The sequence below is a fragment of the Strongylocentrotus purpuratus genome, unplaced genomic scaffold, assembly GCF_000002235.5.
Source record: "Strongylocentrotus purpuratus isolate Spur 01 unplaced genomic scaffold, Spur_5.0 spur5_scaffold_18, whole genome shotgun sequence".
NCBI lineage: Eukaryota > Metazoa > Echinodermata > Echinoidea > Camarodonta > Strongylocentrotidae > Strongylocentrotus > Strongylocentrotus purpuratus.
Window position 1 is genome coordinate 12,594,448 of NW_022145603.1, and position 119,725 is coordinate 12,714,172.

The 119,725-nt window shown below is 37.5% G+C and overlaps 3 protein-coding genes across 4 annotated transcripts; 1 reads left to right on the plus strand and 2 right to left on the minus strand.

Moving 5' to 3' along the window:
* Positions 1-9,179: 9,179 nt before the first annotated feature.
* Positions 9,180-31,133, minus strand: LOC576724 (solute carrier family 45 member 3). 2 transcript variants are annotated; one of them, XM_030989220.1, is made up of 4 exons: positions 30,915-31,133; positions 15,253-17,011; positions 11,564-11,829; positions 9,180-9,564 (listed from the first exon to the last, which is right to left on the minus strand). In XM_030989220.1, exons 2-4 carry the CDS (start codon positions 16,361-16,363, stop codon positions 9,358-9,360), a joined length of 1,584 nt encoding a protein of 527 aa, XP_030845080.1. In that variant the 5' UTR covers positions 16,364-17,011; positions 30,915-31,133; the 3' UTR covers positions 9,180-9,357. The 2 variants fall into 2 exon arrangements, with proteins under 2 accessions (XP_030845080.1, XP_030845081.1); XM_030989221.1 differs by lacking the exon at positions 30,915-31,133 and adding an exon at positions 30,732-30,871.
* Positions 31,134-48,296: 17,163 nt separating this feature from the next.
* On the plus strand, positions 48,297-81,711 carry LOC105443774. The gene is made up of 13 exons (XM_030989612.1): positions 48,297-48,396; positions 54,104-54,213; positions 55,758-56,069; positions 58,913-59,002; positions 61,947-62,100; positions 66,577-66,894; positions 70,250-70,348; positions 72,815-72,999; positions 76,784-77,190; positions 77,953-78,061; positions 79,393-79,582; positions 80,872-81,034; positions 81,508-81,711. The coding sequence occupies exons 1-12, from the start codon at positions 48,297-48,299 to the stop codon at positions 81,018-81,020; spliced, it is 2,223 nt and encodes a 740-aa protein (XP_030845472.1). The 3' UTR covers positions 81,021-81,034; positions 81,508-81,711.
* A 7,519-nt stretch (positions 81,712-89,230) lies between these two features.
* On the minus strand, positions 89,231-105,493 carry LOC755141. Its single transcript, XM_030989222.1, has 4 exons — positions 105,048-105,493; positions 94,848-95,155; positions 93,702-94,071; positions 89,231-91,041 (listed from the first exon to the last, which is right to left on the minus strand). The coding sequence occupies exons 1-4, from the start codon at positions 105,180-105,182 to the stop codon at positions 90,703-90,705; spliced, it is 1,152 nt and encodes a 383-aa protein (XP_030845082.1). The 5' UTR covers positions 105,183-105,493; the 3' UTR covers positions 89,231-90,702.
* Between the last annotated feature and the right edge of the window lie 14,232 nt (positions 105,494-119,725).

Consider the following 119,725-nt stretch of genomic DNA (forward strand, 5'->3'; position numbering starts at 1 on the left):
GGAGACAAGAAGGTCCTAAAGTAAAATGCAGAATTGATGGCCTTCTGATATACCTGTAGATTTTAATGGTCTCCCATTTTATGAATAACGGTTATGTATACATCATCCCTCATTGGTTATGTTTTTTTAGAGTCGATAACAAATGATGTGTTTCACCATCATGAAAAGAATTGGTAATTGTTAAAACCATTACGCAAAGATATTGCATTGTAAACCGTTGCCAATTTGATAGTCATTCTAACAAACTGAGGTATAAACTGATTACGGAATACGACGCTGTAAATGCCTATTCTACGTCATTATGCATTGACTTCCTCCAACCAATGTACAAAATTACACCTGTACAGCTCTTGCTATAAATAGAGATTGAGATACAAAGATGTGTGTCTGAAAACTTTATGTTTATCCTAACCGTAACGGAGGACTTGCAACGTTTCGTTTCTCACTCGTAAGCACTTTTAACTTCATATATATGTATCTATGGTGCAGTGCATGTATGTGTGTACAAGTTAATTATTTTGGTTAGGCACTTCTGTAAAAAAAAAGTTTGTGATTTTTTGCTATGATTTGACATAAAACGATAAATTGCAAAATGGACAATTTTGTTAAAACAAGATTTGGTATGTAAGAACAGGGTAACGGCCAATTGATTTAGTATTAAATGACTCTTTGCAATCTATAAGTGAAGCAAAGCTATATGATAGACAATTTAAGACCGATAATGGAACAAAATTTAGAGTTTGTGAATTAAAAATGTTGAAATTATCAGCTTAAAGATGTAAACATTTATTTTTGTTTATGAATAACTCTACATAGCAGACTGGGAGATATTTAACCCCAAGAATCTTTATCAGTGTATAATTTTCTTGTAAAGATGTTCAGATTAAAAAGTCAGGTATATTTAGGAGCTGACAGGTTTGTACTCTGTGTTTAGTTCTCTTGTCACCCTTCATTCGATCTGATTTGTTTTGCTATGCTATGTGGAATACACCTGTTCTATAGAACCATTACCAACAGTAAATAATATAGCGATACTCAATAGCAATGTAAGATAGTTCAGAATGGATAAGGTGAAGGTAGTATATATGCGATTCTAGTTGGAAATTATTTAGGGAGGTATTCAGTTTGCACTTTTAAAAGTTTAAACAAAATCATTGATGGAGATTTTGATATAAATAGAAACCACGCTAAGTTTCCTTCGTTCGATATTCATGCGAGGTTTATTATGCACGGTATTACATTGTAATGTCCTGTAACTTCATGGTATTTCGTTTTCTTGTCATGGACCGTTTTCATATGGCCGGTAATACCCCAGGAATCACCCTCAAGCCACACTGCAATTTTGCATAGATTCACATAGAGGTTTGTGCTGAATCTGCTAATTTGCAGTGATGGCACCCAATGGTCATTCCAGTATTCTACAGTCATGTGAGAAAGCTTCCGAGTAATTTTCTTTTAAACTGTCTTTTGCGTTTTCTTTGTCTGATGTTGGGTTCTTCTCTATATGTTGCTTCAGAAATGTCTCTATAAAATTTCCATAATGATGTAATAATACACAAAGTCATTCGGTTTTCAAAAAAAGACAAGTCTTCATGCGTGTTTATTGTCTTGTTCTTGTAGTGCAGTATATGCCAGTGTATAGTGGAGTAGATGTATGGATTTTTATGATGGTTGGTTTTCTTCTAGATTTAAAGAGAAGGTCGAGTTCTGGGAAGAGGTGAACAAATAATTTGTGAGCGTTATTGTTATTATGCTAGTGTGGAAGAATATCAGATAAAAAATGTTCCCTGGAAAAGCATGGCTCTTCAAATGCCTTGATATTCTAAATATGGCATGTAACAGCATACAAATCGGGGCAGATTTTTATGCCAATGTTCGTGTAGTCCCATTTACATATTTCTGTGTACAGTGCTTGTAACTTTTACCAAGACTCATCTTTATCTTTAATCCTGATGCCGTGTCTAATGTTGAATTTAACAGAGGAAGTTAAAAGACCAAGTCTACCCTTTGTTCAAGATGGCTTTGGTATTTGCATCTGGTTAAAAGGGGAAGTCAACCTTGATATTAAGTTGGTTTTAATAGAAGCAGGAAATAAAATGAGAGGAACTGGTCAGTGAAAGTTTGGGCAAAATTCCATTAAAAATAAGATTACGGTATGAGTTTTTGAAGTTGATATCAATCCCAAGTTTTATTACCCCAGCCATATATGGAAAACAATTTAACATTGAAATATCATCAACGTTAGTTATATTTGTTGATTCTGTACTATTCAAATGTTTGCCATCGGTGCAAACTCGGCCCAAGGGATTTCAACACATTTTCCAAAGAATTAGTGTGTCAACCCTTTACATGTAAGCGATACGAGAGCCGTATTATTGCAAAGAAAATGTTGTGGTCTATAGAATCAATTCATATTGCAAGTAAATTAGATCAGGTTTCAACCTCAATATGGACAGTCACCAGAAGTAGGCAAACAACGACAGTGATGGCAGCTGTTAAAGGAGTGGATCCTGGATTTTGGTAGAGAGGGGGGGGGGGGGGTTATCACATTATATCACAAGTTATCACATTTTCAGGTGCCTTTTTAGTCCAGATTTTTTAATTTTTAATTTGGGTGAAAAAATTTTTAAAAAGGGATCTGCAGATCCCAAGTTAATTGTTTGTATGTAGGGGATATGTAAGGTTCAGGGATGCCAATTTGTGAGCATTTTCAGATCATAGTTAATTAGGTTTTTTTGTGTACAAAATAGCTCATTCTAGGTGATTTTTAGGGCCCTCTGATCAATTTTAACTAGTGGCTTCCCTGAAGGTGATTGTTCATCATTTTTAAGGGGTCAGGCACCAGTCATGTTCCCCCTATATCTGCCACTGGCTCACTTCTGTATATTAACACCATAATTATTACGCTTTTGGACCAATACCCCCCCCCCCCCCCCCCCCCATAAGGGAAGAAAAGAAAATATATATATATATATATATATATATATATATAATTATAATAATAAATGTAGAATATTAATTTTCATTGATATTGACATTGATATTTCATTTGATATAATAATCATAGTAATAGATAAATTAAAAATATATATATAAACAAATAAGTAAGAAGATGAATAAACTAAGAGCAAAACAGTTGGCAATTGGTATTTTTCTGAATTGCAAGTCAAAATATTAGCCGATTCTACAAAATTGATGGAGCTACAAGATTTCATTCTTGTTAATGGTTTTTTTTTCGGGGAAGGGGGATTATGCTTTTATCTCTCTCTCTCTCTCTCTGCCTTTCTCTCTCTCCTTTATTTCTTTCATTCTTCCTTTGTTTATGTTTGTGTTTTGATACTATTATACTGGTGCGGTTGCTTGTTTTGCGGTTGTTTGTTTTGGGGTTGACCTTGGGGTGGTTTTGGTTTGTTCTATTGTTTTCAGAATTGAGAAGATTTGAAATGAGCCTATCGGATCATTCCATAACCTCACAGTATACACCAATTTGAATGCACCACACAACCTATCCCTTTTGTTTCTACAGTAAAACCTGTCTATAAAGACCACCCAAGGGAGACAAGAAAAGTGGTCTTTATAGGCAGGTGGTCTTCATGTACAGGTTCCTTAATAGTACATGTTTCAACGAGAAACAATTTTCAAGGGAAACCAAAAATGTGGTCTTTGTAAACAGGTGGTCTTTGCAGAAAAGTTGTCACTTAGGCAGGTTTGACTGTACTGTTTTTTTTTACACAAATCTCAATGTATTTACATAAATAAACTTTATATTAAAAACACATGAATATGTAGACAAAAAATAACAAACAAGAAACCCATTTCCGAAAAGGGATCATAATATATATATTGAAGAAGATATCAAAATTCAGAAAATAGCATCTCAAATATAGATCATCTTTAACATCAGAAAAAGAAATATTTACCTCACCTCATAATTATGGTTTCACAATTTATGATTGCCATGTTATAAACAAACAGATACATTTTGATTAAATACACAAATATTTGTTCAACATAATCATAGACATTTTACAGTTACAGGCAGCATATTACATATATTAGTAGAATCCTCCTAGAAATATATCTTTTTTTTATCCCTAGTACAAACAGTCTACAATCTAAAATTTGTAAAAATAAGTTCAGGAAAGAGCAATAAATGAATGAATATGATCTCTTACAAAACATATCCTATCGATTGTCAAATTTAAAGCGTGTCATTATTGGTTTTTTGCATCCCCCCCCCCCCCCACATCCCAATAAAAGAAATATAGAAATAAATATCAGTATGAATAATAAAGGATATTATTCCAACAATTTCTATTTGCCATAATTTAATACCGACAGATGGGGGCTTCTCATTGACTCTGCATGTGTTGCCGTGTAAAAGCCAATTTGCAGAGGAAGTAGTGATTTGTTAGCCTACGTGGTTCTGCCAACCTCCCTTAGTTACAGAGTAACTCGGACAAATAGCAATTGATATTGAACACACAACAATGTATTGACTTTATAAGTATAACTGTTGACAACAGCTGAACTGTTTGAGTATTTCCTTTTGGTATTCCGATTCTCTCTCTCTCTCTCTCTCATTTCAATACTGTGCCATTGATTTAGCAGTGGTGCTTGTACTCAACAATGGTTTGCAAAGACGCTGAATAAACAATTAGTCCATGGTAAAAACAAACAAAACGGTGAAGAATGAGAATAACAAAAGCCGCAAGTGATGTTTGAGGGGCACTTGTAAAGCAGAAAGAAGTGAATAAGTAAACCTGCCATGTATAATGGCTTTACTTTGCCAATCGATCTAGTACACCACTGATAATCACTTTCTCTATACGTTGTTTCAACCTTGATGCTGTATCATGAAGCATGGCAATTAAATTAGTGCAGAGGAGAGTGGTTTTTGTCCTCCTGAAGAAATGTTATAACTCTGGTAATACAAGTAGCAATTTACATGTACTTGTGTACATATATGACATGTTATATAAATATATATACAGATTTCCATAAAAGTCATGTAGTTTACAAAAGCAGATGTTAATTGAGAAAATGGCAGTTTATATGGCAGTCATACAAGACCTGCTACACAGTCTAGCCATGGTTATTTGTACAAACACGATACATGTAGATCTCAAGTCTTACTGAATCAAAAACACTTGCATTGTAATGAATGCCGATTTTATACACCCATGTTTCTTTGCACTGTAACATCAGGGGGGACTTCCCCTTTAATCCATGCTACCACCAATTTCATCGTGCCATGTACATACCGGTATATCTAGTTTGCACTTGGGTCCATAGAGGATTAGAGTGATGTCTGGTATTTGAACCCCAAACCTCTCGATTTGTTTGTTTGTTTTTATGTCCATCATTTAAAATAGAATATACAATCCAAGGAAAATCATGTAAATAACAAAATTTATAAAAACTATATGCATAATATACATATAACATGAAGCAAAACAAAATATATGGTATTAAAATAGACCAACTACAAATTAAAAACGAAAAATCTACAACAAAATACCGGTAAGCAAACAGTAAGAAATAGACGGCTAGATAGCACATTTTCAGCTGCACTTGCAGTCAAGTGACTGAACCATTTAACTTCAACAGATACAAATGAAATAAGAATGCTAAAATGTAAAAAAACATGAACGTGAAAACGTGCTTTAAAGATACTGTGTCCCTTTTGCAGCCAACATCAAATTCTGTAGAAATTTGCAGCAATTAAGAATATGTCATTTATGTCCTATCTGTGATATTTCAACATAGCAGCGTCCCAGTATTCAAATTATGCAGGGAAACCGTTTAACTTTGACACTTTACTGTCCGACACTATGGAGTGACTGACTGGCATCTTTTTTTCTTTGGTAATAACATAGTTACATAAAATGAGCTGTAACAGGTACATGAGCATTTGTCTATAAACCCACTACTTGTAATGGCCAAAATTAAAGTGATTGACTCTTTGAGTAGCACAAAACCTACAGTGTACTACCATTCAGTAATAGGGTCTGAAAATCAGACTATCACTTAGGTGATTGCAATCACTTATGTCGATTCGACAACTAATGGTCGTTTCTTCCCCACTAAGAGCCTTTTTCAAGCCCTTTCGTTTTGAGGGAAGTTCTAAACTAGTATTGTCTTTCAAATGCCGTTGGAATTTAACTGTTTCTTTTTTTTTTACCTGCAAATGGGACATACATGTAGTACCTTTAATGCAATGGGCTAAATTGTAATGATTTAACAACGTTTTTAAATAGCAGTTTCTTGAAGTTGCTAAATTGCATATATGGTGAGAAGCAGGAGGGTTTAAACTCAACAGACAATGTGTTGCCAAGGTGGTTTTACATTTATTTCCAGTTGGATGTATTTCAATTGTTTGGTATTTCACCAAAATCTCAGCCTCTATTCCTAACTCTAATATTCCACAAACTCTACAAATGTTGTACTCTAAACAAAAACAGTAAAAAAAAATATATTAAAAAACTACGCAGGACATAACATTGATTTCGCTCTGAAAGATCCAAAAGAGCTTTAGCGCGAACAAGGAAAAGTTACAATACAGAATTCCAAATAGCTAGCTGAGGCTCTCAATCATATCATCTCCTACATTGTATGTAACATGATTTTGAGAGAGCTTTAGCACAAAAGAGAAGGAAGGGTAACAATACTGAATTCCGAAGAGCTTTGAATCAAATTTTCTCCCCCATGATATTCTCAACAGGCTCCTGTATGTGAGCAAAAACACAATTGATTATTGTATTTTTTTCCCATTCTCATTTAGTATGATTTTGTACATGTACATAGGGGCTAACAAAGATGTATTCATTAGGCCATGTAAAGAAATGTACATGTTTAGCATTCCCGCCCACTTCCTTTTTGTTTTGCATAATTTCTTTATTTGTTTTCCTTTATCATTCAAACAACCCTAAAATGAATGGGGATTATTATTAGCGGTAATCATGTACTACATGATACCTATTCAAAGTGGCATTTAGACAAATTGCTTTATCACCAGAACTTACAACTACATGTACTTTGACAAGATTAATGATAAACTTGAGTTCTGGTAATGCGATTGCATTGTGAAAGAAAAGGTGTGGAATGGATCAGAAAAGTTGATCATATAGCATGTAAGTAATGGTGTGTAATGCAAGGTTCTGGAGTTCATCAAAATCATCATAAATTTGGCAGAGTTTTGGTAAAGTAACAATCACTTACATAGAAAGATGTATATGGGACAACAGTCATGGTGTCGGGGCTGGTACTACCCTGATTTCCTTATCTTTCTATGCTCATTGCTCAGCCAGTATACATTTTCTTCCAAAATTGTTTGGCACATGACATTTATTTGTAATCTTGAACATTCAGTGTAAGTTTCGTTAGATTCTGTGAGAATTCACTTTCTTTTTTACCAGAACTCAAGTTTATCTTTAATGTACGGTATATAACACAGAATTAATTCTATAAAATAAGGTGCATACGAACAACAGCTTTATGTTTACCGTAATAATATCCATCTATTATTATAATACACTTCATGTAGCACATCTCCTCTCATTTCTTTTCTTTAAAAAAAAAAGCACAATTTTTTGAAAATAAATAGATTCTGACTAAAAGCACCGATAACACGTTGAGAAAATTTGAAATTGTATAACCATAACTCTATTTTGATGTTACACTGTACAGAAATTAGTAAACCTGGGCCTTGTTTCACAAAACCTTTTATCAATAACAAGTGTCACAATTCAATAGCAAAGTAGCTCTCAGCTATTGTGCAGTGATTTCAGAAGCTGGTAACAGTCATCATAATTTGTTATCGATATCACGTTTTGTGAAAAGGGCCCCCTATTCAGACAGGGAATTTAAAGAGCAAGTGTTGATGGGAAGGGGGTCGTATTTTACTCTCCCATCTGCAGAATTTTGTAGACCAGGGGGTACCCCCACCCCTCCCACACACACACAGTTAAACACCCTGTCTGATGAAATACAACTTTATATCAATGGAATTCTCAATGAAGGTAGAATACAAATAGAAATGAATAACAAATATGTTCCCTTTCATTATTGCACAAAGGCGAATAAAAACTTCATATTCCGCACACCTCTGAATTACGGGTCAACAGGGGTCAAATCTGCCACAGTTATGACGTTACACGTGGAGTCGGTCGGCTTGACTTTATAGCTGAGGCAATGAGCCGGGCTTAATTGCTGCAAAGTCAAAGTGAATATGCAGCCTCAACATGAAATGATGTCATCAAGTCGATAGCTAGGTTTTAGGTCGACAACTTCCGATTTTCATAGCTTCCAATTTTGAGTATTCAGAGAGCTGTTACTTCTCTGACGGACACAAAATTAGCATATACCGGGAATTGATATTACTGTAATCTATGCCTTATCAGCTTTCCTTGATATATAATACATCTATTTTATTTTTCACTTCTGACATGGTCTTTAAAGGTGTATTAATAGAAGACAGGTGTGCCGAAAAATTGTTTGCCTCTTGTTTGCCTCTAGTTTGGTATTAGTCATGAGACAAACAGAGAAAAAAAGAGAGCAAGAAAGAAAGAGGTGAAGTGAGAGAGAGAGAGAGAGAGAGAGATGGAGATGGACAAAGGGAAAGAGTCAGACACGCATATGCCATTGCATCGTATATATACATGTATAATCTATATAATGCAAATATTTTAGCCCCCCCCCCCCCCCCCCAACAAAATAAAACAAAAAAAATCAAAAAAATTAAAGTCTACCTCATACATTGCACACATCTACAGTGTATATCCATAATTTCTATCTAAACACTTGCAAACAAATAAACAAACTACTACCAAAAATAATTAGGGACAAAAAGCAGGATCAAGAACGTGTTATACAGTTGAATTCATTTTCACAAGAATATCAAGGTTATAGGTAATATTAATCTACTTCTATATTTACCTTCTCTACATTAATCTTTCTCTTTCTGCCTGTCTCCCCCCCCCCCCCCAAATCCGTCCCTCCGTCCTCTCTCCATTTCCCTCTTTTCCATACACTCTTTCTGTACAGCTATGTTTATTCTTTTTCTCTTTCTCTCTCTCTCTCTCTCTGCCCCTCCCTCCTTCTCTCTCCATCCCTCCCCCTTTTCTCTTCATTACACTATCTTTCTCTTTCTCTCTCTCTGTACCATTTTCCTCTTTTCGCATCCACTATTATCAGGGATGCCAGTAAGAATTGGTCAGGCCTGAAAATCACCTAGAATGAGCTATTTTGTACGAAAAAAAGCCTAAACTATGGTCTGTAAATAACTCGCCAGGGCCCGAATTCAGGCTACTGCCTGAAAACTGGCATCACTGTATTATATAATAAAAGGACTTAGTACTACTTAATTCTAAGTACCATGAAACAGCTCACAAGACCACACGCGAATGAGCATGCTATGTACGCTCCCGTCGTCTCGGTCATCTCGACGATGATGCCAAAGGCGAACGACGAGATAACTTCAGAGAGGATATAGGCGCTGTCTAGGAGGGCCAGATCTGCACCCTTGCCATGGACACCGGTATCGTCGCTGTCTTGGTAGTACAACTAGAAGGGATGGATAAACAGATTTTGATAAGCATGTTAAAGAGCTTATTTCATCAGGGGTGATAGTGAGTACTACCAAAACCCCCCCCCCCCCCCCCCCCCCCCTTGAGTATCCCCTAAAAAAGGGCAGGGGAAGAAAACAAAAAATGGCATTTCACAACATTCCCACCTTTTGAGTAAGAAAATTGGGAGAAAATTGGGAAAAATCAGGAAAATAGGGGTAAAATCGGGAGAAGAAAAAATCTGGAAATTTTCAGGCCTGTTTTATAGAACGAGAATAATAATATTAATAGTGGGTTATCGTAAAGCGCCGATTGTTTGTCAAACTTGACACTCCTGGCGCTCCATACGATTACCCTAGCATTTTATAGCATGGCTGCTAAATAAAAGACCAGATGGTCATGTGATTGCATTGTGAAATCGCTCAGAAAAGGTTGATCATCTAGCATAGATGTACTGCAAGGTTCTGGAATCATCAAAATGATAAGAAATTTGGCCAAGTCTTCATAAAGTTAGAATCACTGTACACAGAAAGATGTATATGGGACTACACACACGTGCGCGACACATGCATTTGTATCTCTCAACAGACAAGAGATACACTAATTTACCAAATATATCAATTAGTAGGCGGTTTCCCGTCAACATTGTTATCATCATGTATTATTCAAAACATATTCTTTCACATGATTGGTAATAAGAGCTTGCATTTCAGTTTTTGAAATTGGGGCGTTTCCAATACTGGTCTTTACCTTTAAGCATTTCAAGGAATTAATACCTGCTTAAAACCACTGTGTGCAAGAAAATGTGGTAAAAGATGTGATGAAAAATGTGATCAACTACTAAATTCCTCTTTCAAATGCATCGGAATTGGATTGTAATGTATGGATTATGGATGTAAAACAACACTGTAATGTCAATTCATAGTGTACATTGTAGCATTGGAAGGTTAATAATTAAAAATCATATTAAACATTAATAATGGCAGAGCCCTCAGGTTAAAACTGAGCTACAGTAAATGTACAGTGTAAGACCATGTCAATATCATAATCATTACTAAACTTACTGTGAACACAAGCAATGTTGAAAAGAAATTGAAATATGCACAACTAGGGACTTTCATTTTGTGGTGATTTTCCCATCACAATTACAAGTACTGTACATTCTTTATTTGTCACAAGTGTTTTCCTTTTTTAATTTTAATTATTATCAATTTCAGTATAAACTTCTCAATTTATAGACATACCTACCATAACCAATTCTGGGGGGTGTTTCACAAAGATCCTAAGTAGAACTTAACACTAAGTTAGACTTAAAAATTATGGACAGCCATTGAAGCCTTAAAATGAAATACATTCAAAAGCAGAAATTCAAGTATTTTAGACTTTTTTATAACTTCCACATCAAGAACATGAAATCTCCTTGATGATAGAAAATATGAATGATTTGAATCAACATTTATGCCTTTCAAAATAACTTTTACAAAATATTTTCAAAGTCGCTAATGGCTTTCCATAATTTTTAAGTCCAACTTAGAGTTAAGTTCTACTTAGGATCTTTGTGAAACACCCCCCTGGTGTTAAAACTACATTGTAGATTCATTATGACAGGTTGCATTCCACAGACTGTGGTGTGACTTGGTGTTAGGGTGTCTACTTTATTTCAAGTAATACTGTGTTATCGGATTCTGCAGTTTCTGTGACTTTGTAGACATTATTTCTAACATTGTTATCTATCTGTTTGTATTTTGGTGGACTCCCCCTTTAAAGCCCCACTGTCCTACTTGTAGCTACTTGCTCCCTCTATATAGAAAACAATGCCTAGTCGGTGACCATCGGTCCCCCATGATCCTCTTTTTCTTATGTTAATTAAGAGCAGAGTTGATGAGATAGCCACCTGTCATTGACCACGCTGTGTGGTCTAATCACTTCCGGCCAAACAAGTACAGCCAGCCTTTAAAGTATCTGGATTTACGGTATACACGTCAACTGAAACTCACTTCTTTTTTCTGATGGTACCCCGTCAGCAACGTGTACGGAACTGTGGTGATAGTAGCATTGGCGAAGCCGGTCAGGCTGGCTAGGAGCAGTGTGAACACGATACCGTCCATGAAGAGCATGACGAAGGTTGCACATGTGAACAGCACCATGCCAAACAGGTAGGTGCGAACAGCCCCCCACCGGGTGATAACGGCCCCTATGACGAGTGAGAACACGGCGGAGATGATGCTATGCAGCAGGAGACCAAAACTTCCCATACGAATACCTTGAGGAGGAAGAGAAGGAGAAAACAAGAGAAAAGAGGGCTAAATTAAGATTAAATTTAAATTCTATTACTATGGTTAAATTGGATTTTTTTTTTATAATCATCAAACATGCAGCTAAGAGCTGAAGTCGTTCAATTCACAGAGTAAAATGACATAAAAGGACAAACTGTACGTGAACATGTACATGTAGGTAATACATTAAAATATATCAATTGAGAACTGAACAAGTACTGTTTATATTTACATGCGATTTATAAATTTCATTTTAAATATAAGACAGCCATCTGTTTTTAGTATTAAAACAGAAATTTGAGATTTGAGAATGAATAATTCAAATACTGGACAGAGGAAATTTACAGAAACATAAACATTTTGCATCGGATTTTAGAATCTTCTAGATTAATCCCAAGTCCACAGATTCCTATCTCTTTAGTACAGAGATATGATAGATAACAAGTTGTGATCAGGAGGCCTGTCCTCATCGGCTCGAGTTTGCCAAATAACCCGCTATTCTAAACTATCCCAATCATATTCCAGATTTCTCAGGATATTTTCTCGACCGAATTATCCAGCTAATTTGCGTCTTCATCAGCCTGTATTTGCAATTAGCCGGATATTTGGTCGAGAAAATATCCCAGGAAATCTTGGTGTTGTTCCAAAATATCCTGGTGTTTGGGAAATAGCGGGCTAATTTGCGCCCGTCCGAGCTACAGTAGTTTGTTTCTTTCATAATCCTTTTTTGTTGTTGTGGGGGGGGGGGGGGGGGGGGGGGGGGGGGGGGGGGTGGTCAATTTATTTGAAAGGCATCCTAAAATTCAGCAGGATAGCCTTTTCTTCTCAGAAATTTGTGGAGTAAATTGCTCAATTCTCGATCCCCCACTGCATTTTTTAAACATTGACTATCCTTGATATGTTCTTATGACTTGACGCATGATCACCATCAAACAATAAAAATCCACAGCAGCTCATACTCTTTTCACACTGGTTTTGCTTAACCCCGTACTTTGCTTAGCCCGTACTATCCTTAACCCCAGACTGTTTTTTGTTCATTTGCTTAGCACCCCAATTGCGGGGTTAGCAGGAGTTAGCACCACAATTGCGGGGTTAGCCCTGCTATTTTGCAGGGTTAGTTGACCCCGTACAATAGGTGGGGCTAGCCCACTTTGGAAAATACGAGTCTGAACAGAAAGTGGAATAGGCTTAACCCCCGACTATAGGTAGGGCTTAGACCCCCCCCCCCCTAACCCCACCTACAGTGTATAGTACAGGGTTAAGCAAAATAAAATAATACAGGGTTAAAGGTAAAGACCAGTTATGGTCATGCGATTGCATTGTGAAAGAAACGTTGTGGAATCGATCAGAAAAGGTTGATCATCTAGCATCTGCAAGGTTCTGGAATCATCAAAATGATAAGAAATTTGGCCCATTTTTCGTAAAGTTACAAGCACTACATGTATACACAGAAAGATGTATATGGGACTACCCTATATCTCTCACAGACCATGAGAGAAACAAATTTACCAAATTAGTAGGCGGTTTCCCGGCAAATTTTTTATCATCATTAGTCAAAACATATTCTCTCACATGATTGGTAATGAGAGCTTCCATTTCATTTGTTGAAATTGGGGCATTTCCAATACTGGTCTTTACCTTTAAGCATTTGTACATGTAGTTTCCACTCTTTCATACATGATGTACAGGTAGTTTTTAAAAGAATCAACATGAAATTGCACTAAACCTCTTTGAAAACTATGATTCTAGGTTGAAAAAGTGTTGACTTAACGCACCCTTAGACTTTTAAAGCCCCTCTGCACTAGTTTGGCCAGGAGGGATTAGACCTCTCTGCATGGTCACTGACAGGTGGTTATCTCATCAAACCAGCTCTCAATTACATAAGAAAAGGGGGACCATGAGGGACCAATGGTCACCGATTAGGCATGGGTTTGCTATAAAATAAGGGCGCGAGTAGCTATAAGTAGTGCAGTGGGGCTTTAAAGATAAACTTGACTTCTGGTAAAAAAAAAATGAATTCTCACAGAATGAAACAAAACTTACACTCAATGTTCAAGATAACAAATAAATGTCATTTGCCAAACAATTTTGTTAGAAAATGTATACTGGTTGCCTGTAATGGTCATAGCAAGATACGGAAATCAAGGTGTACTACATATACATGTAGCCCCGACATCATTTGTGTAGTACTAGTACATCTTTCTGTGTACAGTGCTTGTCACTTTACCAAGACTGGGCCAAATTTATTATGATTTTAATGACTCCAGAACCTTGCAGTAGACACCAATCCTTGCATGCTACAAAAATGTTTGACTTTTTCTGATCCATTCCACACTTTTTCTTTCACAATGCAATCGCATGACCAGAACTCAACTTAATCTAAAAGAAAACTGAGAAATCTAGACCTTATATGATGTATGTATTATTAAGTATCCTTGTTAATAATTTTTGTATGGATTGGCTATAAGCTTGCACCTGTGTTATAAATTAATAGGCAATGAGAGAGGGGATTAATTATCCTTAGTCTAGAATCTAGATGGGATTAGCTCATTGCCAGCAGCTTTCCTAAATCTTTCTTCACACCCCTTTCCACATTGAGACAAAAACAGACAGCGAGAAACAAACACACAAAGAAATGAAATAAAGATAAAATGAATAAATAGATAAATAAATATCCACTTTACCATTTTTCAATAATGAATGTTTGTATGCAAACATTGGACAATTAACAATTTTACAGGGTCACTCTAAATTCAAAATTGTACTGGAATGAGGGAATAACTACCATACATGTAGATCATTTTGTTTTAATTGTAATGTATTGTGTAACGTGTACATGCTTTAGTTTTTCCTGAAATTTTCACTGATCTCTCATTTTCTGTTTTTTAATGATAAAAGCCAACTTGATGCCAGGGTGGACTTGGATTTTAGGTATCTATAAACATCCTCAAAGACTACCCTTTTGTTGTGAAATCTGGTGCACGAAAGCACCAAGGGACTACTAGGGAGCTGATTCCTCCCCAATGTCTTACTTCTTCAACATCGGCATCCCCTTGAAACATTTGTTAGGCCTAAAACAACAAAAAATGGCCAAAACATGGGTCGGTCGGTCGGTCAGAAATATTTTCCTTTTTTTTTCTCCCTCTTTGGGCTGATATTTCTCAGTTTTTAATGCTTTAATATTTTTTCTCTCAAAAATAAACGGTAAAAAAAATTAAAAGCCGACCATAGATTTCAAGATTTTTGGGTCGGACACAAAGGGCAATACAACATCTTTTTTTTTTGTGAAGGGGGGGGGGGGGCCTTTTAGAATGAGATGCATTTCTATATGATATCTAAGATGTTACAATGGTTTCAAGAAACTGGCTCCAGAGCCTTAAAAGACAGAAAACAATCATAGACTTTCTTACCTTCTTCATAAGCTCTTTTGACAAGAGAGCCGTCAACTGCTTCGGGATTGCCACTGAATATCGATTCGCCCATGTAGTCCGTGAAATATAAGCGAAAACCCATCACTGCTGTGCTCGTCATTAGGTGAGCCATCCAGAGCATCTTCATAGCCTTTGGCATCGTCCTTATGCCCTCAAGAGTGCCCTTAATGGGGCTGAGGTCAATCTTTGGTCTAGGAATGCAGGCGAAAAGAGACGAGCACATGGACTTCACACGAATGCATATCCTGGAGGGGACACGATAGGAGAGAGTCTTCTGAGTTGCTGATACCATAAAAGGTACTGATGCAATGGTGGAACCATTTGCAGGCTTTAGTACTGGCTTTCCGTTCAGAGCTGTATGAGGGTTGGCAGAGTTCACTTCGATGATGTCTTCGAGTGAAGCATCAAGTAATGGAGGATCGCGCGCAATGTAAGTCGATAGAATAAAACAGAATGTGAACAGGATGAGCAGTAGAGAGAACAACGTTCTTTCGTGTCCTCCCAAGTAAAAACCCAGGACAGTTTCGCTCCAATTAACTGACACAATCCAGTACCCTAGACACGCACCCAATGACATCATCAGCGAGAATATTCCGAAGCTGCGGTTACGTTGGGTTTCCGTTTTGCAGGGGTCCGACAGGAGTGACTCGATGGGCGTGTAGCATACCTGAGAGCAGAAGTCTAGAAGAATCACACATGCTGCTAGAACGATCAAGCCGAATTGCTTCTCCGGGAAGTAGGGGGTGAAGTAGGGGGTGAAGTAGGCAGTGATCAGTTTCGTGTTTGGAAGAAGGGTCAGCGAAACGATGATTCCTAGTGAGAGTACGGCGATGTAAGGTCGACGACGCCCAAACCGACTTTGGCAACGATCACTTGACGTACCCATTACAGGGAGCAGAAACAGCGCCAGGAACGGTCCCATGGCCATGACGGTGCTCATCCCGCTTTCTGAGAAGCCAGCTTCGAGCAGTAGGGGAGGGAGATAGCTGAAGGCCGCAGACGAGCAGAGTTCGGTTCCTAACGTTATCAGGTTCACCATCGTCAAATACCGATAGCTGAAGATCGAGTTGTCAGTTACAACGGAACCCATCTTGTCAATAATTCTTCCACTCAAAAATAGAATAAACTTAATTCAAAGACTTTTAAAAATCAAATTGAGCATGTCAATAAATAAAAGTTTGCCAAAATATATCTTCTGTAATAAATAAATATTGATTTTTTCTTTTTGCTTCAAAATTGATCTTGTCATCTCTGTTCAAATAATTAAATATTCATCTTTCCCTTTGTGTAGGATCAATAATGACTTTAGCTTCTCTCTTGAAATACAGGCACAGCCTTTTAATACTGCAGGATTTTAGCGAACACACAGTGTATGCACCGTCTTCACATGTATTCAAGAATTCAAAATTTGTGTGGCTGGCCATATCTTCAGAGCACATAGACTACAGTGTGTCCAGAAAGTCAGACAACTGTGGTACAAGGTCATCTTCTTAAGTTGTACAAGGTCATCTTCTATTGGTACAAGGTCATCTTCTAAAGTGGTGCAACAGTCTCTTTTGAAGACAACATCTTACATACAAGTACATGCTACGTGATCTTTTTCACCAAAGTACATGTACAGGCGTACCGGTACATGTGACCAAGAGTTCACTGTTGTAGGGTCAATCACTCAGGTGCATGAACAATGTATCGCCCAACTGCAAGATGAGATGTCCAGGCATCAATGTTTGCAACAGATCTGTATGAACAAGACAAAGGAAAGGGAAACCAAAATGTAAATATTTACATAAACAGTTCTTGTTTATCACTTAAATGATTAAGGAAGATTTCATGAGATACAGATAAGGAGAGGAGAAGCAAAGTGCAACAGGGAGGTGTTTATCAAAGAAAAGAGGTAAATGACATATACTGTACATGTATGTCAAGTATTCACCCAACTTGGAGGCTGTTCACACCGGCAGAGATAGCGCGCGCTAGACCGCGCTATCTCTGTGGTTTGGAAGTTACAACGTCGTTTCGGTCCGCCAAACAGCGAGCCACGGCAAGCCAAAACGGCGTGCCACTGGAGCACCTCTTGGGGGTGGTCCACGAGAGATAGCGCGGTCTAGCGCGCGCTAGAAAAAAGGGGGTGCTACGATAGACTGCGCTCATTGCGGTGTGAACAGCCTCTTGGATTCAAGAAAATATTTCCATTGGTGGCTAATACACTGTAGACCGGTAACCAATACATTCAAATATTATGCATACTTTTAAAGCAAAGGAACTTGATAACCTGAAAACTTGCCCAAGGCTTGTCTGACATAGCAACATGTAATATATGCAGACAGGATTCCAAGCGCTGCAGTTCATTCATTAATATAAGGTTAATGGAATATTAAACTCATCACAAGGTCCCTTGGAAAGAAACATCCATAAAACTACATGTACATGTATGTTTAATAACCGGCCTGTTGGTTTGAGATAATGTACATTGTAAGTACTACAGCTTTAATGTACAAATCCCCTGCCTGGATATTTGTTCACAAAAAATAACACATGTAGCCTCCAGACAGTAGATGCCCCAGAAGTTTGGTTGTCATGGGCGATACCAAAGAGTTGAAATTGATCCACATTGATCGCAAGTCCTCCATCCATCTCAAACGCATCACAAACAGAAAATATTTGAATTATTTCGCCCTTACAAAATCTGGGTCCACCTCTGAACAAGTTCATAATGTTCAGTAGACAACTCCGAATTATTAAGAGAATTATACAATTTCCTTCATCTTTTGAGTACTGAGTTAATTGCAATAGATTTTTACATGTGATGAATTAATCATATCTGTCATTAAAGACAAGTGCAGTTGTTGTCACCCTTGCCAATATCTTAAATGTAAGACACACATTACGATTCTACTCAGCAATAATTATAATTATCAGGCGTTCATAATAATAATCATTTGATGATTATACTATCAGACCATATGGACAGAAGGGCCGATACACAAAATGGACATTAGACAAACTGGGCATTGGAACGCCTGGAAATGAAACTAAAAGATCAAATGTGTAGTGGACTTGTAGGAAATTAGCCTAAATGGAAGTGAGACAAAATTTCATGTTCTTGATGTGGAATTTACGAAAAGTCTAGAATACTTGATTTTTGATTTTGAATATATTCCTGAATATATAAGCCTGAATCCAATGACCATATATGCGCTATATAAGAACGAGCTATTATTATTATAAAAGGCTACAGATGGCTCTCCATAATTTTTAAGTCCAACTTAGAGTTAAGTTCGACTTAGGATCTTTGTGAAATACCCCCCCTCCCCCCCCCCCCCCCCCTCCCCCCCCAGGTCTCATACAGACTTTAAAAGAGCCCCCGTGGAGCCCCTGGATATGGTCCAGGAATCCTTTGTGACTGTGGGGTCTCCCTTTTTATCTATTCTCCATGTAGTATATCAATTACTGTGATCATTTGTGCAGTATTTGGTTGTAAGCAAATATTAACTGGCCTTAGCGTGAAATTGCTTTTTGACGTGATTTTGCTTTACAATGTAGGTTTGTACGTGAATGCACCTCAATGAAATTCATTACACATAAATATACCAGTACATGTAATTTCAGTACCGTATCTACATTGGGGGACTTGTGTATGTTTACCAAAAAGATTGCCAAGGACAAACTGCGCTATAGATATCTTCAATTCTGTTGTTGCCATGAAAAAAATGTTTTGAGTTTGATGGTACATTACTGTACCTACACTGGCTTTCACAAGTGATTCCAACTTTTCCAAGTAATAGTAGATTATCATTGAGACATCGACTCAAATTCAATGTTCTGGACTGAGTAAAGGAAGTGGATATGATTAATGAAAATCTGGTTTGTAGACAAATTTGTAAAAGAAAGATTGTTGACAAACTGAAGCACATACAGAGTGAGTCAAAAAAAAGTTTACACCTAGAAAATTGCTAATTATTTAAAAAATCCTCGATGAACATTAAACTGTTATATGTCTTATGAAAGAGTGTTTTATCCCAAATCATTTGGTACCATTTTTGTGTGGTGTATGTTCACGCTTGGATGAACAGGAGACAATGTTTGCGAGAGTGCAAAAATCGATTTGCGCCAAAGTTGCCTATGTGATGTTTGAAAAACAATTGGGATTTGGGTATTAATTCGGTCTTTGCAGATCCAAAGAACACCCATAACAAAATTAATCATGCCACACATATCAAATATCGAATATCAAATATCATTTGTGCACGTGTGTGTGACTTTGCCCTTTGCCAAAAAAATATCCAATGTATTTCATTTGATACATTCAATCCATTCTCTCACTCCGCTTATCCCAACATAATACATACTGAAGGCATCACTTTGGCGCAAGTCGATTTTTGCACTCTCGCAAACAATGCCACCTGTTCATCCAAGCGTGAACACATACCACACAAAAATGGTACCAAATGATTTTGGATAAAACACTCTTTCATAAGATGTATAATAATTTACTGTTCATATATGATTTTTTAAATAATTAGCAATTTTCTAGGTGTAAACTTACGGTATACACAATAGGCCCATTGAAATTGCAGTAAAACTCATTTGAACGATTTAATTCCTTTTTTACACAACTGGACAAACAAAATACCTGTTGATGTTAAAACTGTTAATTCTTTGTTTTGTTATGTTTCGTTTTTGTTTTGTTGTGGCTTTTTTTTTGGTGAGTTGTGCGCATGCACTACTTGTCGCTGAGGGAGGAGATTAACGTGGGCGAAAAATTGAATAATTCACATATACATGTACCCTGCGAAAACTGGCGGAGTTTCAGCCAGCTAGCTTTTCAAAAAACCAAACTCCAGAGGTGGATTTTTGGATTTGGATTTTTTTTTTTCATCCTGTTTTAATATGGGTAGTTGCCTATATATACATGTAGCAACTTCCACAAAAAAATGGAACGTGAGAAAAAACAATGCTTTTGGCTAATACAGTGTAAATACTCCTAAATGTAGACTACCTTGCACACTTTGATCACCTAACTGTCTCAAACAAGTCCAACATTTACTTCCTCTTTTTTGTACATGAGAGGCTAATTTGTATCTTTAAAAGATCTAATTCTGCAAAGACTAGATAACAAAAGGAGCTAAAAAAATGTCATGGTACTTTTCAAATCTACTCTTTTAGTACCTTGTACATGTTTTCAAACAGCCTCCAACAATTTGCATTCAACAAAACAATTTTGACATGAACTGTAAAGTGTTAAAAAAAGGAAGAAATTTTTCAGTGTAAATCATCTTTCTTGGTTTCTTTCTATCTATTGATTCTATTCCATTTCATTATGGGTCTGTTATGCATCATCTTTTATTAGGATCCGGTATTAAAGTTTGTTTCAGATTCTGAAACAAAAATCCTGGATTTAGCTCATGCAGCAATGATAATTATAAACTTTTAGGTCAGTCAGGAACTCCATGAGTTTTACAAGCCGATCGCCTGTCTGATTATCAAGACAATTATGATTGGAAATCAAAACCAAATCTGGTGTTTTCCTAACGGTTTTCATAACACTACAGTCTATTGGGGAAAATGAATATGGTGAAACCGGTCACTCAAAGATTTTTAATTTTTTGAGGCACTTCTTTAAAGGTACTATGTCCCTTTTGCAGCCAACCTCAAATTCTGTAGAACTTTGCAGGAATTATGAATATGTCATGTATGTCCTATCTGTGAAATGTAAACGTTAGCAGTGTCCTCATATTCAAATTATGCAAGGAAACCCGTTTACTTGCTAGACTTCACTGTCAGACACTATTGAGTGACTGACTGGCTTTTTTCTTCTTTGGTAATAACATACAGTACATGAAAAGAGTTGTAAAGGGTACATGAGCATTTGTCTACATCAATAACCCACTTCTTGTGATGACCAAGACTAAACTGATTGAATCTTTGCGCAGCATAAAACGTATGACCATTCGGTACAATTGTCTGAAAATCAAGACTATTACTTTTGGGCTATATAGCCCTAAAGTTGAATTTAACTTTTTCATTTTTTGGCCTGCAAATGGGACATAGTACCTTTAATAACCATTTTGAATTGAAGCGCAACTTTTTTAGAGCTTCAATATTACACCATATCACAGTCACTGATACCACGTACACTGTACATATAGGGCCGGCCGTGCATCTCAAATTTAACACTGTTAAACGATGCCTTTATAAAAGAAAGAAAGATGAATTACACCTTACTAATTTAACCTCCTCTTCACAATCACTCAGTTTAAGAGCAAGGTTTCGGAAGTCAAGATGGATGCCAGCATATACATGTATGTAATTCTACTGGTACTCATATTTATTGACAGTTGTGTGATAGGTTACACAATACCAGTATTAAACTCGGCAGTTTGTAATGCCGACATACCCTGCCTTTTGCAGCAATTTCAAAGAAATTCCGACCTAGTACTAAACATGTACACTGTACCTGCAATATGTTTTACATCTTTAGCTTTCCACAGAAGCATACCGGTAATTGTTAGTGAAAGATCAAATTTCCAACAATGATGTGTGTGACTGTATACCGTATTTGCCGGCGATAAGGCCGCAGCGCCGCATAGGCCGCACCCCCGATTTTGACTTTTAAAACATTATTATTTTTATTAAATAACCCTTACAGAAAAGGATTTATTTTAAGAGCTACATGTAATTAAATTGATGAAATTGTTCCTCACGTTGGCAACAATAAATACATTCCTTTTATTTCTACATTGTTAATATTGTTATATCGTCTGCCTTACTGCAATAGGGCCTGAAACTGATTGTTGGGGTTATTGAGTTAATATTAACATCACCTTGTACATGTAGATAAAATTCTCTTTAATATGACGTGCTTCACTTGTTGAACTTCGATTTATTTATGAAGATAATTATGAATTTGAAAAGGCCCTAACACGTATCGGATCTTTTTCCTTATGCCAAAAGGGCCTTAACCTACACAGCAAAAATGTTATCAATGACAGATTATTTCGTTATTTCTATTTAATTTAATAAATATCAACAGAAACACCATTAAAAAATTGATTAGTCTATAATAGACACAATATACTAGAATATTAACTGAAAGTATATCACTATGTCTAAGTTATATGTAGCTGTGGATGCATGAAATGCGACTGACTCATAAAGTACATGTACATGTACGCAGATGTCAAGGTACGGGACTGTAATGAAAATAAGCAACGAAAAAGGTGTCCTAAATATACAATCTCTAAAAAAAAAAAATCCTTCACCGAAAGCTGTATTCAGATATCAAAAATATTTTGCCTAAGATTTTAATTAATCAGTTTTCATGATTCAGTAGCCTTATAGCAGGGGCTTTCTGGCAAACCAGAGGTGTGGCGAAACAAGAAAATTTCTTTATGCCAGAAGGGCGCTCACTACAATAACGGCAGGATAGGGCCCTTTTGGCATAAATACGCTATATTACGCTATAATTACGCTATAATTACGCTATATACTATATTCAAGCCAAATGCCAAAAAAGTCCATAACATGTTGTTTGCACATAGCATGAAAACTTCTAATTTAAAACAAATTTAATACATTTCATGTAAAGCTGAATAACTTAACACAGGGAATAATTTTCCTCAAATTTTTTGATTAGCAATTTCAGCCGATGGATGAATATTTAAAATGAAATTCTGTACATTTCTATGGAAGAAAACTGCTACACAAAAGATATTTTGTATAGCAGTCATGCAAAAATGCATAGCAAATTGCGATGCGATACCAGGAAAATTATTCCCTGTAACATATTTATGGAAATTGACTTCAAAAACAAAAAAATGACCACAAACTTTTGATTTTTAGAGAGGCCAAAACATTATCTTGCAATGGCCAAAAGCGGTTAAGGCCTTTCATAAGGATTCATAAGGACAAAGATATATTCATTTTTTTTCAGTTCCTACATGTACATATAGCATCAAACGAAAATGGATGCATTATTTGCAGAAATGTGTGCCCTATCTACATTGTATCTGGCATACCGTTTCTTTAAAATGGCTCTAAATCAAAACTTATTGTGCCAAAACCATAACATGTGGAATGACTAGGGGCGTTCACATCTACAGACAAAAGTAACGATTTAAAAACAATTTTTGCATCGCGATCCAATATTAGTGTTTTTTGGCATACGTGCACTGTGTGGACAGAATAATTTCACTAACCGATTTGCATTGCTATCCAATTCACAGTAAGCCTTGCGCTTTTTCAGAATAATCGTGATAGTTTGCAGGCGCTTGGTGTGTGAATGATTTTGAATATAAAAAATCAATTCATTTAATCCCAGGATTCCAAGCGTGCATACAACGTCGAGAATTCTCCGTGTGTGAAAGAGGATTAAGATTCAGACATTTTAATACATGTAAGCATTAAGCACAAAAACAAAATCAATTCATTTAATCCCAGGATTCCAAGCATGCATACTGTACATGTACATCATCGAGAATTCTCCGTGTGTGAAAGAGGATTAAGCATTAAGCACAAAGTTTAAAGGAAACATATTGCAAGTTTACATGTTAAAATGTTTTGGGCTACATGTACATGTACCTTACATGTATATGGACAAAATCAGTCTTTACTCTTTAGCTCATTTTGGTTTGGCTGGACAACAGGGGGGTGTTTCACAAAGACTAAGATTGACTATAAAATAAGTTAGACTCGAACTATGGCAGGCTATTCATGCCATCGATTGCTCTCAACATTATGAACTTTAGATAATACTTTTTCCTTCAATAATGAATTATCCAAAAACGTAAATCCTGTAGATTTGTGACCATGATTTGTACATCCCCTGAGAGACCAATGCCAGCATAATGGTGAGAGCAAACAGTGGCATGAACGGCCTGCCACAGTTAAATCCATCTTAAACTTTGTGAAACATCCCCCAGATTTCTGTGTTAACCAGGGCACTGGTAGAAAAACTGTTGACATGTCCTTACAAAATAAACACAAGTATAGTAAATATATAAATGCAGAACCTCTTGTTTTAAACAAAGTGCAATACCATATTTTATTGATCTTCTTTAATAATAATCACTGATTGTTATAAGTTTTTCTATTCAAACCCAATTCCTTATGTTTTTTTATTTGAACAGTCTTTTTAACCAGACCAATATGTTATCTCTCATGGTTTCGTTGTACGATAATGTAGATATATTTTTCTGGCAGCTTTGGTTGCCAGCTGCTTGCGGGGAGCCTTCCCTCCTGTATATGATACGCTCGCAAATCTACAGGAGGGAAGGCTCCCCGCAAGCAGCTGGCAACCAAAGCTGCCAGATATTTGTTTCTATTTATATGTATCCTCGATCATTGTAAGCACATACATTTCAGCTTTTTAGCTGCAGCATGTGCATCATTGTACTGTTTTTCGAAATAAAACCTTGAATTGAATTGAAAAACCATTTCACGAAACAATCATAAGTCATCCAAGGAAAGCTTCTAGGGGCTGCTTCAAGGGATTACAAGCTCCAAGTTCAAGTAAAAGTTAAAGGTAAAGACCAGTTATGGTCATGTGATTGCATTGTGAAAGAAACGTTGTGGAATCGATCAGAAAAGGTTGATCATCTAGCATCTAGCATCTGCAAGGTTCTGGAATCATCAAAATGATTAGAAATTTGGCCCATTCTTCGTAAAGTTACAAGCACTATACACAGAAAGATGTATATGGGACTACCCTATATCTCTCACAGACCATGAGAGAAACAAATTTACAAAATATATGAATTAGTAGGCAGTTTCCCGGCAAATTTTTTATCATCATGTATTAGTCAAAACATATTCTTTCACATGATTGGTAATGAGAGCTTCCATTTCATTTATTGAAATTGGGGCGTTTCCAATACTGGTCTTTACCTTTAAAAGGAATGTTAATTTCATACACTTGTTTCAATGGGAAGTCGGTGAACGACTATGAAACTATGAAATTCTCTGAATTATGCGATGATTCAACTTTAGGGGAACCAGGCGTTATATTCTGAAAATAACTTTATCTCTTACACATGTAATAAGAAAAGTGATTGTATTTGTAAAATCAAAGTGCAGTGGAACAAACACTTAACATTGCTGCTTTTTGGACTCTGTGGAGACATTAACCAACGAACATTGAGAGCTGTCCTTTTTAAATTTTGATTTGTTAAATAACAATTACATTAGTTTACTATTAGAGATTATATTACTTTCAAAATAACACCCCTGTCGTTGTTTTCATCACATGGAGCTCTTTAAATCTTTTTAAGAGCAATTCAAAAAGCTTTTGGCAGTTACAACACCCAAAATTCCTGTATTTTTTTCAACTGACATTAACTTGACTGTACCTGTCATTTTCAAACAATGTAAAGCACATGCCTCAGACTTTGTTTTGGGTACAAACAATAATACTCATTCAGTAAATGCTCATACATGTACATGTACATGTATGTAGATCTATCAACGCGAAGACTTGTATCTTTTCTCTTAATCAAAATCTACACATCTCTTACACTTGATCCTTGCCTTTGAATAAACCTGATAACAATTCCATTGTCTGTCTGAGTATTAATAGACGATACACAATTTTTTTTCGAAGGGGGTCGGGATTGAACTCTTTACAGTCTACATACACACATCGGAGCTACATGCATCAACCACAACAGTTTATCTGAATTCTTCCCCCCCCCCCCCCAAAAAAAAAAACAACAACAACAACAACAACAACAACAAAAAAATAATAATAATAATAATAATAATTTAAAAAAATCATATTTTTGATTAGTACTTTTCTCTTTGCTAGACTGTGTTCGTTGACATTTTGAAGAATTATGCACCAGTACATTTTACAAACATTTTGTTGAATATATGCAAGAGTTCATCATGAATGATCGCTCAATGAACCAATACATGTAAGTGGCATTGTATTTTGTATGGACCATTGGTTGAATGATACGTAATATTATGTCACACCAGAGATTTTGACATGTCCTGCTTTAAACAGGTGACGCACTTTATACATACATGTAACCAACACACACACAGCATTGCAGACACATAAAATAGCGAAATCAACGAACATCTCAGAATAAATTTCCAGTTTGAACCTTAAATATGATGAAAATGAGAATTGTTCAAACTTAAAAAATTGTTTTTTTTTAACTTAAACTTAAGTGAAATACTGAAATGAAAAAATCACAAAGAGGGTTTAACTGAAATATCATAATTTTGGTATAGAAAAAAACTGAAAATTGCAAGCTTGCTCCTCGCACAAATATCTTAGAGCATTGAGTGAATGGAGAACAGCAATAGCCAATCTGAAGGGCCCATGTGGCCTGGGCTAGGCTAGGCGCCAACTTACGAAAATGAGGCTGAGATCGGATCTGCACATGCGCTAATTGTAAGCTAAACTAGATCTAGATCTAGTCTAGTTCTACGTGCCGAGCTAGCAGTAGAAAGCTGTAGAAACACTGTCAACAGAATCTTGATTTCAAAAGATACACACAAAATAGGGCCTAGAATGTAAGATCTAGTAGTACTAACTCCAGGAAGCTCCGAAGCCTATGGCGTCGGCGTTGGAGCTTCCTGGAGTACTACATGTACATGTACATGTAGTACTACTTGTACTAGACCCTAGACTAGATCTAGACCTAGCCTACATCATTAACTAGGTATGTTACAAAAAAATTAAATCTCAGAATTCAAGCTAATTCAAGCTCTTGCTTTACATCTACTAGCTTCTACTTCTACGTCGGTACTTGACAGGATCCATCAGTCAGGATATAACGTCAAGGTTGAAATGTCTGGCAAGGTGCTCTTGGTCATTGCAGTCAGTTGGTGTACTATTATGTGCAGAGTGCAAGTAACAAAAATTCTCAGTCATCAATGGCGTTTCAAGAATATGGAATATGGAAGGTTTCTGCTGATTGCAGAAACCAAGATATCTAGAGGAAGCATGTACCATGCAGCAACTGTCCGTGGGAAATAAGAGTGTTTGTAAAGCTCAGTACGGGCAGTGATTAGCTTGAATTTATTTGGGTGGAATTGCCTGGTGTTGCTCCGGGTCAAAGGTGTGACAAACTGATCTGGATTTATTGACTACAGAACTTTTATTTGATGCCTCATTCATCCTAATAGCCCCAGTAATACGAAAGTTATGCCAATTTTAAACGCCCGGAAATCCTGCATGTAATTGCTTTGTATTTCTTTGTTTTTACAGGTAAATACAAAAGTTGTGATCTCAAATGTGACCTAAAGATTCTTATTCATTACAAAAAGAATCGCCAAAAAATGTAGACTTAAATATGCGAAAAACGCTTATCGGGCTGTCATTTTTGCATGACATTTCACATTCCTCTTAAAAAAAACATATTTCTCATCCATAGATTCCGCTGAAATTTCACCAAAAGCAAATTCACATGTTAACCAATCATCCTAGGCTAGTGAGTCAACAATAATCCACAATAATCAGACAGGCGCTGACCATAAGAGCACAGCTCCTCACATCAACCTACCTCACCCGAACCCGTCTCTCCAAGATTAAGAAAGCAACAAACACAAAAGGCGCATCTTCATCATCTCGAGATTGCCAAATATCTCGAGATTGCCAAATAGCCCGCTATTTGGGAAATAATCCTGAAGTAACAAATCGTGTCTTCACTATCTCGAAATTCGACCTCGAAACTTGAAACTCGCCCTTGAAAAATTAGCTCGAGATATTTTGCTCAGCGTTAGCGTGTATTGCGAATCTAGGTCTAGTGAAGACGCACGGGACAAATAGCTGGATATTTTGCCAAATGGTAGGATATTTTGCAAACTATCCCAAGATATCTTGGGATATTATCCCGACCAACTATCCAGCTAATTTGCTACTTCGGTCTCATGAAGACGCAAATTAGCTGGATAGTTTGCGATCGGGATAGTTCAAATAGCTGGATATTTGGCAATCTCGAGATAGTGAAGACGGGCCTAAAGTGTCCTGTCTGCAATCTTGAGGAGGATACCGTAGTTCACGTTGTGGCTGCCTCCTGCCTGCTCGACTACAGTACTGTCAACCTACTGGAAGACCGTACCGACAGAGCCAGTAGACTCCTGCATAATGCCCTTGACTCTGCACCAAATACACCATTGCTCAACAGCCAGGACCCCTCCCATCTGACTTGCGCTATTCTCTTGCCTTGTGATCCATCCCTTCCCCACACTCAATGATTCTATTTTAAAGATGACACTTCACGATCTTTACAAAATTCATGCCCATCGCCTGCACTCCATATCCACCAACTAAGGATTTTATAACATATTTACAGCTGCCTACTACTTCGATTGCGATAAACTCGCTGATCTCCGAAAAGCCGAGGGACAACAACAGAGAGAGAGAGTCTAGATTATACCTTTTTTCTCTTCCTGAATGCGAGATTAGGGTAGACTACATAATGGCAATAAACAAAGCTCTTGCAGCAAAACAAACTGCTGAAAACATAAATCATAGATCTAGAAAGTTTAGTATGAAATGAAAGATAACAATGCCATTCTTCTCATCCAATACAATTACAAATCATGAAACAAAAATCTAATCAGCCCATCAAAAGATCACATTTGCATAGCCTGGTCTAGACCGAAAGCTTCAGTCTCTATAATCGTCGGTTGTTCCACTGAGACTACGTCTGGCTCCACTAGACCTCCGGTTATAGAGACTGAACGATCGCCTATACCATCGTATGTTGAAGATATCACGGCTAGAGTTTAGCCGCTAGGCCCCTCCCACAAACATGACAAACTTGCCACGGCCGTATTGTTATGCCCCCAAAATCCCCCAAAATGTCATTTTACCTCGTCCATATCCAATTTTAAATTAGGCCTAGGCTATAATACATCGGTTCCACTTACTAACTTGATTGAAATAATCCGTTTAATGGTCCCTTTTAAGGAAATTATGGGTCAAAATCGACATCCATGTTAAAAATCTTGCAAGCCGTGTTAAACTCTCGCTGCCGTCAATCTCATCCCTTCTAGTCTACGCCGAAGGCAAAATGATTATGAAGGAAAAACTGTGATAACGCCATTACGAACGTGTAGATGGCGCACAGTTTTTCCTCCATAATCATTTTGCCTTCGATTTCAATCAAGTTAGTAAGTGGAACCGATGTAGTATAGCCTAGGCCTAATTTAAAATTGGATATGGACGAGGTAAAATGACATTTTGGGGGATTTTGGGGGCATAACAATACGGCCGTGGCAAGTTTGTCATGTTTGTGGGAGGGGCCTAGCGGCTAAAATCTAGCCGTGATATCTTCAACATACGATGGTATAGGCGATCGTTCAGTCTCTATAACCGGAGGTCTAGTGGAGCCAGACGTAGTCTCAGTGGAACAACCGACGATTATAGAGACTGAAGCTTTCGGTCTAAGCCTGGTCATGCTGGTAGGTAGACCGAAAGCTTCAGTCTCTATAATCGTCGGTTGTTCCACTGAGACTACGTCTGGCTCCACTAGACCTCCGGTTATAGAGACTGAACGACTGCCTATGCCAGCCTGTGTTGAACTTATTCCGCTAGATTTTAGCCGCTAGGCCCCTCCCACAAACTTGCCACGGCCGTATTGTTATGCCCCCAAAATCCCCAAAATGTCATTTTACCTCGTTCATTTCCAATTTTAAATTAGGCCTAGGCTATAATACATCGGTTCCACTTACTAACTTGATTGATATAATCCGTTTAATGGTCCCTTTTAAGGAAATTATCGGTCAAAATCGACATCCATGTTGAAAATCTTGCAAGCCGTGTTAAACTCTCGCTGCCGTCAATCTCATCCCTTCTAGTCTACGCCGAAGGCAAAATGATTATGAAGGAAAAACTGTGCGCCATCTACACGTTCGTAATGGCGTTATCACAGTTTTTCCTTCATAATCATTTTGCCTTCGGCGTAAACTAGAAGGGATGAGATTGACGGCAGCGAGAGTTTAACACGGCTTGCAAGATTTTCAACATGGATGTCGATTTTGACCGATAATTTCCTTAAAAGGGACCATTAAACGGATTATATCAATCAAGTTAGTAAGTGGAACCGATGTATTATAGCCTAGGCCTAATTTAAAATTGGAAATGAACGAGGTAAAATGACATTTTGGGGGATTTTGGGGGCATAACAATACGGCCGTGGCAAGTTTGTGGGAGGGGCCTAGCGGCTAAAATCTAGCGGAATAAGTTCAACACAGGCTGGCATAGGCAGTCGTTCAGTCTCTATAACCGGAGGTCTAGTGGAGCCAGACGTAGTCTCAGTGGAACAACCGACGATTATAGAGACTGAAGCTTTCGGTCTATCTAGCTGGTAGGCTATTCAAATGGTCTCCAATATAGTTGAATAGCTAACTTAGGCCCATGGCAGTGCAGTGCAGCTGCAGTGCATGCCGATTACCGGGTGCATATTAAAAATTCTAAACCAGTCAGTGAAAATTTAGTCTACCTCACTATTTTGAAGGACTGTAACCCTAACTTGCACCTGTAATCATCTGTATCTCGATCTCGCTCGTCGGGTGTCCGTCGAAGATGATAACCCCAGCCCCCAGGCCCAGCACAAGGGCAAGGGCCCCGCCACTCGATTGGTCTTGTCGTCTGCGACGCGTGTAGATATATACTGTGTACGTACCTGCCACTTGCTAGCTGAGCTGTCTAACTGTAAGAATAAGACTGCAGAACCTAGTATAAACCGTCGGCAATTCTCCTGATGATATTTTTAAGTGTTCGATCTTCATCGGTTTTCCATTAAGAGGACCATTTTTTGCTTAGGCTGGTATTTATAGCTGGTCAATAGATACGTGGCGAGATGTACGGGTACCATGTTGTTTGTTGTTATGATGCGCCGGTACAGCCGGAAACCGTACTCGTTTACGTTTAGATAGAGGGCGCGTGATTGAAATCTCTAGTGTGCGGATGAAGCGATGGGTATAAAATTGTTACGGAACCAAAACGTTCATACTAAGTTACTTTTATCCAAGTTTAAGATATTTGAATAAAATCATAAAATCGGGCAAGTAATAAGGAAGTTAAAGCTTTTTGAAATGACTAGTCACTAGAGGGCGATATTCAATTTGATGACATCATTTGTGGACAACTCTCTATGCCTTTTGTACATATCAAATTTCACAGTTCTTTCGTTTTCTTCGTATTTGTGTTCTTGATCCGACTTCATATGGTTATTATTCGCAAGACTGGCCATCAATAATACATACATATATAAATAGAAAACGAAGTAAATGAGACAACCGCATATGAGACAAAAATAAATTTATTGAATTCTCGCTCAAACGGCTTCATCAGGAATTGATGAATTTATTCAATTTATTCAATCAAATAACAGCATCATAGAAATGCAAAGCCGCAGCGTTAAAAAGCAAAGAGCTAAATGTTAAGCGCGAAGCGCAAAAGTGCAAAAAAAAAGTAGAGAGTGGAAGAGAGAGATAATAAGAGCCAGAGAGGATACAGGCGCGTAGCCAGGGGGCAGTGGGCGCGGTCGCCCCCCCCCCCAAAAAAAAAAACCGCCGCCCCAAAAAAGAGAAAGAGAGAGAAAGAAGAAAGGAAGAGGACGTAGGAAGAAAAAGGATTAATTAAGAGTCGAGAACAGTATACAACGAATCCTCTTCTTTCTCTAATAATTTAATGAAACGTCAAAGCTTCCGCGCTTCGCGCGGGAAGGGGGGGGGCTGAATTTAGACAAGGATTAAGAGTCGAGAACGGTACAACGAATCCTTTCTCTAATAATTTAATGATACGTCAAAGCTTCCGCGCTTCGCGCGAAAAGGGGTGGGGGACACTGAATTCAGACAAGGATTAGGGGTCGAGAATGGTACAACGAATCGTCTTCTTTCTTTAATAATTTAATGAAATGTCAGAGCTTCCGCGCTCTGCGCGGACGAAGGGGAACTTGATTCAAACAAGGATTAAGAGTCGAGAACGGTACAACTAATCGTCTTCTTTCTCTAATAGTTAAATGAAACGTCAAAGTTTCCGCGCTTTGCGCGGGAAGGGGGGGGGGGGACTAAATTCAGACAAGGATTAAATGTCGAGAGTGGTACAACGTATCGTCTTCCTTCTTTAATAAATTAATGAAACGTCAAAAGAAACAGAATTAAGACGAGTCGAGAATGGTACAACGAATCGTCTTCTTTCTCTAATAATTACATGAAACGTCAAAGCTTCCGTGCTTCGCGCGGGAAGGGGCCCGGGGAGAACTAAATTCAGACAAGGAATAAATGTCGAGAGCGGTACAACGTATCGTCTTCCTTCTTTAATAAATTAATGAAACGTCAAAAGAAACAGAAAGAGTCGAAAATGGTACAACGAATCGTCTTCTTTCTCTAATAATTAAATGAAACGTCAAAGCTTCCGTGCTTCGCTCGGGAGCCTGGGGGGGGGGGGGACTGAATTAAGGCAAGCATTAAGAGTCGAGAATGGAACAACGAATCGTCTTCTTTCTCTAATGATTTAATGAAACGTCAAAGCTTCCGCACTTCGGAGGCGGGGGGGGGGGGGGAGTCCCCCTCCCTGCACCCACCCCGCACCCACCCCTCACTAACCGCCCCAAAATGATACAATCCTGGCTACGCGCTTGAGAGGATAATAAATTAGGGACTTTTAGATTTGCGTGAACTGATACGCATGGCGTCCATTCAAGGCAGTGCATTAAAAGGACGTCGAACATAGCAATCCCCATTGTCTTCGTGCGAATCTAAAAGTCCCTATTAAACCAGGTAGCAAGCCCATGTGGGACCCACATGGGTCCCATATTTTCTGAAATGTTATCTTTATTGAGGGTAACTAGAAAAAGTTAATAACTTGGGAGAGAGGGGGTGCAACCTGCTACACGCTTACTACCTCTTGGTTGCTTTGATCCATTGCCGAAAATATTTTGGTACCTATCATCCCCCCAACCACTGATACAAATCGACACCCCTGGTGAGCCAGATATAGATTCTAAATCTTTTGTAGAAAGTAGCTTTTAGTAGAACTTATGGATCTACAAAATTATTTATATATAGCTGTAGCCATATCGAGGCATCCAGAAGCTAGCTCTTCAATTTCAGCCAATGAAGAGTTTCAAGATTTTCGTTTTTTCATGAATTATACCTCGTAATGCGAATACAGAGAAAGACATATTGTTTAGTGTACGAAATATAAATATACTATCGGTTTTTAATATCTGAATAATTATAGAACTCCAACAGTAAATCATATTAGGATTGCATAACCGTGTACGCTACATGACCCAAAGACCTTCAAGGTTTGGAATCTCAGTTTCCCACCTTCTCGTACCCGAGAAGTCGACAAGACGAGATTTGGAATCACGCTTTCTCACCTTCTCGTACCCGAGAAGTCGACAAGACGAGATTTGGTACATTGGCACATTATTGATTCACTTGAATTATGCAGATTTATGCACGACGCTCCGGGACGTCGGACTTGGTACGATTTCTGCAACGTTGAAGAAATCCGCAACGTTACACCGCGAATGCGCATAGAGGGCGCGTTTGATTGTTTACGTTGCAGATTTCTGCAACGATGCAATAGGGACTTTTAGATTTGCACGTCGACAGCTTTGACTGCAACGTGTGACGTCATTTTAAGGCACTGCGCATGCGTTACGTCGTCTCAGTCAGCGATCGAGAATGCGTCAACCTTGATTTTCCTAAATCAAGTACATACATACATATTGGTATTTATATAGCGCAATTACATGCTCAAGGTACTAGTATGCCGCGTGCGCATAAATATACAGTTCCTCAGGTAGACAAAGGAACATCCCTTCCCTGCTTTTATGTAAAAATGTGTAGAACAGGTGTCACATGCATATTCACCTGTTCTACACATTCTTACATATTAATAGCAGTGAAGGGATGTTCTTTTGTTGAGGGTAGAATGAGGAACTGTATATTTTGTCCTCTTTCTTTGTCCGTGATGTTCATAGTGTTACTTCCTGCATGCATGTATATCGTCGAGTGCAATCTAAAAGATTTCTAATTGTAGTCAACATGGGCAGTTAAGTACGTTGACACGCATGATCAGTCGGCGTTCGTCGTGTTCTCGTCCACTTAATCTAAAAGTCCCTAATGATGTCGCGTGCGCCGTAGCTCATGTACATAGGAGGGGGAGGGAGCTCAGGTTGGGGGGGGGGGGGGTGGTGCTTGTATAGACGGTAGGGGAGGGCGGGGCAGTGTCAAGGGGTGGAGAGATAAATGAAAATAAATAACCTAGATCTATGTGATATGGGATAGTGTAATAACAGTTTGATTAATGGTTTAAAGTTGAACTTGTTCAAAAATGTTTTTTCTTTAGTGCTAACATATTCTTCACTCCCCTCGATCCCTGCTCTCTTTCTAGTTCCTTTCTTTCAAAATACATGCAACTGTCTTCTTTAACCTATCAAGGTGGCGAAAGGGCTGAGGGATGCTATAAAGACATCAAATTTTATTTCTGGCGTTTATCAGCTAAGCCCTGATAATTTTGATGTTAAACATAAATTTTCCATTTTGTATGTTGTTTGTGTTATGTTTATCTCTTTTGAACATGTTATATTTATGCAATGTATGCCGACTGGCTGTCATCTGTTTTTTTTGGGGGGCGGGGTATTTTTTAGATTATGATGTTATTATTAATAATAATTATTGTCTTTTATAGAAATGTTTTTAAAAAAGAAGTATGGAAGTAGCAATCATGTTTTGATATGTTTTATTGATTTAACAAAAAGTATGATATTTATGTTTTACTCTACTTACTATATTATTAATTTAGTTTATTCAAACATTGCTATTTGTATTTGAAGATGCCCCTAATATGTACATCATGAAAAACATAAACATTCAGAATTAAAGAATGATGGAAGTTGAATAAGTTAACAATTTTTGTTTCATTCATTCTGTGTGTTGCTTTGAAAATGTAAATTGTTCAATTTTCGGGTCATGAGCTTGTTGATCATGTAAATTTGTCATATAATGATTCATGAATAAACTTGACTTCCAATTGAATTTGTTTACGTGTTTTCTTTTTAGTCAATTGATCAATTCATCCTTTTTTACCAGTTCAACACACATCTTCTTTACCCTCAACCCCTTTCACTCTCTTTATATCTCATGCTCAACGAAATATGCCACTTTTTAAAAATAAGAACAAAGTGCTATTTCACAATCACAATCTGTTAAAAAATGAAGAAATTGGTGAAGAGACGTATATGTAAATAATAAAAACATTTAAAAAAATAATAATATGGTTTCATTTTTTTAATTTTGATATTCAATGTCATCTTGACTACACACGGATCATGACTATAACACATTAATGTCCCTTCCTCCGTTTCTCCTGATCTGACGTACTATCTCGTCTGCCATCCTCCTTTCCCCCACCATGACATAACACACGTTCAACTTTGCCCCCCCCCCCCCTCCTCTCACGGGCCCGTCATGGGTCATCGTCACCAGAAACCAGCAGTATCCCTCCGAACCGTTGTCGATAGCAAACCGGACAACTGCCGACAGCCCCTTCGGCACCCTCCCGACTGGATGGCAACAAATCTCTCGTACTGTCTGCTGGCGACCCGACGTAGACGCTGCCCTTAATTGTCTCTTTGTCGTGCAACTCTGGAGCAACGACGTCTAGCTTTGGAGCCACCACCAAGGTTGCCGCTTTGTCGTACTTATTCCCCATCTCAGGCCTGCATTGCATCAAGAATTGTGATCCTTGGAAGGGCCTCTTCTTGAAGTGGTGATATCTGGAAAAACAAATATAAATAAAGGAGAAAAGAACTTGGTAAGTTCAACCTTGGAATATAAAAATGAAAGGGAAAAAAATACGTTGTCATTGTGTGTGATAAGCGAATGAGTGATGCATTTCATGAGATGATTTAAGACAAGGAAAACCGGAAATAGAAAATGAGTGAATAAGAACATGTATTTCTCATTACTTACCCATTGACTGTTAAAGTGAAACTAATCCCTGCCTTCACTGGGCCACCCCAGCCCCTCTCCTTTACAAGTTTCTTGGTTACTTGGATGCTCATGATGTAATAAAGCCCTCAATTGAATTGGAAAAAGAACTTTAAAAGACAAGTTCAGATTTCGCGGTGAAATTCTAGTGACGCGGGGATCGCCTTATAGAAAAGCAATAGTACTATATAAGCGCGCATTCATGACCAAGGTCAAAGGATCAAGAAAAGAAAAGATTTAAAGAGATGTAGGCAAGAATAAGAGAGAGATGGGAGATATATTGAAAGGATATATATAATACAAGTATAATATAAGTACAAGTATAAATACAAGTAGTCAAGATGTGAGAGGTTAATAAAGATCAGAGGCAACAGTTCTATATCTAACTTAGATAAGGCCGGATCGACACCCATGCACAAGAGCTATATTCCAGCCGGCAGTAGCATACGCAGGATTTTTTTCAGGAGGAGGAGGGGGGGGGGGGGTAAGAGCACATATTTATATATAGTAATATTCTTCTTTTGTCTTCTTCTTTTTTTTAGAATAATCACTATCGCGTGTTTTGTGTGATATTTTAACGAGTTAATCAGACCAAATTGTATCAGAACAAATCTCTGCTTTTATTAAAACCAATTTATTATCAGGGAAGACTTCAAGGGGGGCGGGGGGGGATTTACAGGGGGATAATTTTCTTCGCGGTAGGTTGTCCTTGAGTTTCCTTTTGGGCCAGGATGTAATGGTCGTAGTGTTAACTTTGTGGGGTGAGGGGTAGTTTTCTGGGAGGTAATTATGCGAGGGGTGATTTTCTAGGGTGGTAATGTCCTGATACGAATATTTTTAGATCAACTGTAGATTTTACGTTTTTGTATTATATAAAGCGTGGTGTTATGAGAAACAAACAAGGTCATCATGCGTCAGAAGCTGGCATCTGCTCTATTGTTGCATTGTCTAAATTATTGATTACTGTGAAATGTTTCAAGGGTAAAACAGAAAAACACCGCAATATTCAATTTTCAGTCCAGTTATTACCAGTTGCAACTTTGTGTTGTCATATTGAACAAGTAGTGACTGATCGGAGGGGGTTTGCTCTACTACATCTAGCTAGACTAAACAAGTAATTTTTCTTGATTTTTATACAAAGTTCTTCATTTAAACACCAACGTACGTGTGCAAAAGGTGCGTAACAATATTTCGATTTGTTATTTTGTAAACTATTGATTATGTCGATATGATGAAATTCAGGTTTTTATCACAATTGGTACTTGTTGCATTTCGTGTTTAATTTAGTAAATTAATGTAAGATGTACATACACTTCGTTTTCTTGGTTCAAGTTCAGGTACATAAATCTTATTCAAATTCTATGAACTGCATATGATATGAACCATGCAATTCAATATCAAATGTGACCACAAAATTCTCGGCAATGAAAATCATGATTTCAATATGAATTTGATCACTACTAGGCATTGAACATGTAAGTAAAAAACTGCATCCTTTTTATTTCATAAAACAAGTTTCATCCAATATTCATCGAGTTATATTGAATGTCGTCCAGGGAACCTTTTTGGCTGAGTATAGTATTTATTCAGCAAATAATTGCTTTGTATACAGGCGGTTTCATACGATTGCATGATCGAACACCGATTATAATCAGGATGTCTTCGCCAGGGTTTACGCCCCGTCGTCTCGGGGCGGTAAAGTTCCTTCTCCTGGTCATCTGGGTCTCTGGGACTGTTCAGGATTCGGGTAATGTGGTTTTTATTTAACCTTGACAAGTACAGTTATATTGGTAATATTAAATATTATATACCTCACTTAAGAAATCCAGCCATCTGATTAGTCGAAATTGCATTCATAAACTTTAACTATTTCTGTAAAATTCCCAGGAACCATGGTTAAAACAGTTCTAAAATCCCAGTAACCATGGTTACCGGGAAAATAGTTCAGTCTCCACGGTTACCCCATAGGTTTACATGTTAAAAAATGGTTTGAGCGATTGAGGATAGTACGTGTGCGAAGAATTGGTCGGTATTTTCATACAAGACAATTCCAAACAAGACAAAAATGGCTCAAGAAACTCTCCCAAGATTTCAATTTATCAAATGCAAGACTCGCTGACAGCAAGAACAACAAAAAGGGTACGTGAAATTATCCATAAACATGTTCGTTTAGTTGCTAAAAAAGCATAGACGTAGACTCTAGACGAAGATAGATCTAGTTGTCAGGGTGTCTGATCGCGCACCCGATGTTGTGTGTTAAAATTCTTCTCATAGAGTTTGCACGCAATGCAGTCGCTATGCAGTCTACGTGCATTGCGCGACCATGCAAAAAAGTCAAGTTTTTTTTTTTTCAATTCGAGATTCAAACCTTTATCTGTTGTGATCCTGAAGGTGACACTCAATAAGTGAGGTGCCATATGAAAGCGCAGGTTCTTCTCCATATTACCCACAGGGCCGGCTCACCCCAAAAATTGTAAAAAATATCTTGCTTAGACTAGAATCTAGATCTAGTCTACTCTCAAAGATACACTCATTAAAAACAACTGTGCAGATAAACTAGAGAAAAGCCAAGGTGGTGTCATTAGTTGACTCTTTTGTTTTCGGCATATAAAAGTATTAATGACTGCTTTAATATTCGAGAAATAGTTGTTTTTATACGCTCTCGGGAAGGTTACAATTGGGCTATTGCCCTCGGCACGCCTCGGGCAATAGCACAATTCTAACCTTCCCTTGAGCGTATAAAAACAACTATTTCTCTCAAAGCAGTCATTAATACTATAATATTCTGGTCTTATTTACCTCGGGTAGGCACATCAATATTAATACCACTCTTTCTGTGGCCCTGCAAATATCATGACACCAGCAACAGCATTACCATGTAAATAATTAAATATGGTAGAGGGGGACAACACAAGGTGGACAAAACACCTCTTCCCGGGATGGAAGCACCGAAGCGAGTATTGAACCCAAAACCCTTTTGTATGATAGTCAAGAGCCTTCATCAATTTGTCACAGCACTCCCAAAGTGTCGTCATTAAATAGTAACTTGGCTAAAGCCGTCCTAGGTTGAGGGATCCACAATACACAAATGCTCCAACATCCTGTGCGGGTGTCGTCGTCTAGTGAATATGTTACGGGACTGTTGATGACATGGTTTGCGATTCGAGCCCCACCGAGGCACAAATGCCCATCAGCCAGAAATACATTTGCCACTCTCCACCAATGCGCAGTAAATGGGTACCTGGTAGAAATGTATTCCTTGAATGCTCTTCGCGCCTTATAGGGCAGCTGGCCGGATAAAGTCAGTGTAAGGATAGTACTTTGTAGGGTCTTTGAGAATTTCCTGATATAGATACGTGTGCAATATGAATGTTATCATTTTATTTTGTCGTTTAAAACTGTTGAACATTACGTTGCACAATGAAAAAGCAAATTAGTCATTTAAGCTGCCATATGTGGGCAAACGTTTCGACTATTCTAAAGGGTCAATAGGAATGAAAGGTTGTGTTTTTAAATTGTTCGTTCCTTTGGCCAGATGCCTGCTCTTGATATTACCTTTCTTTCTGATGAGCATGGTTTATTTCTCGTTGTCTCTTCTTATCTTATGCTAAGTTGTAGAACCAGCAATGTACAACTCGTTGTTTGATAGTTGTTGTGTGTGTGTATGTTAGACATAAATTTGTTTCGAGTCAATTATAGAGTTTTTTAACTAATATTAAAACTTAGGTTTAATCCTATATCTTCTATTGTACTTCATCTTTATAAACATCTAAATTCTCTTTCACCTGCATGGACATGTTTTTAGCTTTATTCATTTGTTATTTGTACGACGCTATGAACTTGAGTATCTGATATGTTTAGAGATCAAAATCTCTATAACAGCCTTCGTGAGCTACCTACTCCATCATTGTTGCAATAAACCTGTAAATTCTAAATTATCCAATCCATTTTTGGATCAACTGTAGATTTTACGTTTTTGTATTATATAAAGCGTGGTGTTATGAGAAACAAACAAGTTCAACGTCATCGTGTGTCAGAAACTGGCATCTGCTCTATTGTTGCATTGTCTAAATTATTGATTACTGTGAAATGATTCAAGGGTAAAACAGAAAAACACCGCAATATTCAATTTTCAGTCCAGTTATTACCAGTTGCAACTTTGTGTTGTCATATTGAACAAGTAGTGACTGATCGGAGGGGGTTTGCTCTCTAGCTCGACCAAATAAGTAAGTTTACTTGATGTTTATACAAAGTTCTTCATTTAAACACCAACGTGTGCAAAAGGTGCGTAACAATATTTCGATTTGTTATTTTGTAAACTATTGATTATGTCGATGATGAAATTCTGGTTTTTATCACAATTGGTACTTGTTGCATTTTGTGTTTAGTAAATTAATGTAAGGTGTACAGGTACATACACTTCGTTTTCTTGGCTCAAGTTCAGGTACATAAATCTTATTCAAATTCTATGAACTGCATATGAATCATGCAATTCAATATCAAATGTGACCACAAATATTCTCGGCAATGAAAATCATGATTTCAATATGAATTTAATCACTACTAGGCATTGAACATGTAAGTAAAAAAAACTGCATCCTTTCATTTCATAAAACAAGTTTCATCCAATATTCATCGAGTTAAATTGAATGTCGTCCAGGGAACCTTTTTGGTTAAGTATAGTATTTATTCAGCAAATAATTGTTTTGTATACAGGCGGTTTCATACATACGATTGCATGATCGAACACCGATTATAATCAGGATGTCTTCGCCAGGGTTTCTCTGGTTTACGCCCCGTCGTCTCGGGGCGGTAAAGTTCCTTCTCCTGGTCATCTGGGTCTCTGGGACTGTTCAGGATTCGGGTAATGTGATTTTTATTTAACCTTGACAAGTATAGTTATATTGGTAATATTAAATAATATTCTGGTCTTATTTACCTCGGATAGGCACATCAATATTAATACCACTCTTTCTGTGGCCCTGCAAATATCATGACACCAGCAACAGCATTACCATGTAAATAATTAAATATGGTAGAGGGGGACAACATAAGGTGGACAAAACACCTCTTCCCGGGATGGAAGCACCGAAGCGAGTATTGAACCCAAAACCTTTTGTATGATAGTCAAGAGCCTTCATCAATTTGTCACAGCCCTCCCAAAGTGTCGTCATTAGATAGTAACTTGGCTAAAGCCGTCCTAGGTTGGGGGAACCACGAGACAAAAAGGCTCCATCATCCTGTACGGGTGTCGTCGTCTAGAGAATAGGTTACAGGACTGTTGATGCCTGGTTCGCGATTCGAGTCCCGCCGCGGCACTCTCCACCAATGCGCAGTAAATGGGTACATGGTAGAAATGTATTCTTTGAATGCTTTTCGTGCCTTAGGGTAGCTGGGATAAAGTCAGTGTAAGGATAGTTCTTTGTAGGGTCTTTGAGAATTTCCTGATATGGATACGTGTGCAATATGAATGTTATCATTTTATTTTGTCGTTTGAAACTGTTGAACATTACGTTGCACAATGAAAAAGCAAATTAGTCATTTAAGCTGCCATGTGGGCAAACGTTTTGACTTTTCTAAAGGGTCAGTAGGAATGAAATGTTGTGTTTTTAAATTGTTCGTTCCTTTGGCCAGATGCCTGCTCTTGATATTACCTTTCTTTCTGATGAGCATGGTTTATCTCTCGTTGTCTCTTCTTATCTTATGCTAAGTTGTAGAACCAGCAATGTACAACTCGTTGTTTGATTGTTGTTGTGTGTGTGTATGTTAGACATAAATTTGTTTCGAGTCAATTATAGAGTTTTTTAACTAATATTAAAACTTAGGTTTAATCCTATATCTTCTATTGTACTTCATCTTTATAAACATCTAAATTCTCTTTCACTTGCATGGTCATTTGTTAGCTCGATGTTTTTGTTATTTGTACGGAGCTATGAGTCTGCGTTTCTTATTAGTTTAGAAATCACAATCTCTATATCACCCTTCGTGTGCTACTTTCTCCGTCATTGTTGCATAAAACCTATCAATTTTCAAATTTCTATTACACTCAAAAGAAATGGTAATTTGTTATCATTAATGAAAATTGCTGAGTATATTTGAATATATACAGTGTATTGGTTTAGTCTGTCTATATCTTTTGATGGGTTGTCAATGGAGTTTTATGCCATGAACTCTTTACTCTGTAAATTCTTCTTATTCTTCTTCCTTCTATCACCTTATCTTATGTTATTCTTTGTTTTAATCATCACTATCTCTGTCAGTCTCTTTTTATGTTATTCTTTGTTTCTTCCTTCTATCACCTTCTCTCATGTTATTCATTGTTTGTATCATTCTATCACTTTCTCTTTCTGTCTTTCCTCATGTTAATTTTCCCTTCTTTTATCACCTCTATGTTATTCACTGTTTTTTAAATAATTATATCACTTTCTCTTTCTGTCTATCCTTATGCTATTCTTTGTTTCTTCCTTCTATCACCTTCTCTTATGTTATTCACTGTTTTTTAAATAATTCTATCACTTTCTCTTTCTGTCTATCCTTATGCTATTCTTTGTTTCTTCCTTCTATCACCTTCTCTTATGTTATTCACTGTTTTTTGAATAATTCTATCACTTTCTCTTTCTGTCTATCCTTATGCTATTCTTTTTTTCTTCCTTCTATCACCTTCTCTTATGTTATTCACTGTTATTTAAATAATTCTATCACTTTCTCTTTCTGTCTATCCTTATGCTATTCTTTGTTTCTTCCTTCTATCACCTTCTCTTATGTTATTCACTGTTTTATAAATGATTCTATCACTTTCTCTTTCTGTCTGTCCTTATGCTATTCTTTGTTTCTTCCTTCCATCACCTTCTCTTATGTTATTCGTTGTTTTCATCGTTCTATGACTCTCTATTTCTGTCTTTCCTTAATGTAATTCTCTGTTTCTTCCTTCTTTACATTTTCTGATGTTATTCTTTGTTTTTATCGTTCTATAGCCCGGTTCGTAAAGTCGCGTGACCTAATATCGCGATGCTTCAGCTGCGAGCGTTTATACTCGCCAAACACGCCAAAAATAAATCACACTTCGGTTTGGAATGTTTCAGGCTTGGCATGTTCGCCGGTAAAATGCGTAGTTGCCTTGGTAACATCAACGTAACATCGTGGTCAGGCTCTGGTTCGGCGTTTTTTGGCGTGTTTGGATGCAAGTGTAAATGGCCATATTATCATTACCAGCACCACCATCATCAACATCATCTTTTTACCCCTTTTTATTTTCTTTTCTTTTCTTTTTCTCCAAGCTGATACACATACCATTAATAAAATAACGAACATTACCGGATAACACAACATTTATATTTTTTTAAAATAGCAAGAATTCGACCTCATCACATTATAAAAAAAAATCTTGATTCCCGGCGGAGTCTTTTTTTCCACATTCGCAACTAATTCCGAAAAGGGATGATAACAACTAAAAGTATCTAAAAAATCAATGTATTTCCCTGGCGTTGAAATTCCGTTTCGTCTTCGATATTCTCTCTTTCTTTCAAAATATTTTGTCTACCCTAAATTCATGCGAAATTCAAAACCATCTTATTTTATGAAAACGCGGACATATTAACAAAAAAAAAGTTAATTTCAAGGATTTATATTTTCAATTATTTAATCAGTATTGATATACTCTCTTATACACTGTTGGTCATAATGGTGGAATAATTATTTTTACCCCAATTCATGGAATTATTTTGACAATTATTTATTCGTAATAGATCTAAATGAAATTATACATTCTCAGATTGTATTAAATAGTAATTTGTGAGTGAATGCAATGAAATTATTATAATTTATTGAATTTTCTATGTTTTTTGGGTATTAGTGGGGGCGGCGACGTGCCCTAGCCCCCACTGCGTACAGTCATTATCATATCGTCAAAATCATTCCATAAATTTGGGTTTAAAAAATTATTCCACCATTATGACCAACAGTGTAGTAGGTCGGATAGAAACTTCATACTAAAAAAATGTGCGACAGCATAAACAATTATTTTGTCCGTAACAAACTTGACACTTCTGTGGCGTGGGAAAGGACTGTACCTTATTGTTCAGGGGAAAAACAAATCCTGATCAATGAATTTCTGTCAAAATATTGACGTTTGCACTATGTCTCTTTCGATTAGAAGCCTATTTATTACGAAGGACAGTGCTATCGTGCAGACAGTAAGGTGGCAATCTAATTGTTAAGTAATACAAACTAAAAATTAAAAACCAACAGATGGAGCGTTCTCTTTGATACAAATATTGTTGTATTAACAATAAATTCTGTTTGTGAACGAGGTAACCCTCTTACTTCCTTACTGAACCAGTGGCTGATGTGTATTTACATGTAGAAGGCCGTGGCAATTAAAACATATATATATTTACTAATTTCATCATAGCCTTTCATTAATTTTAAAGTGAACGTTCTATCAATCTGGAGTGAAAATTGACCTCTGTAGAATTGAATATCATTCTGTTGAGGCAGAAAATCGGAGAAATGTGGGGTTCTAAAAGATAACAAAAATATACCACATAAAATAATTATTTAGATAAGCCTAAGATATTTTTAATTGCTTTGGAGCAGAGAAGATATATCGGATTAATAAACCAATTTTTGTTATTTTTTCATATTCAATTAAAGTTATTAATCTTGGTACACATTATGGTAAATAATTCTTCTGATGACTCTTGATCAATATTCATTCCAAAATGCTGATTATGTTTAGAGGATTTCATTGGGGGGGGGCTTGCTAATGGGCCACTCTGCCAATGAATAATGTCCCAACATCATTTTTTTCTTCATATTGAATTGCGTAATGCAGGCGAGACGGCCGAGAGCGTTTCCCTTGTTTATCATGGAGCCTCACAGTTACGAGGCCATTGTTTTGCTTTAAACTCATGTGTGTAAGCAGCGGACGCTAGGGTAGAGGGCGGCCCCACAAATATTTTTTTTTAATGCAATAAATTATCATAAATTATGGCATTCCCCCCTGTCCGCAAAAGGAATAATTCCTCTGTACGGCCATGCCTTGAAAAACAATGCACGGCCACACAGAGGAATTTTCAAAATACTCCATACTTTTTTTTTATAAAACAAGTTTCATCCAGTATTCATCGATTTATATTGAAAGTCGTCTGGTAAACATAATTTGTTGGTTGAGTATATGATGTATTCAGCAAATAATTGTTCTGTATACAGACAGTTTCAGACATACGATTGCATGATCGAACACCAATTATCTTTATAAACATCTAAATTCTATTTCACCTGCATCGAAATTTGTTTAGCTTTAATTCTTCGTTATTTGTACGATGCTATGAACCGGCACATCTTATTTGTTTAGAAATCACAATCTCTATATCACCCTTCGTGTGCTACACTGTAAAAAAGAATTTGTTCATTGGTAATTTTTACGTATTTTTTTCATGTAGAATTTACTTGAAAACATTAGTTTTGCCACTTACGCACTAAATTTAAGTCTTGCTAACTCAAACTTTCAATTTATTACGTGGAATATTTAAGTAAAATCAAATACATAAGAACTTTAAGTAATTTCAGCTTGTATTAATTAAGTAATTTTAACTCAAAATCAGAAATTATACGTATTACTCAAACAATTTATGTTGATTATTCTTATCTTTTTAAAGTAAGGACCGATGCAGTGCGTAATAGAAATATTTACATAATTTATGAATATTCATTAAGACCAAATTAAACTCTTTTTTAAATAAAACAATTATTTTTTGTGGTTGAATGAAAATTTAAGGACTTTAAAACATTTACTAATTCATTTAACATGGCTAAGCAAAGACAAGACAATTTTTAATTGTTACCCAGTTCAAAACAAATCAAAACTTGATATTTCAGGAAATTGTCAACCAATTTTCCTTTTAAGATGCTACGATCAAGTATATATAAAATTTGGAGCCTTTCAATATGTGTCGAATTGAAGCGTATGTAATAGTCTGTGATGGTGGTAGATATATATATATATATACGGTTAAATCTTAAATAGAAGGAGTGAATGATTAGTGGATGTTACTTGTTAGATTAGATGGGTACCAAATCGTGCAATATGTCATAGCTTTTTTTTAATTATCTAAAATGATTACAATACTTAAATTATTTACGTTAATGTAAATCGATTTAACTGAGTAAAAATTTATTCAGCAAAATAAGTAAATTCTACTTAAGATGCCGTAGGTAATATTTACTTCATAAAAATAAGGCAATTCTTTTCCTCAATTTTATTGAGTTATTTCGACTATTATTTTTTTACAGTGTACCTACTCCGTCATTGTTGCATAAAACCTATCAATTTTCAAATTTCTATTACACTCAAAAGAAATGGTAATTTTATATCAATGAACATTGTTAATCGTATTTGAATATACACAGTGTACTGGTTCAGTTTTTCTATATCTTTCAATGTGTTGCCAATGAAGTCTTGTGCCATGTACTCTTAACTCTGTAAATTGAACAATTTCAGCTATCAGCTGCATGTTCGAATACTTCTTTATTGCAATAACCAATACATTCACATGTTAAAATAAATATGTATGGACCAATATTGCGCTGTAGCGAATTATCAGATAACACATATTTGGATATAGAAACTTATACGCTTCCCATCTAAATGGATTATAATAAAAATTTGTTTGACCATAAATGGATCTTCTTTATGCTCTCCTTTTTAAATTAACCTTTATTTCGCATTACATACAAAATTTATTGTAATCTTGAAAGTAATAATCGTTTTTGTGTGTGTTTTGATAGCAGGAACCCAAACGAACCAACCATGACGGTTACAATGTATTTATTATAAATTTCCAAGCCGAAAATTATTTATTTTACATTAACAAAGCAAGGTAGAATGTAAAACAATACATTAAATGCAAGTACTATGATTATGTGTAATAAACTATAGTAATAACAGTTTTTTGTGTATAGATTAGTCACCTTCGCGTGTTTTGTGCGATATTTTAACGAAAAATCAAACCAAACTGTATCAGAACAAATTCTACTTTCATTAAAACCAACCTTAAATATCAGGAAAGACTTCCAGGGGGAGGGGTAATTTACAGGGGCAATAATTTTTTTCGTGGGTGGTTTTCCTTGACTTTTCTTGGAAACCAGGGTGTAATGGTCCTAAGGGTAATATTTTGGAATGAGGGGTAGTTTTCTGGGAGGGGCGATTTTCTAGGGTAGTAATGTCCTGATACGAATATTTTTGGATCAACTGTAGATTTTACGTTTTTGTATTATATAAAGCGTGGTGTTATGAGAAACAAACAAGGTCATCATGCGTCAGAAGCTGGCATCTGCTCTATTGTTGAATTGTCTAGATTATTGATTACTGTGAATTGTTTCAAGGGTAAACAGAAAAACACCGCAATATTCAATTTTCAGTCCAGTTATTACCAGTTGCAACTTTGTGTTGTGATATTGAACACGTAGTGACTGATCTGAGGGGGTTTGCTCTCTAGCTCGACCAAACAAGTAAGTTTACTTGATGTTTATACAAAGTTCTTCATTTAAACACCAACGTGTGCAAAAGGTTTGTAAAAATATTTCGATTTGTTATTTTGTAAACTATTGATTATGTCGATGATGAAATTCTGGTTTTTATCACAATTGGTACTTGTTGCATTTCGTGTTTAGTAAATTAATGTAAGGTGTACATGTACATACACTTCGTTTTCTTGGCTCAAGTTCAGATACATAAATCTTATTCAAATTCTTTAAACTGCATATGATATGAACCATGCAATTCAATATCAAACGTGACCAACAATTATTTTCGGCATGATAATCATGATTTCAATATGAATTTAATCACTACTAGGCATTGAACATGTAAGTAAAAAACTGCATCCTTTTAGTTCATGAAACAAGTTTCATCCAATACTCATCGAGTTATATTGAATGTGGTCCAGGGATCATATCTTTTTGGTTGAGTATAGTATTTATTCAGCAAATAATTGTTTTGTATACAGGCGGTTTAATACATACGATTGCATGATCGAACACCGATTATAATCAGGATGTCTTCGCCAGGGTTTCTCTGGTTTACACCCCGTCGTCTCGGGGCGGTAAAGTTCCTTCTCCTGGTCATCTGGGTCTCTGGGACTGTTCAGGATTCGGGTAATGTGATTTTTATTTAACCTTGACAAGTATAGTTATATCGGTAATATTAAATAATATTCTGGTCTTATTTACCTCGGATAGGCACATCAATATTAATACCACTCTTTCTGTGGCCCTGCAAATATCATGACACCAGCAACAGCTTTACCATGTAACTAAATAAATATGGTAGAGGGGGACAACATAAGGTGGACAAAACACCTCTTCCCGGGATGGAAGCACCGAAGCGAGTATTAAACCCCAAACCCTTTTGTATGATAGTCGAAAGCCTTCACAAATTCATCACAGCACTCCCAAAGTGTCGTCATTAAATAGTATTTTGGCTGAAGCCGTCCTAGGTTGGGGGAACCACGAGACAAAAAGGCTCCATCATCCTGTACGGGTGTCGTCGTCTAGAGAATAGGTTAGAGGACTGTTGATGACATGGTTCGCGATTCGAGTCCCGCCGCGGCACTCTCCACCAATGCGCAGTAAATGGGTACATGGTAAAAGATATACTCTCTTATACACTGTTGGTCATAATGGTGGAATAATTATTTTTACCCCTATTCATGGAATTATTTTGAAAATGATTTAGATCTTAATAAAAGTATACATTCTCAGATTTTATTAAATAGTAATTTGTGAGTGAATGCAATGAAATTATTATAATTTATTGAATTTTCTATGTTTTTTGGTATTTGTGGGGGCGGCGACGTACCCTAGGCCCCGCTGCGTACAGTCATTATCATATTGTCAAAATCATTCCATACATTTGGGTTTTAAAAAATTATGCCACCATTATGACCAACAGTGTAGTAGGTTGGATAAAAACTTCATACTAAAAAAAATGTGCATCAGCATAAACAATTATTTTGTCCGTAACAAACTTGACACTTCTGTGGCGTGGGAAAGGACTGTACCTTATTGTTCAGGGGAAAAACAAATCCTGATCAATGAATTTCTGTCAAAATATTGACGTTTGCACTATGTCTCTTTCGATTAGAAGCCTATTTATTACGAAGGACAGTGCTATCGTGCAGACAATAAGGTGGCAATCTAATTTTTAAGTAATACAAACTAAAAATTCAAAAACTAACAGATGGAGCGTTCTCTTTGATACAAATATTGTTGTATTTACACTAAATTCTGTTTGTGAAGGAGGTAACCCTCTTACTTCCTTACTGCACCAGTGGCTGATGTGTATTTACATGTAGAAGGCCGTGGCAATTAAAACATATATATTTACTAATTTCATCATAGCCTTTCATTATTTTTAAAGTGAACGTTCTATCAATCTGGAGTGAAAATCAACCTCTGTAGAATTGAATATCATTCTGTTGAGGCAGAAAATCGGAGAAATGTGGGGTTTTAAAAGATAACAAAAATATACCACATGAAATAATTATATAGATAGGCCAAAGATATTTGTAATTGCTTCGGAGTAGGGAAGATATATCGGATTAATAAACCAATTTTTGTTATTTTTTCATATTCAATTACAGTTATTGATCTTGGTACACATTATGGTAAATAATTCTTCTGATGACTCTTGATCAATATTCATTCCAAAATGCTGATTATGTTTAGAGGATTTCATTGGGGGGGGGGGGGGGCTTGCTAATGGGCCACCCTGCCAATGAATAATGTCCCAACATCATTTTTTCTTCATATTGAATTGCGTAATGCAGGCGAGACGAGATGGGGCCTCACAGTTACGAGGCCATTGTTTTGTCTTTAACTCATGTGTGTAAGCAGCGGACGCTAGGGTAGAGGGCGGCCCCATAAATATTTTTTTTTATGCAATAAATTATCAATAATTTATGGCATTTCCCCCCGGTCCGCAAAAGGAATAATTCCTCTGTACGGCCATGCCTTGAAAAACAACGCACGGCCACACAGAGGAATTTTCAAAATACTGCATACTTTTTTTTTTATAAAACAAGTTTCATCCAGTATTCATCGATTTGTATTGAAAGTCGTCCGGTGCACATATATTTTTGGTTGAGTATATGTTGTATTCAGCAAATAATTGTTCTGTATACAGACAGTTTCAGACATACGATTGCATGATCGAACACCAATTATCTTTATAAACATCTAAATTCTATTTCACCTCCATCGAAATTTGTTTAGCTTTAATTCTTCGTTATTTGTACGATGCTATGAACCTGCACATCTTTTTTGTTTAGAAATCACAATCTCTATATCACCCTTCGTGTGCTACCTACTCCGTCATTGTTGCATAAAACCTATCAATTTTCAAATTTCTATTACACTCAAAATAAATGGTAATTCTATATCAATGAACATTGTTAATCGTATTTGAATATACACAGTGTACTGGTTCAGTTTTTCTATATCTTTCAATGTGTTGTCGATGTAGTGTTCTGCCATGTACTCTTAACTCTGTAAATTGAACAATTTCAGCTATCAGCTGCATGTTCGAATACTTCTTTATTGCAATAACCAATACATTCACATGTTAAAATAAATATGTATGGACCAATATTGCGCTGTAGCGAATTATCAGATAACACATATTTGGATATAGAAACTTATACGCTTCCCAACTAAATGGATTATAATGAAAATTTGTTTGACCATAAATGGATCTTCTTTATGCCCTCCATTTTAAAATACCTTTATTTCGCATAAAATACAAACTTTATTGTAATCTTGAAAGTAATAATCGTTTTTGTGGGTGTTTTAATAGCAGGAACCCAAACGAACCAACCATGACGGTTACAATGTATTCATTATAAATTTCCAAGCCGAAAATTATTTATTTTACATTAACAAAGCAAGGTAGAATGTTGAATAATACATTAAATGCAAGTACTATGATTATGTGTAATAAACTATAATATTAGATAGCTTAGACAGATACCGAGATGTGATTGGTCCAGAGCTCGTCACGTGATATCAATTGCGAGGATCCAAATTGTTATATTTTCCTGGCCGGTCACTTTTCGGTGTTGTATTTTACCGGCTGGTGAAATGAATATATTTTTAATCAATGCATGTCGCCCTCTTGAGGACTGTATGTCACCAATTACACACATTACACCTTTACCAAGGGTCATTATATTTTTTCAAAATTTTTTTTTTCATGAATTTTTTTTTCCCTTGAAATTAATTTTTCCACATTTTTATTTTTTCCCAAAAAATGCTTTTTTGTGTATTTTTTTTTTTTTTTTAGATTTTTTTTTTTTCCCGAAAAATGCTTTTTTGGGTAAGATTTTCTTTTTTTTTTTTTTTTTTTCCCCAATTCTTTTTTTGGTTTTTTTGTAAGGTTTTTTTCTTTCTTGAGCTATCTCGACAGATTATTTTTACGTAATTTTGATTGTCCCCGATTTTTTTTTTAAATTTCGGGGCAAAAAAAAATATGGACCCCCCCCCCCCCCCCCACACACACACACACACACACACAAAAAGGCTATCTAATATAACAGTTATTGACTGGCAGGGGGTATATAACATTCTTTGGACCTGAAGGGAGTTATATTTTCCCTCGTGACCATATTTTCCCTCAGCACTGCGCGCTTTGGGAAAATATAACCACTTGGGAAATATAACTCCCTTCAGCAGTCCAAATAATGTTATATTACACCCCCTGCCAGTCAATAACTGTATAGTAATAACAGTTGTTTTGTATATAGATTAGTCACTCGCGTGTTTTGTGCGATATTTTAACGAAAAATCAAACCAAACTGTATCAGAACAAATTCTTCTTTCATTAAAACCAACCTTAAATATCGGGTAAGACTTCCAGGGGGAGGGGTAATTGACAGGGGCAATAATTTTTTTCGTGGGTGGTTGTCCTTGATTTTTCTTGGAAACCAGGGTGTAATGGTCCTAGGGGTATATTCCCGGGATGGAAGCACCGAAGCGAGTATTAAACCCAAAATCCTTTTGTATGATAGTCAAGAGCCTTCATCAATTTGTCACAGCACTCCCAAAGTGTCGTCAATAAATAGTAGTTTTGCTAAAGCCGTCCTAAGTTGAGGCAGGGATATCCCTGGTTGAGGGAACCACAATACAAAAAGGCTCCAAATATCATGTGCGGGTGTCGTCGTCTAGTGGATATGTTACGGGACTATTGATGACATGGTTCGAGATTCGAGTCCCGCCGCGGCACTAATGTCCATTAGCCAGAAAATAATCTTAATTTGCCACTCTCCACCGACGCGCAGTTAATGGGTACCTAGTAGAAATTGATTCCTTGAAAGTTTTTAGCGCCTTAGGGTTGCTGGGATAAAGTCAGTGTAATCAGGGCATGTGAGTTTAAAGTCTCACCTCCCTGGTGTAATTATAGTACTTTACATGCTTTTTGAACAACCTTGCTATGGATACTCGCGCAATATGAATGTAGTACATGTGTACATTTAGTTTGTTGAACATAACATGGCCCAAAGGAAAAATCAAATCAGTCCTCCATGCTGCCAAGTGGGTAAGTATTCTGAATATTATAAAGGGGCATTAGGATGGAAGGTTTGTGTTTTTATATTTTTACTTTCAATTGTCCAGGTGCCTGTTCTTTGTAATACCTTTCTTTTCTGATGAGCATTGTTCGTCTCTGGGTGTCTCTTGTAATCCTGTGCAATCTCTCAATGCCAGCAATCGATATCTAATCATTTGATTGTGTTTTTCAATATTTGTAAGACAAGTGTACATTTCACGTTATTTGTATTTAACCCTATGGTCCACAATAATCTATGTTGATGTTATGTGATTCTTAATTTGAAATGAATAGGATCAATAAAAACATCAAATACATGTTGTACAAACAAACCTAAGAATATTATTATTATTACTATTATCAACACACGAGACCTACAATAAAGTGAACCTTCTGCATGCTGTTAGTTTGTCCAGTCTCGTGGGCCTTCTGACAACCTTCAAAGATTCAACGGACCGATATTTTCAGTTTCCCACATACCTGTCAGCCTTTTGGGGTGTCCTGGAATTCTGGGATATCCAGAATTAAACCCTATGAGGTGCTGCTATATTTATAGGAAATTTCTGCACCACTTAAGGTACACGTATGTTGCCTCTCGGGTGTAATTTTGTACCCCACTTTGGGGTGCAAAATGTCATCATGATTAGTTACTTATGGTTTATTAGTTCCGAAACCGTACATTTATTCGGACTTTCCAGTTTTCGACCCATTGTATTTGTTTGGGAACCGGAAGTGCCTTTGCCAAATATACCATGGCTGGTGCTGCCTTATAGATACCATAGTTGCAGTAGCGAGGATTGTAGGTCTATAATGAGCTGTCGGTTTCGTGGGTTGTCGGTTTTTGCAGTTCTTCAGCCTCGTTGTCTATAGCCATTCTAAGCTGAATAAATATATCGGCATAATCAGTGATCCGTGGATGGACCATTCAAACTAAAATTTCTACTAGTCTTAATTTAATTTACCCGTTGACTACTGAATTCTCTTATACCCATAGGCTTAATACATGGCCCACGCGGTACCAGTAGGCAAAGAGTTAATATGATATGTAGTTTGTTCAGCATTGAGAACGTCTATGAAATGGCTCCTGGCTGGAATTCCCTCATGGAGTCGAGAATATGCATGCATTATGTGCGGACAAGCCTGAATCCGATGGTCGGGGTAACAGTACGTCTGTAAGTGCTTTGAAACTTCATCGATGCGATAAGCCCTTAATACATTCAGAATATCATCATCATTGTTATTGATATTTGTTCTCCTTTGCAGTTCTTTTCAACACTCAAAATGCAGGAAATACTGTTTTGCCTGACAAACCTGGCTACGTCAATACTAGCAACTCATTCAACTTTGGCGGCAAAGTGTACAACAGCATTGGTGTAAGTTTAAAGGGGAAGTCGACCCCGATATTCAGTTGGGTTGGATAAATGCGGAAAATGAAACATTACATTGGGGCTTTACAGTGCTTTGAGAAACCACTCGTTCACCCGCACGCTCACGCTTGTGAGAAGGGTCTATGGGGGTGGGGGGAAGGAGACCGGTGCTTGTGACGTAATTCGACGTCCGGAGAAAAATTAGTCATACTCAAGTGACAACTATGTATGGAAAACGGAGAAGTGGCAATCTCTTCGAAAACAGGGAATAATGCACTGTGAATATAGAGCCCTCATCGTTCAATACAAGGCAGTATAAATAAAAGACAAGGGAAGTCAACGTGTTGTTGGAGATATATTGTTCGAAAAATAATTCTACGGATATAATATTTTTTCTCTCGATTCTTTGCCATTTGAAAGGTACTTTTTAACATTATTCATTGTTGGTTTGTGTAGATAATTGAGGCTTTTCGAAGGATTTTTCTTTTGTCGGTTTTTCGAAGTTCTGATTCCTGTTTCACGACAATACCCAGATAGGTAAAAGTTGGAGCAAAATCGTATTCGATATAAGAATTTTTATCAGTATTTTTGAAGCTGCAATCATTGAAACACATATTGGCGACTCTGTGACGTATCCTCCGAAGTGCTGTCCCTTTGGCTCCAAATTAAAAATTCCATAGATTTCCATTCATTGCTATTGAGGATCGAATAAAGATTTGTTTCATTCAAGGGTTGTATACAAACATATTTACAATGATCATAAATAGGGAAATGTATGACTGAAAATTAGAATTGTGTTTTGGTAAGAAGAAAATGGGAGGGGACCTCGAACGGTAGGTCACAGGGCTGCCAATTTATGTTTGATCTTATCGCAATCTAAACAAAAATCATATCGTGTTTATTCTGAATAGACCAGTTCACGGTTAGCACATTACTGCAATGACCCCCCGAATATCCACAGATCTTCAAAACATGAAGAGGTCCTACTTTGTACTTTTTGAAATAATCACTCCTAGAGCGATGGAGGTGCTACATAAATAGCCTTTGTTTCCCCTTTTCAAAGAATATTTCCACCTGTGTATCATGGAGTGCATAAATGAATAATGATTACATAACTTTCATAAGCACGTATCCAGTATTTCGTCTCCATGTATTTCACAATTTGTTCTGCAATGACCTTTATCTGCTCATGCTCAGACTGCAACCGTGAACTGGCTTATTGGATTCTGCTAAAACTTTCACTGATCTTTTTCTGCTTCTCTGCAAAATTATATCAGAATTAACACTTTCAAAAAAGAGCATCCCAGCAGTCATCAATATCCTTCAGACTAGACAGCACAAAGGCTGAAAAGATATCCCAAAAGGAAAAGGGATAATAGGAAACGAAAAAGTATGGTTCATAAAGAAGATAATTTATAATACAACCATAAATAGTATAGTGAAGTCCAAATAGATATTAGTTTTACAGGTATTAATTGCAAAATGAAAAAAATCCTATGCTTGGTCGATTTGATCGAGTTATTATTGTCAAATCATTTGTGGTTGGCTAGGTCTCTGTCAATGGACTGATATACTTCGGAGAGGAGAGGACGTTTGACTTCTCCGATGACGGCATACCCATTGAAAATATCGTCCTCATTGATGACATCGCAGCCGTGTATCCGATGTTGCAGAGGAATAGGCTTGGCGACACTACTAGTAGCGTAACGTACTTTGAGATTTCTGCAGCTGAATCCGACGGACTGGCTACGACACTGAACGACGCCCTCGCCGATTTTCTACCTGATTCTTTCGTAGAGTGGCTCTTCGTGGTCACGTGGAGAAAAGTTATTTCTACTTCCGGTACTACTTCATCTTCCTCGGTAAGTCTAAGCGTATCGAGAGAGATAGTTTTGTCATTTGGCAAGACGGTGATCTATATTTTCAAATCCATACCCAGGATAAAACGGGGACCTGGTAGGATGACCAAAAAAAAATTGTGATAAAAATTGCCATATCCTCTCACGGTGACCATAAGGTAGGTATACATCGGGGGAAATGTAAATGGTGCATACTGTATGCGTGAATGTATCCAATGATCGGGGTAATAATGATTATATGCAAAGCGGTAGTGAAAGATGGTATTCCGTAATAAGCACTATTTGAATTCATAATTGTTATTATAATATTAATAGGGTAATTCTGTGGCTGCAAATTCTTGACCATGACACCGTTTACAAATGCCTCTGAAAGTGGACTGATGCTGCCTCCAGAGCTGGCTCGACGTAATGTGTAACATCAACTTTTTTGAAAAACCGGACTGGGGCTGCCTCCATCCCCGTCTACCTTTGGAAGTGGTTTGAAGTCGGCCCGAGTCCGAACTCAGTCCCGCAATCAGTAGATGTAACACCAAAGTGGACTCGGAGCCGGCTTTTAAACGGAAGTGACATGACCCGTCATCATATATCAATATTTCACCAGGCGCGCTTTGATATCGGGGTCTGGCACATGTACATGTACGATCGCGATGTCGATGAGATTGCAAAAAAATGCGATCCGCGCGAAAATGTTAAGCGCTTGTTTTAATACGTGGAGTGTACCCCAACGTCAGCTCATAAAAAGGCGACGCGAAGCCGGCTTATTTGTAGACACAAAATTACCCTCAAGAGCTTGAGCAAAACACAGTTATGAGTGATCCCGCTTCTGCCAGCGTGTCCACACACAAAACAATTTATCCCGAATATAACGAAACGTCGTATAAAGAATCATCGTATAAATTTCAGGGTGTCCATACCCAAGAAACGTCGTATAAATTCTAGGATGTCCACACACAGAAGAAAGTAATCCTGAAACTCTACAGCGAAATGTCGTATAGGTACGCAGTTTGCTACTGCGATCATGAAATGGAAGCGGAAATGAGAGGTCAGGTCTCCTTCCGCTCGAGGTCACGTTAAACCCCGCCCAGTTATAACGTTCTAGTTCGACTAGTTATACTAGTTACGTCCATACACAACACACTCCGTGTTAAGGCGTGATTAGGAGTGATTCTTTATACGTGGTATAACGAAACGCATGTTTGGGCATCGTTTCGTTATACGACGTTTCGTTATACGACCTATCGTTAGTAAGCGTCCACACACATAATTTCATCGTATAACTATCCCGAAACGGTATAACCAATCACGCCTAATCACGATAATGTGTGTGTGGACACGGGGTAAGTCTCTGTAACGCTCTTTCGCACGATCCAAGGTCACGGAAACTCACAAGCGGTCGCTTATAACACAGATCGTAATAATGAAACCCCTACATCTTATCAAACAACTGTTTAATACTCTGCATTCGATGCCATTAGTGAACTTTTAATTTTAGAAGTGAAGTCAGTGAATGTGTTGAATAGAAACTTATGTATGAACGGTTGACTGCATTTGTTTCCCATTTGAACACGCCATTTTTAGAATACTTTGGAAACCTTTTTCATGTCACGTTTTTACATCCTACATTTCTGAATATGGTTGTTTCTTAAAGGGGCACGTTCCCGCCATTGTAGTTATCGCTGCTCTAGTCATCGCCATCTTGGTTCCGAAGATCGACTTCTAATTTGCATACAGCTGTCAATCAAAGTACGCGCAGCCTGGCCTGCCTTCGTCAAGCCAGCTGATCGCTGCCGATCCTGACGTCACGAAAGTGGGCGGAAACAGCAGCCGAATCTTAGAACCGAACTGCGATTGGTATTACTTTGGCACATGTATGCGATAATCGGCATTGTGCGGGCATTCGGAACATGCCATCTGCGTAAGAGCCGTATTCTGTTGGTGTCAATAGGCAGCTAGCACCGTCCGCCAGCGGGTACGTATTTTGAACGCCCTCTGGAATACGGGGAACATGCCACTTTAACTCTTATCACGCCACGGGGCTAATCCCCATTGTGCGAAGCCTCAAATCCCCCGTGCCAGGTTGTTTTGGAGATAATCTGATTAACGCGATGGTTCTATGCATAGCGAGTGCAAAACACACAGCACAGTTCAATGAGAATGAACAATAACTGCTATTACGAATGCGTGCTTGCACACAAATGGCACTGAAGCGATGGCTCACTCGCATGTACAAAGCACTATAACGATAGCGTGCTTGCAGCCTTATGGCAGGCTATGAGTTAGTACGCTACCGCTTGCGAGTTCACGGAATGGTTTGGACGTCGCGAAAAAGCCTTACAGAAACGCAGAGGCGTGATCACTCAATACTGTGCTTTCCCCATGCAAGCTGAAATTTAAGCCCTCGTTAAAACATGGTGCAGTAAACAGATTAAAAACCAAATGAAACAAAAGTGCTTATCATGATGATGATGTTGATGATGATAATGATAATGATAATAACAAAATTAATGGTAATGATAATAATGATAAATAATAATGATAATAATAGTAATACATATAATAATAATAGTAATATCATTATCATTATATAGAATAATAGAAATAGTAATAGTAGACTTATGGTTTCCTCCCATAACGAAAATGTAAATAATATTTTTTTTTCACTCAAAGAAGCCTCGTCAGTCTCCATGTTATTATTATTATTATTATCATTATTATTATTTAGATTATAATCTTTAGTTTTGTTATGAGTATCATAATGACAGTGATAATAACGACAGCAATAAAGTTTATGTACATGACCAATTTCATTCTGACTAATCCGGTTTGGGGCTATACTTTTCATTTAGACTTTTCAGGTTGTCCTTGCGGTGACCGGGGGAAAGACTTATGCCGTTCTCAACTTCGTTTCGACTGCGGGGGCCATATATCCAGCAGAGGTGCAGCATTAATCAGACTGTTTATTTAGAATCATCGGGTCATCGCGTTGGGTCGGATGGTCGCGTTACCCGGCCTTTTGTAAAAACATGCCCCTTCATTCACGAAATGTCGGGGGTGATGTTTGTGAAACGAACCCCTCCCATTTACAATTTGTCTGGTCCAATTTACGCGACGATTTTTGTGAAAACCTTACGGCCAATTTACGAAAGTTCGCCTCCTTAACGTGAATCTCGACATGAGCTCTACTTTCGTTTCATGAAAGATCGTGTAACGCGCCCACATGACCGGACGCGATGATCCGACGATTCAAAGTGAGCCAATCAGACAATCTTTCACTCAATAGCGTACCGAAGTGCTAAACACATATTCGCGCGTTGTCCAGGTGGGGCTGTCGTGGTCCAATGATGTTTATCCAAAGAGGTTCGGTACAAATTCGTCAAAGAGTAACTCTAAAGAAAAACGGAAATTAATAGGAATAGAATAGCACTGGATGATCTTGCCATTTCTGGATTAAATTGAGCTCGAAAATTAACGTGAAAATGCCAACCTTCTTTCGTGACCTTTCACAATGGTTGATTGTTTACAATTGTAATGAAAATTAGATATCGCGCGGTTTAGATGGGTTGAGGTCAACTAGTGCCTGAGCTACCATTGGGTCGGTGGAAGGTCGTGTTAACTTTATGGTGGCAAGTTGGTCCGAGTAAGAGCGAATAGACAACTAATGCTGTAAGTTGAATATTTATGGAATATTTATTGCTGCAGGGAAAAACTTACGCCGACTAGGAAGACACGTCTGAATATGGCTTATTTGATTCACCTGCTATGTAAATGGCATCTCTATAAATGGAATTCACTCAGCATATTCTTTGCTATAGCCAGGGGCGGCGATTTATTTTCATGACCGGGGGGGGGGGGGGGAGGAATTGCGAGGGACGAAGCCCAAGGGGGGGGGGGGGATACCCATAATCGGTTTGGACGGGTTGTGCCACTCAAGCCTCGAAACACCTACTCATTCGAAATCCCCACCCATTTTCAAGGGTCGTTTGGGGGAAATGTGCATACATTGTATAATAGCAGTTTTAATTTGTGAAAAATAGTAAATTGATACAATCTTAAAACCTGCAATTGATACTTTTCGGATTACGAGTACAGTTCTTTATGATGTTATATTTCAGATAAGTGCCCACACATGCCCAGTCGAGTCATTTTTATTGATATTTTAGAAATGTTGCCTCATTTTCTTTCGCTTGCCTCCTGTCAAGGTAAGCCATTGTACTGCTCGTATTATCAGACGAGTGGTAGCGAAAAGTAATTATCAATACAAAATGATACAAAAGCATATTTCCCTTTGAAAGTGGCAAATTAGTTTGCAACTAGGCAGGAATATTTTGTCTACATATCTGCAAGAAAGATCCAATTAAAGTCACATAGAAGTCAGCTCTCATGGGGAATTCGACACCGTTCGGGTGTTTACTAAATAACAGGTGTTGTCAATCACCAGGGTTTGCCTTCAGTTTTATGACCATTAGACCTTACGTAATGCTTCGCTTTTCCCTCACCGAAGCTCTCCGAGCGATTAGGGGGTAATTGGCCAGCGGGTTTGCTGTGTGCAGATTTGTACTCCCATTAATGGTATTTCCACCAAGTCTGGTGTCAGCGAATAATGGCCTTCTGCACATGGAAACTGCCGATCCAGTCCCTTTAAAGGGATATTTGAATTATGTTGCAGAGGGAGCTACACACAATCATTTTTGGGTGAGATAATGGCAAAATGAGTGTCAAATTTAAAGAACATCAAACAGTGACAAAATCATCTTTGTTTGATCAAAATCGGTTCAGAGACGGCTGATATATCCATAAATATATCATAAGTAAACATTTGTACCACCACAAATATTAGATAATTTGAACCAGCCACTGCATTCAAAAAACTAAATAGCGCCTTATACGTTTTATTCAAGCCAAAGCTGATGTTGCCTTTTTGTTGTCTTTTTCGTGTTTGTTATAATACGCACAGCCAGCCGGCTCATCTATTATTATTAATAATCAATTAATTAATTAACGGTCACTGTGTTTTTTTTTAAAGTTGAGCTGAATTGGCATGATCGTATTGGCTATATTTTACATATTATGGGGTCTAAATTACCTTCATAGCAATTTTAGGTCATAAAACAGCACTAGAAATATCATAAATAAGAATAGAAGCAATAAGTTTTATAACCATCCACTTTGAGGATTCCATGACATTTGCTCCGGCGACAATTGCTCCGCTGTAAATTTCATACACTAATCGAATGGCTAACTTCAACCCTGGATTCAACACTATACCCTACCCTAAACCTAACCCTAAACCTAACATAAAACCCTATTGAAACCCTAACCCTAACCCTACATCTTAGACGAAATAAAGCCCGGAGCAACTGTCGCAGGAGCAAATGTCGTGTCACCACTTTGAGGGCATCTGCGGTCTGAAACAAGAACTCAATTATCCCTTTAAGCACATGCCTGACATATTTTCTCCTGGCCTCATCGAAGATGGTACAAAGGGATATGATTTCATCTCAAATCAAGTTCATCACGTTAAACCGACATCCCGTTGTCAATGGCAACGCGTTCCAACGGATTGTCGGTAAACTTATATTCATGACTCTTTCACGAAGGTCTCTTGCCATCGACTTTATTTCTTTAAAGGTAGGCTTTACTACTTCAGCCAGAAGGGATTAGACCACACAGTGAGCTATCGAGGTCACTGTGACAGGTGGCTATCTCATTAACTCAGCTCTCATTTAACATAAGAAAAAGAGGATCATGGGGGACCAACAGGCACCGATTTGGGAAGTTTTCACTATAGAGGGAGCAAGTAGCTACAAGTAGGACAGTGTGCCTTTAAAGTCTTTGCCATCATTTTTACTATTGTTTCTTCCTTTTTATCCGTGTCTTAAGGGTGGACTCTTCAATGGCAATAGAAGGCATTCCTATATCCTTCCTGGTACAAGCAGGGTTTTGTTTGACCGGACCATTTTGCAGGTTTCCAGTAATGCAGGCGTCCCCGGGCGTTGGATCTATGATGTCACCAACGTCTTACCGGGCGTGGAAGGTAAATATAGTACTGACGCGTGTCGTCACACTGGTAAAGTTGTAAAGGTTGCTGTTTCCAAACAGTTTTATGAAACATACTGAGGTGGTGATCTAACCAGCCCCAATTTAACACAACATTTTCCCACACATAGCAGCATTAGTATACTTTTCGCGTATTAAAATATGTTTAGACGACCTCTATTGATTCTCAAAATTTCAAACACTACTGTACAAATCTCAACTGAGTTCACTCAAAATCGGTAGTGACAATTGATGACACCTAAGTAGAAGTAAATACAATCTTTTCAACTTACCGGTGTGAAAAAAAAAAAATTGAAAATTAAAATCGTGAGCCTACTGTCAAAATTGCCGATCAGCCACTTCGTATTCATTGTGTGCATTAGTGTGCAATTGTGTGCTATGTGTATATTGTGTGCAATTGATGCCTCTCGATCAGCATGTATAAAGCGCTAAAGGTCAATACGCATTAGCATTGACAACTATCATACTATGCGTTGCTGGAGTCGCATTTGCCCTGCTTCAGACCGTTGCTTGAACAATACCGCGCTGAACCTCATACGCACGCTCTTTTTTGTTAAAGATAGGCCCACTAATTCCCATTTGCAGGTCTAAACAACGAAAAGGTTTAATTCAAAGGCATGTGAAAGATAACACTAATTTAGAACTTCCCTCAACACAAAAGGGCTTGATAATATCTTTTTGTGGGAAAATGACGACCGTGAGTAATTGTCAAATCTAATTTAGCGGGCGCCCTCATTTAATAAAATAGTCTGATTTTCAGACCATTGTACCGAATGGTCCTACTCTTTGGGCTGTTCAAAGATTCAATCAGTTTAATTTTGGCCATTATAAGAAGTGGGTTATTGATGTAGAAAAATGCTCATGTACCCTTTACAGCTCATTTGTATGTATGATATTAACACAGAAAAAAGAAGTCAGTCGATCACTTAATAGTGTCTGACAGTGAAGGCTAGAAAGTAACTTGGTTTCATATCAAAGGTCACTGACAAATACTTGTTTTATTACCCAAAAATGTTGGGGAAAATGTTGTCAAATACACCTCTTTATTACATCCATCTTCATTCTGCTAAAAGAACCTCATATTTTGCCTAGTTTGACAAGTAAGTAAAGAAATTACAATTTCAGTATGATTTACTATCGCGTTTTAACCCTTACTGTACTGGGGGGAGCTGGAAGCCCCCCAAGTGAAAATGTGATTTGCATAGAAAAATGCTATCACGTGTCCAGACCTACACAGTATAAGTAGATGTCAGTAGCTGCCAGGAAAACATCACTAACGGGGGTTCAAAATAGCGCCAAAAAATATCCTCGCCACTTCGCGGATCGTGGACGATACTCCACATCGTATATGGGTTACCCCCTCCACCCTTAGCAAAAAGCTAGATCCGCCCCTGTGTTTTGGAAGGATATGGTAAAGACCAAATGTAAAGAAAGAATGTAAATAAGGTTGCTCCGAATAATGAGGAGGGAATTACGTGCAGAGCGGGAAGAATGGAGAGAATGCCGAGGGAAAATGCCGACTTAAATAAATGATAATGATAAAATACCAAGGAATTTAGGAGTTTCATGGGTACCAATTCAATGGAAACTTGTATTAAAATAAGAGCCCCCCGTCAGCACTAAAAGAGCCCCCGTGAGAAGGCTTACGGTAGCTCTTTTTTTTTTTGGAAGAGCCCCCGTGGACAAAAAATAGGTGTTACATAACAGTTAGTATGCGCATGTCATCAACAAGTGCTATAAGTACCTATAATCATGTACAAGCAGAAATGTGAATACAGGTTTAGATGTATTTCTTCCTAAGTGGGAGATATGAATTGATATCAAATTGCTTTTATATGTTTCTCAAAGTAACTTGATGTATTCCAGAACAAAAGAATACATTACAAATAAAACAATACATATAAAAGGAAATTTTAAAAAAACAATAAAATACTTAAGAAAATAAATATTTGGAAATCGTATCGAATTTGCATGAATGATCATTATTAATTACATCAAAATAACTATTTTGTGTTAGAAAAGAAGTTTCATATGAATTATGAGTTTTAACATTCAAAAAGTGGGGTCTGACAATTTTTGTAATGATTCTAGTTCTCTGTATATTTCCAGATTTGATATTCATGAATGCGTAATTTGCGTATTCAAAATTTATGCAAATTAACCTATGCATTTTCAAATATCATAAAAATAATGAAACCTCATGAATTTGAGATGAAGGAAACAGTTATTCAATATATTTTCAAGATTCTTCACAAGTCTACAGACAAATATGTAGAGTTTTCTGTAAAATGCATTAAATTAGCATTTTGCATAATTAATTAGGCTATAACGACAAAAATGTGCATATTAGGAAAAAAAACTAATTATACCATCTTGTTCCTTACGTAAATATCTACAAACTTGCAAATGTTCTTGTTCATCGGACATTCGACGACCGGGATCATGATAGGGGGGGGCAGTCAGTAAGGTGCTCAAAATAGCCCAATCTATTATATATCCACAGCTCGACGACTAAACACTAATGCAATAGAGCACACACGTGTGGACCAAAATGAACTAAATGCTATAAGTCGTTTATGCAAACAAAATCCTGGATATGTATACCATATTGATCCCAATGATACTACTACAGCACCACAACTTGCAAATATTAGAAATTAAATAAATTTACTGAAAATATTGTTCCAACGCAACAAGAAGCACTTTCACCTTAACATCCGAAGCTTAAAGGTACTATGTCCCTTTTGCAGCCAACCTCAAATGCTGTAAAACTTTACAGGAATTATGAATATGTCATGTATGTCCTATCTGTGAAATTCACACATTAGCAGTGCCCTCGTATTCAAATTATGCAAGGAAACCCGTTTACTTGCTAGACTTTACAGTCAGACACTATTGAGTGACTGACTAGCTTATTTTCTTCTATGGTAACAACGTACATACAATGGGCTGTAAAGGGTACATGAACATTTGTCTACATCAATAACCCACTTCTTGTAATGGCCAAAACTAAACTGATTGAATCTTTGCGCAGCATAAAACGTACGACCATCCGGTACAATGGTCTGAAAATCAGACTATTACTTACTGGCGCTCATATAGCTCCGTTTAGTCTCATTTGACAACGTCCCCTATCGTCAGAGTCAGCAGCCTAATATGTTAGCCTATGGATTTTTACCCCCAAAAAAATTGTTACAAATCCATTTTTTATTTAAACGAAAAGCACATCCACTCCGACGTACGTTATCACTAGCTGTTTCATTGGAACCCTCATGTCTCATTGACTTTTGAAAGTTCACCCACCGTAATTTCATTAAAATAGGTCGCAAGCTTGCCATTGCCTATATAACACATGTACAACAAGTCGAACTTTGGACTCAATTTACCACGCGATTGTAAGGTTATAAGTCAAGCACACGAAGGATAAGAAGCATGAATTATCATAGATCAGTTCTGATTTGTTCATTATGTCCATTTCATCCAACCCCCACCGTAATTTTTCCATTTAGTAGAGGCAAGCATTTTGCCGAGGTAAGCACAAACATGAATATTCATGAACGGTCAGACAATACAGCCTTTTAGTACGTAACGTATAGTGAATGGGAATGGGCGATGATCCGTCCAGGAGGTAGAGGTCAGTGGTTTGTGCTGGCAATGTTCCAGCGAGCGAAAATGAGACAACCGGAGCAATATGATAGCTCTTTTCGATTCGACAACTAATAGTCGTTATTTTCCCATTTAAGCCCCCTTGTTTTTAGGGAAGTTCTAAATTAGTATTATTTTTCAAATGCCGTTGAAATTTAACCTTTTCATTTTTGGGGCCTGCAAATGGGACATAGTACCTTTAAGTAATAATAATAATATTTAATTTTCATATAGCGCTTATTACAAATGTCTAAGCGCTTTACAAATAAGTAAAAACTTGGACCAAATTAAGAACTTGGTTGAAAATATATTTTTACCCCTTTCTATAATTGGCCTAAGTGAAACATGGCTCCGCGATAAACCTCACCTAATTTAAAATTTGCCTGGCTAAAACTTTATTTCAAATAATCTAGAAAAAAAAAATCGGCGATTTTGTTGCGTTATATACCTCTTCAACTATCTATTACAATTCTATATCACAATTGAATCTCATGTCAACTCAATTGAAAGTCGAAATCTCGCAATTTAGATGGATATCGTAAGATTAACGTTATTTATTCGCGTTAAATTGTATCACGTCCAATACCTCACCTCGCCACATATACTCAGTTACACCTTCAATTTGTACCAGGGCCATAAACCTGGAAAAACCTCATCGAAAAACAAAAGACATTGATTCTTGGAGGAACAAGGTATTTTTTTCTCATACAATATATATTTTAATCCCTTCTTGCTGCCATACACCACCAATGACACCCACAACCTCCTCCTCCGACATCACAACCTTGGACAACGCCTTCTACGACAGACATTGGGATCCCACCCACCCGACTGGTTGGTGGCAGCACAGAGGCCGAGGGACGTCTCGAACTCTTCTATCAAGGCCGATGGGGAACGGTATGTAATCATGGGTGGCGTGAGGTAGCTACGAATGTTGCCTGTCGTTCTCTTGGCTTCCAGCGTGGCTTACGCTTCTCCTCCGGGAAGTACGGTGAAGGTAACGGCTCAATCGTTCTTGAATATCCTGTATGTACTGGACAGGAAGTTAGCATCGCGTCCTGCAATCATTTCGGACTTCTACGTCATGACTGCGAGCATTATGAGGATGTCGGTATCTCTTGTGATGGTAAGGACTATAATTCAATAGCTGCGGTTACAATTTGTATTACTGGAACTGAAATATCCAGTTATCAGAAGAGTCCTCTTTTTGTATTAACCAATACCACATATGGATTTTGAACTATATCATAACTGTGAAAGTGTGGCGACTGTAACATTAATGCGATGAAGTAGTCATCGAACTTTGACGCCGCTTCCACACTGCCCTTTTCATAACCTTCAGAAAAAAATTACCCCATTCCAACCTCCTTCTGACAACATGCGAATAATACAAAGTATTATATACGTAATTTGATTCCATGGTAATTTTGTAAATTAAAGGAATGTTGTGATGGATATACCTCAACAGTTTTGTTGACAATAAAAGGATTGTTCATATGTTATTTTAATTTGGTCTTTTAGCTATCTTTTAAAGATGTTTACACATTAATTCCTGTAATTAACACATCAATGCGCATCACAAATTCCTCAGCAACACATATACACAACATATTTTCAAATCATCAAACACACGCTTTTACGGGTATAATTTTGACCGACATCAGCGACCACTTCCCAAATTTCTTGATCAGACCTCACCCAAGTGGCAAGGACAAATTTTATAAATTGACAATGGAACGTAAAACGAGGATGATATGAACAAATTTAAACAAAATTTAATTATTAGACTGGTCGCATATTAACAACTGTGAAAACACATATTAATCATTTGAAAAGATTTCTTATAACTTTTATTTCACAATTCAACACAGATATACCACTGCAAACGTCAGGCACAAAATAATAATTACCACAAAATCCCCGTCAACCCTGGATTTAAAAAAACTCGCTCCTACGTCGCATCAACAACACGATTATTTTACAAAATGTACAAAAATAGCAAATCAACTTCAAGTGAGCAAAAGTAAAACAAATTTAAAAATAGATTGACTAGTAATTTGCGTTTTGCAATAAATGATTAATGTTGTTACCAGTTTGAATCTCATAAAAAGGATCTTTAGAAAAATAATGGCAACTAATAAACTTTGCACTGAATAAGAACCCTGCGTAAAGAAGAACACAGGAACTTCGCGCGCAAGATGATTCAACTCAGACCCAGTTCAAATTGCTGAAGATCTTAAAAGCGCATCTACCATCTTATCATTAATCTTATTTGCTGATGTTTCCACTCTCGCAACAATGCCCCCTGTTCATCCAAGCGTGAACACATAACACACAAAATGATACTAAATGATTCGGGATAAAACACCCTTCTATACGATGAATTATATTTTACTTTTCATAGATGATTTTTAGAATAATTAGCAATTTTCTAGGTGTAAACTTTGTTTTTACTCACACTGTATAGCAACATTATTGACTCACTTCCGGGTGAAGAATTCATAAATGGAGCAGTCCCTGATTGTGTTCAATATACACAATTTCTCGGAATAAAAATTGACAACAAATCATCTTGGCAAAAACATTTCGAAATGCTCTGCCGACTTGTTTCAGGAAATATTGGTTTGATAAACAAATTTAGACTTTAATTCCCTTACAAAATACAATTATATTTTAATCAACCCTAATAATACCGTTTTTACATTATGGCATTCTTGCTTAGGGTAATTCAAACACCGCATATCTTAAGAGAATACTTCGTTTACAGAAACGTGTAGTCAGAGTGATGAATAAAGCTAATTATTGCTCACATACCCTTTTTTTTTGAAAGACAGACTTTAAAAAATTAAAGATTAATACCTTTCAAATCTCGGCATATTCATGTTTCAGTTATCCCGACGAGAATTCCCATTAGCCATAATTGAACTCTTTAAAAAATATACGCTATACACACATACCAATTACGACACGCAGCACGTTTAAACAAACTATCATCTTCCTCTAACCAGGACAGTTTCACCAAAAAGCTAATTTCATACACCTGACCAAACTACTGGAGCAACATTGATCCGAATCTCAAACAGCTTAAAATTGTGGAAGCTTTAAAAAACATATCTCGAATAACCTACCACTGGACCCACGAAAATCCTCATCTATTGCTGTCTTCAAAGCTTTTTGGAGACGCACCTTTTTTTTCAGGAGCTTCTACATAGTTTTTTATTGTGCGTCTGTAAAGTAGCACTGTTAGGAGTTTTGTTTTCGTCACAGCGCTGTAGAGTATAGTTATATAGTAGCTGCACTATTTGAATTGATCGAATTATTACTATGAACACGATCGCAATCAATTTAAAAATAACGTTGAGTTCTGGGGGGTGTTCCACAAAGATCCTAAGTTGAACTTATCTCTAAGTTGGACTTGAAAATTATGGAAAGCCATTAGCATCTTTGAAAACATTTTGTAAAAGTTTTTTTAGAAGGCATAAAATGTTGATTCAACTCATTCATATTTTCTATTATGAAGGAGATTTCTAGTTCTTGATGTGGAATTTATGAAAAGTCTATTAAAAATACTGGAATTTTTGCTCTTGAATATATTTTATTTTAAGGCTACAAATGGCTATCCATAATTTTTAAGTCCAACTTAGAGTTAAGTTTGACTTAGGATCTTTGTGAAACACCACCCCCCCCCCCCCCTTGGGCATGCAATTGCATTGTGAAAGAAACGGTGTCGTATCGATCAGAAAAGATTGATCATGTAGCATATAAGTATTGGATTCATCAAATGATTAGAATTTTGGCCCATTCTTGGTAAAAGTAACAAGCACTTTACACAGAAAGATGTATATGGGACGACACAAACATGTGGTAAAAAAATGAGGCCCATATTTTTAAGCTGTTATATTTAGAATATAAAGGCATTTGAAGATCCATGCTTTTCAGGGAACATTTTTTTCCCGATGATCTTCCACATTTGCATTATAACAATGAAAACGCTCACAGATTTATTTTTCACTTTTTCCCAGAACTCAACATTTTCTGTAATGAATGGCCATTCACACAGTACGTCACATGTTAAAACAAACTATCTATAAACAAAAAGGCGAGGATTTGCTGCTTCATATCCGAACAACAACACTTTAAAGGCCCACTACACTACTTGTAGCTACTTGCGCCCTCTATATAACAAACAATGCCTAATCGGTGACCATTGGTCCCCCATGATCCTCGTTTTCTTATGTTAACTGAGAGCTGAGTTGATGAGATAACCACCTGTCCAGTGACCTTGCAGGGCGCTCTAATCCCTCCTGTAAACTACGGCAGAGAAAGCGAAAGCCTCGAAAGTAAGGTGTGCAACGAAAAATCCTTATATTGACCTCATAACTATCCAATACATGTATTATAAGAATGGGTTTATCTTTTGTACGGGCTTTAACCGTGGAAAAATAGGATACTCGCTAACAAGGACCATTATTATCCGGCAGATTCCTGCGAACCGAATCCATGTAAGAATGGAGGAACGTGTGAAGATGGACGATGTACTTGCCCTATTGGTAAAGGAGGCATTTCTTGCGAAGACAACTGTGAGTATACAAGTCTGAACTCAGAGGCGGCCCTCCCGGGGGGCAGGGGGGGCACAGTGCCCCTCCACTTTTTCAGATACCCCAAAAGTGCCCCTTTTTACATAGGAAAGTACCCCTTTTATTTTGTAAGAAGTGCCCCTTTTACATAGGAAAGGTGCCCCTTTTACTTCGACAAGTGCCAATATTACTTAGTAAAAGTGCCCCTTTTCCCTTTTCACCTCTGACGAGTGCCCTTTTTATTTTTGACACGTGCCCCTTTTCCTTTACAATAAGTGTCCATTTTCCATTCTCATAAATCTTGAAATTATCTTGAATAAGTGCCCTTTTTAATCTCTAGTAAGTGCCTCTTTTCAGGTACGAGAAGTGCCCCTTTTCATTTTTAATAAGTGCCCCCTTCACCTCTGTTAATTGCCCTATTCAAAACTGAGAGGTGCTCCTTTTACTTTGACAACTTCCCCTTTTTTCCTTTGTAAGAAGTGCCCCTTCTCCTTTTAACAACTACCCCTTTTTTAAACTCGGATGAGCACACCTTTCATTTTAACATGTGCCCCTCTTATTTTCTAATAGGTGCCCCTTTTCCTTATGATAAGTGCCCCCATTAAAAAGAGAGAGCTCCTTCCCCTTCTCATAACTACCCCTTTCCCTTTCTAATAAGTGCCCCTTTTCCTTATGATAAGTGCCCCCATTAAAAAGAAAGAGCTCCTTCCCATTCTCATAACTGCTCCTTTTAAAAATCTGAACGGTGCCCTCTTTTCATTCAACAAATGCACATTTTCCTTTATTATAAGTGCCCCTTTTAGATTTTCATAAGTGCCCCTTTTCATATCTGGTCAGTGCCTCTTTTCAACTCTGATAATTCCCCTTTTAATAATGATACGTGCCCCTTTTCCTTTCTAATAAGGGACCTATCCCCTTTTCACCTCTTATAAATGCCCTTATCAAAATCTGACGGGTGCCCCTTTTCCGTCAACAAATGCCTATTTCCCATTTTCGTAAACGCCTCTTTTTCATCACTGGTGCGCTATTTTAATTGATCTTATGATTATCATCAATTATTACTATCAACATGATCGCAAAGCCTTTCGAGAAAAGAAGTCAACATATGGCAATTTCAATAACCTAGCCCATCACTCATTAGTCTTGTTCAGACGAAGGCAATCTACCCTGGGGTAAAGGTCGTGTAAAGAGCTAGTCGGGGTAAACACGGTGAGGTAGGTGTAATGGTTGGAGAAGTGGCCGTTTGAACGACGGTCTTGTTAGCTACGCCTACCTTTACCTCGACCTATTTACTCCTTGAATTATCCAGGAGCAACTCGCTGACACGACTAGAGTGTAGCGTAAGTTGACCGCGTGGATGATCCCACTTACACTCGGGAGTATATGTGACCTTTCATGAGGGTTGTTTGTTACAATCGAAAATGAAAATAAGACTTCGCACGGTTTAGATGCGGAAGGTTGGGTTGAGGCGACTAGTACTGGCGCCACCTTGCTCATCACTCATTGCAATGTGCGAACATTACAATGACGCTTTAAGTAATCGGGGGGGGGGTCACAAAGATCCTACGTTTAACTTTTTTTTCTAAGTTGGACTTAAAATTTATGAAAAGCCATTAGCATCTATAAAATAAAATTGTAAAAGTTATTTTAAAAGGCATAAATTGTTGATTACAATCTTTCATATTTTCTATTATCAATGAGATTTCATGTTATAAAAGTGGAATTTATCAAAAGTCTGAAATACTTGATTTTTCGCTTTTGAATATGTTTTATTTTAAGGCTACAAATGGCTCTCCATAAGTCCAGTTTACAGTTAAGTTTGACTTAGGATCTTTGTGAAACACCCCCGGGGACATTATTTCAATGGGATATATGAATACAAGAATGGGTGAATAAAACACATTACCTAATCTTGATCATAAATATAATCCACAATGGGAATTTAATCCTTTGGTAACATGAGAGCTATATTTCTATTAGGGTGCGGCGTCTTTGATCCTGTTTCATAACAAGTTACGATACTTGTTATAAGTTACCAAAATCCTTGCATTCGATTGGCTGTGAGCAGATTTATCATAGACCTATGGCAGTTGCTATTGATAAGAAGTTTATATGAAACAGGGCCTTTTTGTAATACATCAAACAAAATCATTTAAATTTAATACATCCCTTGTGAGAAAGAGTATTGAGTTTGTCTTTCAGCTGATGTTAGAAAGTGTTTTCCAGATCAACGGATAGTAACAACTTGTAAGCAGTAGTAGTGGTAAAATAAGTAGTAGTAGTAGTAGTAAAATTAGTAGTAGTAGTAGTAGTAGTAGTAATAATAATATCACTACTAGTCGTAGTAGAAGTAGTACCAAAAGTAGTTGTTCTAGTAGTAGTAGTAGTAGTAGTAGTAGTAATATTTGTAGTCGTCGTCGTTGTTGATACATAAATGTATGAATGTATCTTTACATTTGCTATCTACAGTATCATACGTTCGATGTGACAGTACCACAATGACTGTGGTTCTGGATAAACGTCTATTACCAATGAATAGTGACGCGTCAGATGTCCATTTTCGGTCCCAAGCAGGGGACTGTCTTGCCACTGACTCTAATTCAACCCACATCCAGATGACCACAGCATACGATAATTGCGACACTACTATTGAGGTATGTAGAGGATTACGGTTTAGTAAACAATAATATTCACTGTTTTTGTTTGGGAACGTTTGCTTGAATTTTTCAATGAAAGAAATTGACCACAAACTTAAGCTATGGTCACAACTCAGAGCGACGACCGACCGATTAGTAGCCTGCTTGAACGCCGCAGGATATTAGGCATCGCCCAACGATTTTTTTTTTTTGTTGTTGAGAAATCGAGCAGGCTCTAGAGCCCCAGCGATACCTGGGCGGTGCCCTGTCGATTTCCCGTCGATCACCTGCCGATTTTAGGTCAAAAATGGGCGAAATCGGTGAGCTTCTCCGGGCGGCGTCACGGCAGTGACCGACTGATGACCCACCGATTCCCGAGCGGTCTCCCACCGGCCACCGGCTGATTTTAAAGAAATTGCCCGGCGGCCAGCCGGTGATCGGCGGGGCACCAAAATATGCTTGGTGCGTGGGAGTTCGCTGCCCTGGCACCGACCTAATCAAGCGTTCGCCGTCCAGCGATTTAGGTCAAAAATCAAAGCCGCTAGGTCAAAGGCTGCCGACCGATTTTAGACTCGCCGCCCAGTGACCGACTGATTTCCAAGCGGCGATTGGGCGGCGACCGAGTGGCGACTGCTTGGCAGCCTTTGACCTAGCGGCTCCGATTTTTTTTTATCTAAATCGCTCGACGGCGAACGCTCGATTATGTCGGTGCCCGGCCGGCGACCGCCCGGGCACCGAGCGTACTCTGGGCGGCGAGTGAAAGTGAGCAGGCGCCGCCCGAATTTTAACTCCGCGCTAAAACTTTAGCAGCGACCGAGCGATGCCCTAAAAACAAGCGGTGCCCGGGCGAAATTCGCTCAAAACTCGCTGCCCGGCCGCTAATTTTTTATTCCCAAACAGGTTTGCCAATGCTAATATTTCTTGTCATCTGATTGGCTGATATGTTACGTTACTAGCAATGACGTAACCGTTAGGGTGAGTGAAATGGCTATAGAAATCATGCAGAATCACTTTTCATCAACCCATCGTTGGCTCAATCGGTAAAAACAGCGTAATACAATCTTAGAGTCATGGGTTCAAGTCTCAGTTTATTTAGTTTTTTTGCCTTTATAAATAGTGAGGCAAAGCAATACAAAATCAAATTCTAATTGTTTGTGACCTCTTTCCGATCTGCTAATGACGTATCAGCCATTGAGCAGAACGGAAATATAAGAAATTGCAAACCTGTTTGGGAATAAAAAATTCGCTGCCCGGCCGCCGAGCAGGCTACATTTAGGTGTTGTGACCATAGCTTAACTTCCACATGGTGTTCACTGCAGGGGGTCACGGGTCACTGGCTTCATCGGGAAGGTAGCGCCCGTGCATCCGGGACTTCCAGGTCAAAATGGCAATTTAGACGCTGCAGGATTTTTTTGGTGAAGCGTTTATGTATTTACCGACAAAAGTACAAAAAAGTGCCATATTTGTAAAATACTTTTTGAAAGGTTACCCAAGTGATTCCTGGTCACCCGAATGCTGAAAAGAAACGCACTTTTTAAAAAACTTTTCATGCAAAAATGCTCATTCGTTCTATGCACGCAAGTCGGATTCAGCGGATGATACAACATTTCCATATGTGCTAAGAAAGCATGTGTATGCTTGTTAATTAGCAGCCAGGGAACCGACGGCTCTAAGTCTCCTCCGGGGCACTATGGTAATGCCGATTACTGCCTTACCAAAGGGCACTAGCGCATCGACTTGGTTTCGAAACCAGGACCTCCCGGTTACGAGACCCCCGCTCTACCAAAGAGCCATCGCGGCTCCTCTAGTAGACCACAAGTTGCAATTTTTGTCGAGAAATTAATGACATTAATGTACAAGCGGAAGAAAGATAACTTAAACCCATCGCACACTATATCATATAAGTACGGTCCGACTTTGAAGAAATTTGCAATGGCATTTGATATAAATACTCAGACATAGTACAAATTATTTATGGCCGAGGATCTGAATAGTCATTATGATAGGCCTACATATAATTTGAATTGTAAGGGATTTCATGCTTCCTTCGAGGAGGAAATACTAGATCGGCTCATGATCGTAGTGACGTCAGACAAATATTGCGATCGTCTACGATTTAAAGCCGTTTCGGCTTTTATTCTGACGTGAAGAGTTGACAACACAAAAAGTCCAGTTTTCAGTACGGTTATCATTACTTAGAACCTAAATCATGAAGGTGGTGTTTGTTTAGATTTCCATATCCAATGTTATTACCATTTTAATTTGTGCAAATCGGAGTGATGGACTTTGAATGAAGTCATATATATACTGCATGTACAGCTTGGAAGCTTAGCCAATGAGAATCAATATGGATTTCCCGCTAACACCTAAAATAGTGTTTCATCGCGGCTATTGTCTCGCACAGCCGATAAGGGGCGCATAGACAATTTGCCACCATGAGGCACTGCATGTTGTAACAATAGAAATCCCCCTTTTGATTACATTTTAATTTATGCGCCCCTTGTTGGCAATGTTCAACCAATAGCAAGAAATCACTATTTCCGGTGGTATTGGAAAGTCGTTGTCAATCTAAACTTGTCATCGATACTTCAGGATCCTGTATTGAAGAGTTGATATCAATCGCAACTTATTTGTGATTGATATCTATCACAACTATGTACATAAGAGATGGGAGACTGCAAACTTGCGATTGATTGGAGGACTTGACTTGATATTAGGGACTTTTAGATTTGCATGTCGACAGCTTTGACTGCAATGTGTGACGTCATTTTAAGGCACTGCGCATGCGTCACGTCGTCTCAGTCGGCGATCGAGAATGCATCAACCTTGATTTTCCTAAATCTAGTACGGTACTAGTATGCCGCGTGCGCATAAAATATACAGTTCCTCAGGTAGACGAAGGAACATCCGCCTTCCCTGCTATTATTTAAAAATGTGTAGAACAGGTGTCACATGCATGTTCACCTGTTGACGGTAGAATGAGGAACTGTATATTTTGTCCTCTTTCTTTGTCCATCATATTCATAGTGTTACTTCATGCATGAAAGTATATCGTCGAGTGTAATCTAAAAGATTTCTAATTGTAGTCAACATGGGCAGTTGAGTACGTTGATACGCATGATCAGTCGGCGTTCGTCGCGTTCTCGTCCACTCAATCTAAAAGTCCCTACTGATTTGGATTAACTCTTTGTAAGACGGGGCCCTGGTGTCTTTTTGTGCCTCCGTTTTCTCAAATATGGTGGGAACATTAATTTATTGGACTTGTGTACTAGAGGAATCGCCCGAGTCAACCCCCCCCCCCTCCCTTTAAAGGCTTAAACTGACGTTGGCTATCATGTTATTCTGAGGTCCCTCTCTGTTTATCTACACTGCTTCAGGTGATATTGGAAAGTCATCATCAAACCAGGCTCCAGACTTGTCATCCGATACTTATGGTGTCTGTTTGTGCCTCCGTTCTCTCAAAAATGGTGGGCACACTAATTTCTTGGACTTGAGTACTAGAGTTATGCTATTGAGGTTTCACAAGGGCGCCCGGTTCAACCCCCTTCCCCTTAAAGGCCCACTGCACTACTTGTAGCTACTTGCGCCCTCTATATAACAAACAATGCCTAATCGGTGACCATTGGTCCCCCATGATCCTCTTTTTCTTATGTTAACTGAGAGCTGAGTTGATGAGATAACCACCTGTCCAGTGACCTTGCAGGGCGGTCTAATCCCTCCTTTAAACTATGGCAGATAAGCTTTAACATGACGTTGACTAGCATGTTATTCTGAAGTCCCTCTCTGTTTATCTACACTGCAGGAAGATGAGGACAACATAATCTTCCAGAACGTTATCACCTTCGCCAAGCCAGGGGCGGGTGATACCGGTGCCATTATCACCCGGGAATACCACCAACAAATCCTCGTCGAATGCTGCCTGAACAAGGTCTCAGTCCTGACCGGAAATTTCAAGCCCCAAATCGGCAAAATCGACATCAATGATAAAGAGCACGGCAAGTTCACTCTCAAGATTACCCGCTTTACTAACGATGAGTTTGACACCGAGGAGATGGTTAATGTCGAGGATGGTCGGGTGATGCTGGGCACCAAGCTCTATTTCGGCGTGGTGTTGGACTCCACATCCGTTGTCGGTGTCGTCATCAAGGAGTGTTGGGCTACAGAGGAGGGTCCTGATCATGATCCCAAAGAAGATCTCATCAAAGACCAGTAAGTTTTACTCTGGACGTCCACATTATGCCTGATACACACGGGGCGTATTTCGATTTAGTACGTAAATATCCGCGATATTGAAGCACTTGAAGGCAATCAGCCCATACGCCAGAAATTTCAATACAATGTGTCAAGTTGTCAACTGTTCTTTTTCCATTAGGTGTATGTATCGAAACGGGTTAAACGGTAGACCTACGTACGCTCTATCAAATGGCGAAAAATATATTAGGCCGGAATACATGCTAAAGAGAGGGAAGGAAACGTGAAAATAGTATCAACCTCCATTTTCGCCACCTTCCTCCCAAAAATATAGCCTAGTTCCTCGTATTTTCCATCATCAAGTAAATCTGAGTAAAATCTCGTTCAGATTTAACGCGGTGAACTGCAGCAAACTAACACAAGTAAGCGAGACGTTTTTTTTCTTCAAGTAAATGTATAGCAACTGCGAGCGCAACAAAGTTCCCGCACGTTTTAACTGAGTTCTATGTTATCCGACAGGAAGTGTGAAGCGAATTTCACTTACGTTTTCAGAAATAAACACCGCCGAGGTTTTGTCGCGTCATATCAGAACGAGGCTGACGCCAGGTGCTCTACCCCCCCCCCCCCCCACCACCACCACACCACCTCCCCCCATGACACCAGTTTTCCCTCGATAACTAGATATACGCTACACCGTTGAACTAGATTTTACAATGCCATGCTATACCCTGTATCACATTACAAAGGGCCAATCATTATGTGATTTTTATCTTTCTATAGGTGCCCTGCAGAAGATACAGTCACAGTGAACCACGCCCTTTCACTGGATCGTGAAGGATTTTCTTTTGATGCGTTCCGCTTCATCAACGAAATCTCTGGCGTCACTGAGGTAAATAAATGTATATAGTATTTCCTAAAGACCTCTTCAGGTTCTGCATTTCTGTGATCGTACATCTGATTTCTCTATGACCCCCTCTACGCCCTTAAGTTGTATATTATATATCCTTATGATCTCTATTTATAAGCCTTCTATTTTCTAATTAACATTCTACGTCCTTTATCTCATTGCTGTTTTTATCCTCGACTTTTAATGGGCCTCCTTGTATACACTTGGTCCATTAGTTTGTACATCCTATATTCCATTTGTCCCCCCCCCCCTTTCTTTTTTTGTTGAGGTCCTCGTTTTTCCGAAGGTTCATAATTCCGAAGCACAATTTTCAAATACTAGGGGTTCATAATATCGAACATTAGAGCGACACTATACTGAAAATGAAAAAAGGGTTCTTAATTCCGGAAATTAACCATCGTTTAGAAATCCGCAAAAGAAATAGGGTTCATAGCTCCAAATTTTCGTTATTCCAAAAATGATACAGGGTTCGAATTTTTATTTTCGGAATCATAAACCTTTGGAGTAAACAAACATTAGGAGTTGTGAGTCTTCAGAAAAACGACATGTAACATGCCATTGATCGTACATTCTGTTTAGTGGGAATCATTTTGATTGTACACCCTTATTCATGCTCTTAACTTTTGTTAAGTTTTGTTAAGTTTACTCCTAGTATATTTAATAACTGTCGCTTAGTCTTTAGAAAAAACCTACTAAAATGCAATTTCAATACGCCATCACCTATGTAAAAAAATATTGCATGGACTACGAAATAAGTATAATGAAGGTTAGTGGCCGGACACATACCAAACATTAAGACTTCTATTTAACCTTCGGATTTAACGGGAAATATTCATCAAACAGCACTTACCATCATGAATATTTGTCCTGTATAATATTGTCCAACATATATCTCAGAAGATTTATGAACTATCGCTTGTAAACTTCTTCAAATTACTGTTTTAAATCAGCTGTCTGGATTCACAACCTGTCGTATATTTGTAATGTTCGCTCGTTTCAATAGGTAATAGACAAGGCTTTGAAATTTGCCTTAGGTTGATTTTCGGAAGCCTTTGCAATCGTTTTATGATTTAATTTGAAAATAATATTTAAAAATATCATCTTGGAAAAGTGATCGTAAATTATTAATTTGAGTCCGTCGGAGGGGACTTTAAGCCAACGATCCCATGGTTGCTTCCTTACAAGCATAGGCCTATACAAACAACTATTTATAATAATGACTGTGGATGCATTATGTAATTTGAGTATTTTGTAAAATATGAATGAAAAGGATATGGTCAAAGATAGATTTTCCTTTGAATTTGAATACCCAGATTTACGTATACTGCGACGTTGTAGTATGCAAATCTGACGAAGCTGAGGCTGCTAGGGCAGATGTAGTATGTGGGGAAGCTGAGCCTGGTGTACGACGTCGTGATGTCAGCTCAGGCACCAGACACACCATCAGCTATGGCCCACTGAACATCTACAGTTTGGATGCCAGTTATGCTGCCTCGTCCAAAGGTAGGTGTCGTCTATAACGGTCAGACACAACTTCGAAAAACCGAGAACAGGCAAAATCTACGAAAACGGGGAATAACGCACTGCTGTGGGAGGGATAGTTGTGACACATGCATATGTACGCGGTCGAAGGCAATGGCCAATGGAAATGCATAGGGATGTGTGTAATCTTACGGGAAGGATCTGCATCTGCCCGTGACGTACAAATCACTACAATCACCAGCATCTGGTTGTCGCGTACTAGAATCTAGATCTAGGCCTACTGAAAAAAAAAATATGGAAGATTTCACGTACGCTTTTTGGTGTTCTTGCTGTCAGCATGTCTCGAATTTGATCCTCATCCAGAAGTTGAAATCTTGGGAGAGTTTCTACAGCCATTTTTGCCTTGTTTGAATCGAGATATATTGCCATACTAAAAATGCCGACCAATTCTTCGCACACGTACGGTATCCGCGATCGCTCAAACCATTTTTAAACATGTAAACCTATGGGTAACCATGGTTACTGGGATTTTAGAACTATTTTTAGAACTATTTCCCGGTAACCATGGTAACCTGGATTTTAGAACTATTTTTTTGAACTATTACATGGGTTTGGAATTTTACCGGGAATTTTACAGGAATAGTTAAAGTTTATGAATGCAATTTCGACCAATCAGATGGCTGGATTTCTTCAGTGAGGTATATAATGTGTACTAATAGGTGTATTTTGATTGAGTATCTATAATCTTAACTTTTGTTATGCCTCTAACAGTTGTCTCTACAAGTTATCTTGCATGAATAGTCACGTATTTGGGCGTATTTCATGTATAGCGCCCTCTGACTTCAGAAAGTTTCTGATCACGATGGGAATTATATCAAAGCAAGACAATTATCACGATTATCAGAATATAATGGTCATGATTAATAAATGATGAAAACCAGTTAGATGGCGATTATTATGCATGATGAACAAGATGCTATCATTTCATGATGATCGATGTTGATAGGAGTTTTATATGAGAACTATGAGTGGTTCGCACCAAATGCAGTTTTAAAGGCAACTACGATGCCATGGTGCATTCTACATTATGTTTTTTTATGAAGCAAAAAAAAAATCAACTTCGTTCAGTATTTCTATTTAAACGAAATAAACTAACATGATTATCGTGTCATTAATTTTGTAATCATCGACATTTTATTCGGCCCCAACCCTCCCCCCCCCCCCCCCTCTCTCTCTCTCTCCCCCCCCCCCCCCCCCTTCTCTCTCTCTCTCTCTCTCTCTCTCCTTCTTTCTCTATCCCTCTCAAATAGAATCTCATGGAATGTTCGGCACGAGGGTGTATGTGATGGGCATAGTGGCGCTCGTTTCCATGGTGACCATTTGGGGCGTGGTCAAAGGCTGCAGTTTCAAAATCAAAGACCATGAGGCTAAACACGCCCTCCTAGTTAATATTAACTAGAATCACGATTAAAGGTAATGCAAAGTTTTGGGAAATTTTGAAAATTAGGTGGATAGTGATTCTTTACAATTTTGATATATTTGGATGCCCCTGTGGATGCATTATAAGCACTAGAAAATCTAGTCCCTAAAACGCTTCTGTTTTCGAGAAAAATTGAATTTACTGGTAAAGGGGGTTACACAATGCCTTCAAAGAAAACCATAAATATCTTTGTGGTTAAATAATTTGGTTAAATAATGTGGTTAAATAATTAATGCCTTTGGCAAGGCATTAATCTTTATTTGCCACACTCGACCCAGGTGAGGTAAATGGGTACCTGGCAAGAATTAATTCCTTGAATTGCTGGAGCGCTGTAATGGCAGCTAGACTAAAGCCGGGGTAATAATTAATGCGCCTCGGCCGCTAGCTCACAAATATGTATTACATTCAGTATCCTACTCTATTCTAACGAAAGTGTTTGCCTTTTCTTTTTTTCTTTTTTTTCCAGCTGACATTTGAAACACTTGACTTACTTTAGTGTGCAGATCCGACTCTTTTCTATGACCTTTAAACTCTTCTCACCTTTGACGCCTATATGGAAATGGCCCTTCTCAACCTCAACGCAGGAGCGGGGAAAAGCTGTCCACAATTGACCTGTGACCTATGAACTCTCGTCACCTTATATATATATATATATATATATATATATATATATATACAAACGGAAGTGACTCTCCTCAAACTAGACACATAAATTTAAATCTCTGTTCGCAAAAGGGCATAGTGTTTATATTGGAATGATAATACAAAGATCTTCAAATATCTGTCATTACGTTTTGGTTCACCTGCCGCCATTTTGAAGAAAACTATCACACTAAAGTATACTTTACTGTCGCTATGTAGTTTAAGGTATTAATGCTGTAAACTTCAATTATACTTCAAAGACAAAGAATCAATTACGTTGGCATCCAAGCACTTCATGTTATTTGAAGATTCGCTGAGGAGGTCTCTGTGAACGTTTTATAGTTATCAGCATTACCATTTTCTATTGGAACTCTGTTCAATTATTGTGCAATATACAAACTATTAAACTGTAAACTATAGATTCAAACTCGTTAACATTGTGTCTGAGATAAACTTAACATTTAAAGCAATCTTTACTATCATCCGTTTTTAAAACTGAACTGAATGGGGGTGAAATTTCCTCTTTCTTTTTCAACTAACCTTCTATTTGAAGGAATTTGTATCTGTTGTATAATCTATAAGCACACAGTCATGTGTTAATTGGTGGAAAAATCTTCAATCTCCATTTTATGATATTTATGTCATATACTTAATTATGTCAATGCTTAATCATGTATATAATTGACATCCATTACATATTCCTTCCTTTACATGATTGAAGTATTTCCATTAATTCAAATGTCACGCAGTAATAAGATGGTACTTGATGCCATCCCTAATCAAGAAAAAATAAAACAACTCAAGAGCTTTTAAGTTAATTGGATAGAGCAACAGTTCTCGCATGGAATCTGCACATATCTTTGGCTGTTCCGGAATGTGCACATTCCATTCGAGTTGTTGCTCCGAAATTAAAATCTCAACCAATTCAGTAATTTAAATAAAAATCGTTCATTACCGACGAGGAGCAAAGGAATAATGTGTTTATATTAAAGGCATTAACATGATCTTGATCGGAAACATTGATAGCATTATTGTTAAAAAGTATGCTGCTCATAAAATCATCAAGATTTTGAGGCAATACTCTTGTCACTCATTAAAGCAACGGACTTGACCGGGGCAAATTCAGTGTTTAGCGCTGGTGTGATCACCACTCCATTGTTTAGCACAAACTTGTATAGAACCAGCAACCTTGTCAACTGTGCCAGCATGACGTCACACGTCGGTACTCTATTACGTGCCACCCGTTCTGTTTGCCGTCACAACGAATTTAAACAGCATTAATCTTGGTTATTTGCCATAGTAAAGAGCGGCAGAAATGTTCAACTCAAATAGTCGGAAAGAAGATTACATCTATCTAGAATTGAAAGGCTCTAACACATGTTCTACTGTAAGACAAGACAGTCAAAAATTACTTGAAATGTACCATTATAAAACTTTTTTGGCAATGTGCAATAAACTTAATTCTTGGTGTTAAACAAATATCATGGTTCTGCTTTTCATTGAAGTTTCATTTTCAGTAATCATGTTCTTAATAATCAAGGTAGATGTATGAAATTCAATATTATATATATATTAGCATCTTTTTTCAATGGATATCACTAATAGTACATACACCTCATTTCGATTTCAATAACGGCTCCCTCAAATGTGCTTCGGGAAACTACCGCATTGTTTTCCTTCAGATTATTGTAATTTCTGCTTTTTCTTTTCTGCTTTTTTTGTTGTTTCTTTGAAATGAATAACAAATTTGAGCAAAACAAAATAAAATAAGTTCTTAGTCTTCTCAATTTTTGGTTATCACATTGTATACGTAACAAGAAGATAATATATATATTTTTGTTTAACGAAGAAAGCACTGGGGTTTACCGGGACATATGAGATCAGGGGGTGTTACACAAAGATTCTAAGTCGAAACTAACTCTAAGTTGGACTTAAAAATCATGGGAAGCCGTTAGCATCTATGAAAATATTTCGTAAAAAATATTTTAAGAGGCATTATGTTGATTCGAATCATTCATATTTTCTAATATCAAGGAGATTTCATGTTCTTAATGTGCAATTTATACAAAGTCTAAAATAATGTTTGCTTTTGAATATATTTAATTTAAGGCTACAAATGGCTCTCCATAATTTTTAAGTCCAACTTTGAGTTAAGTTCAACTTAGGATCTTTGTGAAACCGCCCCCAGGTCCCGGTAGAGACATCCTAGTTCGAGTAAGGCCAGTAAACAGGGCTATAGCAAGAACCCTTTGGATTCATTGATCAATCATCATTTATTTATTCTTGTCCACAAATCTGGAAATAAGCTTTCCAAAACCAATACGAGGCAATACAAGAATAGTCAGGTCAATATACGGTAAAAAACACACCAACCCTCAAAAAAATTGCAACAAAAGGTTTTTTAACGGTTTCTAGTAGTATTCGACCTCAGGAATAACATACTGCAAGTAGACCAAAATCGAAGGTTCAGAAAGCTGTTATTTTCAAGATGGCGTCCAAGATGGCCGCCGATACCTAGAAATGGCCATAAATCACTTATTATCCATCCAAGAGATATAATGTTGGTGACTATCCCACGGTTTCGGGGGTCCGAGAATCCATTGAGACAAGTAAGAATGGTTTGTGATGGTCTAGGAAAACCCAAAATCCAAGATGGCGTCCAAAATGGCCGCCATAACATAAAAATGGCCATAAGTCACTTATTTTTCATCCGAGAGACATAATTGAGGGGTGTCTATGCTATGGTTTTCGGGGTCATAGAATCCATTAGGATAAGTTAGAACTTTAAGCAGTGGTTCAGGAAACCACGAAATCCAATATGGCGTCCAAGGGGCCACAAAACCACTAAGATTCCTCAATAGAGGGCGCACTTCATAAACAGGAAATGAACTTATATATGATATATCTCTCTCACCCTTATGGTATCATCGACCCCCCCCCCCCGAAAAAGGGTCAATTCAACTATTGACAGGTCATTGTCTACACTGAGGGAACGGCCGAGGGGGGGGGGGGATGACAAAGACAAAGTAACAACTTAATAATAATATCTAGACACACATTCATAATACCTACCATATCTACTATGATAACTGTTTTGCCAATTGGCATCCGCGCTTTAATATTTGAATTGATTTGGTTGATTGAATTGAGGGAGGAAGTTTATTAAATAGGGTGCTTGCTTTATATGAGAATGATCTCTTTTTTTTTTATAATTCGGTTTTGGGGTATGGGATGTCAAGTAGAGAATTTAATGAATAGCGGGTACAGTAGTTGAAGGTGCGATAATTTATAACTGATTTTAAATAAGTTGGGGCCATGACATTTATAATTTTAAAAGCTAATAAACAGTAGTGATATTTTAATCTTTGTTCGACCGATTGCCAATTTAAAGTCGTAAAAAGCGTACATTGTGGTGTGTCGTAATCCTTATTTAAAATCAATCTCGCAAATCTATTCTGTAACTTTTGCAGTTTCGATTAATTTGTCTTTGATCAGTTCCCCCAAGCAGTACAGCAATAGTTGATATGTGGTGAAATTAATGCAAAATAGAGGTTAACAAGAGTTTAATGGGGTATTAGACGTTTTATACGACGAATACATCTAATAGAACGAAATATCTTTGTACTTATATATTTGATATTTTCAGACCACGTAAGTTGTGATTCAAGTATAACTCCTAGGTATTTCATCGCTTCGACACACTTTAAATTTTTACCATTTAATTTAATTGAGAGACGATTGTTCTCCAACTTTCTTTTTGATCCAAAGGACATCACCATAGTTTCCTGAGGGTGTATATACATCTTATTTATATAAAAACATTTACATATTAAGTCAAAGTCATTCTGTAAATTTTCTTGAACTTCAGAAAAAACATTAGAATTATTAAAAATGACAGTATCGTCAAAAGTGATATTTTGAAATCATTATGAAAGTTTAAATTATTGATATCCTTAATGTAAAAAATAAAATCAAGGGGCCCAGAATTGACCCTTGTGGCACCCCGGATTTAACAGTAAAATACTCGCTACAATGATTATCTAAAGTAACACAATGTTGTCTACCAATTAAGTAAGATTTAAACCATTCATACACCTTGTTAATCATGCCATAAAAAATAGTTTATCAAGTGCTACGAGGAATAACGTCAAACGCTTTCCTAAGATCGTAAAATATTTTTCCAGTAATCTGACATGAGTTCATATTATCAAGAAGGTAATCAGTAATTTATGTGAGACATGTGATTCTGGAATCCAGATTGACGTTCTGATAATAGATTATTTTGGTTAAGGTAAGAATACAATAATTATGCACGGCTTTCTCTAGAAATTTTGACAAAGAGGGCAGTATTGAAATGGGCCTGAAATTATCCACACTAAACCTTCCTCCTTTGTGTATCGGAGTGCTTGTTGGGTCAGCGCAGAAAGGTGTCTTACAAGGAGTGAACCAAACCGCTCTCCTATGCTCCAAGCATGCTCCAAGCTAGCCTCCGAAAAGGTATGCGCTACCTAGCAACTGTTGACCAGGTGTCGAGATAAAAGAGCGCATGAAATATCAGGATTTAGAATCCTTACATCAGAAAATGGTATCTCAGTCAATGTTCGCTGTCCCTTTCAATGATTTCTCATCAATTGTTGAATGTGTACTGATAACAAGCGAACAAAACTATTGTAATTTCATACTTTTTTTCCAACTGCAAAAATACAAAAAGCACGCGAATTCACGCATTATCAAACTTAAAGTTATCGAAGATCGTTAATCATGGATTAAATGACGGGACATTAAAACATGCGAAAATAATCGGGTTATCCTAAAATATTGAGTTTTTGTCAGGATGTAATTTTTCTTTTACCATGCAACTCTGGCACAAAAATTATAGGAAGGGCGGAGTAGGCCTACTAAATTTGAAAAATTGCTTGATGCGCTATTCCCAATACAATCCCCATGTAAAGTTTGAAATTTACACTGGAATTTGTTGCTGGTAATTTAACAAGTCAACGCAAAGCGTAGAATCCCCTAGCAGGGTACAAGTGGTCTATATACGTCAGAACAAGTTACCTCCATTGGACTATACTATTATATTACTAGGCAAGGAAGTTAACCACATTTTCACAATATACAATTAGGTGTTTTTGCATATTTAATGAGCTATTACCTTTCACCTTTGACCTACATACTCAGAAATCGAACTTAGGCTGTACACGTATTTTGATACCATGTACCTCCATATTAAATTTCATTAAAATTCGTCAAACATTACTCAAGTTATCGAATGAAAATCAGATTCGCATATGTAATGAGCTATGACCTTTGACCTACATACTCCGAAATCGAACTTAGGTTGTGTTTTGATACCATGAACCTTCATATCAAATTTCATTAAAATCCCTCAAACAATACTAAAGTTAGGGATCGGAAACCAGATTTGCATATTTAGTGAGCTATGACCTTTGACCTACATACTCCGAAATTGAACTTAGGCTGTGTTTTGATACCATGTACCTTCATATCAAATTTCATTAAAATCCGTCGAACATTACTGAAGTTATCGATCGGAAACCAAATTTGTTACGGACGGACGGACGCACGCACGAAAGGAAGGACGGACGGACGGCAGCGTTACTATATCCCCTCCGACTTCGTCGGCGAGAGGATATTAGGGACTTTTAGATTTGCGTGGACTGATACATGTGACGTCCATTTAAGGCAGTGCATTAAAATGACGTCGATCGTAGCAATCCCCCTTGTATTCGTGCGAATCTAAAAGTCCCTAATAAAATGTGAAACTGGTGCCTGGCCATGGCCTCCGATTATTCCCCGCAGTGTAAGAGCGGCACGGAGCATGGAAGCGCAAAGCCAAATGGAATGTTACGCGTCCCATTGTTACGCTTTAAAACTGACGCATGCGTTTGAATAAATTACAAGAGTTTCCACTCCTTGTATACGACACCTCCCTGGTTAGCGTAACCAGTACACAGTGCCGGAACGAAGCGGTGCATGTTTTCTTTTCTTGGGTCTTGTGCATCCGGGTTGTCACGCCAAATCACATACCACAGGGGTCATTTGGGACATGTGCCACCCGTGACCTGCTCTACTGCTCTGATTAAATGGCCTATTTGAAATCATAAAAGTATAAACATTTCGAAGTCACTCGTTTTCATTTACTACCGATTCATCTCCCCCCCCCCCTTCCCTCTTCCTCTCTCTCTCTTCTCTCTCTTGCTTTTTTTTCCCTTCCTCTCACTTCGTTCTCTATCTATCTCTTCAATATGCTCCGCCTCTCGCTCGATCTCTCCCTCCCGAAACCTCTCCAGCCCCCTTAGTGCATGTTCAACCGCATCGTTTACTTTGTCAGTCTACCTTTGTACAGATAAGATTCATAAAATGAACCCAATAGGCATACACAAAACATGAAAAATAGATACTCCGTTTTCATATCGAGTCATGCTTTTATTTGAAACACGAGTTCATATAATGAGACAATAATGGGCGCTTATCTACTATACCGACAGAGAGCGCGATTGTCCAACATGCGTTTGACAACTCGTCCATTTTAATGTTACAAACATGATGACCGTCACCACAAATAATCTCCCTGTGCCAAAGTGTATTCATAATGGGACAGAATTTCCAAACTCTTCAGGATTCTTTAAAAGTACTTCTTTCCAGTGAAAGATTAATCTATATACTAGTGTTAAAGTTTATCTGAAAGTTGTTACAATCAAGTTGTCAACAGAGTTTGTGTAAGTTTTGTGCTGAGTATCTAGAGATGGAAAAATAACTAGATGAAAATAAAGATAGATATCTTCAATTTCAAAACTCCGAGCTTATATAACTTCATACTGAGATTGATAGATAGATATATATATATTATATATATATATATATACAGGCGCGTACGCAGGGAGGGGGGTTGGGGTTAACCCCCCCCCCCTTAGTTTTTTTATGTGTGTATTATGTGTGTGTTTTTTTAGCAAAACCCCCCCTTCGGTGAGAAAAAAAATTATGCCAATGGCTGACCTAAAAAAAGTGACCTTACCACCCCCCCCCCCCCCCCCCCCCCACTACGGAGCAAAATTTCTGGCTGGCTGAGTCGTTGCAATTTTTTGGGGACCAACAAAAAACACAAAAAAAGCCACCCCCCCCCCCCCCCCCACGCTTATTCAGCGGCTGGCTGAGTCGTTGCGAAATTTTTGGCCCGATTTCAAAATATTAACCCCCCCCCCCCCCCTTGAAAAAATCCTGCGTACGTCAATGTATATATATATATATATATATATAGAAAGGTGGAGAGAAAAAAGGAAAGAAGGAGAGAAGGGAGATATGATGGGAGACATTAACAAATAATGAGGCAAAAGGCAGAAGGACGGATGGGTCTTGATGCAAAATTCTGTAAAAATGATTGATGAAAAATATATGAATAAAAATGATAGGTCAAAGCATTATTGTGCAATGAAATATATAAAATATAATCTCGCCCAAAATAAGTTTGATATCTGGTTTCATAGCTTTTAAAACCAAGAAATTCACTACAATGCGGCAAACTGTTTTTAAAAGTAATATAAACTACATGTTTGTATTTACAAAATTAAATACATTTCAATTTGTGCTTTCAAACAATTGCTTTTTTCACACACACACAAGGTCGAAAATATAACTTCGGACAAAAATAAAATTCCAAAATACCCGTTAAATATGTGTTAGTCAGGATAAGTAATGATATATATTATAATGATGATAAACGACGAGTCAAAATACTAGCTGATAGTAACCTGACAAAATTAATAATAACGACTACGAAGTATGTACATCACTGATATAATGTTTTTCCCGGTAGAGGGCGACAAATATGTCAACCGCGGGAGCCAGAACCATGGCGAATTTGACGAATCACTAACACAATGAATAATAATTTCATTAGCCCATGATATATATGGATACCAATAATGCTCGACCAGCTATTTCACATGCATATTGAAGATTAACGATTTGTGTACTAAGTACACTCTCAAAAATGCGTGTTTTTTTTCCGGGGTTAATCCAAATCAACTATGTTCGTGGTCGATTTGACTGCATTCGGGGTCGAATTGACAACTGAACGAGTGGTTCTTTTTGATAAACGTGCAGGTGTTATACGATTATGTCACAATTCGACCACGGAAAAGGGTAGATTTCGCGGCTGTATGCGCATTGATATCCGTGGATCTACTGATAATGTAATTTTAATTTGCCTTTGCTTTTTATCTGATGAGTTTTTTTACTTCTTTGCATTCAGAATACTCGTAAAAAAATATAGAAATTGTTACTAACTTAGCAAACTTTCACAAATGTATCACGTGTGATTTATTACTACGAACTATTTTCGCGAATGATGCTATATGCGTCGTACGTCTTCCCGCGCGCAAAGAGTATAATTACACGCGATGATTGAGCTTTTTTGACCAAGTATTTTTAAGGTGTAGGGTCTTTCATGTTCAATAAGCATGGATAGGAAGGGGTAGCCTATTACTCAGCATGAACGAGTTCATAGCACTACAGACAATCCTGGTAAGAACTCCATGACCGTGGATTGCTGTTTTAGACAACAGCATCCATTCACCTATTTCATCCATCTTCCTTCCTATACTATGCATTTTCGAAAAATCCGGCGCAAAGAGTAATCCTTAGTGAATATATAATTATGTACCAGTACAAATACTCACACTTTTTCAGATCGATTCGGAAGGGGTAGGAGTTTGCCCCTCCACTCCCATACTGCAAGACCACCAACAAAATGGGCAGAACATCAAATTTGCATTAAAATACCGACAACCAACATTAACATGTATTTCAAGAATCCCCCTCTAAGGATATACCAAACAGGGGAAAAGGGTCTAATAATGCATTCATGTAATTGTCAAAATCAACAGTGATTCAAAAAGCCATGAAAGGGCACAGCCCATCTGATGAGTCTGTAGCAATGCCTTCTTCAGAAAGGACTGTCATTAGTGTTCTTCAGCGAGAACCATCTGCTCTTCGTTCACTCGTCTTTCTTCAGTTCCGCTTCCTTCGGCGCTTGTTGTGGCAGGGATGACACGTTTGCCGGTGGGGTCGGCTTATCAAGGTGCAGCTTCTTCGGCAGGCCTTTCAACTTCCCCATGAAGCCGTAGATGGCGTCCTCGTACTCGTCTCGGTGCTTGACCAGGTGGCCGACGTGCGGTGAGCTTTGCCAGCACTTGACGTAGAGATCGTTATCGAGATGCTTACGCCACTGATTGACGAGCTCGTCGTTCTCCTTGGCGGTGGCGATGTGGTCGTCGCGAGAGAAGAGGATGAGGGCCGGTGCCTTGACCGGTCGACCAGTAAAGATCTCGTTGACCTGTGGGTCAAAGAGTGAAATACCCTTTAATGATTAAAGATAAACTTTAGTACTGGTAATGCGATTGCATTGTGAAAGAAAAGGTGTGGAAAGGATCAGAAACAGTTGATCATGTAGCATGTAAGTATTGGTGTGCACTGCAAGGCTCTGGAGTCATCAAAATCATAATAAATTTGACCGAGTCTTGGTAAAGTAACAAGCACATACACAGAAAGCTATGTATGGGACAACACGCATGGTGTCGGGGTTGGTACTACCTTGATTCCTTGTCTTTCTATGCTCATTACTCAGCCAGTATACATTTTCTTCCAAAATTGTTTGGCACATGTCATTTATTTGTAATCTTGAACATTCAGTGTAAGTTTCGTTTGATTCTGTGAGAAATAATTTTCTTTTTTTTACCAGTACTCAACCTTCGCTTTAAGGCCATCGTACACCAAACAACTCACCTTTGACTTGAAACGAAATAATTGATATATGGTTCGGTTTCAAAGATCCAAACTGTCTCCGAGTCAGGTCCCGAATGGTGAAAGGCATCGTTTAACAATGTAAAATCGGAGATGCATGGCCCTACGTGTATCAGTGTCTGATATGATGTGAAATTGAAGCCCTAAAAAAATTGCGTTCAAAATGATAATGAAGTGCCCCCAAAAAGTAACTATCTTTGAATGACCGGTTTTACCATACTCATTTCCCCAAATAGAAATTTTGAAATTTTAGGGTTCCTGAATGGCCTAAAGGTTTGTAATTATCGCTGCAGCATGAGCTAAATCCAGAGTTTTGTTTCAGAATCTGTGACAAAGATACCCAATCATTTTAAAATCAATATCGAAGTTGCAATGTAGTGTTCATCTTCCTGTCTCCAAAAACGCAAACTCGGCGGCGCTTTTTTTTTTTTCCGTACCGCTAATGCGTCGCAGAGGTTATTTCGACGACTTGAATAGAGGCAACATTCGACACACAGGCGTTGTGCGCGGCCAGACTGAAAACGTGACAAGATCAGTGCGCGCGATTTAGTGTGTGTGTGCGTGTGTGTGTGTGAATTGGGTTTTTACAGACGTGTATCAATCAGATATGATTATTTACGTCTGGGGACCGACCTTTAAACGTCACCATCCGAAAGACGTGACTCAGTTTCGAACCTGCGTCCTCACCTGAATCAGTTTGTAACTTCCACTGTTAGCTGGATTACAGGCGCACGCCACAACGCCTGTGTGTCCGATGTTGCCTCTATTCAAGTCGTCGAAATAACCTCTGCGACGCATTAGCGGTACGGAAAAAAAAGCGCCCCCTGGTGTGCGTTTACTCAGATTACAAGGGTCACAATACCCGGCAATACAGTCATGTATCAATACTATCTATAACATTTTCACAGCGACTCACCGCGTACAAGTAACTGACCAAATAGAGGAAAAACAATGTACATGTATGATATCCACATAATTTGATAAACCAGAAAGAAATCGAGCGAACCAAACATATTAGAATTACGATAAATCCACGGTTAAAACAAGAGGTCCGCGGAGCCTACGCTCACCTGGGCCGATGTCAGTAGGGACCTCGCCATAAGGGACCTAGCCATAAGGGACCTCGCAATAAGGGACCTCGCAATAAGGGACCTCGCAATAAGGGACCTCGCCAAAAGGGACCTCGCAATAAGAGACCTCGCAATAAGGGACCTCGCAATAAGGGACCTCGCAATAAGGGACCTCGCCAAAAGGGACCTCGCAATGAGGGACCTCGCAATAAGGGACCTCGCAATAAGGGACCTCGCAATAAGGGACCTACATGTAGCTCCCATCCCCTTTGCATAAGAAACAGAATTTATTGGAACAGTAGGGAAATTTAAAGGTGCTACTCCCCTGTAGGGGCAGGTATTCCATTAAAAACAATTTTAGGTCTTCACATACAAAAATGATTCCTACAATGTTAAGGGGCATGTTCCCCGTATTCAAGAGGGCGTTCAAAATACGTACACGCTGGCGAACGGTGCTATAGCCGACTATTGACACCAACAGAATACGGCTCTTTCGCAGATGGCATGTTCCGATAACTACACTGGCGAGAACGTGCCCGTTTAAGCGATAATCCATACCAACATTTTGGTATGAAACCGTAGTTCTACTTCATGTTCTATTTCATGTTCTATCCGAATATGAAATAAAAATGAGGGCAACCAGGCTTTTGGAAAAAAATGGGTTAAATACCAGCCATGGGTTTTCAAGATGAAGAAGACAATGAGCAATTACTGCCAAAGAGAAACTTTAGGGAGAGGGTGCGCTGCCCCAGGTCCCCGTTGGGGGTACGAACCTCATTTGAACAAATTCAGATCTCCCTGGCCTAAGGATGATTCCTATCAAATTTGGATAAAAATCCGACCATGTGTTTTTGAGAAGATGAAAATGTAAAAAGTTTACGGACGGACGGACAAAAATCGATTGAAGAGGCCCGGCCTGCAAGCCAACATATCCTCGACCTGCTGCGGTTCGTACCCCCTTGATAATGCTATCCATTGTGTACTTGTTGATCAAATTTGGTTAAAATCCGGCCATGTGTTTTTGAGAAGATGAAAATGTAAAAAGTTTACGGACGCCGGACGGACAAAAATCGATTGAAGAGGCCCGGCCTGCAAGCACTGCCCTGCCGCGGTTCGTACCCACCTTGATAATGCTATCCATTGTGTACTTGTTGGTCACCCAGAAGTAGGTTTCTGCGACCCTCTTAATGAAGAGCTGTGTGAACGAGTTGGAGGACGCCTGTGAGTAGATCCCTTCGTAACTATCCCTCGACAAGACACAGCTATCCAGGATCTGACCGACGATTCGGTAACGGACCGAGGAGTACTTCTCGACAGCATCGACGAGGTCGAGCATCTCTGCGTAGACGTGACTGCTGACAGAGAAGGCGTGGACCAAGAGAGGGCGCTTGTCGCCGTCGGTGACATAGTCGAGGATCTCGCGGGCGATCTCCTTTGCGTTGGCCGGCCAAGCGATGTCAATTGGACGGGTCTTTACGACGAGGACGTCCATTCTAGATTGAGAGGGAGGGAGGGAGGCATTCAAATCAAACGCTAATCACAAGGGAATAGCCATTGGACAATTTGTCTGTCATGGGCATCCATTCGACAGTGGGACAATAGAACGAGACAACATATAAGCCTGACTGAACGTAATAGATAGATTGATAGATAATGAAATTTATTCCATTCATCATAAAAAAAAAAACATTTATATACAATAACATACAAAATCACAAAAGATATAGAGTCAAAATAAACATATATTACAAAAAAATGATAGTATAATATAATATACATCATAAAGGTGATCTGGACAAAATATAGAGAAAAGTGAGTATTTATTATGAGGAGACAGCTAGAAAGGAAAATACCTTATCGGTGTTGCCACCTACACAAAACTGAAAAATTGAAATTAGGATAAGAAGAGAGTATAACAAGACCAGGTTGAAGATTTATCGAATAAGCATAGTGTACAAGCTTATATACCCAACAGATTAACAAACAAAAAAACAAAAAAATTGTTTTTGTTTCTTACAAAGATTATCCGAAAATCAACTCAAGGGCGATTTGAAAAGCCTGTTATACATCTCCTAGGAATATGTTCCTATTACCAATACACGGACGTCCGTTTGAATGCCTTCAGAAATTATCTTTGTTATGGTAAATCAAATTGTCATAATCACTAGACTAAATCTGGGTAGATATTTCGTATCAACAGAAAAGGGGACTATGCTTTAACGAATGCAATTAGTAGCATCATGATCAAAACCTTGAAACGAAACCTTACCCTTTTCGGGTGTAGAGCTCCACGTATTTATTGACATGACGGGGTTTCGCGAGAAGCCAAGAAAACATGACAACCAAGGGTCGTTCTGACGGATGTCCGAAGGCTTCATCATCAAACGACGACGACGTACTTCCGAAGTCGACATCGGATTCGAAGAGGCTTTCGTCGTGCAGGAGTTCATCGTTGGTCTTGAGTTCAAGATTGTCTGAGATGACGGTGGTATTGAGCTCGATCAGGGAGAAGCTGTCGATGTCACCCAGTACATCGAAGACGTCAGACGATGACGACGAGAGACGAGCTCTTGGACCCTGTTCATCGAAAAAGTGGAACAAAATACGGATTATTTCTCTTTCCATAATAATAGTTTTTATATTACAGTTAGTGTACATAGCAGAGCACGGACACTATTATAACAAATATTCGCCAATAAATACACCGACGGACAAGCGAATGTCCTCCCCCAATAAACACATTTTAGGGGAGGGGGATGCAGCTGTCTCTTGCCCCAATACTTTTTCAACATCTAAATTTCGCAGGCAAGCTAAGCAAGCGAAAATATTATCATAGTGACATTATGAATTTGTGAACAACTAATTTTCAATTACACATCAAAAATAAGATACACAATCTAACTTATCATTTCATTGCCCGATTTTTTAATTCTGTTTGGTAGGGGGGGTGGTGGGGGGATTTTTAAAACTCTCGGTAAGAGATAGGGGAGCAGCCACCGAAACCCCCGCTTCCAATGCCCCCAATAATCCTTGTATCATCTTTAAAAATGCATGACACGACCGATCATTTACAACTGAATTAGTCCATGTTTTTTTCTCAAAATTCAAAAAAAAAAATGATTGGAATTAACAATCGTAACATACATTGACATAATATATATGTGAAAATGCGGGGCTTACTAAAAACATTATTTAGGGGAGGCGCGATAGCTCAGTCGGTAGAGCAGTGGTCTCGTAATCCGGTGACCCGGGTTCAAAACCAAGTCGATGCGCTAGTGCCCTTTGGTAAGGCATAAATCCTCATTACCAGGTCCCTCGGAGAGGACCTAAAGCCGTCGGCCGTCTGGTTGCTTACTTACAAGCATTTATGCTTTCTTAGCAGTCAGGTAAACTAATCACCATTCATTCATTCGTTCACTAAAAATTTATTTGAAAAATTTGAAAACAAGAAAGAAAGAAAAAGATTTTTTTTTTAATATGATAAGATATCAATTATGTTATCGTGGCATTTGATAACCTCTTCAAAATTGTAATTAATAACAAATTATAGTTGCAGGTAGCAGTGCTATCCGATTTCTAACACGCTCATGGGATAGTTCGTTCGGTTATGGAATATGGATACATCGAATCTGTAAACTAATCATGATAATTGAAAGATATATGCGGGGCTGGAAAGAAAGAAACAATAAACAATTTGCGATCTTGACATTTAAAAATCGTTTCTTTTTCGAAGGTAAATTTGAATCGTGAAGAATTTGTATACATTTGTAAAAATGTTTCTTTTAATTATAAAACCCTCCTAATCTACTACGACTACTACTACTACTACTACTACCACTACCACCACTACAGTTCGGATTTTTCGAGAAAAAAAATCAACAAAAATGTAATCAAATGCGTTTAATTTGTACATGCACTACACTTCAAAGGCTCAAAACGAGAGGAAATTAAATCATGATGATTTTCTTTATTTAAAACATATTCGTGGCTTACACCCAGTAAATAAGATCGATTGATCGATCTGTATTGAAAAATAAGTCATAAAAAATCTTGGAACCAGTGGGACTTGAACCTGCATCTACTACTTGCCGGGTAGCGACTCTACCACCAGGCCATCACTGGTCCATGGCACAGTCACGATGAACTAGAAACAAACCCAAACTTTCCTGATTCATTCTGACTTATTAATATCAATTAGTCCGCCATATGACAAAAACTTTTATAAATGTAATGCTTCCTGGGAGAAATTTCAATTATTTAAACATATTCGTGGCTTACACCCAGTAATTAAGATCGATTGATCGATCTGTATTGAAAAACAAATATGTTTAAATAATTGAAATTTCTCCAACGAAGCATTACATTTATAAAAAAAAAATGATGATTCTGTCATCTAACTGACTAAATGTCCTGAGATTGATTATTTTTTACTTTGATTTCAGAATACAAATATCAAATAACAAAAGAATTGAGGCAGCCAGCCGACAAAAAGGGAGGACGAGCGAACGAGAAACAAGGAATTAATTTTAAGATGTAGCTTAAACCTTATCAACACTAGTGTGGCTAGGAGGGATTAGACCACACAGCGAGGTCACTGACAGGTGGCTATCTCATCAACTCAGCTCTCAAATAACATAAGAAATAGAGGATCATGGGGGGACCAACAGGCACCGATTGGGGAAGTTTTCTATATAGAGGGAGCAAGTAGCTACAAGTAGGACAGTGGGTGTACGGTATCTATCAATTACACTAAACGTGTAACTGGAAAGGACCGACTTCCAATTGGATGTTTGCCATGTATACAGTGTAATACCCTAGACAGTAACTTCCGACTACTGTGCAGGAAATGTGAATTCATTGCCAATTCTCTAGACTTGCGTCCTGGCCAAGGTAATACGTGAATACTGAGAATGATAAATGCTGGAAATGTCGGAGTTCATATTTTACGTTCGCTAATAATTATCTGAATGCATTTGAAGAAAACATGTCCTCGCAGGCGCGTACGCAGAGGGTGGGGGTTAACCCCCCTCAAATTGTTTGTATGTGTGTGTTCTAGAGCTTTTGGAGGACCCTCCCCCCCCCCCCTCAATTTTTGTTTAAAGGGAAAGTCCACCCCAAAATAAGTTTGTTTTAATAGGAGTAGAAAAATGAGAGAAACAAGTCAGTGAAAGTTTGAGCAAATTCCGATTAAAAATAAGGAAGTTAGGATTTTTGAAGTTGTGATCAAACACAAATTGGCAACTCTATGACGTATCATGCGAGCTCAACTTCCATTTTGCTCAGTACTAAAAAAATCTAAAATTTTCATTTTCCCTCAAGAAAAATTTCAACCATACATGCACCCTAAATATAATAATTGCAAATATGTTTCTATACTCCCCCTGCAAGGAACAAATATATATTCCGTCATCAATAACGAAGAAAACATGTTTTTATGGAATATTATGCACAAAGCAAATGAAGGAGAGCTCGTATAATAAGTCACGGAGTTGCCAATTTGTATTTGATTGATCACAACTTCAATAATTCATAACTTTCTTATTTTCGTTCAGAATTTGCTCAAACTTTCACTCACCTGATTTTCTTATTATTCTGCCTCTATCGAAACAAACTTATTTTGGGGGTGGACTTTCCCTTTAAATACATTTTTGATGTTGTGCTAAAGCGTAACAAAAAAGTGTCCTTACTGAACGAAATATCGGTCGGCATAATTTTCCAATTTCCGGGATAAACAAATTAAATCAAAAATGCGCTCTTAGTGTTGATGAAAATAATTATCATACCAGTCGGCATAATTCAAATAAATATTTGTCAATACATCAGACATAATAACCGCTCAACGTTTTCAGTTTCATGTATGAAAACCAACTTGTATAATTTTTTTTTTTTTTTTTTAAGTCATGGCCCAAGGTCTGTTGTCTTACAAGGCAGTATAGCATGTCACTAGGAAGTATCGTGGTATAGTGGTTCCTTCACTTGAAACACAATACAAGGGTTGATGGTTCGAATCTCAGCCCGTCACTAAATGTCCTTTGGCAAGTCGTTCACCCACATTCGCAACTCTCTACCTAGTTGTAAATGGGTACCTGGCGATTGATGGGGTACTTTTAATAATTACAGGGCCCACAGGAAGATTATAAGTAACACTGGGTAAATAAAACCTAATTAATATAATCAAATTATCTAGTCCGGTATGTTATGCAAAGAATATTCCATGTGTATAATCTTGGTATTTGAACGCAGTGTACTGTAGCAATTATTTACTAGGAATTATGAGAAAGCGTTTCAATCAATTTGAATCATTAGTATACATTGTACACGTGTATTATGTCTACCGAATCGGTATAGAAGGAACGCCTTCCTACTGTGACGTCCCATGTCTGGTCGTTACGTAATGACGACATAAGTACCGAGCCTGTTACCATAACAGCAAATTGTCCAAGAAATGGACTTAAGCGGCATCTACTTGATTTTGATCTCATTTAAATTAGGAAATTCCTTTCAAAGAACACTAATTGACAAATATACAAAACGATTCGAATTACATATTCGTAGACTCATCTCGTCTAGACATCGTGATACAAATCACAAACAGTTTAAATGGTTTACTTTAAAGCTTATCACTACTAGTTTACAGGAGGGATTAGACCGCCCTGCAAGGTCACTGGACAGCTAGGTAGTTATCTCATCAACTCAGCTCTCAGTTAACATAAGAAAAAGAGGTTCATGGGGGACAGGTGATCACCGATTAGGCATTGTTTAATATAGAGAGGGCGCAAGTAGCTACAAGTAGTGCAGTGGGCCTTTAAATGTCATGAATAGAAATGAAAGTAATGTCGATTATGACCTTATGCAACAGGCCTGAGTAGAGATATGAGCATTAGGAGGTTGATAATGAGACGGCACGCGCTAGACACGTGGGGCAGGATGGATGGGACGGGACATTCCAACCCTATACATCATCTATGTAGATTTCACAGCGTGGAATTTACATGCATTCTCCACTCACACGCTCACAACTCGTGTCTTGATCTATCCAAGGAGTTACTACACTTGATCTATCGCAGCAGCATTACCAGGGGGTGTTTCACAAAGATCCTAAGTCGAACTTAACTCTAAGTTTGACTTGAAAATTATGGAGAGCCATTTGTAGCCTTAAATATATTAAAAAGCAGAAATTCAAGTTTGTTAGACTTTTCAGAAATTCCACATCAAGAACATGAAATCTGACACTCCTTGATTCCAGCGTGGAATCGTTCAGAAAAAATTAATCATGTAGGCTGTATAGCATACACATTGTAAATATTGGTGTGTACTGCAAGGTTTCATGGAGTGATCAAAATGATAAGAAATTTGGCCCAGTCTTCGTAAAGTTACGAGCACTGTACACAGAAAGATGTATATGGGACTACACAAGTATGTGGCATAAAAATCGGGGCTCATTTTTAAGCTCTTGTCATATAATATGAAGGCATTTGAAGAGCAAGGCTTCTCAGGGGAAAACAAATTCTCTGATGTTCCTCCACTCTTGAATTATAACAATGATAACACTCACAAATTATCTCTCGCCTTTCCCTGGAACTCAATATTCTCTTTAAAAAAAAAAAGAGCCCCTATACAGCCCCCCCCCCCTCCCCCTCCCTTAGTAATCCTCTACTTCATTCTGTCCCTTTCTCTACCCATGGACTTAAAGGGAGTGTACCATGGCAAATACTGGTTAACGCCATCTACGTCTTGTTTAGGACAACTGCACGTAAATGAATGAACTTGATTAACTGGGTCAGCGCGCTAGCGTTCGCGAAACAGACTGAAGTGCTCCTCATGCTTCGGTTTCGCGTATGTTGCACGCACGTGAATGCTGTGGTCGCGTTGTCCTTAGTCGTATTAAAGATAAACTCCAGGGGGGTGTTTCACAAAGATCCTAAGTAGAACTTAACTCTAAGTTGGACTTAAAAATTATGGACAGCCATTGGAGTCTTAAAATGAAATATATTCAAAAGCAGAAATTCAAGTATTTTATACTTTTTATAAATTCCACATCCAGAACATGAAATCTCCTTGAGAATAGAAAATATGAATGATTTGAATAAACAATTAATGCCTTTCACAATAACTTTTACAAAATATTTTCAAAGATGCTAATGGCTTTCCATAATTTTTAAGTCCAACTTAGAGATAAGTTCAACTTAAGATCTTTGTGAAACACCCCCCAGTACTGGTAAAAAAAAGAAAATTAATTCTCACAGAATCAAACGAAACTTACACTGAATGTTCAAGATTACAAATAAATGACATGTGCCGAACAATTTTGGAAGAAAATGTATACTGGCTGAGTAATGAGCATAGAAAGACAAGGAAATCAAGGTAGAACTAGCCCCGACACCACGTGTGTTGTCCCATATATAGCTTTCTATGTGAGTGCTTGTTACTATACCAAGACTCGGTCAAATTTATTATGATTTTGATGACGCCAGAACCTTGCAGTGCGCACCAATACTTACATGCTACATGATTAACTGTTTCTGATCCTTTCACCCCTTTTCTTTCACAATGCAATCGCATTACCAGTACTAAAGTTTATCTTTAAACCCGATTGGCCCCGAGTAGGGCCACAGGAAAGACACATAGTCTCGTCATGACACACTCCCTTTAAGGTCCATGTTCTATCCCCTCGTTCCTTCGAACTCATCAGCCTTTACTGTCCATACTCGATATATGGATGGTTTTACATTCCTACTCAAGGTCTAACTCCAGGGGGGGGGGGGGGGGGGGGGGGGGACTCAGATTTGGTTTTGACGGGGTTGTGCCGCTGAAGCCTCGAAACCCCTACCCATTTTTAAGGGTCATTTTGGCGGATTTTTTTTCGAAGTAAAGCCCATTTTTCAAAATCTTCGGATGTCTGCATGGCAAAAGACCGTGAAAATGTTCAAAACTTCTATAAAGCGGACCCTATTTAGGGGTATTTTTGTTAAAAATAGGACCCAGGTTTAGGGATTTTTGTGCGAAAAAAGCTACCCATTAGAGCGGCACACCCACGTAGGTCTTAATATGTGAGGAACCCCCCCCCCCCCCCCCCCCCTTCATCCTTTATAATCTTTAACAATAGAGCAAAACCAATCCCACGGCTCTATTGTCATGATTCGTCGCAGCCATGAACTAAATCCTTCCACATTTTTCTTCATGACATTGTATGCGTAGAATAGATAGGATTCTGCAGTCAGTAACAGGAGTGATATATTTCCAAAATTCCAAAGTTAAACTGGCGCAAAAAGTCCGTTTTTATTGATAAGCGTATTCAATTAAATTTATTTGGCATATAAGCCAGAGGGTGTTTCATTAAAGCTGTTCGTAAAGTTACGCATGACTTTACGAATGACTTGAATATGAAGTGCCAGATAGGATGCCCAAAGTTTTTCCAAAGTTTTAAACAAAGTGTGACTATATTTCCAATAACCTCAATCAAATTATATCAAAATATATACTTTGCATTAACAAATATTGTTATAATAAAAATGTTAATCTACATCTGCACAGTTCAACTTAAGTTGATGCAGTTAAAAATGACTGAGCATCCCATTTGGCTTTTCATATATAAGTCATTCGTAAAGTAATGCGTAATTTTACGAACAGCTTTAAAGGCCCACTGCACTACTGGTAGCTACTTGCGCCCTCTATATAACAAACAATGCCTAATCGGTGACCATTGGTCCCATGATCCTCTTTTTCTTATGTTAACTGAGAGCTGAGTTGATGAGATAACCACCTGTCCAGTGACCTTGCAGAGCGGTCTAATCCCTCCTGTAAACTACGGCAGATAAGCTTTAAGCATGGAGATATAAGTAGAGATATCTCCATGCCTTAAGACACACCCTCCAGGACCTATAAGAAGCAACTTGCGCCTGTAATATAAATGAGATCCCCTATCAAGTTAACCACAATAATAAACTCAATAACAAAATAAATAAAACTTACAAGGTACATATGTATTGTGTCTAAAAAACAACACAGATTACAATTCATGTATTGTTATGATCATTGTTAACCATTTAGGATGTAATGAATAAAGTAACGTACGTGAACTGTATTTGACGATATCAATCAAAGACAATCCAAACTGAAAATTCAATAAGCTGTTTGTTTGAATCATTACTGCATTGTACTTAAGTATTTTATTTGCATTCAAATAATCAAAGAATGCCCATCTACATACAAACAAAATAGGCATGCCGTTCTTAGATTGCGTTCACAATATATACAAACCACGATGATATATTGTTCCATAAAACTTTGACAGTAATCACTTTAAATCAAACTGGTTTTATAAACAAAAATTGTGCAACAAAAATTGTGCAACATAATTTGGCTTGGGAAAAGCAAAACAACGTGAATTTAAGCAAAGCTTACAGTACACGCATTCGGTTGATTATGACATGCATTAATTCAGTAAATGTAATTTATTGCAAGGTTGAAAAACAATAATTAGCTGGGCGGTGAAATTTCTTTCCGACTAATTATTCAATAACCTGTTATTCATGAATAAACTACAGTACTAGGAATCCAGTCTGCATGCGTTACCTGTTGCTATGTCGGACAAGCTTCGGGCAAGCTTTCAGGCTGTCAAGAACAACCTTTGTTACAGATTACTTCATTCACCTGTTAGTGTTACGAATAATTGTATTTCAATAGTCAGAACGCGAATAGGACAAGCCAGAATGTTTGTCCTACCTAGCAACAATTAATGATGCAATTTGCATTCTGACAATTGAAATACAATTATTCGTAACAGTTGAATGAAATAATTTGTAACGAAGCACTTATAAAATTTGTGCATTGCGAAAATGGTTTATTGGGACTTCTCTGTGTTTAAAAGAGCAGCGGATATAGTACGGAAGCCCATTAGTGCCACCATGTGAATTAGTATTTAAGGTGAATTATCTGGCGGCCGCAACTTAATTACAGGAGCGGAACATAACCCCCTGGGCAATTATCCCCGGGAAATACCCCCCCCCCCCCCCGCCCCCGAGAACAACCACCCATCAGGACAATTACACCCAAAGACAATTATCCTCGAGGACAATTATTCCCCCTCACAAGAACATTTACAAGATACAAGATATTTCATTTGGTCTTTGCAAACAAGTTACATAGAAATTTGGTTTCCACTAGCGTTACAGTAATATTCAAGAAAATACATAATTACAAGAAATAAATACATCACGTTTATAGAAATAGAGAAATAAGGAACAAATACGGGCATTGGTACTTCAAATCATGGGTTTCATGAGTTCACCCCCCCCCCCCTCGAAATGTATTAAAACCACCTAATTATCAGGGTGGACTACCCTTTAAAGAACAGGGGGCACTGGGGGGGGGGGGGGGGGTGGGGGTAAGTTTCAGGGGATGGGTGTGTATTTTCAACGGGGGTGATTGACCTACGGGGTAAGTTTCAGGGGTGGGAGTGAGAGTGATTGTCTTAGGGGGGTAATTTTCCGGGGGTAATTGTCCTCGGGGGTGGTTGTCCTTTTTTTTTGGGGGGGGGGGAGATTTCCGATAACTAAGTGGGGGCCGTCAGATAATTCCTCTGAAATTTTAATTCACATGGTGGCACTAAATAATGGGCTTCCGTATACAAGTGCTTTCTCAACCCAATACACCCCGACGAGACCAACAGTGGCCGACAATATTTCTATGGTTTCAGCAGGGATTACTAGTAGTTTCAGTTCATACTTCATAGGCCAAGCTCAATAGTCATGGGCACCCATACCAAGCTTCTTACAAACAGCTGCTTTAAGTATAACGGGGTCACGACCTCATCCTCAGCTGGAAGTACAGATCGCAATCGCACTAAAAAAAATGATCAGCAATAACCATAATGGAATGGCCATGCAACGATGTAAACAATAGCAAATCTAATACATGTGCTTGTCAGAGTATGCAAATAGAAATATTTGTTAGTTTTGTGTTTTCTTTTTCTTCTGACGGTCGAAGCTATGGGGCATGTTCTTATACACATCGTTGAACATATTTTAAAGTTCAGACAATGAGACGAATAACGTTTTTCGAATTTCTATTCCATCCAAAGAAGTATTCTTACATAATTTTTTTTAAATTTACTTCGAGCGTGCAAAACCTAAATATTGTAAATTTGCAATATGCTTGTTGATAATAATAATCATGGTTTATCTTGACGGGAAAAGCCGAGGCACAATCTCGCTTTATCTCTCTCTCTCTCTCTCTCTCGCTCTCTCTCTCTCTCTCTATCTCTTTCTGTTTTTCTTTGAATATTTTTTTTCTTTCTTTCTCTCCCTCTCGTTTTCTCCCCCCCCCCCCCTCTCTCTCTCTTTCTCTCTTTCTCTCACACACACTCTCATTCTCACTTTTGACTCTTCATCACTCCTTCTGTCCCAATTATGTCATTAATAAATAACGAAAACAGAAGTATTACAACAAGCTAAGGCAATATACTCACGGTATGTCCATACAGCGTTGCAGTTCCTTTGCAGTACAAATCGTACAAAATCAGTCCAAGAACAGCTGCAGTAACAACCGTGTACGTATTCCACTCGAAGAATGGAAGAAAGACATCACCTGCCGAGTCGAACATGATGCTGGGATAAAATGTCACTTTCCAGCTCTCAGAATAGGTCAGAAATGTCAACCTTACGAAAATTAGACAGCTAACTGTCCAATTATTCAGAATTTGTTGGAGTTATTAGATAAAATGGGCCCGAAGAGTCGTACATCAGCAAAACATGCTTTGTTTTGATGCTGGAATTTCACTGCTCAGTGTCTGCGCTGCGGAATTGAGATGTGTGTATTATGAAGCAATGCACAACGCCCATTCCTGCACACAATATCCGCGACAATGGCGCAATGCACGTTGATTTGTTATTGTTAGCAGCTGATGAAGGCAAGTTCAAACGTTGCCAATTTGCTCGGACTGAGAGCACTGTAGAGATTCGCGCATTATATATTAACCCATTTGTAATGGTGAAACAATAATGGATTTCGTGAGTCATTAAAAATTGTATTGTTCTTCGATTACTTTAGTTCGGGTCAACCATTGACCCGGTTATAAAGTGCACTCGTCTGCACAATTCTTTGGGCAGAATGGAATGCCATGGAAAGTGCTAAGTTTATTAATTGTTTTTCAGGATATTTTGAAGTGCATCACTGCAATTTGATGAGAAAATGTAGCCTATTTGTTAAAGACGCATGTACTCAATACACGTAATGCAGTATGCAATTTCCATTCTGATTATTGAACCTTTCCCTGATATTTTCATTATTTTCCTTTACCACAGTTTTCAAGCGATGTGATTTCTTGTCCATATTCTTTGTTAATGTTAATGGTTCTGCTCCATACAATATAACAAACCAGACATATTATGATATGATTATGATATGAAAATAAGGTGGCAGTTTATAAGTCTCATTCTAAGTTCAACTTTAATTTTTGCTGTAAATATAAGATTCTTACACATCAGTCACATGTATTCTTTCTAAATTCTAGCAATTATTTCAGGAGATTAGGATGTCTTTTAATGTGCCCAAGGTATTTCGCCTTTGACTGTCATTGGCCTGCCATCGAAAAAGTGTACGCCTTGATAACTTTGTGAAGGCTTCAGTGTCACTGTTAAATTATAAACTGCAATGTAGGAATGGTTGAGTGTTGGAAAAAATAACAAAAGGAAGTTCGCCAAGTACATCTCTAAAATGCCGAACTTGACGCTTTTTACATTCTACAGGAAGTTCACGAGGAAACGAAAGTTCAAGTCATATAAGGCTAAACAAACACTCACGGTGGCCTGAAAGATAGGCGAAGTGGATTAACACATAGGAGTAAACTACGCAAAAGGATTGAGTGAGAGGTAGTGAGAGATAGAGAGAGGGGTGAGAGACACTATGAATATGGCGAACAAAGAAAGCGGACAAAATATACAGTTCCTCAGGTAGACAAAGGAACACCCCTTCACTGCTATTATGTAAAAATGTGTAGAATAGGTGAATATGCATGTGACACCTGTTCCACACATTTTTACATAAAAGCAGTGAAGGGATGTTCCTTTGTCTACCTGAGGAACTGTATATTTTGTCCGCTTTCATTGTCTGTCATGTTCATAGTGAGATAATGTGAGAGAGAGAGAGACAGACAGACAGAGACAGAGACAGAGAGACAGAGACAGAGAAAGAAAAAGAGAGAGAGAGAGAGAGAGAGAGAGAGGGGGGAGAGAGAGGGGGGGGGGGGGAGGGCCATATACTTATTTTCTTGCTCATCATTTCCGGTTTCAATTATTGATAATTTATTATGTTTTTAAGTTTGCACAGTTCCTCTGAATTCGTGTATCATGTGTTATATTATATTGCTGCATTTATTTAACTTTGATCGTAATGTGAATTATTGATGAATATATCTGATGATAATGTTTTGTTTTACAGGGAGCGCAAAAAGATTAAATGTCCCTATTCCTCGTTCTTAGCCATCAGACCACCACACGCCTTGCATGGAAAATAAATGCTATTAAGATGCTCTGGCACGCACCCTTCCCCACCCCCCCCCCCCCCCCCCCCCAAGAAAGAAAGGGGGAAGGGGAAAAAAATCATTATATACCTTACCTTCCTTCCCAAATATCCTCTAACTCTCTCTATCTCTCTCTCTGTGTCTCTCTCTCCCTCTTGCTCTCTCTCTCTTTCTCTCTGGCTCTGTCTGTCTGTGTCCCCCCCCCCCCCTCTCTCTCTCTCTCCCTCTCTCTCTGTTTAGCCCTTCCGTCCAGCTTTTTTTCTTTTTCATGGAGGATCAAAGACACAAAGAATAAAGTATGATCATTTCATCACTTTTTGATTTTTGTTCCCCTCTTCCAGAAGACACAACGCAAGATTGTTCCTGATATTATTTTTTATTTACAAAGATTTCCATAAACAAACATTCTAAACATATTCATTTTTCTAATCATTGTTTATCATACCTACTGCAAATTGGCCACTTGGCAATCGCTTTTCCCCGGGCCTTCAAAGCATGCTTTCACCAGCTGATCGCGAGCCAATGTATTAACATAGAATGGTCATGTAGGCGGAGCGATTGTGTTGAATTCACGGTCGACTCGCGCGCCATTTTAACCGTATCTCGACGTTGATTGGTCCGATGTACTTGGATGCACTTGGTAACAGAGCGGGCGCGTCTATTCATCATAGAAAGGGGATGGTCAACTATATTAACTATTGTGAGGGACACGTTCATAGTCTCGCCAGTGGAAAATTTGTACAGTGGTAAATGTACAGCGCAGCAATAGATAATTTGCAGGCATAAACCTTGTCAGTTGCTGTGCGTAACAGTGTCTGCACTATGAGACTATTGTTCAATTCAACAAAGGTTTATTCAAAATGACGTTCTTGCAGCCGAAGCTGAATTGCATGGTCATTTACAAGGTAAAATACATAATGATGTCTAAATACAGCATTATACATTGGAACATCAAATAAATGACATAACAGGATAAAAATACTAGATACATTCATACGCATAATAGGCAGTATCATTAAACATAAACATGTACAAAATGCATGCAGCTTACTTTTTTGAATAATAATAATTTTAAGATGCGAACAAAATAGGAAATAGAGTTATTCATAAATCGATTGGTTTTACAAATAAATTGAGAATATTTTGTACATTTCGTATATTAAAATTAACTATTCTTTGACTTGGTAGCCATAAAGAAACAAAATTCATGCTTTTCTAAGTTAATGGCAAAACCAAAACAAAGTTTATTCCTACGTTCTTTCAACGTTAATAAATTGCACAATTCCAGAGCATGAGTATAATTATGTTTCATAATTGAGTCCCAAAATAATTCTACATGCCCGTTTTTGTATTCGTTCAATATTATCTGTTTGTTTACGCGTTAGGTTGGAATGAAAAAGTGGTGCACAATACTCTAATATTGGTCTTATGTATCCAGTATAAACAATTACGAGATCACTAATAGGTAAATTAAAACGTTTCAAAGTGCGTAACATATATAACTTTCTAATGCACTTCTTTAACATTTCCTTTACTTGAGTATCCCATTTTAAATCACATTGAAAAGTGGTTCGCAATACTCTAATATTGGTCTTATGTATCCAGTATAAACAATAACGCTCTGTAGGCCTACCATATAGCCGCTTCAGCCGGGGACTGACATATTATTATCCCGGCTCGTCTCAAGGTTTTAGGAAGTGTGGTTTAAAGGCATCGTTTAACAATGTTCAATCTGAGATGCATGGCCCTACGTGTTATCAGTGTCTGTAATATGTTGTAATATTGAAGCCCTAAACAAAAAATGCGCTTCAAAATTATCATAAAGTGTCTCAAAAAAGTATAAAAATCTGTGAGTGACCGGTTTTACCATACTCGTTTTCCACAATAGACTGTAGTGATATGAACACCGTAAGGAAAACGCAACATTTGATTTCGATTTCCAATCATAAATATCTTGATAATCAGACAGGCGATCGGCTTGCAAAAGTCATGGGTTTCCTGACTGACCTAAAGGCTTATAATTGTCATTGCAGCATGAGCTAAATCCAGGATTTTGTTTCAGAATCTGAGACAAAGTCCGTGCTTGCACACTATTCATAGGAGTATGCCCAAACCAAATACATAATTTGACATTATGAAAAGATTCATATGAGCGAAGATAGTTAGTTGCTTTAAAAGGAAATATATAAGGCCTAAACATTATCACATATAAGCCACAAGTCAGAGTACGAAAAAATATTCAGCGACAAATCAAGTGAGAATCGAATAAAGGACTCTCCAATGCTCATTTAAGGAGGGTCTATCGCCACATCTGTCCCCTCACCCTTTAAAAAAAAATGTATTTAAAACAAATCTAGGCTCTGCTCGTTATTTATAAGGACCGCTATCTATAAAAGACCGCTATTCATTTAGTCACACGTTGTGTATATAGCGATCCTTTTCAATAATATACAAATATACACTGTATTGAGAGGTTACTCCACTTTTTTAACTTCGTAATAATGTAATCATATCTCTGCTCGACCCTTGTATAAAAAATTGATGTGTACAAAGCAAGCATGTACTGAAAGCATCCTCATTATTAATCTTTGAAAGCATTTTTTGTAAGCTGTGAGTATTTCAAACATCGGCTGCCATTCACAACTTGTAATAAACCATGAAGAAAAAAAATTAAATCAAATAATGCCTCCTTCCTTTTGTGTCATAATTAGAATGTATTTCTTTCCTCTTTTTTCTTTCACTGAATCTTTACTATTGTTAAATACTATTCTATCAGTACATTCGACTTCGCTATAAAATTGTTTTCTTCAACCAAATTATAAACTATACTTGAAATAATATTTCCATTAATAGTTTGATTATACATGTATTATAGAGGCCAATATGTACACATAGCGCGGGTATTCTCAGATGGCTTAGATTGGTTAAAAACAAAAGTTACAAGTGTAGTTTATTTCAATAAACGAAAGAGGGAGCTATTTGGAGGCATCGTCTTGTATGTTCAAATGGCGAGTACTCCAGAATCTAGCCTATGCTATTTAATTTTGATCTACACCACACCAACGCAATATGCGACCTCCCCCTATACTTACTTGTTACCAGCCGGAGATGGCGTGATCATTGTAATCAGTTCCGGATACATGTAATTATATATGCCGTATATTTACATATAATTATAATAGCATCTAGGAGTTTAAAAATAAGTGCACCATGTCGTTCTTTGTAAATATAACAAATTGGTATATTATGGGTTATGAAACAGCACTTTCACCTTATACTTTTTGTTTAAATAAGAAAATCTTTATTCAGATTGCTTAATTTATATTAAACTAATTTGCATAGTAGATATGTTTATGCTGTAAAAATTGTTCCTTTTTGAAATGTTGTATACAAAATATTAACATGAAGTATTACCGTCACCTTTTCCTGTTTTATGTTGAAAAATCTGGGTTTTTTTCTCTCCAAAATTACAGAATTATAGGCCCCTATCACAATTTGAACACTTGATTGAATATGTACTATATTAGTTTGGATGATTACGGACAATATTTTTAAAATATGTCTGTGTTTATGATGCATGAGACAATGTACTACTATGTTTATACTGTAAGAACAATAATGTTCCTATTTATCATTTTGTATGATTATAGAAAATCTGAATAAAGGCAAAAAAGCTTTTAAAAAAATATGAGAATACGGCACTGATTAGGACTAGTGTCCCTTTATTAGGACGCCCGGTGAAAAGTCCAAGTCGGGGCTGGTGATAACGCCATCTTCGGCGGCTTGAATCAAGAGTAAAGAATATAAAGAATCGGCCAGATTCTGGACAGTACGATACGATGCGAGTTGAGAAATATCCGTTTCCTCTCTCCCCCTCTCTCTCTCTCTCTCTCTCTTTCTCCCTCTATTTGGGGATGAGCGACCTTGTACCTGTAAAAATATAAAGGATATTCCTCATCACAACTCCTTCACAGTATTATAACTCATCATGATCACCATCATGGGTACCATTATTTTCATTTTATTTATTTGTTATATTTATTTATTTATTTAGTGCACTAAGAGTGACCAGCGGCCCAGGCTGAGACAGTCAATGTAGAAGGTAATAATATATTTACAAAGACATTTTACATTATATTACATCGGATTATGAATGATATTTTAGGGGGAAAATACATCATAAACCACCATCATTATCAGCATAATCATTATCATCATGACTGTCATCATTATCATCATCATCCACACCATCATAACCACCACCGCCACAATCATCACCGTCATCAATTCATCATCACCACCTCCATCATTACACTCATCAGCACTATCAAAATCACCATCATAATTATCATCATTATCACCCCCACCACCATCATCATCCTCACCATCATCATCATCATCACCATCATCATCATCGCCATCATCATCATCACCACTTAACATCAGCACCATCAAAATCACCACCACCATCATTATCATCATCATCTATCACCACCACCACCACCATCATCATCATCATCATATCACCATCAGCATCATCATCCCCACCTCCATCATCATCATCCTCATCATCACCACCACCATCATCACCACTTAACATCAGCACCATCAAAATCACCACCATCATCTATCACCACTTTCATTATCACCACCACCATCATCATCATCATATCACCATCAGCATCATCATCCCCACCTCCATCATCATCGTCACCATCGTCTTTGTCATTCATTCATTCACTCACTCATATGCACAAATACAATTTGTACACATCATTTTTCAAAATGCCATTTAAGATACACAACTTAAAAAGAATTAAAAAATAAAATTGACAAATGACCATCTGAATGAGTGACATTTTATTGTTTACTTCTCTTAATGACGTACGCCAAAACAGGAAGGAAAAATTGAACAGAAAGTCATGAGAACCAAGAATAACGGAGGAAAAAAAAATTGGCAAGCGATATCAAAGAAAATAGCAAGAACTTAAACAAATCACGAGAAAATGCCCGCACAAATAAAAAGTCTATTGTGTCTTTGACAAAATATGCTTTTCATCGGAACAAAATAGAAGTTCAATAAATTGCCATAGCTTGGAGGGGTACAAGGGGAGGGGATGGTGCACAAAATGAAGAAACATAACTACATTTAGTATACTAGTCTACATTCTTGCAATGGAAATAAACTAATTCCATGCCCTGCGCATTCATAGTTCACATTATGTTATTTCCCTGAGAATTTACAATATACAAGTTAAAAAAAAGTTAACCAACTAAATCTAGCATTCTTCAATACTTCTTCCTTCATACAGATTAAAACATTTACAAAAAATCAATGTGATTTGCACTCTCTTTGACTGGTGGTAAAGTTATCTAGTTGAACAATTACGTTAAATTATAGTTTTCTTGTTTTCATCAATACTACTTATATGAAAATCAAGATATTTAAATGGGATGAAATATTCATATGGCATTAAAATAACACAACAAACAAAACAATGATTTTTGTTTAAACATCTTCCACATCCCTCTGAATTTTTCTCCCCCTCTGGTTATGAATTTTGGAATAGTCCACCATGTTTATATGCATGAAAGGGAATACTTTGTGGAATGTCTCATTTCCATTAAGGGAAGTTCGACTCTTCAAATATTGTGAGAAAGTGTGTGGGTAAATTAAAGAGCATTAACACAAATAAAATAGCTTTGTGTAGCACTGAGTGATTTAATTTTATTTAAATCAAATAATAGAGATAACATGAAAATACTCATGAAATGTTTCTTATTTACCTTAAATTAACTGTTATTTTCATAATATCTCCTTATCATGTTCATAACCAATAATATAAAACTACATGGAGGGGCCAATAATATGTGTGATGACAAATCCCCCAATAATTATATGAAGCAGGATCAAAGCATTTCATAAATGGGAGACATAACACACAATAACATGGCTTGCTGACTGAAAGTGAAGCATTGCATTATCGTTATTCTTTAATCAACAATATCTACATTAAGAGAGAGAGAGAACAATAACCTGATTTCATATCATACACAAAAAAAAGACGAGTTGATTTGAAATAGATGCCCGAGTAAAGAAATAAAACATCCAGATCCCCTGAGTAATAAAGAAATGGGAAGAGAAAATATTCCAAGCAAAAAGTCTTTTCCATCTTCTGGAAAGAATAGCGGAAATGAAACAAAACCAGTTTCATTTAACTAGAAAAGCCTGAAAAGTATGTAACCCTAAGAATAATGTATACTAATAAGACTTTAGCATTTTTGTTTTGTTTGACATACCCTTAAAGGGATTATCATCGCAGTAAAGCTCCTAAACTCCTACAAGTAACAGCGCTCTGCACCTCTTCTTGTTTTTGTTTCGATAATGCAACTAAAACAAATCGAGATGCAAGACAAAAAAACAAAAAAGGATTACAGATAAAATTTTGATTTATAATTATTCAAGCTGCAGTGACCAGAATAGACAGATCAGTATATTTTCACCTCCCAGTCTAAATTTTAACAACTGAATGATTTCTATTACAACAGGCATCTCCTCAAACATATCTCCTTCCATTTTTTAAATCTTTTTTTCTTTCTGCATCAGATATTTTTTTTCCACATATGCATAAACATCTGTTGCTATGACAACATACTTATAGATCCACACAAAACATTTTGCAAAAGACAAACAGAATAAAAAGATCCATAAAATTGCTTATTTGAAGTCTGTTTTAAAAAAGATAAAATCCACCAGGCGTTTTTTAAACGCCGTTATATCCACGTCAAATGTACACTATTACGACATCCATAACATTAAACATCGAGAACACTCATGTACATCTTGTACAATCACACAATTTTTTTACATCGCCTTAAAATAATCACATCATAATCATCTTCATATTTTCTTTTCTCATAACATCCTTATAATCATATTCTTTCATTACTCAAAGAGCATGAGAAGCAAATAATTCTTAAACGCTGTCTTTTTTTATTCTCATCCGTGATTTGAAATATATATGTCTGATAAAGAAATAACGTAAGCTGGATACAATTCTACATACCAGATTTAAATTTCCACTTTGGCTCAACAGAACAAAAATTCTAAACTCTAAAAAAAAAATCAACTTAGAAAATAATCTAATCTTGTATGCTACATGCTACATCAACTGTACAAAGAAAACGAGAAGTTTACAAATAATCATGTACATTCCATAAAATGATAAGACATTTTTAATGCCATTTACGTATAGTCCGTAGATTTATACACAACATAATAATTACACCTATTCGTGGTGCACAGGACATCTTAGGTTTAATTCAATAATCAATGCCACAACCCTGCCCAAAACATGTGGCTCATGAATATTCATGAAGCCCCAAAATAACACACATACTCATTGCATATTCATCAGGAATCTACCACTTGACACAAGGGGTGAGTTGTCCCTCCATCAAAGAACAAAATATCTGCTCAGAGCCATATGGGCTACACCCCTGTATCTAAGCTTTTGAAAAGAAAAAGAAAGAAAGTCATATTGCATTGTATGACCCTAACATAGTCAATGATCTTTAGCAAGTTTTTTAACAACAATTTGTACTTCCAAAATAACAACAAAAAGAAAGCAAGGATGAAATGATAACTAAAAAACATAGAATAAAATGCCATCATGATAGTTTACCTATTAAAGCCAATAGCGGTATATATAACATATATATATATCATACATAATTCGACATCATTATTATATAGTATGTCCCATGATCAAGTGAGATATATACAAATGAACTCTCAAACAAGGTGTTTCAAAATTAGTTTTCCGCATCAAAGTCTCAGATCGACGCCCACAACACAAGGTTTGACGAGACCGATCTTGAATTGGGTCCTGAGGGTTAAAAGGGCACTAACAGAAAAATAGCAACTTTCTGGCGATAATTTCTCAAGATTATTTATTTTCTCCATCTAATTAGAAGCAATGAAACCTACGTCAAGCAAATAGCACCCATTAGGTCATTGATAGTGTAAAAAAAGGGACTTGACAGATCAACGAAAAGAATAAAGTTACGCAGAATCACGATCTTCAAGAATTACAATGAAGAATTCTCTCCTTGCCATAGGCTCAATAGAAAAACATCCAATTCACTTAGGCCATTAATTAACATAGTGGAGGGAAAAATAATGTGCTTTTTGAAAGGAAAAATTTATAAAATGATTTTGAAACAATCTGATATTACTTGAGTTGTATTCTTAGGTATATAAAGTTACTATAACCAATCCTAGAGGCCCTCAAAGTCCAAGGTTAGCTCCCAGATACGACCAACGGACAAACAAAAAGTTAAGATAAAGCATTCTCAAATGACGTGTGACCAGAAAAGAGATCGAAGTCAAATGTGTACAACGTAGGCATCTAGATTGTGTTGTATATATACAGCGCTAGAACCCAACAGAGATATGTGCATTTAAACAAGTTTACATGTCTTATAATTGTTCTTCAAGAGTACTGCAGGTTTCAACAAAAATTGTAACAGAGGATTCTTTTCTTAGTATATACTTTTGCATCATAAAGAGGTAGAAATGTAGAGTTACTATTCTGATATGCATTAAAGGCATCGTTTAACAATGTTAAATCGGAGATCCATGGCCCTACGTGTTATCAGTGTCTGTGATAAAGTGTAATTTTGAAGCCCTAAACCAAATGGCGCTTTGAAATGATCATACTGGTACTAATTTTCGCCAATAGACGTTAGGAAAACAGTCTTTGAAATTTCGATTTCCAATCATAAATATCTTGACAATCAGACAGGCGATCGGCTTGTAAAAGTCATGGCATTCCTGACTGACCTAAAGGTTTATAATTATGATTGCAGCATGAGCTAAATCCAGGATTTGGTTTAGAATCTGAGGCAAAGATAACTAATCCTTTTAAGGCCCACGCATCTTACCACCTGACTATGACAATGTTTGAAACAAAATGCACTAAGGATCAATTTGTAAATTTATTATCAAATCATAGTGCTTTTGCAACATGATAATTTTGGGAATTGTAAACAACATCCATTTTCAGTGTGAACTTGCATTCCCTTATATATGAAACGACAGACTATATACAGAGAATATTTATTTCTAAAAACTTGTTATTCAATGGAAGAAAACATTACAGACCCTGAATAAGCAAAATGAGGAATCTTGTATAACAACCCGAATTGTGAAAATTGTACTTACGACCTTATAACCCGATTTGAACAAAGTGGAAGAAATATACAGTCATATGTATTCTAATTATCTTATTCACACACAAGTTAAATAATTAAAGAATAGTTCTTACGTAAGATTGTACAAACATGATTTGATATTAATGGTGTATTTTTGCATATTTAATGAGCTAAAACCTTTGACCTTTGACGTACGTACATTACTCAAGAGGGGATAACAAGGTTCTTCATTACTGGCCAAATTACATAAAATCACTTAATTAGGTAGCTCAATGAAATGTTGGGACACAAAGATACGTCCGGAACACAAAATATATTATTGTGGAAAATCATGATTTTCCACAATATTTTTATCCTGTAAAATCATGATTCCATGGCATAGAAAAACCATCATTTCTTTTGGTCATGATATAAACAAACTCTACAACATCGACTAGGCTTAATAACAACACAACTGTCAGTCAAGTCAAATTAAAACTTGAATCCAATGATATCAGGAACAATTGAGTCTTTTGCGTTTCGGACATGTCTTTTCAGGCCCCTACATCTGCCCTCAGGGAAATATAAAGCTGTTTGATCCAATAATGTTTCCCAAAATCTCAGTTTTTTTCCAATTAGAATAATTTGATATGGTTACTGCTCACGATTCTTCCTCTTAACTCAAACATTTTCCATTGAGTTTTTCACAAACATGATATTCTAAAATGAAGAAAAAAATATATAAAAAACAAAAGTTGACTGTCTCTCTTTAAGAGCGAGGATTCTTACGCACATTTCCAAAACGAAATTTGAGACATATCATGTAAATTGCTAAGGGGCACTAAATCACTTCCAGATATTCATACACAGACTACATATTCTATCAAGTTAACACGTATGTGTAGTTTGGCAATGAGTTTGAACATTATTTCAATTATTGAGTTGGAAAGCAATGGCACGAGGAAAAAACATTCAGCCATTCTGGACAATGTCAATTTCAAGCTTATTTCAGTTAAGGGTGGAGGCATATTTATATAAAACACAACAACGTGACAATCTTAATTTGTGGCAAAGAAGCTTCATATAAAACTTGTTTTTAACCATTATATAATGAAGACAGAGAATAGATCTCAGACGTACAACAAATAAAAACAGGAAAGAGTTGTGACATTGCAATTAAAAATTGGTCTAAAACTTGCACAAAATTCTTTTTGAAAATATGAAGGTATTCTACCAAACATGAATAAAATATGAAAATTATTAAAAAAATTGCAAATATTAATCCAGTTAAAATGACTTTTTCTTTGACCATGACATAGGCTAAGAAACTTGGTGAATTTACAAAACAAACACAAATTAATCATGTTTCAATGCATGCATTACAATTCATTAAAACTAAATGGAATCAGAGTCGTGCAAATTTGTTGCGTACAAGTTACTCATGTGTAAAATGAAAACTTAACTTGATAAACTGCGTAGCAGGACTGTCTCAAAATCAGCATGTTTTGGTTGACCGAGTAAAATTCTAAAGAAATTCTATAGAATGAGTAACAACATTTTGTAAAGCTTTATCTCTTCAGCGTCCTATTATTGAAATGAATCAGTGACTCAGTAATGGATATTTTATTCAATTGCATTTGCAATTGGTTTTCAATTGAAGCATGTACTCTCAAAAGGTGCTACATATGTTAATGGGAAGAGTATTACAGCCAGAAACATGAACAAATGGCTCAAGTATTTCAGGGGATATTTCCTCTTGTCATTTCCCACAAGAAAATGCAAGCAAGAAAATACAAAAAATAGGAAAAACTAACATGAGAAACCAAGACTGGTCTATAAATTTCAGTTGCTCTTAAAATAAAAATAACATAAAACAATGGCACTAATGTCACCTACAGGATTTTAAAATTTCAATAGAGTCTGGAAAAAAAATTAGTACAATTAATTCTGTACTTTTCCTGTTTTACAGTAAAAGGTAATGAGTTGGGCAGGTACAATTTCATGGGAAATCCAAGGGGCTTTTGAATGATATATTTTGATAGAAAAAGCAGTTGCGTTTAAACTTAAACTATCTACAGATCTCTCCCAAAGAAATGACACCCCAGACCTGTTTCACAAAGCCTTTTTTCAATGACAATTTACAAAAATCAGTGACAAATCTGCTGGTAGCCAATCAGAAGCAAGGATTTCAGTAGCTTATAACAAAAACTGTCATTTGTCACTGATGACAAGTTTTGTGAAACACCCCCCTTACCTGTATTCTAAAACCACACTCTAAAGGCTGGTTCAGATATGCCGCTGCAACAAAAATCGCTGCAGTTTTGTTTAAAACTTTACGAACTGCAACTAGGCGCAACAAATGAGTCGCGCTTATCCACGGAGCTCTGTATGATAAGATACAGAGACGTGAAGTGTATTACGCTTAACGTCATCATTTTAAAAAAAACGCCACTGGCAGTTCAACGTCATGTCTGAACAAGCCACAAACGATTTTCAATCAGCATCTAGAAATGTTGAAGAGCAACTGCATTTTGAAAACGTCATATCTCATTCTTTTATGTTACTGGAACACTGTACATGTTGTTTCAGTAGTGTTGTCTGTCAAGGGCTAGAAGAGTGTTACGTAATATCATTTAACATAAAGTGAACTCCCTACTGGCTTTCAATGGATGAGAGTTAAAGACAAAGTCGAGTTCTGGTCATGCGATTGCATTGTGAAAGAAACGTTGTGAAATTGATCAGAAAAGGTAGATCGTCTGGTATTGGTGTGTACTGCAAGGTTCTGGAATCATCAAAATGATAAGAAATTTGGCCCAGTCTTGGTAAAACTGCAAGCACTATACACAGAAAGATGTATATGGGACTAGACAAACATGTGGCGAAAAAAATCTGTCCCGATTTATATGATGTTACATGCCATATTTAAAATATCAAGGCACTTGAAGAGCCATGCTTTTCAGGGAACATGTTTTATCTGATGTTCTTCCACACTTGCATATTAAATACAATGATAACGCTCACAAATTATTTTTCACCTCTTCCCAGAACTCAACCTTCTCTTTAAATTACAAAATGTTTTCACCTGGAGGCCCTTCTTTCCCTCGATTAGTAACTTTTAATTTGAGAGTCTAAAAATGGGTATGTATGTAATTCTATGATAATGCCATCGATACAAATCTGTGAAATAATTATAAAGTCTCATTCAATTCTTCATTTTCTTCACGGTTTCTCCTTTTTCATTCGTATTCATGCTATCCATGAAACAAGTACACACAACTAGGCACTGACAAAAAAATGAGGTAGTATGAACATCAATAGCTTGGCAAAAAATCCACGAAATAATCCATTCTCCTGCCGAATATCCATATAATAACAGCAATAATAACAAAACGGCATAAAAAAATGGCTTCCGTAGACTCTTACTTGCTTGG

Excerpts from the sequence above, each read along its gene's own strand:
- LOC576724 (XM_030989220.1), bottom strand. The coding sequence starts at position 16,363 with ATGGGTTCCGTTGTAACTGACAACTCGATCTTCAGCTATCGGTATTTG. Across the intron at positions 11,830-15,252 it reads CAAAAGAGCTTATGAAGAAG|GTATTCGTATGGGAAGTTTT; the intron begins GTAAGAAAGTCT and ends TTCCTCCTCAAG. Across the intron at positions 9,565-11,563 it reads GGTACCATCAGAAAAAAGAA|TTGTACTACCAAGACAGCGA; the intron begins GTGAGTTTCAGT and ends CATCCCTTCTAG.
- LOC105443774 (XM_030989612.1), top strand. The coding sequence starts at position 48,297 with ATGTCTTCGCCAGGGTTTCTCTGGTTTACACCCCGTCGTCTCGGGGCG. Across the intron at positions 48,397-54,103 it reads TGGGACTGTTCAGGATTCGG|TTCTTTTCAACACTCAAAAT; the intron begins GTAATGTGATTT and ends TCTCCTTTGCAG. Across the intron at positions 66,895-70,249 it reads TGTCGGTATCTCTTGTGATG|ATTCCTGCGAACCGAATCCA; the intron begins GTAAGGACTATA and ends ATTATCCGGCAG.
- LOC755141 (XM_030989222.1), bottom strand. The coding sequence starts at position 105,182 with ATGTTCGACTCGGCAGGTGATGTCTTTCTTCCATTCTTCGAGTGGAAT. Across the intron at positions 94,072-94,847 it reads GAGCTCTACACCCGAAAAGG|AATGGACGTCCTCGTCGTAA; the intron begins GTAAGGTTTCGT and ends CTCTCAATCTAG. Across the intron at positions 91,042-93,701 it reads CAATGGATAGCATTATCAAG|GTCAACGAGATCTTTACTGG; the intron begins GTGGGTACGAAC and ends TTTGACCCACAG.